Genomic DNA, 144179 nt, shown 5'->3' on the forward strand with positions numbered 1-144179 from the left:
GCCTCTTATCAGGAGTTTTCCAAGCCCCTTCTAACAATTCCTGTAACCCCTCATCTGAAGGAAAAGTAACAGCCTCCTTTCGCTGTCGCTTAAAAACACCTTTAACAGGAGTCTTATCCTCCACAGACAGCTTTAAAGCCTGCTTCAGCTGATCCCAAGGGATGTCAGTATACTCTCCTTCCTCTTCATCTACCACAGTAGTTAAAGCATAAGACCTTCTAGGGGTCCCTGCCACATCATCCATTTTGTCCAGCATTTCACTGAACCGGTTGATCCCTTTAGCAGTATCCTGCATCACCTGAATCAGTGCAGGATCTGCCTGGGTAAGAGGCAAGGAGCCAGACGACTGCTGAGATGATGGCATAGGTCTCTGTGATTCTACCAGCCCATCACTCTGCCTGTCCAAAAGCTGCACCAAAGCGTTAACTGACCTGCCTAGGGCCCTGGCCCACGCAGGTTCCATCTGCTCTGCCCTATAGGGTTCACTGCCCATGGGTCTCACATCAGCGCAAGTAATACATAAGCCCCCCTTGGCCATCTGCTCAGGGACAAACTTTTGTGTGCAAACATTGCACGCGCTCAGTGCACTAAGGGCTCCCTCCCCCAAAACCACAGCCTGATGCTCAGACATGATGCAAGTGATAAATGTATATCTATTAGTATACACAGTGCAAACAATGTACAAGCGTTTATACAGAGGCAATGCACCCAGTCACTTATCTGTCTGTTGGTTTCAACTGCGGGGAAGCGATGCCCAGGAAATCCAAGTCACTCTGCCAGGATCAGTAAGCCAGCTCAGCTCCGCTGCAAGCGTTCTGAAAGGCGCCAAAGTCAGAGTGAAGGAAGAGACCACAGGTCCCTGCTGCTGCGGGGTCCGTGACCTTTTGGCGCCAACCACCCCCAGCCAGCCGCTCCTTAGGTAGGATTTCCTAGTTCCAGTGTCTCCCCCTCAACTGGGGATCACTTGGAACATGCCTGTCACAACGCTGCTGTCCTCTCATCTAGGAGCTCAGAGTGTAAGCTCCGCATAAAATGGCCGCCGCCATCACGGAGCGCCTGTCCCCCATGATCCCCACCTAAATGTGGAGCCGGTTTCAGGGTACTCCGGAGCCCAGGCAGCCTCTTAGAAAAGGCTATAAGCGCTGCACAGGGAGACCAGACAGTGTCTCCCCTGTGCACAGTGAGCTGACAGGACGCGCTTCTGTCAGCTCCTGCTGCGCTAGCAGTGTGAGGATTCACTATGAGAATCCTCACACTGTGCCTACCTAGCTAGGGTGAAAGTTAATAAAACAATAAAAATCCCCTAACTACTCTAATTCTTTGGCTGCTCCTGCAGCCCTTTAGAATAGCACCCACTCCAGTGGGCACCTAACACGAACTGAAGAGTCCAGGGATGCAGTAGGGGAGGAGCCTACCCTCTAAAACTTTAGGATAGGTGCCTGGCTCCTTCGGACCCTCCTACATCCCAGTGTTGAGCTGTGTCACCAGGACCATTGAAAGAGAAATATATATATTTTAATACCCCTGTCTATATTCTTCGGGGATCTATAACATCTTCTATCTTGCAGGGAGTTCCAAACTAATCTCCTTTACATATATAAGGGAGTATGCTACTTATACATCAAACTACATGTTCTAGTATCCCTCTTCCTCAATTTTGAAATTAGTATATGCTAAACCTGTGTCAGGGTATGCTGGGATGTGTAGTTTCAGGGTGCTTACCCCTGACATACACTATGTTAAGATTATAATTAAATAGATGTCCACTCTGCTTTATTTCTCCTTTGATTGGTTAAATGATTTCATGCATTATTCTGAATATTTAGTAAAATCACTAGCCCAATGCAGGCACTTCGTATAAGAATATGTGATTAAAATAACTCTCTCAGAGTCTAGAGCAGGCATTCCCAACCACGGTCCTCATGGCACACCAACAGTGCAGGTTTTAGGGATATCCAGGCTTTAGCACAGATGGTTTAATCAGATTCTAATTAAGTAGATATCAAGCCTGGATATCTACAAAACCTGCACTGTTGGTGTGCCTTGAGGACCGTGGTTGGGAATGCCTGCTCTAGTTACAGAGCGTCCTACCCTGCATGGACCCTGGTTGACGGCTTTGGCACTGTGTGACCGCGTATGCATCATTAGGTCACCAGCATTATGTCGACTATTTTATTCTCCCACCACGCCCTAGTGGATGGTAGGGCATGAAATACCGCCTGTCGGCACATGTTGGCTCAAAAAACCCTATGTCAACCTAAATGCTGGTGATCCAATGACCATATCCCGTGTGACCTTACAATATGAAATATGGGTGTGGATCATTAAGGCGACAGGCAGAATTGTCAACATGAGTTTTTCTGGGTTTTTTGGGTTGTGTCTATGTTAACATAGGTCTGCATTTTGGTGTCCAGTTTTTCATAGCAAACCATACATACATACATATCTGCGAAGCGGTAATCTCAGCATCAAATACCTGCTGCCACCCTGCAAAGCTCATTAGTCCCCATCAAATTCAATTAGTCTGAAATTAGCCTGTATGCATCAAGGTACAAAAAATATATAACATTTGGTAGCTTGGGTAGGATAGGCAACACCATATTGCATAGAAAAGCCTATAGGGCAAGCTATACAAAATTTCACTGGAGAAGGATCATATGGAATCCAGAATTATTTTCATAGCCCCAACAGCTTTACATTAGCACGTATGTACACTGGCATAGCAGCAATAAACCATACCAGAACACATAAAAAAAAAAAAAGCCAGTGTTTATAGCAATCTAATGGAGATAAATAATGCATCGGATTCAGAGTTAGAGGAAATATTAATTTAAGGGGAAGAGAGGCAATTCTGTGCGCCGTCTCCACTTCGCCAATTACAGCACCACGGCTCTTACAGTTTGACCCCATCTCAGCTGGACCTTTGCTGCTCAGGACCTATATTACATCACAGCCACTGGCCTTAACTATACCTCTCCAGGTTTCTCCTGCCCCTGCCTTAAAAGCTTGTAGGCTTCAGCCTCACATCATCTCCAATAGGATAAGCAACTCATGGATTATGATTTTCTGTGGCGACAGGCATCCTGGCAGAACGGACCTGACTTTAAAAACAGTCGGGCCCGTTTTGCCAAGAACACCATTGATGGTCTAGCTCACACCCCCTTTTCATCGTTCGGCAAGCAGGACATTATATCCCACCTGCCAAATATCAGTTGAATGGGCCAGGGTCCTAATAGTCATGACCCGGGATTGACCATCCCCTATATTTACCCACTGTGATCATAGTATGATAAAAAGTGGTTGCATTCTCAGTGAAAGATTCCTTCTAAACAGAAAACAGTTTATTGGAAAAAGGCCCTATATGAAAACACGGTACTTGTGTACTAGCACGGCGCCCACGATAATTAGTCGCCCAATTTTTTATCGCATGCCATACACCCGATGGCATGCGATTTTGACCCATATACAATATTAAATTGTTTAAGCACCCTAATGGGTGCTTACAATGCTAAAATGCACCCCCACGCCACCCCCCCAAGTATAAACGTGAACCTGAAGCCTGGGAAGCGCGGCGAGCCCACGAGGGGCGGCGGTACGCGTCCTACAACCATTTCATACCCCCACTATCCACGTCGGCGTGGAGTTGATTTTCTAAAGTGTGGCGAGCGTAGCGAGCTCGAAGCATGGCGAGCCCCGCGGATACCGGTGAAGGCACACTTTATAAAACGCCACACTCTATAAAATCAACTCCACGCCGACATGGATAGTGAAGGTATGTAAGGGTATGTAAAGGTTGTACAACGCGTACCGCCGCCTCATGCGGGCGCACTGTGCTCGCCACGCTTCGGGTTCACGTTTATACTTGGGGGTGGCGTGGGGGTGCATTTAAGCATTGTAAGCACCCATTAGGGTGCTTATACAATTTATAAATCGCATTGTATGCCATATACAATGGCATACAATTTTTAAATTGTATGCCATTGTAGAACATCGGCCGATATCGCATCACATGCGATATGGTATGCAATGGGCGCCCTGTTCTAGTACACAAGTACCGAAAACACTATTTAAGTGTGCAGAGATTCAGGATTTAAAAAGTCGTATATCCTAGCACAACTCTGAAAATCAAAGTGGTCTAATATTCTTTCCACTACAGGTACCAGTTTCATTGGGATGCTAATATATGGTTTGCCTGGCAGCCAGTGTGTACTAGCAATAGGTCTGAATAACATCCACAAACATCTCTCATCGGCCGTGAAACACAGTCGATCTTAAAATATATTGGCACATAATGCGTTCTGTAACTGCAAACTGCTGATAAACATTGGAAAAGCCAGCAGGGATTGGATTGCACAAGCCGTGACGTCGGTATAGATTTATCTGGCAGTAAGTATGAAGAACAAGCTGCCCAAACCATCAAGAGATATTTCTGCAGAGGAGTTTTAAACTGCAGATATATCTGCGTTAATCCAGTATTCGATCTAGCACCCGCTATCTTTGAAAAACCATGCAGTTCCTGTTCCCTGCCTGGGGTGTTGCGGTCTGCTGTGGTATGTCTAGCACAGGTCTGGTTTGCATATCCGTGCTGATATACCGACCACAATGTGCTAGAAGCACTACAGCAGACAGCGACACCCCAGGCAGGGAAAAGGAACTGCATGGGTTTTTAAAAATAGTGGGTGCTAGAATGAACACTATAACCCAGCCTTAGGTATACTCGCCCATCAAATCTGCTCACTGGCTATTGTCTCACATACTAGAGGACAAGGTCACCACAACATAAAAACAAAAAAACTTAAATTTATTAAACATTAGACACATACAAATGAAATGGACAACACTATGCTGAATTATCTGGCTCAAACTGTGCTTATCTGCAAACATTACGATAAATACGTTAATAAGAAGATGTCAATATATATTCACCTTCCCTCCAAGAGGGAGAAAAAAAAAACCCCACCCAATAACCTACTAAATGTTAAGCAAGGAAGTTTTAGGAGTGCTCATATCTAAATCATTATCTATAGTGCCACCTTAACCATTCTATCCGGTGTGTTCGTATGCAGTATGCTTTATTCATGAATATTGATGCAATTTTGAGGTAGGTCAGGTGGTATTTCATGCAAACATTTTGGTGTAGGTTCCTGACCTAGAACACCAGATATCACTATGCTATTTCTCATCCTCTGGGATGGAGGACTGAAACGTGTTAAACACCTCTGTAGGACTGTAATTAAGTGACTCACATGTAAGGACAAAACTTGTTTAAGAGTATGGCTGCACTGCTTGTACAAAGCTGGACACCCGTTTAAAGTGAACAAGGAATAGGACCAGCTCTGCATTACTCCCCCATGCACATATGTCTGTAGAACATAATGAACAGTCTGCCTTCAAACAAACCACAGATTCACATTTATTGGTCATGGCATTTTCATAAGATACCAGTATTAAGAATGGCATCTGCCTTGAAGACTGAAACCTTTTCACACCCTTGTATGTAGCAAACTCCTACTAGAGATTACAGCTAGTAATAAATACATATTTTTAGAAAATATGGAATGAAATAGAAAATTAGTTTGTTTATAGGAAAAAGACTTTCAAATGTTGAGACATCCTAGAAGCAAAGAAAATCCATCATTTGTTCTTTTCGGCTTCCAAAGACTGGATCATTGCTCCTTTGATTGCTAAACAGGAAAAAAAAGAAAGTTACATAGTTAAAAAACGGTTACAAAGAAAGAACGGAAAGGTGAGCAAGTGTGTTGTATGAAACCGCAATACTGCAAAAAAACTATGTAAACTAGGCCAGGTTTTCGAGACTCCCTGTATTATACACACAAAATTTTACCCAGACAAAACCATAACTGGAATTACCGTATATAATCGAGTATAAGTCGACCCGAATATAAGGCACCTAATTTTACAACAAAAAAATGGGAAAACAGACGGGGGCTTTTTCAGCTTAAAAACGGTTCTGAAAAAGTAGGCTTATACTCGAGTATATATATGGTACCTTTTCAGTTGATGCTCCCAGGCATATGCAAAAAAAGTTACTTAATACAAAAGACCACTGTTCCTTAAAAAGGTAACATGTGTGGCAAACAGGTATAGTCCATAATTGGCAGATGAAAAATATCCAATAAGCCAAAAACTCAGCCACTGTCCTTTTAGTGGAGTTCAAAGACAGTTAAAAAGTTAGGAATCCAAACCAACATGGGGTACAAATTTGAGATCAGAAGTCTTGGAATATAGCAAAAGTAAAGGTTTTCGGTAAAAGGAGGAAGGCATTAGTGTTTTGTACAAAAATATTGAAGACACCGGAGCTTCAGAAAGGTGAAATAAGGCAAACTCATTCCTTTACATACCCCGATGTAACTAATAGTTTTAGTGCAAGAGACCAAAGCTGCAAAGAATGTGTAAAGACAGTATGGTTTACATATGTAATAAAATACAGACAATGGGAGTCGTAGCAGGCTATTGCTTTTGGAATGCATTGCACAAGGGATTTCATTTTAGATTACTTACATTTGCAGCATTTGTGCTTACATAAAAAGCACAAGAGGCTGCAAGAGTAATACAGAGACCATGTAACACTTACTGGAATGAGCATGGGAATGTCAACCATGAGGGAATAGCAGAGCAATGCTATTACACCACACAATTATGGGTACAAAACATCCAATCTAATGCAGGAAATTAGCGTACTAATCCGTGACTACTAGAAAAGCAAGGTGACACCACACAACCAGGATACGTATCTGCTAGATAAGAGCTCAGTTTGGAACAGACCCATTTCATGCTAGAGCTGTAATTAGTACAAATTACCGAGATCACAAAAGCAGTTTAAGTTATATTATGTATAAATAAAGAAACAAATAAAAGCCACATTGGTAGGTTGAGGGGCAGAAAGTTGTTATCTCTCATTTCAGTATGGTGACAAAAGGAGTTCCCAAATTAAATTTAAAAGCAAAAAAAGGCAAGTGTGGTTCTTTCCTCTCTACTACATACCAGTTATAATTTGACCTGTCGAATCTCTCAAATTTGCGGTCTTTGAGTTGGCCTTCCGCCCGCTGTCTCCTTCAACCAACATTTAGCACATTTGCAGTCCTGCCATATCAATTTCAGAATATTTCCAGGATCAGACCTTTGCACCACAGATGCTACAAAGACCCTTGTCCACTCATTGGTCATTTTTGGATGGGACTACATTGACCTCCGCTAGAAAGAAATCACTAAAGCGGTGTACACACGGGGGCGATAGGGGCTGAAATCGCTGGAAATATGGTCGCTGGCAAATATATTGCCAGTGATGGGAGTGTGCCCCGGCGATAAATCGCCGGGTGCACGCTCCCATTTTCTGCCCCATTCTAATCGCTTAGCTGATTCCCTCTGCGGCACCGCCGGCTGAGGTTCCTTTTCATCAGCGACCATCTGGTCACTGATGAAAAGGGGACACTGAGCAATATATTGCTCAGTAATATATTGCTAGAAATATATTGCTAGAAATATATCGCTGAGCAATATATCTCCCCCGTGTGTACGGGGCTTAACACCTACCTCTCTTTACTCCAAATGAGACTTAGGGGTTTATTCTAGTTCATTCTTTCTGACAAAATCCTTCTTAGATGGATAAAACCATGTGCACTGCAGGGGGGCAGATGTAACATGTGCAGAGAGAATGAGATTTGGGTGAGTTTTTTTGTTTCTGTGCAGGGAAAATACTGACTGCATGATTTTACACTGCAATATAGATCTCACTTTGAAGAAAAACCCCACCCAAATCTAATTCTCTCTGCACAAGTTACATCTGCCCCACCCGCAGTGTACATGGTTTTGTCCATCTAAGAAGGAATTTGCCAGAAGGAACAAACCAGAATAAGGCCCTTAATTCTGCTGCCCACCTTACCTTGCTCCCTGAAGGGAAGCACATGTTCAGCACCCAATTCTCACACTAATGTACAAAGCAATTTCCAATAATCCCCATTTAGATCTCTGACCTAATCACCCTTCACACTCCTGCCAGCCCTCTTAAAGCCACAAATGAATGCCTCCCACTCCCAAGATTTTGTTTGTGTTGCTTCCTACCTAAGGATTTCCTCCATATAAACTATCAATACCCACTTCTTTATCAAAAGCCCTCCAGCTCTAAGCCTAATGCACTTTCCCATGATCCAGTCTACCCCAGTGTCTTCCCCACACCTTTAGAATGTAAGCTCTGCTGAGTAGCGATGGGTCGTTCGCGAACGAACCGGATCTTTTGAACCGATCCCATTCAAGAACGAGTGAACCGCCGATCCCAAAAAGGTGATCCGGTACTTGTTTCCTAGCACGGCCACCCCAATTTCCATCGGGGTGGTCGTGTCGGAAAGATCGCATGCGACCAAATCGCATGCGATGCGACAGACGCGATTTTTTAATTGAATCAAATGTGAATAGGGTCCCTGGGACCCGATTTTACATTAGATTCAATGTAAAATATTCCCTACACCCCCAATTTGACACCCTCAACGCCACCCCACGATTGACGCGAACCCGAAGCGTGGCGAGCGCAGCGAGCCTGCGAGGGGTGGCGGTGCGCGTCCTCAGACCTTTTCATTCCCCTACTATCCACGTCGGCGTGGAGTTGAGAATATAAAGTGTGGCGAGCGCAGCGTATTACTTCACAGGTATACGCGTCCCCTCGCCACACTTTATATTCTCAACTCCACGCCGACGTGGATAGTAGGGGGAATGAAAAGGTCGGAGGACGCGCACCGCCGCCGCTCGCCACGCTTCGGGTTTGCGTCAATCGTGGGGTGACGGGGCCATATACAATGTGAAATGGGTCATATTGGCCCATTTCACAGTTTCCTATGTGAGATGGACTTAATCAAGTCCATCTCATCTTGTGCCATTATAATGGCACAAGACCGACACAATGCTCCCGATTTCAATGTTAAAAATGATTTTAACATTGAAGCCTATGGCAAAATCGCGGGCATCGCGTCGGGGGCAATGTCAATGGCCGCGATTTTGCCTTTGCCGGCAAAATGGACCTGATTTAGAAGGAAATCGGGTCCATCGCGGGCATCGTGTACCTTAACTTTAAGGTACACGATGCCCGCGATTGTGGCCGTACTAAGAAATAAGTACCGGTGATCCGTTTCAGTTTCGTTTTCCATTACAATGCATTTCCTGATCTCAGTGCTGCCACCTGTGGCAGCTGAGATGTACTACCTCTGGAGACTAAGTACAGTGCTTTGACTACAAGTGATAGAAAGATTAGCTGCTGCTGCCAGGGATGGCCATCGGTGCAGACGCCATCGATGGTTACCATCGATGGCGATTCTGCACCCAGCCATCGATCAGTGTTTTTACTCGGTCATGTATATTCCCCCTTTTTTTTGTTTTTGTTTTTTAAAGTGAGTCGAGGTTCAGTCTAAAAGAGCCGTATATTTTCACTGAGAGACCCGTCAGATCCCGGCTCGTCTTAATGATCCATTTTGGCCATCTCTATGAGCAAGACCCTTTTTCCTAAGGTTTCGTTCCCTTACTTATATTATCTACTCCCTAGATGGCACTGGACCCTGCTAATTTAAGTGTTATGACCACAGATACATGTATTTATATGGCATTGTCTTATACTGCAAGTCACTGTTTTCTTGTCTATGTACTTTGTTGTCAGGAATTGTGGAACCCTTGGGGGCGCAAAAAGAATACCAATAATAAGTTTGTTCGGTACTTTGTTTCCTAGCACGGCGCCACCGATTTTAATTGTATGAAAATCAGGTCGATCGCATTGCATGCAACCAAATCGCTTGCGACGCAATCGACCCGACTTTTACATTGGCCCCAATGTTAAATGCCCCCCCCAGACCCCATTTTTCATTGTATGCCCCCCCCATTGTTAATGCCACGATCAACCCGAAGCATGGCGAACGCAGCGAGCCCGTGAGGGGTGGCGGTACGCGTCCTCCGACCTTTTCATACTCCCACTATCCACGTCGGTGTGGACTTTATTATATATAGTGTGTCGAACGTAGCGAGCCACCGAGCCCAAATCGTGGCGAGCCCCGCATTACTTCAGACGTATTACGCATCCCCTCGCGGGGCACGCTGCACCATTTTTACATTGAGTCCAATGTAAAAATCGGGTTGGTCGCATGCCATTATAATGGCATGTGATGCGACCGATTTTCAAAGTGCGTTAAAAACGTCTTTACAGCCTGAAAATCGGGTCGGTCGGGTCCCATGCTAGGAAACAAGTACCGTGTGTTCTTTAAGATCATTTGAGGGTAAAGGAAGCCTATGAAAAATCCCCGCTACATACCAACAAAGGACATTAAAGAATAAAGACACCATGACAAAGATTTGTAAAGGAGAAGTGAGGTAATTACTGAAAGTCGTCTCTACAAGGATCCAGTTATTAAACGTTTAGCAAAAAACAAAAATTAGAAGAGAAGAGATTAGCACTGGAGGTGTATTAGCCCATTAAATATTGCATTCTTTCTACAGAATCAATGTATACATCTCTAAATTAAACCCAGAGAGCCAATCTGGCCATGAATCTTCATAGGTGTACTAAATATTCTGGCACTTTACCATTGCTCTTATTTTATAGTGGGGAAAGGAATGCTTGGGTCGTAACATCTCTAAAGCATTAATAAAATGGGCAGTACCAAACTGAGCTCTCTAGATTTAGAATTTTGGTACATACAGAGGTGCTGGGAAGTGCCTGCTGACCCCCTTCATGAGCCAGGAGAGATCTGCTGCTGGATAGAGTCTGCACAACTGTGGCATTAGGGAGAAAGTGGAAACAAATTTGAAAGAGAAATTGATTAAACAAAAAGCACAAGTGTGTGATGGTGTCTTCATTAGGAAGCTCTGGCCACATGAAACAAACCTCATAACATACCATGCCTGGCAACATTTTCTGCTGTGTTCAGAGCCTGACCTCCCAGATCATTCACTACGCTGTCTACAGCCTGCTGGTGCTTTAGGAAGAATGGACGGATGAAGCGGCTGTAAATAATTTGGGACCCATTCCATGAAAAAGGAGCCATACACCAGAGCAGGAAAGCACACTGCAAAGAAGCAAGAAAGGTTAAGCAAGGGCACTATGGAAGAAGCTTATCTCATATATATTGGTATCTGCATAAAACAGAAACATGACACTGCAAGAATATATTACAGGATTATTCCCAATAAACTTTACCTACCTATTGGCTACCAGCAAACTGCTTGTTAACAATGCAAGAAATTCTGCTCACACTGACAAATAATTATCTAACTGGCCACGCAGTATACTTAATTATTGGAGCAATTCAGCATTGCTCTGGTACAAGTGCAGCTGCTTTGAAAAGCTGCAGTCTGTCCCCTTGATCAGTAACACTGCTACTGCATTTGTATATGCTCCCTGTGCTTGCGTGGGGTTACGCTTGGTACTCCCAATTCCCTCCTACAAAAATATACTGAGTATTTTGTTGGGAGCCAATTAACCTAACCCTAAAATTATTGTGTGGTAGGGAATAACGATTGTAATCTCCACTAGGGCAGAGACGGATGTGAATGTTCAAATATTCTCTGTGCTGCTGAATGTGTATGCCAGCGGTTCTCAAACCATGGGTTCTGACACCAAAGTGGGTCACAACCATCTAAGCATGGGGTCACAAGTCCATGATGCGGAACGTCAGGCTGAGGATTTTTCTAATCTCTCAGTCAGTGATCCAAGGAGTCTGAAGTAAGACAGTTTAACTAGTTTTCCAGACTCCTTGCAATATTTTATGCATTCACAATGCTGGCATGCCTGTGCCTCACGTGGCACCCATTATTTAGTAACTTGCTGGGATGCTGTAATAATTTTTATTGCCTGACTGGGCCCCAAAGCAAAATAGTTTGAGAACCCCTGGTGTATGCTATATAAGTAACTGGTAATAGACACTGAAGTGGCAGTGATACTTACCCACCCCCATACCAGCTTATGGGTATTTATGATCAGATGTTATGCATTTGTACAGCACAGAGTGAGGCGGCAACAATGGGACCTGCTCAGAGTACTCGTTGAATCCCAGACCTCTTTCCCATATCACATAGGAAGGGACAGAGCTGCAGGACTCTAGGATTTTTAGATTGCATTTCTTCTTACAGGCAAACTGACAGTTGTCAGAGTTTGCTGAATATTAGGCGTCCCCTACCATGCCCGTAATATTGTACAGGCACATTACTAAAAAAAAACACAACTAATATTTCTTTATATATAATGGGACTTTGAGTGAGTAAGCCCCACAAAGAGCCATATTTGTATATGGTAGATAATTCACAAGCAGTTTTTCTATGCACTTGGCCTGTCAGTATTCTACAATCAAAATACATTAGTATGCAATGTTGAAGTCATCTCACCTTTCCCAGATAATAAAAAGGAAACCAGAAGAGAAATAGATCAGAAAAAAACTCCACAACGCTGAACACTCCATAAACCACCCAGTATGTCAGCCATATTGTGTCATCTTTTTTATCTGGACTCTCAATGGCTTTAATTCTAGGAAAGAAGAGAGACATAGATGTCAGATGATACTGGGTACACATAAGAAAGCAGCTGACACCTTGTTGTGATAAGTTTATCAAGCTATTAACACCAATTGGCTGCTCAATACGTAGGACCAGATGCCACAAATGGGTGGATGTTGAAATTTGCCCATTTAGCTGTGAGGTTAGTCAGTGTACAGGTGGTCCACGGGTCCCCTGTACATACATGCACTACAGATATATCGGCATTGACTGTTGAGTGACCAATCTGATAGTCTGAACACTATTAGTTTACACAACTGACAACCTGTTCAAGATAAATCCTTTTCGAAAGGTTTCGAAACTTTGCATGCATGATTGGGGGGGGGGGGGGGGGGGGGGGGGGGGGGAGTTCAATATCAATTTTTACTCAGTCAAGAGGATAGAAGCCTTGCGAAGAAAGAAATACTTACGACGTGTAGGCAGGATATGCAAACCCAATTAAATTGCAGAGCAGTGAAGCCCCATAGCCAAATATAAGGTAAAAGCCCAGCGAACATACGGAGCCTAGTGGGAGAGAAAGAGGATCTGATTATAAAGGCAGGATAAATCCAGCACAGCAATATTTATGATGTAAAAAGAAAACCAACATTTTCTCATGTATTTAACGGAAATAAGTTTGTTTTACTAGTTTGCAAGTCTATTGCATGTATTACATTTTATAAATAGGAGTTACAGCTAATACATGGCTATAATCCGGTGTCTGGCTCTGTAAGCAGTACAGGTTCACTATACACGATTAGTGTCACCAGACAATCACCTCCCCCTCCCCCTGTGTGCATGCCTTGTCAGCAGCAATAATGGTCTGGATGACTACAGGTGTGACACAAGTGTACACAGGGCAGGGGCAGTATGCCAGCACACACAGCAGCGAGTGTGACCTTACCGCCTGACACTAACGCAGACATTGGGGGTGACATTCCCGGCGTAGATTTTTTTCTTCCCCAAGTACCGAATATGGGTTAAAACAGGACAGGCACCATTCCATTTCCCTCCTATTTCCATATAGATTGTAAGCTTGCAGCAGGGCTCTCCTACCTCCAAGTCTGCCTGTTGTTATCCAGTTCTGCTGCATATATAAGAAACTGTAAATAAGTCATTCTGGAGCTTGTAGTGTCCGTTAGGGGGGGGGGGGGGGGGGGTTGGTGTTACTGCTCTGACACTTGTCACCAGCGAGAGGAGAAAGGGGAAAATAAAGCCTCTCTTCATGGTCTGGGGGGTCTAATAAAAACCGGAACGGTCCGGACCACACTAGGAGGCTGTAATCTCCTCTTCCCCATGTCCCTGGTGAAAGCTATCACAGGGACCCCAGGGTCCGGTTTTTACTTAGTCCCCCAAGTATTTGTGTAATCTGCAAACACCGCCTATGGCGTCAATAGCGGCGGAGAGACTGGAAACCGTGAGGACTCCGGTCATAGGGTACTAGGGGCTGTTCTCCCCCCATACAGGGTAACGGTCCGCTCACCGGTTGCCAGGTAATCCTTCTTGATGCCGGTCTTCTCCTGAACTCTCCCCAACAACCGGGACACGACATTATCCCCGTTCAGGTAATTACGAAACCGCTCCCGGAGAGACGGCATGATGGCGACGGCTACCGAGACAAGTGCAGCAGAGAGACCCGCACTCTCTCCTGTCCTGGGATGCCTAGCCACGAGCTGCTACGTCACGGGTCCGGCCGCCAATCACCGAGGATGGGCGTGCCTTGCTTATCATACAGGTGCGGGGGCCAAAGGTGTCATTGTGACTGGCTGCATTCATTGTACAATACATCATCATTACCCCCTGCTCATCCACCGGTGTGCGCGGCACTGCTGCTGCAGCCGGAGTGTCGTGTTCTTCCGCCTAGACTAGAATCCCCCACATCCATGCCCAACTTTCTCACCCCGCGCTGTTGCTATAGTGATAGCGTCTGTGGGCGCCTGGAAGTTTATGGGGGTAGTTAGGGAGGCCCTTGCCCTGTGACTCAGCCTGCGCTGTGCTCTGGCAATCCTGGTGTACACCAACAGCTGGGCCGTGCAGGTGCGCGGGGGCCCGGAGGAGACGAATAGGATTGCCAGGAAGTTTGGCTTTACCAGCATGGGACAGGTGATCTCCCGGCACTGAAGCTGAGGCACTCCGCCCGGCCGTGAACACACAGTTGCCCATACACAGATACACTTGAAGAAGTCGCATCCAATCCCCCTCAGCTGCTAGTAGATGTCTGTACTCCTTTGTACATGGCGGACGGGACAAATGCGGGACCTAACACATTTGTCGACCTAAAACCATGTCGACCTTGTTGCCTGTCGACCCAACAGTGTGTCGACCTAATGACTGTCGACCTTAGTCGGGTCGACTATACGATCTACACCCCGGCGGACATGCTGGACACTGCGTTCAGCAGCTCCTCTCAGTTTTCAGAGGTTTAAAAATTTGTACAAAAATTGTGACCATGACATTGTCCCAATGTTTTCTTTTTATTTAATTCTGTGCAACAAGGACGTTATTCAGGTCCGTTTGGTAGTCCATATGCGTTCGCATGTGCAGACGCTGGATGCAAACAAACTGTTTGCTGGTGCATGCACCCAACCTTGTGGGTGGGGGGGGCGTGTGGCTGCGGCCAGGGGTACCCATTGGAATCCCCAGCGTTTAATGGGCGTTTCCATGAAACCAATGGGCATTCCAATGGTAATCGCCCGGTGACGTGGGCACCCAGGGCGGGCAGCTGACATAACCGGTCATCAGCTGCCCTCCTACTTCCTTCAGAATGGGCACGCACATCTAAGGTTACTCTGAGCAACCTTAGATATGTGTGCTAGTTCCACATCATTCTGTAGTTGGTGACCAACGAATGATGTGGGTGTTTCCCCAAAGGCTGTTTATGTAAAACATCCATTCGCAGCCAGTGCGTGCAAACAGATGCTGCAAATCGGTGGCGGCCAGGCCACCATTCGCAAGGTGGGGTTTGGTGGACTTGCAAGGCTACGAATTTGCAGCCTTGTGAATCTACCAGAATAACCCCCTAAGTGTGTGTGGTCCTCACTTCTTTATGTTTACTAGCCAAGGCTTCTTCATTGCTTTGTGTAAAATTGTTATTTCAAGGGTCAAAAATGACTGTGTATATATAATAGGCCCTACACACATAGCAATGTGTGTAGGGCTTCGTAGCTATGCTAGGTCGGGCACTGCTGTCTCTCAGCACACAGCGATGATAGTCCACAGACAGGCCTTTATTCAGATCTGATTGCAGTACAAATTTGTTTGGAAAATGGGCAAAACCATGTGCACTGCAGGTGGGGCAGATGTAACATGTATAGACAGAGATAGATTTGTGTGAGTTATTTTGTTTCTGTGCAGGGTAAATACTGGCTGCATTATTTTAACACTGCAATTTAGATTTCATTTTCAACACACCCCACCCAAATTTAACTCTCTATGCACATGTTACATCTGCCCCACCTACAGTGCACATGGTTTTGCCCATTTTCCAAACAAATTTGTACTGCAATCAGATCTGAACGAGGGCCAATGTGTGAGCTGTCAGTGCTGTGTGCTGAGTGATATTGATGGACACTGACCATGAAACTGACAGTGAAAGTGACAAACGGGGATGCCCATTGCTGTCACTATAGCCCCTACACACACACTCTCTGATGTAGGGACAATAGTGAGTGCTGCTGCTAGGAATTTTGCACTGTGGGGGCATGGCAGTTGGTGGCACTGTGGGGGCATAGCAGTTGGTGGCACTGTGGGGGCATAGCAGATTGTTGCACTGTTGGAGCATAGCAGTTTGTGGCACTGTGGAGACATAGCAGTTTGTGGCACTGTGGGGGCATACCAGATTTTTGGCACTGTGGGTGCATACCCGGCACCATGGGGGGCATATGTGTATCTGGCACTATTGGGGGCATATGTATATATGGCACTGCACTATTGGAGGCATATTTGTATCACACCCACTCAAGGGGTCAAAATAGACCACGCCCCTTTTTGGCACACGCATGATGCCGGCTCTTTAGATTGACTACCGATATTTTTTGTCTCTTTACCTCTGACTGGTTGGCCACCCCTGATTTAGATGATCAGGATCTCAACAGGCTGGAGGTGTGCTTACCCTCTCCCACTACCAGGGTGTGAAAACATTTTATTTTTATTTAAATATGATTTTCTTTTAGTTTCAAAGTATCATGTAAACAAATCAACCAAGTAAAAATATAAAGTTGCTTTAAAATACTGTAAGTTTAATATATTTAATTTAAATGACTTAACAGTGTCTCAATAAATCATGGCATTGGCACAGCAGAAGGAAAGTAACCGCAATGATGTTAAAAGTAACAATATTAAGGGCTGTAAGTGCAGAGTGGGGGTTAGTAGGACAGGGCTGTGAGTGCAGGGGGGTATTAGGACAGAGCTGTGAGCGCAGAGATGGGGTATTAGGACAGCTGTGAATGTAGAGAGGGGGATATTAGGAAAGGGCTGTGATTGCAGAGGATTGGATATTAGGACAGGACAGTGAGTGTAGGGATGGAGGTATTAGGATAGGGCTGTGAATGCAAAGAGGGGGTTATTATGACAGGTCTGTGAGTGCAGAAAGGGGGTTATTAGGGAAGAGCTGTGAGTGAAGAGAGAGGGGTATTAGGACAGGGCTGTGAGAGCAGCTGCGCTCGCCACGCAGTGGGCCTGGTGACTCGCTATGCTTGGCACACTAATGTATTCTCCCTCTATGGCTGTCGTGGACACCCACAGAGGGAGAAAGTGTCGGGATTTCGGCGGTCGCGATTCCGGCGTCGGCATTTTGAACGCCGGGATTCCGACCGCTGGGATTGTAACTGCATCCCATTAGGACGTAGCTATGAATGCAGATAGGCGCTATTAGTACAGGACTGTAAGTGCAGAGAGGCAGATTTTAGGAAGGCCCTTTTTTGAACCCACTTGAGTGTTTTCTGGTGGGGTGAAGTTTTTGTCCCTAATGTTACTGCTATGTATTCATTTTCATTATCATTATTATATAAATGCATGGATGCAATTTTTTTTTTTTTTATTATTTTATTTACAAAAAACAATTCATATCACATGATATGCAATATCATACATGAAAACCGTGCAAACAAGAGACAAATTCCTGCACAGCATACATACAATAAATGTGTCAATAGCATAGAAAGAAAGGTAGCAATAGTTATCTTCCGAATTACAACAATCACAGTGATAATCAACACTCATATAGTATCTAACATAGTGGAATGTGATCTAAAACAGAGGGGACCCATCAGTAAGCATCTCTGTATTATACCATGTGTAGATTGTAAGCTTGCGAGCAGGGCCCTCCTACCTTTTGACTGTCTGTAAATACCCTGTTTGTTGTATTACTGTCTCCTTTGTAAAGCACAACGGAATATGCTGCGCTATATAAGAAACTGTTAATAAATAAATAAGTCTAATAGTATGCACATATTCTTTTGTTGATGACGGTAGTATTATTAAGTAGGGTAACTATATAGCAAAAAACTTTTTGGATCTGGCCTACACATCCAGTAAACCTTCCACCAAGGCCATTCCATATAAAAAGGTCAATCGAGGTACAGTAGTATGAGTGATAAGGGTTTGATACCTGTGGATCCACTGGTTTTCTTTGAGGTCGCTGCTACACGAGTTCGTAACTTTAGTTATTGTATGGTTTTGAGGAGTATAGTGGTACCAACGCCCCAGACATCATTATGGTAATACATTTACCCAAATCAATATTAGTATATGTCTGTTCAGCCTTCCAAAAAAGTTGTGTTATTGGACAATGCCATAACGTTGAAACAAGTTGTTTAGTTATTTGCACCAATGTATAATTGTATGTAGGCTAGTTCCCTCAAAAGCACCTTTCCATTTGGCCATACCTGTGGTAGTGAGTTTCAATTTGCGTCTCCTGTGGTCATATATTAAAGATGTGGAATATGGGTATCTCCGTTGTGTATGTACTATACTATCTAACAAAAGCATTGTCTATAGCTGTCCACTGGCGCAAAATATTTTGGACGAGATTTAGGGGGGTATTCAATGTCAGGGGAACGGCTGTCCAGCTAGCGCTGCACTATATAAGACGCTGTAAGGGAATCTGCCGCGCTATATAAGACGCTGTAACGGAATCTGCCGCGCTATATAAGACGCTGTAACGGAATCTGCTGCGCTATATATAAGACGCTGTAACGGGATCTGCTGCGCTATATAAGACGCTGTAACGGTATCTGCCGCGTTATATAAGACGCTGTAACGGAATCTGCTGCGCTATATAAGACGCTGTAAAGTAATCTGCTGCGCTATATAAGATGCTGTAATGCAATCTGCTGCGCTATATAAGACGCTGTAACGCAATCTGCTGCGCTACATAAGACGCTGTAACGCAATCTGCTGCGCTATATAAGACGCTGTAACGGAATCTGCTGCGCTATATAATACACTGTAATGGGATCTGCTGCGCTATATAAGACACTGTAACGGAATCTGCCACGCTATATAAGACGCTGTAACTGAATCTGCTGCACTATATAAGACGCTGTAACGGAATCTGCTGCGCTATATAATACACTGTAATGGGATCTGCTGCGCTATATAAGACACTGTAATGGAATCTGCTGCGCTATATAAGACACTGTAACGGGATCTGCTGCACTATATAAGACGCTGTAACGGAATCTGCTGCGCTATATAATACACTGTAATGGGATCTGCTGCGCTATATAATACACTGTAACGGAATCTACCCCCTCCCCCTGGCCCCACAAATCCCCCAAACCTCGTTTATTACTATGTTTACGAACATTAATTAGCTGTAAAAGTAAAAAAATAAAAACAAATCCACCTTGGACCAATAGATACTGTAGATAACAGGGCAGCAGCAGAAATCCTTCTCCTTAAGGCTGGTGACTCTGGAGTGCTGCTGCGCTGCCCGGAAGCCGGACCAAGCAGCAGCCGGGCAGGAGGCAGGCGCCGGGCAGGAGGCAGGCGTCGGCACACGCTGCCGCCGTTACGTTAGTGTAGAAACTTCCATGGATCATTTGCGGAGGGGAGGAGTGAGCTCCGGTGGCTCCGCCCTCCCTACGCCTCTGCTGGGCATAGACACTATACAGCCGCCATACCCAGCAACCAAATGAGGTGGGAAGGGCGGTCACTGCGAGTGTCATACCTACTGTTGGTGGCTTCATGCGCCGCTATATACCGGGAGAGACCGTGCGCCAACACTAACACAGCGGGTCCAGCATGTCCCCGCCCACTTCCTGATCGGCAGCGCTGTGAAACCAATGGCAGCGCTGCCTTGCGGTAAGACCGTAAGAGACGTCCCGCATTGACTGCAGGGCTGAAGGGGGGGGGGGGGAGTGTCCACTCCACACGCTGCCGTGCTAGAAGCTGACACTGTCAGCGGGAGGAGACTTCTAGCGCGGCAGCAGCTATTAACTTGTGCAGGGCGGGCAAAAACGGGCAGAGCGGAAATCTGCTGTTTTAAAAGGGGCAGGGCACAGCGCCCCGTAAAATAAGCCTAGCGGGAACACTAGTATAATTTAGAGATGTGCGGGCTCGGATTTCAGAGATCCGAGCCCCCACGGACGTCATCATTCCGAGCCCGATTCCGAGCAGCGCTCGGAGATTCCCGCCTGACTCGGTCCGTCCGCGTGATTAGAACGTCATCTCCCGGCGTCGGATTTCGCGAGGCTTTATAAGCGGCTGCCGCGCCCGCCATCTTCACTCCAGTCAAGTAGTGGGTTGGGAGAGGGTGTGTTGGTGCTGCTGCTGCTGGAGCTTAAACTTGAGGTTGACCTTGAGCTTTTGCAATCGCTGGTGCTGTCTCTCAGTGCTGCTGTGTAGTAGTCTAACTGTGTACTTGTAGTACTACTGTCTCCTCTGTGCGGTCTACCTCTGGTGTGCTGCTGTGCTGTAATTAATTATTTTATTTGCTGGGGCTGTCTCCCTCAGTGCTGCTGTGTACTCTGTTCTCCTCTGCTTAGGAGAACAGTCTAACTGTGTACTTGTAGTACTACTGTCTCCTCTGTGCGGTCTACCTCTGGTGTGCTGTGCTGTAATACTAATTAATTATTTTATTTGCTGGGGCTGTCTCCCTCAGTGCTGCTGTGTACTCTGTTCTCCTCTGCTTAGGAGAACAGTCTAACTGTTTACCTGCCTGTAGTACTACTGTCTCCTCTGTGCTGGGGCATACCTCTGGTGCTGTGCTGTGCCATTTATTATATATATTAATAATTAATTAATTATATTAAATAAATATATATATATATATATATATATAAATAGAAGGAGCTGGTGCGGCACTCAGTAAGGCAATAATGAAAAAAACTCAAGGAGCCATGAAATAGGACAACGTTTCAGTTGTATTAAACAACTTTTGTCAAGTCTTACATACATGAAATAGTGCAACAACATACCTTTATAGTGACATGCATATACCGTGTGAACAGTGATGGACGGCGCCGGGCAGGACACTGCGTCTATCCGGAAGCCGCCACTAGTGATGACGTCGTGGCGCATCAGCGTCACGCACGTCCATGCTGTGTACCCCCATCACCATGGCAACTATGGGAGAAAGCAGAGCGCAGCGTGAGGACCAATATACTGTAAACAGTAAACAATATACTGTAAACAAAGCCTGACGGAGGCTAACTCATGTAGGGCAATACTGACAGAACATGATATGCAAATGAATAAACATACGATACATGAGCAAATGCTAACAGAAAACAATAAACATAACAGGATTACATGACTGCAATGACAGGTCAGCTGGCGGGGATGAGGTGTCAACGAAAGCACGCATAGGAAATCATTTCATTTAAGCCTTTGGGGGCAACAACATCGAGGTCATGAATCCATCTGGCCTCACATTGAATCAATTTTAAAGAGCGGTTACCGCCTCTGATGGACCATGGAATAGTATCAATGATGCGATAGCGCAATGATGACAAGGGATGCTTAGCATTGATAAAGTGGCGAGCCACTGGTTGCTCGCTAGAGCCAGAGGATAACGCTTTGCGGATGGCAGAGCGGTGGGCTGCCATCCGCTCTTTAAATTTACACTCGGTTTTCCCGATGTAGGACAAACCACACGGGCATAAAATTTGGTACACTACGAAAGAAGTGTCACAATTGACCTGGTGTTTAATAGGGATGCTTTTCCCGGTGTGGGGATGGGGAAAAGATTTGCCAGCCAGCATGAACTGGCAGGTAACGCAGCCACAGCGGGTGCAACCCAGGGAAGTTGAATTTAAAAAGGAAGAGGGATCAGTGCCTCGTTTAGATTTAATTTTAGATAAATCAGTTTTCACCAGCCAATCCTTAAGATTCCTGCCCCGGGAATAACATGGCATGAGGGATGTGGTAGAAAATGGCAATTGCGGGTCTGTAGTAATAACTGGCCAATGTTTTTTGGCAATGGTGTTGATAACAGGTGACGCTGAATTAAATTTATTAACCCATGGGAGTTTAGCTATTTTGTTGGGCCCTGGGCTATTTTTCTGAAGCAGAGTGGACTGTTCGAATTTGAGAGCTTTGTCTTTAGCTCTGATTAATTCAGAGTGGATGTAGCCTCGGGTTTTAAATTTGTCAATAAGATCATTGATCTGGGTAATGGCAGTAACACGGTTGCTATTAATGCGCAGAATCCGAATCATCTGCGAATACGGCAGCCCGCGTTTGAGGCCCGATGGATGGCAGCTGGAAGAAAGTAAAGGCAGATTTCTATCTGTAGGTTTTCTAAAAAGTGTGGTGTGCAAACCGTTATTGTTAAGGTCAACTGTGACGTCCAAAAAATTCATAGTAGTTTGACTCGAGGAAAGGGTGAATTTAATGGGACAGGAAGAGGCGTTATGTTGGGCTATCACAGAGGCAAAAGCTTCATGGCTGGAGGACCAAATGATAAACACGTCGTCTATATAGCGACCTAGAAAAAAGATGTTAGACATGACACTGGCATGATTATAGAAAACATCCTCCTCAATGGCATACATGACAATGTTGGCATAGCTCGGAGCTGCGCTAGAACCCATCGCGCAGCCCCGAGCTTGCCTGTAAAACTGACCATCATACAGGAAAAAATTATTGGTGAGCACCAATTCAAGTAAATCAATAATCACATTAATTTGGTCAGAATCAAAGGTACTTTTGCATGTCAAAAAACGTTTTGTCGCCTGGAGGCCGAAAGCATGGGGGATGGAAGTATATAAACTTACAACATCAAGTCCAATCAACAAGCTATTGTCAGGGATATGTTGTAGTTCTTTAAGCCGGGATAAAAAAGAGCCAGTGTCCAGAAGAAAGCTTTTCTCTTTTTGGACCAATGGTTGCAGGAGTGAGTCCAGAAAGATGGCTGTGGGCTGGAAAAGGGAGTCACGGGCGGCGATGATGGGGCGCCCGGGGGGATTAACCAAACTTTTGTGAATTTTGGGGAGTGTATAAAACAAAGGAACCAAAGGAAAAGCTGGGATTAGAATGTCGCTGGTAGCTTGAGACATGAGATTAACTTGCACAGCATGTTTCAGAGCAGTAGCCAAAGTTCGCTTAAATAGCGGTGTAGGATCTTTAGAAAGAGGGGAGTAAACATCACGATCTGCCAGTTGGGATTCGGCTTCCTTGCGGTAATCAGTGATATCCTGCAGCACGATACCTCCCCCCTTGTCAGCACAGCGAATGATCAAGTTGTCATTTTCAGACAAAGATTTCAGGGCATAACGTTCAGCCGGAGTGAGGTTGGGGTGCATAGGCAAGGGGTTCCGTACCTGCATCGATACCTCTTGCTCCACCATACGTACAAACGTTTTAATGCTGGGATTATATGAAATCGGATCGAAGGTAGAGGGTGCCTTGAATTGCTGAAGCTGTGTGGGGAGGTGTATGGGAGGGGGGGCATTGGATTGGTCCTGCAGAGAAAAGAATTCCTTTAGTTTAAGACTCCGATGCAAATTGGTACGTTCCAGATTCCACTGAAATTGGTCGAAGTGTACAGTGGGCACGAAAGAAAGTCCCTTATTTAATAAACTGGTTTCACTTGTAGATAGGGTATGAGAAGATAAATTGAAAATCAACGACTTGTCCCCGGTGGGGGTTTGGAGGTGCGTGGGTTTCCTCCGGTTCTGGCGGCCACGGCGGGTGTACTTCCTCGTCCGCGATTGCGGCGTGAGGTCCCTAAAGGGAGCTGTGTAGATTGCTCATGATCAGTGTTGGAGCTTGCAGAATCTTGTGAGGATCCGGTGTCGTGTATACCCCATTGTGAAGGCACCAGAACTCTATTGCCGACTTCATTGGGAGTGCCGGACCAGCACACTGTTATATTGGACCAGACACCATTTGGTGAGGAATCCTGTCCATGGCACCCATATCCTGTTTCCAGTCTCCAGCCTTACTGTTGTAACAGTGAGCCCACCCGCTGTTACCTGCACTGTCACTTTATACTGCACCAGCACTTTGGATCACCACAGCACCTTTTGCACTTTGCACTTTAACGATCTGCAACTATGGCCGCAGAACCTGAGGACCTGTTTTCTATGTCCAGCTTCCCAGCAAGTGAAATGTTCTCCTATTCTGAAACAGAAGCAGGTGCTATTGTATGCAATGCTGGCATCAATGACGAGAATGAGGCCTGTGCTCCAGAAGCATTATTTCATGATCTCATCCGTCTTAAGAAAAAAGAAACTGACTATCACTTACACCGTTTGTCACTGAGTGACTATTACAAAGCGAAAAAAATCCCCCGTGGGTTTCGCATCCGCAATTGCCCGACCATCGGCAGGTATGACCCCCAGTTTTGCCGCCGCTGGGTGGCCATACTTAACAAATGTTCATTTGATTTAATTTTATTGGTTATTGATCATTCAGCTAAAGAGCTTGCATCGATACAGGAGAAAATTACCATTTTTGAAGCTGCTCATATGCCATCCTTGGTTGCAGATAAAGAACAAAATTGGATTGAGAAACTGCAGACTCAGATCACCCAGTATAAAAGACAACTCATTGCCTTCAAGCGAGAAAAACTGCAAAAAGTCGAGACCGATTACGAACGGCACACAGTGTATCGGTGGGTCACCAATCAACGAGATCCCCAAGACCGCCGACCCCTCTTTCGCCGCAACCGTAAACAACAGGATCGCTTCGACACCGGATCCTCACAAGATTCTGCAAGCTCCAACACTGATCATGAGCAATCTACACAGCTCCCTTTAGGGACCTCACGCCGCAATCGCGGACGAGGAAGTACACCCGCCGTGGCCGCCAGAACCGGAGGAAACCCACGCACCTCCAAACCCCCACCGGGGACAAGTCGTTGATTTTCAATTTATCTTCTCATACCCTATCTACAAGTGAAACCAGTTTATTAAATAAGGGACTTTCTTTCGTGCCCACTGTACACTTCGACCAATTTCAGTGGAATCTGGAACGTACCAATTTGCATCGGAGTCTTAAACTAAAGGAATTCTTTTCTCTGCAGGACCAATCCAATGCCCCCCCTCCCATACACCTCCCCACACAGCTTCAGCAATTCAAGGCACCCTCTACCTTCGATCCGATTTCATATAATCCCAGCATTAAAACGTTTGTACGTATGGTGGAGCAAGAGGTATCGATGCAGGTACGGAACCCCTTGCCTATGCACCCCAACCTCACTCTGGCTGAACGTTATGCCCTGAAATTTTTGTCTGAAAATGACAACTTGATCATTCGCTGTGCTGACAAGGGGGGAGGTATCGTGCTGCAGGATATCACTGATTACCGCAAGGAAGCCGAATCCCAACTGGCAGATCGTGATGTTTACTCCCCTCTTTCTAAAGATCCTACACCGCTATTTAAGCGAACTTTGGCTACTGCTCTGAAACATGCTGTGCAAGTTAATCTCATGTCTCAAGCTACCAGCGACATTCTAATCCCAGTTTTTCCTTTGGTTCCTTTGTTTTATACACTCCCCAAAATTCACAAAAGTTTGGTTAATCCCCCCGGGCGCCCCATCATCGCCGCCCGTGACTCCCTTTTCCAGCCCACAGCCATCTTTCTGGACTCACTCCTGCAACCATTGGTCCAAAAAGAGAAAAGCTTTCTTCTGGACACTGGCTCTTTTTTATCCCGGCTTAAAGAACTACAACATATCCCTGACAATAGCTTGTTGATTGGACTTGATGTTGTAAGTTTATATACTTCCATCCCCCATGCTTTCGGCCTCCAGGCGACAAAACGTTTTTTGACATGCAAAAGTACCTTTGATTCTGACCAAATTAATGTGATTATTGATTTACTTGAATTGGTGCTCACCAATAATTTTTTCCTGTATGATGGTCAGTTTTACAGGCAAGCTCGGGGCTGCGCGATGGGTTCTAGCGCAGCTCCGAGCTATGCCAACATTGTCATGTATGCCATTGAGGAGGATGTTTTCTATAATCATGCCAGTGTCATGTCTAACATCTTTTTTCTAGGTCGCTATATAGACGACGTGTTTATCATTTGGTCCTCCAGCCATGAAGCTTTTGCCTCTGTGATAGCCCAACATAACGCCTCTTCCTGTCCCATTAAATTCACCCTTTCCTCGAGTCAAACTACTATGAATTTTTTGGACGTCACAGTTGACCTTAACAATAACGGTTTGCATACCACACTTTTTAGAAAACCTACAGATAGAAATCTGCCTTTACTTTCTTCCAGCTGCCATCCATCGGGCCTCAAACGCGGGCTGCCGTATTCGCAGATGATTCGGATTCTGCGCATTAATAGCAACCGTGTTACTGCCATTACCCAGATCAATGATCTTATTGACAAATTTAAAACCCGAGGCTACATCCACTCTGAATTAATCAGAGCTAAAGACAAAGCTCTCAAATTCGAACAGTCCACTCTGCTTCAGAAAAATAGCCCAGGGCCCAACAAAATAGCTAAACTCCCATGGGTTAATAAATTTAATTCAGCGTCACCTGTTATCAACACCATTGCCAAAAAACATTGGCCAGTTATTACTACAGACCCGCAATTGCCATTTTCTACCACATCCCTCATGCCATGTTATTCCCGGGGCAGGAATCTTAAGAAATGGCTGGTGAAAACTGATTTATCTAAAATTAAATCTAAACGAGGCACTGATCCCTCTTCCTTTTTAAATTCAACTTCCCTGGGTTGCACCCGCTGTGGCTGCGTTACCTGCCAGTTCATGCTGGCTGGCAAATCTTTTCCCCATCCCCACACCGGGAAAAGCATCCCTATTAAACACCAGGTCAATTGTGACACTTCTTTCGTAGTGTACCAAATTTTATGCCCGTGTGGTTTGTCCTACATCGGGAAAACCGAGTGTAAATTTAAAGAGCGGATGGCAGCCCACCGCTCTGCCATCCGCAAAGCGTTATCCTCTGGCTCTAGCGAGCAACCAGTGGCTCGCCACTTTATCAATGCTAAGCATCCCTTGTCATCATTGCGCTATCGCATCATTGATACTATTCCATGGTCCATCAGAGGCGGTAACCGCTCTTTAAAATTGATTCAATGTGAGGCCAGATGGATTCATGACCTCGATGTTGTTGCCCCCAAAGGCTTAAATGAAATGATTTCCTATGCGTGCTTTCGTTGACACCTCATCCCCGCCAGCTGACCTGTCATTGCAGTCATGTAATCCTGTTATGTTTATTGTTTTCTGTTAGCATTTGCTCATGTATCGTATGTTTATTCATTTGCATATCATGTTCTGTCAGTATTGCCCTACATGAGTTAGCCTCCGTCAGGCTTTGTTTACAGTATATTGTTTACTGTTTACTGTTTACAGTATATTGGTCCTCACGCTGCGCTCTGCTTTCTCCCATAGTTGCCATGGTGATGGGGGTACACAGCATGGACGTGCGTGACGCTGATGCGCCACGACGTCATCACTAGTGGCGGCTTCCGGATAGACGCAGTGTCCTGCCCGGCGCCGTCCATCACTGTTCACACGGTATATGCATGTCACTATAAAGGTATGTTGTTGCACTATTTCATGTATGTAAGACTTGACAAAAGTTGTTTAATACAACTGAAACGTTGTCCTATTTCATGGCTCCGTGAGTTTTTTTCATTATTGCCTTACTGAGTGCCGCACCAGCTCCTTCTATTTGTATACCCCATTGTGAAGGCACCAGAACTCTATTGCCGACTTCATTGGGAGTGCCGGACCAGCACACTGTTATATATATATATATATATATATATATATATATAGTCCACTGGTGCTGCCTGCACTGAATCTGCCAGTCTGGTGGTCTGTGGTCTGGGGCTCACTGCCTAATAAATAATTAAATACTGCCGTATATCTAGTTACCTGTGTGGTCTGGGGCTCACTGCCTAATACTGCCGTATCTACCGTCTGGTCTAGGGCTCACTGCCTAATAAAATAAAAATACTGCCGTATATCATTATCTACCTGTGTGGTCTGGGGCTCACTGCCTAATAAATAATTAAATACTGCCGTATATCTCTACCTTTGTGGTCTGGGGCTCACTGCCTAATAAATAATTAAATACTGCCGTATATCTCTACCTTTGTGGTCTGGGTCTCACTGCCTAATAAATAATGAAATACTGCCTTATATCTCTACCTTTGTGGTCTGGGGCTCACTGCCTATACTGCCTTATGTACCGTCTGGTCTAAGGCTCACTGCCTAATAAATAAATACTGCCGTATATCTACCTGTGTGGTCTGGGGCTCACTGCCTAATAAATAATTAAATACTGCCGTATATCTCTACCTTTGTGGTCTGGGGCTCACTGCCTAATAAATAATTAAATACTGCCGTATATCTCTACCTTTGTGGTCTGGGGCTCACTGCCTAATAAATAATTAAATACTGCCGTATATCTCTACCTTTGTGGTCTGGGGCTCACTGCCTATACTGCCGTATGTACCGTCTGGTCTGGGGCTCACTGCCTAATAAATAAATACTGCCATATATTTACCTGTGTGGTCTGGGGCTCACTGCCTAATAAATAATTAAATACTGCCGTATATCTCTACCTGTGTGGTCTGGGGCTCACTGCCTAATAAATAATTAAATACTGCCGTATATCTCTACCTTTGTGGTCTGGGGCTCACTGCCTAATAAATAATTAAATACTGCCGTATATCTCTACCTTTGTGGTCTGGGGCTCACTGCCAATACTGCCGTATGTACCGTCTGGTCTGGGGCTCACTGCCTAATAAATAAATACTGCCGTATATCTACCTGTGTGGTCTGGGGCTCACTGCCTAATAAATAATTAAATACTGCCGTATATCTCTACCTTTGTGGTCTGGGGCTCACTGCCTAATAAATAATTAAATACTGCAGTATATCTCTACCTTTGTGGTCTGGAGCTCACTGCCTAATAAATAATTAAATACTGCCGTATATCTCTACCTTTGTGGTCTGGGGCTCACTGCCTATACTGCCGTATGTACCCTCTGGTCTGGGGCTCACTGCCTAATAAATAGTGCTGTATATCTACCTGTGTGGTCTGGGGCTCACTGCCTAATAATACTGCCGTATATCTACCTTTGTGGTCTGGGGCTCACTGCCTAATACTGCCGTACCTGTCTGGTAAGTGGCTCACTGCCTAATACTGCCGTATCTACCCTCTGGTCTGGGACTCACTGCCTAATAAATACTGCCGTATATCATCTACCTGTGTGGTCTGGGGCTCACTGCCTAATAAATACTGCCGTATATCTACCTGTGGTCTGGGGCTCACTGCCTAATAAATACTGCTGTATATCTACCTTTGTGGTTTGGGGCTCTCTGCCTAATACTGCCGTACCTGTCTGGTCTGGGGCTCACTGCCTAATAAATACTGCCGTATATCAATATCTACCTGTGTGGTCTGGGGCTCACTGCCTAATAAATACTGCCGTATATCTACCTTTGTGGTCTGGGGCTCACTGCCTAATAAATACTGCCGTATATCTACCTGTGTGGTCTGGGGCTCACTGCCTAATAAATAATTAAATACTGCCGTATATCTCTACCTTTGTGGTCTGGGGCTCACTGCCTATACTGCCGTATGTACCCTCTGGTCTGGGGCTCACTGCCTAATAAATACTGCCGTATATCTACCTGTGTGGTCTGGGGCTCACTGCCTAATAATACTGCCGTATATCTACCTTTGTGGTCTGTGGCTCACTGCCTAATACTGCCGTACCTGTCTGGTCTGTGGCTCACTGCCTTATACTGCCGTATCTACCCTCTGGTCTGGGGCTCACTGCCTAATAAATACTGCCTTATATCATTATCTACCAGTGTGGTCTGGGGCTCACTGCCTAATAAATACTGCCGTATATCTACCTGTGGTCTGGGGCTCACTGCCTAAAAAAATACTGCCGTATATCTACCTTTGTGGTTTGGGGCTCTCTGCCTAATACTGCCGTACCTGTCTGGTCTGTGGCTCACTGCCTAATACTGCCGTATCTACCGTCTGGTCTGAGGTTCACTGCCTAATAAATACTGCCGTATATCTACCTGTGTGGTCTGGGGCTCACTGCCTAATAAATACTGCAGTATATCTACCTGTGTGGTCTGGGGCTCACTGCCTAATACTGCCGTATCTACCGTCTGGTCTGGGGCTCACTGCCTAATAAATACTGCCGTATATCTACCTGTTTAGCATAACTATTAGCATAGTTATCCAGCTACCTCGGTGCAAACTTTTGCCCTAAAAACAATATTGTGAGGTGTGAGGTGTTCAGAATAGACTGGAAATGAGTGTACATGAATGTTATTGAGGTTAATATAGCGTAGGAGCAAAAAAACAAACAAATTCTGCGATTTTAGCAGTTTTTATGCTTTTTAACAAAAAAATCAGAACCCAAAACCCAAAAAATCCAAACACAAAACACTTAGGAGGTGTTTTGCCAAAACCCATTAGAACCCAAAACCTCAAGGTAATCAGAACCCAAAACCCGAAAAGTGGCCGGTGCACATCTCTAGTATAATTCCATGCCTGCCGCCATGTGTGCCATATCAGTCCAAGGGTGCCGCCATCTGTGCCATATAATTCCATGTGTGCTGTATCAGGTCAGGGATGCCCGCATGTGTGACGCATAATTTCTGGGGTGAGCCAAGTGTGTCATATAATTCATGGGTTGCTGCAAAGTCTGCTGTATAATTCATGGGGTGCTGCTAAGTGTGCCGTCACAGTCCAGGGGTGAGCCAAGTGTGCTGTATAATTCATACCTCCCAACTTCTGCAGTTGGGAGGTCGGGACTCTCGCGCGGGACTCCCAACTGTCCCCCCCCACCGCGGGACAATGGCGGCCCCGGGTGGGACGCGGGAACGTCCCCGAATATCGGGCCGTTCCCGCAGGAAGCGGGACAGTTGGGAGGTATGATAATTTATGGGGTGCTGCAAAATCTGCTTTATCAATCCAGGGGTGCTGCCATTTTTTTATTAAAAGAATAACTCTTTTTACTGAAGGAGTGTCACTATGTGTGCCGTATAATTCCATGTGTGCTGTGTCAGTCCAGGGGTTCCACCATCTGTGCCGTATAATACCATGTGTGCCATCATGTGTGCTGTATCAGGTCAGGGGTGCCACCATCTGTGCCGTATAATTCCTGGGGTAAGCCAAGTCTGCCGTATAATTCATGGCCAAGTGTGCTGTATTAGTCCAGGGGTGATGCTAAATGTGCCGTATCAGTCCAGGGGTGATGCTAAGTGTACCATATCAGTTCAGGGGTGAGCCAAGTCTGTCAAATAATTCCTGGGGTGAGCCAAGTCTGCCGTATAATTCATGGGGTGCTGCCAAGTGTGCTGTATTAGTCTAGGGGTGATGCTAAATGTGCCGTATCAGTCCAGGGGTGATGCTAAGTGTACCATATCAGTTCAGGGGTGAGCCAAGTCTGTCAAATAATTCCTGGGGTAAGCCAAGTCTGCCGTATAATTCATGGGGTGCTGCCAAGTGTGCCATATCAGTCCAGGGGTGCTATTAAGTGTGCCATATCAGTCCAGGGGTGCTATTAAGTGTGCCGTATCAGTCTAGTGTTTGTGCCGTCCACTTGTGTCGCTTATCATAGTTATCCAACTACTTCCATGCAACTGTTTGGCATAAAAACAATATTGTGAGGTGTTCAAAATAGACTGGAAATGAGTGGAGATGAATGCTATTGAGATTAATAATAGCGTAGGAGCAAGTTATTATGCTTTAAAAAAAAAAAATCAGAACCCAAAACCCAAAAATCCAAACACAAAACATTTAGGGGGTGTTTTGGCAAAACCCATTAGAACCCAAAACCTGAAGGTAATCAGAACCCAAAACCCAAAATACGAAAAGTGGCCGGTGCACATCCCTAATTATTTTGTTACCTTTTTCTGGGTATGGATCATTAGGTCACCAGCATTATGGTTGACACCTTTAGGTCGACAGGGTCATTAGGTCGACATGGGTAAGGTTGACAGGATCATCAGATCGACATGGTTAAGGTCGACAATGAAAAAGTCAACATGTTTTTTTTTTACCGGAATGTCAACACAGTCAACATAAACACTAAAACGTAGTACCGCGTCCCCTCGCATGGCTTGCTGCGCTCCTCATGATTTGGGCATGGTGCCTCGCTACCCTCGGCACACTATTTTATTCTCCCACCACGCCCTAGTGGATGGTAGGACATGAAATATTGCCTGTCGGCGCATGTCGTGTCGACATGGTCACCGAAACGTAGCACCGCATCCCCTCGCACAGTGCCTTGCTCCGCTACACTCGGCCCACTATTTTATTCTCTCAGCACCCTAGTGGATGGTAGGGCATGAAATACCGCCTGTCGGGCACATGTCGGCTCAAAAAACTGAAAATTAAACTAAAACTAAAACAAACAAAAAACCGTGTCGACCTAATGACCCTGCCGACTTTACCCATGTCGACCTAATGTCCCTGTCGACCTAACCCAAGTCGACCTAAATGCATGTTGACCTAATGGTGTTAACCTAATGCTTGTCGATCATCATGCTGGTAACCCCATGACCGTATCCCCTTTTTCCTATCTTGCACATGTATAGAAATTTGTCCTTCATTGTCTTTAGCTTTGGTTTTTGGAATCAGTTATTTGAATGGCTGTGGCTATTATCCATAAGGGCTTACATTTTTAATGATTTACAGGTAATGAAAAGCCATTTGTGAGAGCAACATCTTTTAAGTTTGTAGACTGTCTTTGGGCATATACAATTAGGTGTCTACCATGTAGAGGGGGGTGCCGTGGGGAGGGGGGGTGCCATGAATCGTGGGGGGCCCGTGAATCTCGGGAGGGGGGGTCACGGGGGGGGGGGGGGGGGGGCGAGAATCGCGGGAGGGGGGTGCGGGGGGGCGCAAATCGTGGGAGGGGGGCGCGGGGGGGGGCGGGGAGGTGATGTCAATTGGGTTGTGGTGTGTATCACATTGGTCTTTTCCCTAGGTGGGGTGGGTTTGTGTAGAACGCTGGGCGGGAACGTTATATACACAGGGGATGAGTGACAGATCTGGCTAAATATAAGAGATCTGACGAATATATATATATATATATATATATATATATATATATATATATATATATATATATATTACAAATTTCGGACACTCACAGAATGCAGGGAGATATATTGCTGGGTGCCCTCCAAAAGTGCACCCGCAGGACACCAAAGTCCTAAGATACTAGCGGGGTGAGGCGGCATTCCAGTCATAAAAAAAATACTAAAAGCCAAATCTTGGTAGACAACATTTCAGCTCCTTTTGGAGGTTATTCTGATCGTAGCGGCCAAACGTGCGTACGTTCCCAATTAACGTACGCTATCCGTACGCGGCCGTTGGGGTTAAGTCCACCCACAAATCAGCCGCATACGTACGGCCAGAAACAACGTCGAAGGGGAGTGGCGTACAATTGAGCGTACGCCAACGTACACGGACGGACCAGCCCTTACACTCCGACAACTTGCGTACAATTGAGCGTACACCACCGTTTACGGACGTCTCTCGTCCGTCTTCCCACCAACTTCTTGCGGCTATCTGAGCGTACGCCAGCTTGCACGGACGGGTCCCTATTGTTTTCAATAGAAAACTCAGCTTATGTCACCGCTCGTGAGAGTGAGCGTACGTCCGTGTACGCTGGCATACCCTTCACATATATGGACCTGCAAATCTTGCCTTTCAACTATAATTATGAAAATTAATTAAGTGATTGAATTAATTAATGTGCAAAATAGTGGGCATGGGCTTAAAACATTGCTGAAACATCCTTTGTAGGTGTTAGATGTGGTTTATGTTATTGTATCATAAATACAAAACCTATGTTTGTATTAGAGTGAACACGTTGACACATGTCGACTTGTGTAGATTGAGTGTGCTACTGTGTAAAGTCTATGAAAGCACGTAGTGAATGTGTCTAACTGTTTAACAAATACCTACCTTAGCATATATAAGCAGGTCTTAAAAAGATTCTTACCTTAAATTAAACAAACCTTTAAATGTAGAGAAGTATAGAAAGATAAGCTTCCAATGTGTTTGAGTGCTGTGTGTGGCTTGCAGGTAGTGAAATCATGGTTTGGACTTAATAGACTGCAGCATTGGTTATTACATTCAGGTGTATGTGTTTGAATAGTAATCAGCGTAAATTAGCAAACCCAGGCGCACGCAGGCATGCGGTATCTGTAGGGGTGGTCTGAGCTGGCGGTTGGCGGCCGCCTGTTTTGTGTCCGAAATGAACGGTGCTTTAGGCGATCGTGCGGTAGTAGCACCGCTCATTTTTGGTGCACACCCCCGTGTACACCCATATTTACGCCCATTTTCCCTCATTATTTTGGCCGCTCCCCTCAACACGCCCCTATGCCGCCCCCAATGCCCGTACTCTCGCGTACAGGTTTTTTCGCACGGAGAGACCCGTCCGTAAGCGTTGTGGAGTGTTCGCGCCTGCGCATTAGCGAATGTACGCATGCGCAGATCATGAAAAACCCCGGAACGTACGCGTACGGCCCGGCCGCACCAACCAGAATAAGGCCCTTTATGTGGTCACCTAAGTTTACCACACCATATACCCCTTATACAAATCATGCAACACAATAGTAACCCCCTAACACTGTACTTGCCTCTTACACATTATGCCCCATGGAATGAGCCAAAATTCACATGGATTGAGCCAAAATACACAATATACCAAATGGATTGAGCCAAAATTCACAATATGCTTCACAAGCAGGAACATTGCACGCCAAAGGCACGCATTAAAAAATTACACCATAATGCCCATTACATGTTAAGCCACAAACCATTATTTTCATTATGAATTTTGCCAAACACCATATGCCAATTAAAAATGATGCTACATAAGTGCTGCTTACCTACGTGCTCATTGCCAGGGGTTGCATGCTCATTGCCATGTGGGATTACATGCTCATTGCCAAGGGGGAATGAGGGGGACAGCCGCCGCCGGGCAGAAGTGACAGCCATTGACTGTCGGACAGAGAGCGGGGGGCTGCCCAGCTGTATTCAGAGCACTGCAGGTCCCGGTTATTTGAAACAATACCCCTTTCACACGAGTAAATGCAGGGATTTACCTGGGAATGTGGTCCCAGGATCATGCAGGGATATTACCCGGTTGGACCCTTTTACATCAGCCTAGTCCCTGCATTTTCTGGTGTGAAGGGGAGAGAATACCACCCCCTCTTCACCCCCTTCCCTTTAACTGGCTATATCGTTTAACCGGCTATATCTTCATAACCAACTGACCCATTTACATGAGACCAGTATCATATTAAAGAACTTTTAAGTGAGATTTGAATGATTTTGGTCCCATGAAACTGGGCCATTTGGTTCCAGCGAAATCTGCCCTCAAAGAACATGAACAACCATGAAATTACATTTCAGAAATAAAAAATCGGTTTACCCGCAAAATCTCTGGAACCAAATAACCCATATAAATGGTATCAAATAAATGGTATCAAATTGAAGGCTCAGCAATTTGGGTTCCAATGAGATCAACCTCGAGCTTATGTGATGCCAGGGGGGAACTGGCAGCTGTAGAAACTGGGTGGGGGTCAGAATTAGCGGGTCCCATGTCATCCTACGGGGAAAACATTCCAGCTTTGCCCGGTGGTATCTCCGGTTCCCGCAGGGCTACAAAACGGGCCTATTTGGAGAATGGGCCTGGAGCTGTAGCTCCATCAGGCCCATTATTAATCCAACCCTGTTTATGCTCAGCACCATTAATCATTGTCACATTGGCAGATAGGTGAAGCTGCAGCACTACCCCACTCCCATGCACAAAACCATTAGCTAAAAAAATAAAAATAATATATATTTTTTAAATACATGCCAACCACAGGGGGCCCCTAGATAGAGGGGGACCCAGGGGTACTGACCCCTTGTGCCCCCATTATAATCCAGCCCTGCAATAGAGACATCTACTATACTTGAACAAAGTTTCTTCTGTAGAAACCGCAGTGCTAGGGCTTCGATTCCAGTTGTGATATGGACTCTATCACATTCAATGGTTGTTTTAGAGAAAGTCCAAAGTTCTTAAGCAGCCAGCTTGTCATATGATGATGTTCACTGATATAAATAGAGAAGTTCCTTGGACCATAAAGAACATGTGGTACTTATATGTTAGTTGGGCGCCCACTGAGCTATTTGCTTAGTTTTACACGTCCCCTCGCTGTGCTCGCCACACTATATAAAATCAACTCCACGCGGACATGGATAGTGGGGGTATGAGCGTACTAACTATAGTGTGCACCCAACTAACATATAAGTACTGAAGATGTTTATAGTTTACTGTAAATTCAAGCACATATTTTCAAGAGTACGTCTGGATAGGATGATGGGCAAATAATCAGATGAAATACAGATAGTATCTTGTTGTATTAAAATATTTATATGGTTGAATCCAGTTTGGCCGTGCTATCATGTACATCATCTGAATTAACATGGAGGCACTCTGTTATTGCAATTTACTTTATGTATTGTCATCTAGACAGAATAAAGGTTTCTAGTCACCTTCATTAGTGTACTGTTGGTGTTAGCCAGGACATACTTTCCTGTAGACTACGGGGAAACCTGGAATAAGGCTTGTTTGCCAAAGAAAAAAATATGTTTGACGCTGAATGTCAGGGAAGCTTCAGAGGGGATGCGGTCAGGATATAGACCAGGGATGGAAACCTTTGGCCCTCCAGCTGTTGTTGAACTCCACATCCCAGCATTCCCTGCAACAGTTTTATCATGGGCAAATAAAAAAACTGTAGCAAGGCATGCTGGGATGTGTAGTTCAACAACAGCTGGAGAGCCAAAGGTTCCCCATCCCTGATATACTGTAGACTAACGAATATAAAGCGTTAGATATAGGCTGTGTGTTTGTGTGTGGGGGGGGGGGGGGGGGAGGGTGGAGAGGTTAGACTTGTGAATCAACCTGAATAACCCCCTATGTTTAGCTTTAACATAGTGCCTGTCAACCGGCTGTTCACTCGAGCCAGATGCCAGCGCACTCTTGATAGAGGTACGATATGCGGCCTTTCTGTCCTTGAACTGGCGCTCATTCTTCCCTATACAAGAAAGCCCACAAGACACAAAATTTGATAAACTGTGAATTGAGAATTGCAAAACAATGTTTGTCTGATATACATAGTTAGGCCGGCTTGCGGATAATTAAAAGTAGCACCCGGGATCATACATCGGAAAGTCATACAGGTGCAATGGACACAGCCCATCTTTTGGGACGGGCAACAGTTATTAGCAGGTGCAGCATCCAACTTAACTAAGATGTCCATAAGGCTTCTATAGCGCTTGTAACTTGACAAAAGTCTGGTGTTACTGATGCCTAAATCTGTCCAATTGCACCAAAGGCCAGTGCCACTGTGCAATCTTACTGATAGTTGGACTCATCTGATTATATGTGGTAACCCTGGGAATGATAGCATGAGTGTTAGGGTCTTGGATTTTAGGTTTAAGTAAATCGCCATGGTCTAGAGCAGTGTTTTTCAACCACTGTGCCGTGGCACACTAGTGTGCCTTGAGCTGTTCTCAAGTGTGCCCCCAGATCTAGAGATGCCCAAACCAGTTTACAGCTACCACCAGTTCAAATGTTATTTACTGGTCTCTTCTTTTCATGTAAAGAGCCAATGTATTTTATTTTTGTTACCTGTGGGGACCAGTGTGATTGTTTTTTATATGGGGGCCAATAGGTTTGGGTTTTTTCCTTTGGGGCCGATGTGTTTTGTCCTGTGGGGATCTCATGGTGTGCCTTGGCAATTTCAAAATCTTATTTAGTGTGCCGCAAGGTAAAAAGGTTGAAAATCACTGGTCTAGAGCCATTGCTTTAGCCATATTGGCTAGTAATTCAGATAAAGGATACCCACGCTGTGCAAAGCCATAACCAGGGCCGGTGCTAGGGTGTTTGGTGCCCCCCTGCAAACTATAAATGTGCACCTTCCCATACTTTACAGTAAGAGTGCACAAAAAATGCCACAATCTTAGTCACATTAAACCACAAGTAGTGCCCTTGTATTCATATTGAAACACATAGTAATGTCAATAATTCACGTAACACTACACAGTAATGCCCCTTACACATAATGCTTTTATCAATATCATAACTACACATTTTGGTGCACTGTGCCAAATGGGAATTGCTTCACCCTATATACGCAACACTGGAATAGGAAAAGGTAGTGAACGGACGTCTCCCTGTGCACCCCCTGTGCTGCTTAGGTTTTTCTTGGTGTTTCCCAAAACACCTAAAAGATTTGCTAGTATTTGTGGGTAGAAAAAAACCTTGGGCGCACTGGGAGAACTTTATACAATAGGTTTTTAATGACAGATAAAAAGGTAACAAGTTAAAATGGCATCACATAAGCATGAAATCCCCCTTTACCCAGCGGTGGTGGTGGAGCCAAGGATGGTAATGACAGAGTGTTCCAAAAAAGGCTCATCCTATAGGCTCCACAAGTCAAACACTGGGCTGGGTCCTATTTGTAATAAAGCAATCATCAGCCTTGATAAAGATACAAGTGGGGATTTCCAAATCTGGGGCGCAATCAATCAGATATAATGGATCAAAGTGTCTATATCCTCATGTGTCTTCAAACTCTTCAGAGATATTCTCAGTGATATATAGAGAAATTAGAAAAGTTGATGATTAGATGTTATCCCAATTAAAAGAGGCAAAGAGCAACGTGTAGAGGAGGGAAGATGGATGGGCGTACCCCACTCACGGTATATAAGGCGATGTATAGGCACGTAGCGGTTACTTTTCTCCTCCTGCTGGAATTTTTCCTCTGGGTAAGTTCTTCGTCTCCGTAGTTGAGGGGTGTGAAAGAAAAAATGATCAATGTGTAGATTTGTTAAATTCAGTGCACTCTAGAACACCCTGTGAGTTTGGATGCAGTAGGAAGAAGTGTCAATCGTACCTTACTCACCCAAGAATGAGACAAGGTACACATATAAAGGTTTCTTTAGATATTCACACAAAGTATTAGTTGAAGATGGGCGTACTCCACTCACTGTGAAAGCTGCTGATATATACCCATAGCGTTTTCTTTTCCTTTAGGGTTATGCTTCACTGTGATATCATATTTCTCTTCAATGATGTGATGTGTACAAATAAAACAATAAAAGAGTATCGTATCAATTTATTTATATTTTTAAGTGATAATATACCCCTAAATAAATAGGAGGTATATGTATATAAGTGACTGTGCCTCTTATTTTTATTTGTAGTAGCCTTGATAAAGAGTCCAAGGACTCGAAACGCGTAAGCCCAGGAATTTCCAACGCGTTTCGAGTCCTTGGACTCTTTATCAAGACTGATGATTGCTTTAGTGGCTCCCTAAAAAAGGCAGGAAAACGGGGGTGTAAAAACGTCCCTGAATGCAGGACCTCCCCGGAAATGCATACTACGCACACTTCGTAGTGTGCGCCGTTGATCCTCTTCCCCCTGGAGTATGGAGCGCTGTGTCCGCTGATTCTAGTTCCGGCGGACGCGACACTACTTCTGGTTCCGGTAAACGCGCGGCGGAAGTGAGTGTCCGTAACTTCCGGTCAGTGGGAAATGGTTCGAATGAAGCAAGTCCGCTGGGCAACCATCTTTAGTGTGGTCAAAAGGGAATATAGCTGTTCTGGGATCCCTCACTTAAGTTTTAGCAAAGTGCAACGGTACCTCAGAAATGACGAGAAGAATATAAAAACAACAGGTTAGAAAACATGACCAGTAAATATATAAGGATAAAAATGGTAATAAGAATATTATGGACAAATAACTGGAAAAATCACAAAAACCATTTGAGCTCAAGGTCTTTGTTTAAACCATGAGGAACTAAAGTTTTGAGTCTAAATATCCATTCCATCTTTTTGGCCAGCATAATCTCAGAATCCCTATGCTTTTCAGGTGGTTTTGATGTTCTCTATTGGCATAAAATCTCGAATGTATTTACTGGAACAATTATGAGTGGTGCTAAAATGTTCTGCTAGCGAATGTGTTTGGACCCCATTCTTGATGTTACGCAGGTGTTCCATCATTCGCGTCTTAAGTGCTCTACTGGTCCGTCCAATATATACCAGTCCACAGGAGCATTCTATCAGATAAATTACATTTGCTGTATGGCAGGTTATAAAGTGTGAGATTTTGTACTCTTTATTGTTGACTTTAAAAGTGTCCCTCTTGGATTCCTTAGATTTAACCATTTTGCACATACCACATGTACCGCACCTGTGGAACCCCTTTGTTCGTATGCGTGATAAATCTGTGTTGGAGATGGCACTTTTCACTAGCTTCTTTTGTAAATTGTCTGCTCTGCGGTAGATAAACTATGGTTGTGTGGGTAAAAGATTGACAAGGATGGGGTCTTTTCTTAACAGTGGCCAGTGTTTCTTCAGAATTGCTTCAAATTTTCTTTGATGGGGGCCAAATTTGGTGATAAAGGCCAGATCGGAGGTTTGTATTTTTTCCTTGTTCTTACTTTTATTGTCTCCGATTAAGGTGTTTCTATCTATGTCAGAGACTTCTTGTCTGGCAATGTCAATTTGGCTTGATTCGTATCCTCTTGCTCTGAAGTTGACTGCCCTCTCGTCCAATTGCTCTTCACAGACTTCCTTTTCAGTGCAATTTATTTTTACCCGATGGAACTGGCTTTTAGGTACACTGTTTAACCATCTTGGAAGGTGCTGACTTTCTTTATGGATATAATAATTGATATCTGTAGTTTTTTTTATAGGTTTTGGTTTTTATTTTATTGTCCTTTATGCAAATTGTGAAGTCTAAAAAATGAATCTCTTGCTGGCTTTAAGTGAAGGTAAGTTGAATGTTAAGTTGATTTTGGTTCAGATGATTGCAGAAAAAGTTGATGTCCTTCTCCGATCCTCTCCAGAAGAAGAGGACGTCATTAATGTAACGGTGCCAGGATACCAGGTTTGCCCCCCAGCTATTGTTAGACCAGATGTTATCCTCCTCCCACTTGGTTAGGAAGAGGGTTAGGGTTAGCATAGCTGGGGGCAAACCTGGTACCCATGGCTGTACCCACCAATTGTAAGTAATAAGGTGAGATTTAATAGGATGAGAGATTCAGATAGTGAGAGATTTGGTAAGAAATGTCCAGTTTTTTAAAGCGGCAATCATTTAAATTGCTAAACCAGTTTTATTTTGAAGTGTAAATGATTGCCGTTTTTAAAAAACTGGAGATTTCTCACTGAACCTCGCACTTTCTGAATGTCTCATCCCATTAAATCTCACCCCAGTCTCTGTTGAAATAGAAGTAGTTATTTTTTAAAATGAATGACATCCCTTCTAACAGAAAGTTTTTCTTCGAGTCTGGTGTGGTGGAGTTATCCAAAAACCATTTGCTTGCCTCTAGGCTATCCTCATGTTTAATGGTGGTGTACAGCGAAGTCACATCGGTTGACACCAAAAACATGTTCTCATTCCAAACTATATTTTTTTTTCCAAAGTATCTGTGGTGTTCTTGAGATGGGATCTGGTCTCTCTGACCATCGGTTGCAGATGATGGTTGATATATTGGGATAAATTGCAGGTCATACTGTTAGTCCCTGCTACTATCGGATGGCCGGGAGAGTTGGTGGCATCTTTATGTACTTTGGGTAATACGTAGATGGTGGGTACCGTTGGATGCGGTATATGGAGGAAGCTTTTCTCATCTTTGGTTATAATCTTTGGTTATAATTTGTGGCATTTTTCATCTAGCCATTTTTCATAGGCATTGTTGATTCTTAGTGTGGGGTCAGTTTTAAGCTTCTTGTATGTAGTACTCTCAAGTTGGTGGGCAATCTCCTTTTCGTACTATTCTCTATTCATAATGACCACACTTCCCCCTTTGTCAGAGGGTTTACTGATAATGGTCTTATCATTCTGTAGTTCCTTTAATGCCAGTCTTTTTCTATGTGTGAGATTTCACTTGCGTATGTATTTACTCTGATTTAAAAGATTCGAGGTCATCCAGCACAGATCTGGTAAAACTTTCCACATAGGGTCCTTTCAAATGAGCCGGAAAAAAATTGGATTTTCCCTTAAAAACTGAAGATTCATGTACTTATGTCTGAAAAAAAAACTAAAGTTAATTTTCTGACATACTTCTGTACGTCGATGAAAGACTGAAAATTATCCATCTGTCCGGTGGGGGCAAATTTGAGGCCCCTCTGTAGAACGTATTCTTCCTCCTTAGTGAGAACTCTGGAGCTGAGATCATAGATACGGCACGGCTGTTCGGGAATGTGATCCTCCTGTGTCTCACTTTCTGTAGTCCGTTTTCTCTTCTTAAGTTTCTTTCTCTTTTTCCCAGCCCTGGTTCCCCTTTTAGTTTTCTTTTGTTTGTATGTTCAGTGGCAAACGCAGGATTTTCCGAAGGGGGTTTCCAGAGGGGCGGAGCAAAGCACGGAGATGGACACTTAGGTGACCCAGTATATTCCGGGTCAGTTAAAGTATTATAGATAGACCAAATGTATATAAATAATAATAATATATATACACACACACATTACATATATATATATATATATATATATATATATATACGTATATACATAACAGCAGTGTAGACCCCTGGGCATAGCAATGTATTGGGGCCCCTACCCATCCTCCAGCGGTAGGGGTGGGGGAAGCTTTGATGTCCTGCGGGTGGTAGGGGGTATTATATCAACCGCTCAGCATGTAGGGCCTGGATCAGTAATTTCCACTAATTACCCCTTTTCTGCACAGATGGTGGGAGATGGGGTGGGTGGGAGATGGGGGCATTGGGCTGAATGAAGGGGCCCTGATACATGTAACTTCCAGGGTGGTAGAGGATGTTTAATATGCAGAGGAGGGGTGTATAGTGGAGTGGGCTTATTATTCATAATTTTCTGGAGAGAGGAAAGCTTGCTTGACTGCAGATATCTCCAGTTCCCAAAAATAGATTTCTTAGATTTTAATGGAATTAAAAACTAGAGAATCCCACCTACCAAATAGTATTGGGGACTAGGGGATCAGAATTCAGGAGGCAGAGCAATCTGCCAATGAGTATATAAAACTACATACCAGGTGTGTGAAGCTGGAGCAGTAACCAGCTGCTGGAAGGCTGATATATCTGGTTCTGGGAATAGTAGAGACCAGCTACTAGTGTTCGTCAAAGGGGGAGAGTCCCAGCTTTTGGAATATACCCTCAGAAAAACTCTAAAAGTCAGACACAACCTGAAATATCTGACTTGGAAGCGCAATTAACAGGCTTGGATGAGGACCACTGTTTTGAAGTCAGATATCTCCGGTTCCCAAGGGCCGATTTTTAAAATTCTTGTACCCATGGAAAGAGAGGACCCTCAGCTTTCAGCCTAGGGCCCTTAGACTCCTGGGGGTTTCTGGGTACTTAGAAACCCCCCCTGCGTGTGCTACTGATGTTAGTAAAATCTTCTTTGAGGGCCTCTCTCCCCTAAAAAGCTTGCGGTCCTCGGCGTGAGGTAGATGGAACATCTCTAGGCGAGTCATAATTTCTCCATTCTCTCTCCATCGGTGGTTCTTGTCTCCAAAATTTGGATCTTATTGATGTTCTTTCCTCATAGTGATGAGGTTTCTGGTATCCATACTGATTCCTATAATAAGGTTGTCTGTAACAAGGTCTTTCTATGTTTTTATGTGATTTTTTGTGATTCTGGTCTCTTATTGTCACTGGACGGTGTCTTTGATGTTCCTCTTCCCTCCATTGAGTTAAGTTGTCATATTTCCTGAGACCTTTCGGATTATTCTTTTTAGTGCTTTTTTGTTCTTTTTCTGAGGTTTACCAACTTTAAAAAAAATTTAATCTGTTTGAATTTTTTTCCAGGTGTTCTTTTAACTTTTGTCTTCAATCTCTTTCTGGAGCTCCATGCACTCCTCCATTTCCTTAAATGGTCCTAATAGTCTTTGTAGAATTTGTATTCTTTCATTCACGACCCTTAATTCTCTCTGTCTTTTCTTTATAATGAGACTTATTAGGGACATGGAGCAATGGTTTAATATCGTGTCCCACTCCTTTTTAAAGTCTTTCGTAGCATCTGTAAAGGTAGGAGTCTTTTTGATTCGAAGTCCTTTGGGAATGACTTTCTCAGCTGCGTATTTTTCTAAAGCTGCAAATACCCACCAGATTTTGTTTTCCTTAAGGAGGCTTTCACTGAGAGAAGCCATGGCAGTCTCAATATTGTCGTCTTCGATATCTTGTTCTTTTTTTTTTTTTTTCAAAATCGAAATAGAAGGCAGATTTGACCATGTCCTCACGTTTCTTGAAGTGTGTGAACATGGTGCTGCTGGGGACAAAAGTTCTTGGGATAGTAGAAACTGGAAAAGGTGTTGAACTGCCGGAACTAGAAGCAGAGGACACGGCGCTCCATACTCCAGGGGGAAGAGGATAATCGGTGCACAACAGGAAGTGTGCACACTACGCATTTTTAAGGGAGGTCCTGCATTCCGGGCTGTTTTCCCGCCTTTTTTGCTATAAATAGGAAGCCACTAAAGCAATAATGAGCCTTGATAAAGAGTCCAAGGACTCGAAACGTGTTAGACCAGGATTGCTATCACAAATAGTACCCAGCCTAGTGTTTGTCTTGTGGAGCCTACAGGGTGAGCCTTTTTTGGAACACTCTGTCATTACCATCCTTGGCTTCACCACCACCGCTGGGTAAGGGGGGGGGGGGTATTCATGCTTATGTGATGCCATTTTAACTTGTTACCTTTTTATCTGTCATTAAAAACCTATTGTATAAAGTTCACCCAGTGCACCCAAGGTTTTATTCTACTACCCACAAACCCTGGACTGGACATAATAGTACCAAAAACACCATTATTCATTATTTCACATACTGTAATGCCCCTTACACAATATACTACACACCGTAAAGCCCATTACATATTATGGCGCTCACCATAATGCCCCTTACACAATATGCCGCAGACCATAATGCCCATTACACATTATACTGCACACCATAATGCCTCTTACACAATATGCCGCAGACCGTTATACACATTATGCCACACATTGTGATGCCTAATACACATTATGCCACACACTGTAATGCCCATTACATATTATGCAGCTGCCACAATGTCATACCCTATACACAATATGCCACACACACTGTAATTCCCATATCACATTATGCCACACATTATGCTACACATATTGCCCCCAGTACTCCTGCTTATACACATCATGCCCACAGTCGTAGCACCTCTTACACACATTGTGTCCGCCGAAGTAGCGCCACTTATATTGACAGGTAGGGGCGTTCTGGGGTGGACACCTAATGTTTCATGGACGTGCCAACAAAATTGGCAGGTGTGCCCATAGAAATGCTCGGCAGCCCCAGGGAATGCAGATATTCCTCTGCCTGCTGGGTGCAGGCAGATGACGTCAGTGCCCACCCCCAATTTCCTCTGCCCGCAGCCTCGGCTACCCTTCGACTGCGGGCAAAGGAAATGTCATTCGATGGTGAGTAACCATTAAATTATTTTTTTCCTCTGTCCAGGCACTTGCGAGCGGATGTGTAAGCATACACATCTGCTCGCAGTGTAACCTGGGTTATACGGACGTCAGGGGCGGCGTTAACCTGCTCGCTAGGCTCATACTGGCTATTATTGGGGATGCAGACTCAGAGCAGGGTGAGCGCCTCTCCAGCCTGGCGCCTCCCTGCTCTGCATCCTCTGTTGAGAGGGTAGTGCCAGCCCTGACCATAATGTTCATCTGGACCCATGTGACGGTAGGGTCTGACACTATATGCTTAACATTTGGGAGATGGAAGACTTTGATGGACGTACTTGGATGACAACTAAAAGCCACTACAAGCCGATAAAGTAATGGCTCTAGACCGTGGCGATTTACTTAAACCTAGAATCCCAGACCCTAACACTTATGCTATCATTTCCTGGGTTACCACATATAACCAGATGAGTCCAACTATCAGTAAAATTGCACAGTGGTACTGGCCTTTGGTGCAATCGGACACAGATTTAGGCCTCAGTAACACCAGACTTTTGTCAAATTACAAGCACTTAGGGACATCTTATTTAAGTTGGATGCTGTGCCTGCTTATAACTGTCGCCTGTCCAAAAAACTGGGTTGTGTCCGTTGCACCTGTGTGACTTGTCTATATATGATCCCAGGTGCTACTTTTAATTATTCGCAAACCGGGCTAACTATGTATATCAGAGATACATTGTCTTGCAATTCTCAATTGGGCTTTCTTATATAGGTAAGACTGAGCTGACGTTTAAGGACAGAATGGCTGCACATCATTCCTTTTTCAAGAGTGCGCTGCCATCTGGCTCGAGTGAACAGCCGGTTTCCAGGCATTTTCTTAAAGCTAAACATAGTTTGTCTTCATTGAAGTACAGAATGATAGACCACGTTCCACTGTCTATCAAGGGTTGTAACCGTGGTTTGTCTCTTATGCTGGGAAGCCTGCTGGATTGCCCGTTTGGGTACTTTGTTTCCAAACAGGTTAATTGAACAATCATGGTTGGCTATGTTAATATAACATCAGTTGTTTCTTTTTTTCTGTTGCTTTTGATTGCCAATATGTCATTTGCTTCTCCTACAGTATATTGTAATATCATGTTTTCTATTTATGGTTATTCCTCTTGTCCTTTATATTATGGTGTCATTGTAATTGTTTCTATGGTGACGGGTGCACGTGTCTCACCCTATGATCGGCTTTTTGCTGTGATAGGATAATGTCATTTCAATGTGCCACATGTTTGGGGGATGGTTCACTGGGTCTTATTTAAAGTAAGATTGTGTCTTATGTTTTTAGCCAATAAATTATTGCTTTCACCGCATCATTAAAGGATTTTTTGAGTGCTGCACACACTGTTCTCTATAATTGGTTTTAGTGCGGGCACCCACACAGCAACTTTCTCGGAGGCTGTGCTGGGTACTCTTGTTAATATATATATATATATATATATATATATATATATATATATATATATATATATATATGGACAAAAGAAGAGTATAGAGGTGCGCTGATGGTTTCACAGAATGTGTGTACACACAGATGTGTAATAACAAATTTAAAAAATGTATTTCATAAAATAACATAAAACATACTAAATAGTACACTGTCATGAACCTGACTTGGTTCACAGTTATTTCCTGAGGTTTCTATGCCTGTTTGTTTCCTAGCTGCTGCTGTTGCAGCTGCTCTGCATTTTCAGTGATTAGAACTCCTGTGAAGCTCCCTGAGTTCAGCACCAGTCACATGATCCCAAGTAACTCAAGGCATACTTTCTGGTTCTGCCTGCTGCTGCAAGCTGCAGACAATCAAGCAATCACAGGGTTGCCGACTTTCAGAAAATCCTCTCCGGGAGAAGCCCGGAGAGGAAGCTTTCATGACGATTTTTGGGGGCGGGGCTTAACCGTGATGTCATTAAGCCCCGCCCCCATTACGGGAAATAGACTAAATAACTGATATTCATGGAGGGGGCGGGGCTAAAACGCCACGGTTGTGCCGTTTTAGCTCCGCCCCCTCCCCTGAGACCCGCGGATTGCGGCATATAAATGCCGCGATCGGGGGGCTCAGTGGGGGTCCCCCTGATTCCGGGAGGGTTGCCCACCCTTCCGGGGGCCGGGAGGAAGGACCCGATTTTCGGGAGACTCCCGCAAATTCCGGGAGGGTCGGCAACCCTGAGCAATCACCTGGAGGAATATAAGCCAGCTTCCCAGAGTCCTCCTTGCCTTGAACAAATGTTCTTTCTGCTTCCTGTGTGGTTACCCCAGAGACAGAGAATGCCAAGGCTCCTGGCTATCCAGTCTCCAGCGATACCTTCTCCTAGTGTCCTGCTGCTACTTACCTGGTTCCGTTCATCTCCAGAGACTCCTGCTAATTCCATCACTGCGGTTGAGTGAGCTAGTTATCCCCTGCAGAGGATACCGCTGGCACTGGCTAGCAAATCCCCACTAGCTCCTAGGCTAGACCCCTTGGCTCCCAGGCCAAACTACCTTCAAACCCATCAGTGACTTTTTACCATCACAGTCCTGATCTGTCGACAGGCACTGTCTACCTCACAGTCGACACTCAGCTTCTGCCGTCTATACCTGACTAACAACATCTGTGTCATCCCTGACGTCCATCAGTTGCTGCATCCCAATATTGTCACATTATCGTCTGTTGTCGACATCCTGTGTCAACTGTTTACCAAAGTGCCTCCAGAGACTCCGACATTCTCTCCTGGTTATCAACATCATAGACCAACGACTCCCAGGTCGTCATCTCCGGCTTCCAGGCCATCCTGCAGCTCCCAGGCTGCCAACTTTCATCACCGGCTCCCAGGCCATCCCGCAGCTCCCAGGCTGCCAACTACAACCCCGGCTCCCAGGCCGCCTCGCAGCTCCCAGGCTGCCAACTCCAACCTCGGCTCCCAGGCCGCCCCAGTGATCTACAGTGATCCTCAAGTATTCCCCAGCGATCTCCAGTACTCCCTGTGTTCACCCTCGTGTCTTCTCCGGCTCCCAGGCCGCATCCCGTGGTACTCAGTCCCCTATACTGTGAACTGTCTGTTATATGCATCCCTCCGTACCCTCCGTGTTGCTGTCAAGCATTCAGTGCCATCGATCACCATCGATGGTTTAAGTAACCCTCAACATCATTGCTCTAGAGACCCCAGAGTATCTTACCCTGCAAAAGCCACAGAGGAACCTGGGCAGAGGGCCGCGACCTGGTCGGCAGTTGCAGCTAAGTCCATATCCCCTTGCGGGGGTCCCTGGTGAATACCATTGTCGGCTTAGACCCCGCGCCTCTGCTTTAGGTCTCAGCCAATCCTCTGTGTCCCCAGCAGGTCATCTTCCTCGATCCTCCGTGCATGAGTTCCGACTACCTCAAACCTCCTTCGTCCTGCTACCCAGCGCCCTCCACTGGTCCACCACGGTCACAGCCGGGAACACAAGGAACCCCGGTGCTGACATACACATGATCCTTGTAGGATAAATTTCATGTGTGACACACACTTTCCGACAGATTGTTATTGTGATATACAGTCAAATTCTTATTTTCTCAGTTGAAGAACCCTTTTTCTGAAAGACCCTACGCGTTTCGTCCCCTGTAGGGTCTTTCAGAAAAAGGGTTCTTCAACTGAGAAAATAAGAATTTGACTATATATCACAATAACAATCTGTCGGAAAGTGTGTGTCACACATGAAATTTATCCTACAAGGATCATGTGTACTATTTAGTATGTTTTATGTTATTTTATAAAATAAATTTTTTAAATTTGTTATTACACATCTGTGTGTACACACATTCTGTGAAACCATCAGCGCACCTCTATACTCTTCTTTTGTTCTTATGTCTATCATATACCTCTATTAACAGCGAGGTATCTAGAGGTGCAGCGAACCTTAGAGCGCAGACAGGGCCACAACCCCCCTTTCTTTCTTGAGATATATATATATAATTATTTATACAAAAATTTTTAGGGCTCTCATTTTTTACTCATCTTGATCATTGATCTGGTTGCAGCTGCTGGACCCAAACAGTTTATGTGCGATAGTTACCATCTTCTTCTGGTAATCTCACCTATCTTGTTGGTAAAAGCTGCCACCACACAGAGTTACTCCTAGCTTGTGGATGACCACAATAATACCCATACAGCAGAAAAATAAATGCTTTCTCCAGAACCAGAGTAGGAATAAAGTTAATTTAGAATAAATAGTGTAGGGTCATCTGCTGACTATAACATTCATAAAATGACTTGTTCATCCTTTATGTTTTCATTTTGTAATGTTTCATCATTCCATCCATATCACACCATCAGTAGCTGCTCAGAAATGGCTTCAGTATTGGTGGCTTCTGATTTAATGTAACAGTCACACTCTTATGTATCTGTTGTTCCCCCACATCTCTAGTTTGTAAGCTCATTTTTGTTCATGTTGTAGTCTTATTGTGTCATGAGCCCCTCAATGTACAGTGCAGTGTAATATATATAGATAGCCTGACAGGTATTTGGGTGAGGTTTATTTTAACCTTTCAACTGCTAGGTAGATCAACATAATGTTGTGGTGTTGTCATAGTGAGAAAATATCCGACTTCAAAGTCTGTAAAAGTGATATTCATAGCCTCCAATCACTAATACAGAGTTTAGACTAGACAAAGAAGCCTACAGTTATAGTGCACAAATAAATCAATATATTAAACCCCCACACCCTTCAGTTAATAGCTAAACCATTAAAGTTCTCACAGCTACTACATTTATTAGACCTCTGTGTAGTTCAAAACAACAGGATGAATACAAGTATAAGAAACTCATGTAAATGATGGATGTTCTTTAAAAATTTACTTTTTCTGGCTCACAAAGATGAGAGGCAGTGGCGTAAGTTCGTCCAAGTGACCCGGAGGCAAGATATATAAATAGGTGCCCCCCCTCTTTATATATCACTCAATAGCGAGAGAGAGAGAACAGATATATATTTCAAAACTCAGCCACAGAAGTTATATTGATGGCTTTCAATTAACAGGTTTAAACTTGCAGGGGAGGAAAGGTGCCCCCTTGGGAGCTGGAGCCCGGCGGCAGATGACTCCATTGCCTCCCAGAGTTCTGCCTCTGATGAGAGGTCATCTATGTAAACACTATGGGGTGTATTCAATGATTTTTTGTGAGCTGTGACAGCGAGCAGTGCTGCCTGCTCGCTGTCACAGCTCCCAGGGCTGCCTGCTCGCTGTCACAGCTCCCAGGGCTGCCTGCTCGCTGTCACAGCTCCCAGGGCTGCCTGCTCGCTGTCACAGCTCCCAGGGCTGCCTGCTCGCTGTCACAGCTCCCAGGGCTGCCTGCTCGCTGTCACAGCTCCCAGGGCTGCCTGTTCGCTGTCACAGCTCCCAGGGCTGCCTGTTTGCTGTCACAGCTCCCAGGGCTGCCTGCTCCCTGTCACAGCTCCCAGGGCTGCCTGCTTGCTGTCACAGCCCCCAGGGCTGCCTGCTTGCTGTCACAGCCCCCAGGGCTGCCTGTTTGCTGTCACAGCTCGCAGGGTCAGTATTTAACTGACCCCCTGCACATGCCATTTCCCTGTCGCTAGGTTTTTGTATCGAAGGGGAAACGGCATGTGCGGCCACTAAACCAGCGAGACTCGTGGCTAAATGCAGCGGGCTCCTTGCATTTGCCACGAGCCTCGCTGTTTTTTTTCTTATTCATACCCAATAGAGACTCTGGGGAGCACCTCCACGTGAGTCATTGTCCACAGATACCATTAGGTCCAGTCCTAATAATTGTGGAATCAAGTTCTTTTGAAGATTTTTTTAAGTACACCGTTTTAGCTTGTGCATAAGTCTTCCCAAATTTCCCCTTCCTATCAATATGTTCTTACAATGTATCTTTTATTGTTAAGAATACATACAAATTATTTTTATTATGATTTCTTGGTGTTGCTGTGTCTCAATTATATGATGATTTACAACACTATTCTGAAGGATCTTTATTGATTAATTATTTTCTTTATCGCCTCATCTGTCAAAATGTTACTATTTTTGTAATCTGTCAATAAAACTTTATAACAAAAAAAAAAAGAGTGGAAAGAACACTAATGGTAATGGCAAAATAAAATTATACTCAGGAGAGGAGCAGCACACATTTTTGCAGACCCAACCCCTTGGGTTGCATGAATCATGGTATGGGCACCGCAGCACCGTGACTGTTCTTCTGCAGGGTCACAAAGCCAGGCTGGTACGATAAAAAAAATAAAGAAATAAAAGACAGCTTTACTTTGTTGCCAACAGATCCATTGTTCCGTAAACAATGGTACATGGTAGGAGTACAGTATAAACCAGTTTTTTTGGTTTGTTTGATTGCCTTCTTACTGTATCTAAAAATGTATTGTAATGTATACAAATATTACACATACCCTTTTTTGACCTTTGCAACAAATGGTATTGGTATCAGGTGAAATTATAATTTTGATGGCTGAAATATTTCGCAAATTTTGGTATACTTATTGCTTAAAAGTTTATTTATTGAACTTGTTTCACTATTCACTATTTTCTCTATACTGAAACAAAGTAAAACACACAACACACATCTAAAAAAAAAAAGCTGACATCCTTTGGACTATCCATTACTGAAAGATAAAGGGTGTGGGGACAAAAAAGCAGGCATTTCATGGCTGTTTTTGGAGCATGTATCTGCCTTCAGCTGCAATAATATACACAGAGAAACAAGAGTTAGACTCTCCATGCAGCGAGGAATAATCTATTTATTTTTGGAGCTTAATAGTATTTAATAGTATTTCAGAAGGGAGTCTGGTTGGAAGGAGTTCTAAAAAAAATTTAAATAATAGAACTTCCCTGTAATCCACTCCTAGCTGCCATTTTTCAAACCCATGGGTTGATCCTATTAGAGCTGAAGGGTGCAAGTTGCCATTTAGGTACCGTTTAAATGCTGAAAACGGCACCTGAATTAAGCTGATCTCGCACCCTTCGCAGGGCCGAATTCGCTTAAAATTACATGCACCCCCCCCGCCATGGAGGTGCAAGCACTTTTAAGCGAATTTAGTCTGCCGTAAAGTGCACCTGGTGCCGCGAATTACCCGAACCCAATAGGATCGACGGCCTAGTCTGTATGGCAGGGTCGTTAGCTAATTGTTCATCACTCTCCACTTTAGCACTTTATAAATGTGACCCTTTAAAAAAAAAACTAAAACATATAAAATATGCATTTAAATTGTCCTTAACCCAGGTGAATTTGTCAAAATAATTGTGAAAATTGGCAAGCAAAGATTTCTACTCATCTTAACACCAAATCTAACACATCAACATACTTTGTGCAAAAATTTACTGCACATGGAAATGAGTGGTAGCCTTGGGCTTTTATGCCAGAGGCTATTTAATTACAGTCCCTTTTCTCATTCTATAAAGTTGCCAGTAACGTGTCCCAACCCATGTTTTTGGGGAAAACTACCTGAAGCTACCGTATAGGTAAACACATTTGCGTTTACCTATAGCCTTCCTGAGACTGGAACAAAAAACTCTGTCCTAAATCATGGCAAAAATCTGTGCTAGGTCATGCCAATACTATTTGCATTACCAAGCTCAGCATGAGCTAAAACTGAATAGCGCTGGCTGACCAGTTAGCTAGTGTTTAATAACCACAGCTAACTGAATCGAGACCTTAGTGTGTATCTCTGATAATTTTTTCTCTGGGAATCCCACCTATATTAATATTTTGACTATTTTTTGGCGGTTCGGTTAGTGATACTGTATGCTTTCCCAGCTGCTGCTAACCAACTAGTTTCCACAGCTGAAAATTGTTTGTTCTCATAATTTCCACTGTCCAGACAGTAAACATGCACCTCTCATGAATGAATGTATAACTAACAAAGCTCAGGTAAAACAAAGACAAACCTGGTTGCAAGTAGGATATCTGTGTGCTGCCTTTGAGCATTTCTGCACAATTACACTGGTTCTTTATCTTAAACAGTACAACAGAAAAATCACATACAGTATCTTCTGCAATTCTATAATATGAATCTGACAATTTTCTAGGAGGTGGTTCCTTTGCGAAATTGCTCTGTGAAGCAAGTTTATAATGTGGTTTATATTAGTATTGACATGACACTTGACAAACAATGTTATTGGAGGGTACCTGGGTCTAGGACCCATTATTTATCTCCCCTGCATGGTTGTAGTACATTTTGTATAGATCTATTTGTCAGCAACTGCTGTGGTCACCTGTGTTGGCCTAGGTAATGGACAGGGGTTTGGGGGGGTCTGCACACAAAAAGAAAAGGATTAATGCCCTCTATTTAGCGGGCAGTGTACCGCTGTGTGTTGTTTCACAACAGTGGGGGTGCTATCCCAAACATTGGCATACAAGGACACAAAAGAAAAAAGGGTTTGTATGGATGCACTCCTTAATGAACAATCAAAAATCGGGGTTTTAATGGATTTAATTCCTTTTCAATTTCTAAAAAATGTGGGGGTTCCTTTTATCTTTAATGGTACTTTGATGGATACGGATACCACCACATATAGCGAAATAAGAGGTTAAAAGGATTTTTTACATTTAATCAACATACAGTGTTTATAGACAAGAAAAATGTGATTAAAGAATTTTAAAAGTGTAGGTAGACACGAATGTTGGTGTTAGTATTTTGACATAAGTTTGGGGTATATTCCCCACTTTTGGTCCTTACATAAGTTTATAAATCTGTACCAATAAAAATATTTTTATTTTCCACGTGTGTTTATTGATTTAATGAGGGCTTTCCCAGATGTGATGGTTTCAATGTTTTTGTAAGATATTGGGTGATACACAACAGAAAAAGGAGAGAAGGTTCCTGGACGTCGTTATTGAAAATTAAGGGGTAGATTCCCCATATACCGCAAAGATATATAGACCCAAGCTGTGTTTATAGAGAAAGTTCTTTTCTGGGGGGTGAATTCCCACAAGAGTCCCCAACACAGTATGTTTTAGACAAATTAGGGGTAAATTCCCCACTAAGATTTTATCAGACCGTCACAGTTTGGTGTATCCTCCAGATAGTCAGTCTGTCTGGTAAATGCTCACCTATATGGATAGGTCAGTTCTTAGATTTATGTGTTGGGGGATACTCCACATATATATCTACACACAGTCAATCGGGTTTCTCAGGGGCAGATTCCCCATATGGGTTTTGGTGGAAATATTGATACTTATTGGGGGTGAAATTCCCCTTAAGTCATCAAATGGGGATGCTTGTGTTTATTCCACAGTCGAGGCTATGCATTTATTTTGGGGGTGTATTCCCCATGCGCCTCCCCTAGGTAGTGTCTTTAAGATTTAAGAGGTGGATTCCCCACTATATTCTTCCAAATTATATCTATTTGGAGACCCAATTTTGCCTATAGCGGTACTGTATGTGTCCAGGGGTAGATTCTCTCCAAATGTCCCAAAGTATGCTTTTATAACACTTTCAGGGGTACATTCCCCGTAGGGGTCCCTGAGTGAAGTAGTACATATGCCTATGCAGACTATAATTAGGGGTATATTCCCCAAAGAGTATAAGTCTGTAAGGTTTTTATATAGTTGGATTCATTATATAGTGCAAATTCAGAATTTTCTGCTGAGACAGCCCAAATAAGATATTTCTTATATACAACAACAGATATTTTTAAATGTGTTTATTAACACTGGGGGGTATGTTTTTCCTTTTAAATACGTAGTACTAGGTCACAGTGTATTTTTTTAAAACACTGGAGGGTACTTCCCCTTTTGGGTAAGTGGTACTGAAACAAAAAGATATATACACACACGTATGCAGAGTCACTTTAATGTGTATGGATGTGTAATCCCTTGTACTCGGTTTACTGCATAACAGGATTTCAGTCTCCTATTGATATGGAGTTTTTACCACTTAGTGTGGGACAAAAGGTTGTTTTTAAGCCAGATATATGGTTTCATACACATATTATTGGTATCTAATAATCAAGACCAATTTAGTATGATGATATAAGAGTGTGCTTATTGTGTTATAATTTCAGCCAGAGCTTCTGAGACAGTTTAATACATTGTCTCCATATAATTATTGTCTCTGAATGGAAAGTAGCAGCGACACCTACTGGGAAATGCAAGGTACTGCTGTTCCAGCACGCTCTGTATATTGAGGAGTGCTGAACTGTGATGATATTTCCAGAGGTGAATAAATACTGAGACTACCGTGGGTCTACTGATGCTAGCTGCTGCGGATATTCTGGCTACAACCTAATGGATACAGATATGTAAGGACATTGGGTATAAGGCAATAATAGCAAAAATTACATGTCTAAACTAAACACCAAACATACTATCTAACGCTACACGGACAGAACACGTGTTTCGCTTTGTTAGCTTCTTCAAGCTTGAAGAAGCTAACAAAGCGAAACACGTGTTCTGTCCGTGTAGCGTTAGATAGTATGTTTGGTGTTTAGTTTAGACATGTAATTTTTGCTATTATTGCCTTATACCCAATGTCCTTACATATCTGTATCCATTAGGTTGTAGCCAGAATATCCGCAGCAGCTAGCATCAGTAGACCCACGGTAGTCTCAGTATTTATTCACCTCTGGAAATATCATCACAGTTCAGCACTCCTCAATATACAGAGCGTGCTGGAACAGCAGTACCTTGCATTTCCCAGTAGGTGTCGCTGCTACTTTCCATTCAGAGACTATAATTATATGGAGACAATGTATTAAACTGTCTCAGAAGCTCTGGCTGAAATTATAACACAATAAGCACACTCTTATATCATCATACTAAATTGGTCTTGATTATTAGATACCAATAATATGTGTATGAAACCATATATCTGGCTTAAAAACAACCTTTTGTCCCACACTAAGTGGTAAAAACTCCATATCAATAGGAGACTGAAATCCTGTTATGCAGTAAACCGAGTACAAGGGATTACACATCCATACACATTAAAGTGACTCTGCATACGTGTGTGTATATATCTTTTTGTTTCAGTACCACTTACCCAAAAGGGGAAGTACCCTCCAGTGTTTTAAAAAAATACACTGTGACCTAGTACTACGTATTTAAAAGGAAAAACATACCCCCCAGTGTTAATAAACACATTTAAAAATATCTGTTGTTGTATATAAGAAATATCTTATTTGGGCTGTCTCAGCAGAAAATTCTGAATTTGCACTATATAATGAATCCAACTATATAAAAACCTTACAGACTTATACTCTTTGGGGAATATACCCCTAATTATAGTCTGCATAGGCATATGTACTACTTCACTCAGGGACCCCTACGGGGAATGTACCCCTGAAAGTGTTATAAAAGCATACTTTGGGACATTTGGAGAGAATCTACCCCTGGACACATACAGTACCGCTATAGGCAAAATTGGGTCTCCAAATAGATATAATTTGGAAGAATATAGTGGGGAATCCACCTCTTAAATCTTAAAGACACTACCTAGGGGAGGCGCATGGGGAATACACCCCCAAAATAAATGCATAGCCTCGACTGTGGAATAAACACAAGCATCCCCATTTGATGACTTAAGGGGAATTTCACCCCCAATAAGTATCAATATTTCCACCAAAACCCATATGGGGAATCTGCCCCTGAGAAACCCGATTGACTGTGTGTAGATATATATGTGGAGTATCCCCCAACACATAAATCTAAGAACTGACCTATCCATATAGGTGAGCATTTACCAGACAGCCTGACTATCTGGAGGATACACCAAACTGTGACGGTCTGATAAAATCTTAGTGGGGAATTTACCCCTAATTTGTCTAAAACATACTGTGTTGGGGACTCTTGTGGGAATTCACCCCCCAGAAAAGAACTTTCTCTATAAACACAGCTTGGGTCTATATATCTTTGCGGTATATGGGGAATCTACCCCTTAATTTTCAATAACGACGTCCAGGAACCTTCTCTCCTTTTTCTGTTGTGTATCACCCAATATCTTACAAAAACATTGAAACCATCACATCTGGGAAAGCCCTCATTAAATCAATAAACACACGTGGAAAATAAAAATATTTTTATTGGTACAGATTTATAAACTTATGTAAGGACCAAAAGTGGGGAATATACCCCAAACTTATGTCAAAATACTAACACCAACATTCGTGTCTACCTACACTTTTAAAATTCTTTAATCACATTTTTCTTGTCTATAAACACTGTATGTTGATTAAATGTAAAAAATCCTTTTAACCTCTTATTTCGCTATATGTGGTGGTATCCGTATCCATCAAAGTACCATTAAAGATAAAAGGAACCCCCACATTTTTTAGAAATTGAAAAGGAATTAAATCCATTAAAACCCCGATTTTTGATTGTTCATTAAGGAGTGCATCCATACAAACCCTTTTTTCTTTTGTGTCCTTGTTGGCCTAGGTAATGTACAGGTTTACGTATATACAGTGGCTTAGCTAAGTTTTGGGCGCCCCCCCCCCCCAATGTTCCCTCTAATTTTACGAAGGCTGTGTGCGGCAAAAGATTTTGGCTGTGCAACTTTGGAAGGAAATTTTTATTTTTGTGCGTCACTTATATATAACTGGAAAATGACATTCAGCATTTGTGTTAACTTTACTTCAAAATTATATTAAACATTTAAACATTCAAAACACAGCACACAATGTAGTTAATGGGTGAAACGTAGATTAATTGAGTCCACAACTGCAAAAAGGGACCACTGCTGCTTTGTGCGCTCTGTTGTAATGTCTGTGCGCACGCTCGTTGAGTTGTGTGCGCGCGCACGTGCGCACAGCTTAGAGGGAACACTGCCCCCCCCCCCCCGCCGTTACCCCGCCAAGCACCCGCCGCCCATGCAAACCCCCCCAATCCCCCGCAGCCTTACCTATCACGCTGGTCCCGGCGGCTCCGTTCTTCTGCTGAGGACCACCACAAAATGGCTGCCCCCATACAGCAGACAGTTTCAGAGAACTGTGTGCTATATGGGGGCGGCCATTTTGTGGTGGTCCTCAGCAGAGGAACAGAGCCGCCGGGACCAGCGAGATAGGTAACTCTGCGGGGGATTGGGGGGGGGGTGTAACTATAGCACCGCAGCCCCCCGGCGCCCCCACATGCACAGCGCCCCCCCCCGCAGTGGCGGGGGCTGCGGTGCTATAGTTACGCCGCTGCGTATATACGTAATATAGGTGCCAAAGAGTTCATCATCATTTGGACCTGCTATTTATCAGTTTGCTTGTAAATAAGACTCTCCTCCAGTCTCCAAACCTATAAGCGTTCCCTAAAAACTCATCTCTTCAGGCAAGCTTATCAAATTCCAGAACCAGTCATAGAACCTTGCATTCTGGTGGAATCGATGCAATAAAGAATACAGTATCTATCCTTATGTATCAATGCCTATTTCCCTATAGATTGTAAGGTTGCGAGCAGGGCCCTCCTACATGTTGACTGTCTGTAAATACCCTGTTTTGTTGTATCACTGTCCCCTTTGTAAAGCGCAATGGAATATGCTGCGCTATATAAGAAACTGTTAATAAATAAATAAAAATAAATAAATAAATAAATGGGTCTTAATAGAGCCAATTTAGCAAGTTATTTTGGTGAGGCACCCACAGAGAAAAAACGCAGTTGCACTATTCAATCATTACTAATTATACTAAATGTTGCCATTAAATTGAGGTTTTCTGCATAATCTTGGCCAAAATCCGGGTTAACCACCACCTCCAGTTAACCTCATAACAGGAAAGTCACTAACTCACAGTCTGGGCTGCTTCAAGGCACCACAATGTAATGCCGGTCATACGTTAGAATGACCTGCATACGATGCAAGTCATATGATCGATCAAGCAAACGATCAATCATATGTGTTATAAAACACATACGACCGCAAGCCATTCTAAATGATCATACGTGCAGTACACACTGAAATATCACACAATTGATCGCACCATCCATTGAAATCATTGATTCAGGCCTAGAATCGTTCTGATGTATGGCCAGTTTTACACTTTTTTCAGCATTTGCTAACATTCTCAATATATAGTAGCTGCTTAAACTTACTTAACCCTCTTTAACACTTCACTTGCTTCCTTTAGTTAGTGTGGTGCCTTGCGATGGTCTGTTTGGACTGATTTGGGGGTGTCCCACACCCTAGACTTGAACCCTAGAATGTTAGGGAGTTAGGGACTCCTTATATTGGGGTTGCCTGGATGTCATAGGCAGTGGCTGGCTGGCAACTTTTAGCCTAGGGGGCAAGTCCAGAGCACTGGCCCATACTCCCCTAAGTTACCGGAAGACGGAATACTTGTGCGCGCCAGAGGCGCGCTGAAAAATTAGGGGTGTGGCCTATCATAAGGGTGTGTGGCCTGTACCATGATTGTATTGTGTACCTGCAGATTGCACATTGTGATGCTAATTACACATTATGCCGCACACCTTGATGCCCATTACACCCCATACTGTGATGGCAATTACCCAATGCTCCCCACACCATAATGCCCATTATGCCCCATACCATGATGCCCATTACACCGCACAATGTGATGTCCACAGTGCCAGATTTGCCCCCACAGTGCCAGATATTCCGCCACAGTGCCAAATACACATATGCCCCCACAGTGCCAGACACATATGCCCCCACAGTGCCAGAGACACATGTGCCCTCACAGTGCCAGATATTCCCTCACAGTGCCAGAGACACATATGCCCCCACAGTGCCAGATATACCCCCACAGTGCCAGAGACACATATGCCCCCACAGTGCCAGATACACATATGCCACCACAGTGCCAGATATTCCCCCACAGTGCCAAATACACATATGCCCCCACAGTGCCAGATATGCCCCCACAGTGCCAGAAACACATATGCCCCACAGTGCCAGAATTTCCCACCAGCAACTCACCATTGTTGCTGTGCTCACTTTCAAGTATCAATATTTGGTATTCTCCATGGCAGCAGTTAGTTCTTTGAAATCTTTAGGTAGATGATAATATTGTAGTACTTGCTAACTAAGCAGTTATGCAGGTTAGTTCAAAACCTCATACTGAAAAGGTGTAAGTAAGCTGGCAATGGGTTAGTGGCAAAATATTCAAATATTATTTCTCCTGTAGTGCAAATCAGATATATTTACCATTCCCAGGAGTAATTTATATTCTCCAATACGTCAAAGCTCTTCCGGCAATTTACACTGGAACCAGTTTTGGCGTGCCCTCAGGTCTGCAAGCATCTATTTGGCACGCATGAGGGGATCGGGTGCTGAAGTGCTGGCCGGCACAATGTCAGTGAGCAGAGAGCAGAGAATGTTTGTGACTGACAGGCGTCCTCCTGCGCTGGCCGCGGCTTCCAGAACATGGCTGCGGCTACAGAAAAATGCCCGCCGGCCTCCTGCACTGAGGACATCAGTGCAGGGGGCCGGCGGCCATTTTCTTGTAGCCGTGGCCGTGTTCTGGAAGCTGCGGCCTGCGCAGGAGGGCTGGAGGAGGTGGTGATCCAGGGCGGCCCGCAGCCAGTGACTGGGTAAGCGGCCCTGGGGGCACATGGCACCCTGCCCCCGGCATAGCGGTAATTTTTGCCAAGGTTATGCATAAACCTCTATTTAATGGCAAACTTTATTGCAAAATGTATTCTAATTATAAATTGTAGTGAGTAGGTTGAATATCCCTTATCCAAAATGCTCGGGACCAGGATAACGGATTATTATGTATTTCAGGATAGTTTTATAATTCAATGATGTATCTTGAAGTATCTTCCATTTATGTTGTGCAAACACATCATACACATGAAAAACACACAAATATATTTTATTTGTGTATAAAACAAGGTTTAAAAATATGTAACAATGTTTGTGTACTATCTTAGATACTGAATTTGAATGCCAACAATCATTGTCTTGCACATATTTAGAGCCAGTTACACATCATGTCCCCAGTAGTACTGTTACAGATGTCCCCAGTAGTGCTTTTAGCAAGAATTTTTTTTTTCACTTTCTGGAATGTATGGTTTTTGAAATAATTTGGATAAGGGATACTCAACCTGTAATTAAACATAGCACTACAAGTCTCAGCAAGGTAACACCTCTCATTACATGTAGTTAAGGTGTGCAGTCTAGGGCCGCTTTTTCATTTTGGTAAGGTCGATATATGTGCTGCAGTGCACCAAATTGACAAATGGGGGCATATTGTTATATAATAGGGTGTGGGATCCCAGCAGTTCATTGAATTGTTTTTAAAAGCAGCAATTATTTACAAAGCATGGTTTTGCCTCAAAGATTGCCGCTTTAGAAAATGTATGCAATTGGCCAGCATACCACTCATCCAACAAACTTGGACTATATTGCAGATGCTCCATGGTATCAAAATAATTTTAGTCTGGTACAAGTAAGGAAGCTGCAAGATATTTTTGGAAATATCTTTTGACCACAATAATAGTTAATTCACACAAGTTAGTGATTCTGTAGTCCTTCATTACTGACTTCCACATGCCACCTTCACTGTTTGCTTTGCAGAACAATGATGTCAATCCTGACTTGAACTTGCTGACGGCATGGGGTCATGGCTTTACAGGTCGAGATGTGGTGGTGACAATACTGGATGATGGTCTTGAAAAAGATCACCCGGATCTGGCAGCAAATTTTGTAAGTAATATTTATATTTATAAGTTGCTGGTAGAGCATCTATTAATATAGAAAGCTAAAGAGAACAATACAATATCAGTGTAAGAAAAATCTTAAACAAAAAAGGGTTTTTGTTTCATCAATTTATAATGTCTCATGGCCAAAAAAATAACTAAAAAAAATTAAGCATGTAATCCTCACTTATAACTTGATTATCATGTGAAGCAAAATGTTCCTTTATCCTCACAACTCTTAAAAAACCATGGCCAAAAATGAGGCAATGTATGTTGTTTGACCAATCAGATATTACAATTACTGACATTATGGCTTTTGTTTGGCTCATTCTGCAGACATTTTAATACAGTACAGCAGTACGGATGGTGTAATGGTTAGCATTACTGCCTCACAGCGCTGAGGTCATGGGATCGATCCCCACCATGGCCCTAAACTGTGCCGAGTTTTTATATTCTCCCTGTGCTTGCATGGGTTTAATCCGGGTACTCCGGTTTCCTCCCACAATCCAAAAATATACAGGTAGGTTAATTGGCTTCCAACAAAAAAATTAACCCTAGAATGTCTGTGTGTGTACACGTGGTAGGGAATATAGATTGTAAGCTCCACTGGGGCAGGGACTGATGTGAATGTTAAAATATTCTCTGTAATGCGCTGTGGAATATGTATGCGCTATATAACAAACTGGTAATAAAAAAAATACAGTGAAATCACTCTTTAGGTGGTCAGTGCAGTTGTAAAGGATTGTTCTGAAAACCCCCTCTTAATCATGTTTTGTAAATTAAATACAAGAATTATGTTCTTCAGATGCTGATTTTCTCACATTTCTCTGGTCAATTCATCTCATTTTTGACTTGTAACTTCCCATATATTTGATAGTATTGAATCATTTGTATGGTCTTTAAAGAACTGAATTATACCTAAAATATTTTCTGAGTCTAGCATTAATCGGTTTGGTTGCAGCAACAACTATCCTGCCAGAATATAAAAGAGCAGTGGTAAAAGAAAACTCAGGAGAGAAGGTTACAATGCTTGGGTAGCAAGTCTTCATAACAGTAACTGAGGGGTAGATGTATGAAGCAGTGAGCCAGAGGAGAAGTGGCCTATGGCAACCAATCATCAGCGAAGTAACATTTATAATTTGCATAATATAAAATTATACAGAGCAGCTGATTGGTTGCCAAGGGCCAATTGTACTCTGGTTCACTTATCCTCCCTTATCGCTGCTTCATACATGTACCCTTGCACTTCTCATGTGTCTTTCCAAGCAGATCCTATCTACTGTGAGAGAAGGTAGAGTTTAGGATGCTGAAAAAGAAAAATGACAATGAAATTGAAAAACTTTTTTTAGTTATTTACATTTGTGGTTTACCAAAACAAATGGCTTACTTAATATACATACACAACATCAACAATAATACAAATCATTGCTTTTCCTGCCACTTTCGTTTTACAAGTCGCTTGTACAGTATTTCCGGGGCATCTCTGACAAATGTCCAACATAATCTGCTAGCATTGAATCATTCCATTTCACCTGGTATCTCTTCTCCATCTCAGAAATATCCTGGTGAAAACTTTCACCGTGTTCATCAGTAACAGCGCCGCAGTTAGCTGGGAAGAAAATGCATCTTCAGACATATTGCACCCAAGTGTCTTAAATGATATGAGGAAATAATATTTTCAAATATTTTAAAATGGAATAATGTCTGCAATGTGTGACCACAGCATTGATCTAAGATTTATTTCATTGGTAAGGATCTTCAAAACTTGAACTAATAATCAATTTTAAACATCATATTCGTGTTCAGCGCATTGAAATCAGTAAGAATTGGTTGTTTTTACATAGGATCCTTTTTGGCTGTTGCCTAGTGTTATTATGTAAAATTACACTTTATGAAGTGGTACTGTTTTATGTCTTTAGGATCCTATGGCAAGCTATGACTTCAATAATAATGACCCTGATCCACAGCCACGATACGATCCATCTGATGAGAACTGGTGAGCACTTTTGCAAATGTTCATGTGACACTTAAATCCTCATTTTGCGCTATTCAATACTTATTACTTGTGCCTTACCTTTACTGTAGCTGGATGTCCATTATCTTAGTTTGTCTGCTTCTACTACTGGACCTCCCCATATGCTTTTTTGGAAGTCACTCACAGTATTGTGTTGAAGAGAGTGATGAAGATCCCATTGTGCAACATCATAGAGATGTTGCATGGAGAATGCAAAGAGCAGCAGTTAGAGCCAATACTGATGGAGAATGTGTATTAAAGTTAATGTCTCCATTCAGTAAGAAGTAACCTCATTAGACATATACTGACAATTGTCTTGGCCAATGGAGATGTATATACCGTGTGTGTGTGTGTGTGTGTGTGTGTGTGTGAGTATCAAATATATATATAGATGTTTAGAGGTATGCATTTGTTTGTGTGTGCCTATGTGTACTGTATGTATATATATAGGACCCAGTTGAAACAGCTGTCGGGACCGCTGTTATAACTCTTGTACTTATGGAATAAACCACATCTTTTTTCTTCACTACTCGGCATGGTTTGGACTCCTTCCGCAGTGGGGGGGAGGGGGGGGGGGGTAAGTGTACTATATATATTATATATGAAAGAAAAGGGTTTCAGAGTGCGCTAATAACAATTGCAGTAACACAATAGTGATTAAAAAAATATGAAATTTTTAATAAAAACATTCAGTATAATGTCTGATATTTCATAATCTGTGATTGAACTTCCATAGAATGTTGTTGGCCCAACGTATTTCGTCACTGAAGTGACTTCATCAGGGGCGAAGGAAGCAAATAAGCAGAACCAGTTCCAGCTGAAAATTATGATACAACAGTGTCAATATGTACATTCATATTAAAAAATTCAGAATATGAATGTACATATTGACACTGTTGTATCATAATTTTCAGCTCAAAATGTGGCGCACTCTGAAACCCTTTTCTTTCATTTCTAAAATCCCTCGGATCCCGCCTAACAGGGGATCTCCCAGAGTTGCTGCTCTTAAACCTTCCTGGCGCGGTAGGGGTTTTTCTTTCTATCTGTGTGTATATATATACACATATATATATATATATATATATATATATATGCAGCACTGCATCCAGTGTACAGGTATCAGTCAGTCAGCAGCAGCCATTGTCCTGTGTGAGCCATGTGCTGTGTTCTGCAGTATGCCTGAGCAGGACACCCTAGCAGACCCTGCAGCCACAGACACCGGAAAGAAGCCCGGGGCTCAGCCGCTATTGCTGTCTGAAGCGCCGGACAGCAGCTGCAGCACTAACCACCTCTCCCAGTTGCTGCTCAACCACACCAGCCGCCGCTACCCAGAACCACCCGCCGCTGCCGGCCACTGCTACCTCATCCTGGCCTCTGTACCCCGATGCTCCATGGCGCCGGCCTCTGGTGCTTGCAGAAGAGAACCTCAACCTCTTGCCATGTCACCTCACATCCTCTCATCAGTACCCCACAAGACAAAAAAACACACACAATGGCCCCCACAGTAATTAAAGAAATGCACTCTTCCCTGCAGTAATTCCACATACAACCACATACTGTCCCAGATAATTCCATACATGCCCCCAGTGGCGGATTCAGGGGGGGGCACCCGGGCACGTGCCCCCCTGTCATTCATTTTGTAGCTGAGGACCAGGGCTTTCCAACGAGCCCAGCCCTGTGTCTCTAGCCCCCCGGGAACCAGAGATATCGCCTGGCAAATCTGTAACGTTTTTTCCCCATAGGATAATATGGGACCCGTCAATTCCGACCCCCACCCAGTTCTGACGGCTGCCAGTTCCCCCACTGGCATCACAAAAGCTTGTGGTTGATCTCATTCTTCAATAGGATACTTGTCTCATGTAAATGGATCAGTTGGTTCCGAAGATATAGCCAGTTAAATTAGATAACTGGTTAAAGGGGGGGGGGGGGGTTTCTCTCCCCCTCACACCAGAAAATGCAGGGACTAGGCTGGTGTAAAAGGGGCCAACCTGGGAATGCATTTTCTGGTGTGAAAGGGGTATTACTGTATTTCAAATAGCCGGGACCTGCAGTGCTCTGAATACAGCCAGGCTCTGCCACTGTCAGTGGCTATCACTTCTGCCTGGCGGCTGTCCCCCATTTACCGCGAGCATGTATTCCCCTTGACAATGAGCATGTAATCCCACATGGCAATGAGCATGGAACCTCTGGCAATGAGCATGGGACCCTTGGCAATGAGCATGTAGATAAGCAGCACTTATGTAGCATAATTTTTAATAGGCATTATGGTGTTTGACATAATACATAATGGACATAATGGCGTGTAACTTAACGTGTAATGGACATTATGGTGTAAATGTTTGGTGGACAATGTTCCTGTTTATAAAAAGTATTGTGAATTTTGGCTTAATCTGTGTGGCATTATGTGAATTCTGGCTCAATCCGTGTGGCATTATGTGAATTTTGGCTCAATCCGTGTGGCATTATGTGAATTTTGTCACAATCCGTGTGGCATTATGTGAATTTTGGCTCAATCCATGTGGCATTATGTGAATTTTGACACAATCCATATGGCATTATGTTTATTTTGGCTCAATCCATATGGCATTATGTGAATTTTGGCTCAATCCGTGTGGCATTATGTGAATTTTGACACAATCCATGTGGTACTATTTGAATTTTGGATCAAACCATGTGGCATTATGTGAATTTTGGCTCAATCCGTGTAGCTTGATGTGAATTTTGACACAATCCATGTGGCATTATTTGAATTTTGGTTCAATCCGTGTGGCATTATGTGAATTTTGGCTCATTCCATTTGGCATCATGTATAAGGGACAAGTATAATGGGGTCTAGTATTTTGTTGCATAATGTGTAGAAGTTGTATATGGTGTTGTACACTACACTCAAGGACACGCCCCCTGTTTAGTGGCCACACCCCATTTTCCGGAGCGCGCCTTCGGCGCGCGCACAACTACATCCTTCAATTTTGTCACCATGGTGGGCCTGCATACTTTAAATGCCAGGGCCTATTTTTAATCCCATTCCCACCCTCTCTCTGCTGCTCTCTTAGCATGTACACTGGCACCACTAACACCGCCCCTCCCCCACCTAAACCCTCTTTTATCATGGTGCCCCCCCTGTCATTTTATCCTGGATCCGCCCCTGCATGCCCCCAAGTAATTCCACCACACACTGCCCTAATAGTAATTCCACACCATAACCCACTTCCCCCTTCAGTAATTCCACCACAAGCTTCCCCCATAGTAATTAATTACACACATGAACACTGACACTGGACAGCAGGACAACATGATATGTTTGACATTGCTACATCTGAGTTCACAGGCTGGACTGTGAAAGTGCAGAGAGGGGGATATTAGGACAGGGCTGTGAGTGCAGTTTAGGGGATATTAGTACAGATCTGTGAGAGCAGAGTAGGGGGTATTGGGACCGATCAACTGGGTGAAGGCTGCATAAGCCTGAACCCATATAAGAGCCCTGACTTAGGTCATAGAAAGTTCAAGAGGGAAAAAACTTAGCCTGGGGGTTTTTCTGCCTGGATACAAGCTGGGATCAGGCAGGAACCTATCAGGGATTAGTGGGAGTAGCCAGGGAAAGGTTATATAGGGCAGATTATCATGTGACCTCACCCTTCTCTTTCTAGTTTTGAAGTGCAGTCCTGCGCGGATTTGAGGTAAGGGAAAAATTTTGCTTGCATTCTTTGGTATTTGCTCTAATTTGAAGTATGCCCCGTCCAAGACGCTCTGCGCCCCCCCCCCCGCCGCCTTGTGGATGCGGCCCGGCCGTTATCTGCGGCGGGGTACCGCCGTCCACGGGTGAGGGTGCTGGGGGCGCAGGAGGCCTCTGCTGCCGCTGGCTCCCCTGCTGGGGGCCTAGCGGCGGGGCTCATACCGGCTCCAAACAGTCTGCCTTCCCCGGTGAGCGTGGTCAGCGCTTCACCGGGGGTCGTTCCTGCGGCTGCCTTAATAGGCGAGCCGATGGGGAGTGACCCCGTCGAGGTCCGGGCCTTGCCGGGTCCCTCGGCGGGCGTGGATGTGCCCCCTCTGCCTCAGGTCGCGTCCGTTGCGGACGCGACGCCAGAGGCTTCTGATCCGGCGCCTGGGGGACTCGCTGTCCCTCAGGCGGCGTACGTGCTGCAGGGAGCGGTACGGGTCACAGCGCCGGCTGGCGCGAGACCCGTGCCGGAGTTTGGAGTGGAAGGCGGGCTTGTGGTGATGTCGCGGGCCCCGGCGCCGGCTGGCGCGGGGTTCGCGTCATCACAGGCAGCGTCAGGCGGGTCTCCGGGACGGGAGCAAGCCCCGGCGCCGGCTGACGCGGATGCAGCGTCATCAGTGCCGGCTCCGGGGACGCAGGTGGCTCCAGTCCCGGTAACTCAGGCCGCAGCGTCGGAGGGCGCGCGGCCTGAAATCAATGTGTCAAACAGCAACATGAGGGCTTCTTCCCTTGCGGGGAGAAGCTCAAATCAGAGCATGCCTGTTGGGGGTTTAGTGGAGGGAGGGTTAGGGGACAGGAGGGAGAGGGTGGATGTGGCGCTGGGAGTCCCTCATGCCCCCAGTGGATGGGGGGAGGGGCTGGGTGCAGCAGCGTCTGGGGAGTCTGCAGCAGCAGCTGCTGCAGGCTCTAGCAATTTTGTGCAGAGGCCAGCAGACAGTAATGGCCTGGGGGGATTTAACCTTCCACCCCTAGGTTCAGGGCCGAATGCCTTGGGCCCCGTGGGGAGGGGATTAGGGGTTAATCAGTCATGGAACCCAGTGTTGTTCCAGGCGGGCATGCCCATCGGCACGGGGGGTCTGGGGTTAGTATACTCCAGGAGCACAGTGGCGACGTCCGTGCAGTTGCAGGGTCCCCCCCTAGGGGGGCAACCCGTAGCAGCTTGGGGGGGGGGCTTGTCCACGCCTTCGTGGCAGGGTGCTCACCCAGGGACATTGGGGCAGTTTTCTCCCGGTGGGGGTTTCCCCGGGCAGTGGCCCCCTGCGGGGTCCCCGTATTTCCAGTCTCCGTTGGGCGGAGGGGGTTATGGGGCATGGCCACAAATAGCGCCTTGGAGGCAACAGGCGGTCCCAGCAGGGGTGCCACAATTCTCTGCGGGTTTTCAGGGCGTCCCCACTAGTCAACCACTCCTGTGGTCCACGGGGGTTCAGGGGTACAGCCCACATAGCTCCGCCGGGTATGGATGGGATCCGTGCTTTGGTCCTCAGGGGCCCTGGTCTGCCTTAAGGGGACAGGGGGGAACCCTGCCTCATGTTGGTAGCAATTCTGTGGGGGCTCAAAGCGTTTTTTCTTCGATGGGAGTCCCCCCGATGCCAAGGGGACCCCCACCCAGTGCCACAGTGTCAGCTCCACCTCCCCCGCCATCGGATGTGTCGGTGGAGGCGGGAGGTGGGGGCAATTTGTTGTCTTCTTCCCCCCGCCCAGTTGTGTGTTCACAGGAAACGAGTGTTTTAGCATCATCGGTGGTTTCCAGAAGGAGAAGTCGGGAAGTCAGAGATGAGTCAAGCACGACTGCGGGGTCAACAGCAGCAGGTTCCAGGTTGGCCGTTGCGGCCGACGAAGTTCCGGGGACGTCCGGTGCTGGTGAGTGCACAGCTACTTATTCAACATGTGATTCCTCAGATAGTGATAGCACCAGCGTGGGGTCGGATTCCCCGCGTCGCCCGCGTAAGCTGGCTAGACTTATTGCGCGTCATGTGGCGAAGGCAACAAACAAGGATAAGGTTGCGAGTTCTGCGCCTCCGCCCACGGATCCCCCTTTGTTTACTGAAATGGTGCATTGTGCCAATACAGCAGTGACCAGGGGGCTCCGTAGGAGGATGAGGGAGAAGATTAAGAAAGGGAAGTATGTTGACATGTTCACCCTTACGGAGGACATGCGACAGGCCTTTGAGAAAGCGAAGAAGGCGGACGGTATCGGGGAAAACGCCTTTAGGAATTTCCATCAGTGGTTAAGGGGTTTCCTGGTTTTTGCAGCCTGCTATGCGGAGACCAGGCCGGCCGAATACCCGAATGTTGTGAAATATTTGTTTTTGGTACATGAGATGTACTTAAAAACAAAGGGTTACTCCTGGAGGGACTACGACGAAAAGTTTCGTCGCAAACAGGACGGAAATGCCGTGTTGCCCATGGGCTTTAAGGACGTGGAGGTCTGGTTAGAGGTGACTCAGCAGACCAAGCCCCAGGGGGAGGGGGTAGCTAAGAAAACGGTGGTGGCGGCATCCCCAGCCTCCAAGATAGCAGGAAAGGGCAAATGTTTTGCTTATAATGACGGCAAGTGCGCCAGGGGGGCGAACTGTCGTTTTCGTCACTTATGTAGAGTGTGCGGGGGCAACCATGCAGCTAAGGACTGCTCCGCAGCCCCAGCTGGTAAGTCATCTGACGCCGGAGAAGCCGGTGGAAGTCACAAGTAAGGCGTATTCGCCGATAGTGGTTTCCGAACTGGTCAGGTGGCTTAGGGGATACCCCGATGCCGAGGCGGCTAGTTTTTTAGGGGAGGGTTTTAGTTGTGGTTTCCGGTTGCCCATTAGGGGTTCAGTTCATGTAGTGGCGTCTAGGAATTTGAAATCTGCGAGGGATTTCCCCCACATTGTTCGGGAGAAAGTTGTGGCAGAAATTAGTTTGGGGCGCATGTGTGGCCCTTTTAGTGTACCCCCTTTGCAAGGTTTGTGTATTTCCCCGGTGGGGGTGGTTCCGAAAAGCACTCCCGGGAAATTTAGGTTAATACAGCACCTATCACACCCTCATGGGGGCTCGGTTAACGATGCTATACCTGAGGAGCTCTGCAAGGTCAGGTACCAGTTGTTTGAGGAGGCCCTTGGTTTGGTTCAGAAGTGTGGGCGGAACGCATTGATGGCGAAAGTGGATATTGAGTCAGCGTTCAGGTTGCTTCCGGTCCACCCCGATTCCGTGCGGTTTCTGGGTTTTAAATTGGAGGGAGAGTTCTTTGTTGATAGGTGCTTGCCTATGGGCTGCTCAATATCCTGTGCGTATTTTGAGAAGTTTAGTTGTTTTCTTCATTGGTGCATTCAGAGAGCTTCGGGATGCCGGGGTATTGCCCACTACCTTGATGATTTCCTCTTCGTGGGCCCCGAGGGTAGTCTGGTGTGCAGGAAATTGTTAGAAACTACGGAACAGGTTTTAGGGGTGTTGGGGGTTCCTATAGCTGAGGGTAAGACTGAGGGACCCACGCACTGTCTGTGTTACCTTGGGATTGAAATTGACACAAGGGAGGGTTGTTGTCGTTTGCCAGCTAACAAGGTTCATAAATGGTTAGGCCTTATAGAGGATTGCCTGGCAAGGAGGAAGGTTAGGTTGAAACAAGTCCAGTCCTTGTTGGGTTGTTTTAACTTTGCATGCAGGGTTATCCCTATGGGACGGGCTTTCAGCAGGAAGTTGGAAAGGGCGACCGCTGGAGTCGCCAGGCAGCATCATTCGGTGTATTTGTCCAAAGAGATCAAGGAGGATCTGAGGACTTGGGCTTCCTTTTTGGAGACATTTAACAGGGTGGTGTTGTGGCCAGCTCCTCCTTGCTATAACAGTGCGTTGCAGCTTTTCACTGACGCATCAGGCAGTGTAGGCTTCGGGGTTTTCTTCGGGGTAGAATGGTGCGCGGAAGGGTGGCCTGACTCATGGGTGGACAGGGGTTTCACCAGGAATTTGTTGCTGTTGGAATTGTTCCCGATTGTGGTAGCCCTGGAGTTGTGGGCTCGGGAGTTAGCGGACAGGCAGGTTGTTTTTCGGTGCGACAACATGGGTGTTGTGCACACCATCAACAATCAAAGGACTTCATGCCCTCTGGCCTTGCGGTTACTTAGGCATCTGGTTCTGCAATGTCTGCGTTTCAATGTGGTGTTCTCGGCTTGTCACGTTCCTGGCATCGACAACAACATAGCGGATGCCCTGTCTCGTTTCCAGTGGGTTAGGTTTAGAGAATTGGTGCCAGATGCAGCGGAAGTAGGTTTACCTTGCCCACCTTATATCTGGCAGATTGTCGAGCCGGTATAGTGGGATTGGCCAGAAATGCCTTGGCGCCTTCCACGCAGAAGGCTTATGACGCGGCTTGGAGGGATTGGCAGGCTTTTCTGAGCAGGTATGGTCAGGAAGGTGAGTCCTTGGAGGATAGGTTATGTGTATTTGCCTGGGAGCATTTCCAGGCAGGTAGAGCAAAGGGGGCCATGTCAGCTGCCCTTGCGGGCATTGCTTTCCACTCGCGGATGCTGGGTCTGGAGGACCCCACTCGGTCTTTTGTCCTAAGGAAGGCGATGAAAGGGTGGGCTAAAGTGGTTCCAGGGGGTAAAGACGTAAGGCGTCCCATTGACTTGGCCTTGTTAAAGGAATTAGTGAGGGTCTTGGCAGAAGTTGGGGAGTCCGAGTACGAGATACTGCTTTTTCGCACCGCGTTTGTTCTGGCGTTTTTCGGGGCTTTCAGGGTCAGTGAACTGGTTGCCAAGAGCAGGACGGATTGTAAGTCAGGGTTACTTTTCAGCGAAGTTCAACTGCGCAGCGACAGTGTGTGCTGCAGAATATCTAGGTCTAAGACGGATCAGGTAGGCAGAGGTAAGTGGGTCATTCTGCAAGCGCAGGGCGATGTGGAGATTTGCCCGGTGCAGTTGGCGCGGGCTTACTTGGGGATCCGACCAGTAGCAGTTGGGGGGCAGTTTTTAGTGCATAATGATAAGGCTGCTCTTTCTAAATTTCAATTCGCTGCTGTTTTGAAGCGCTGTTTGAGTGTGTTGGGGCTCCCGCCTCAAGAGTATGGTACCCATTCCTTTCGGATTGGGTCGGCTACACAGGCTGCGGCAGCTGGGTTGTCCCCAGGGGCGATCCAGGCGCTAGGTCGGTGGAAGTCCGATTCGTATAAGAGTTATGTGAGATTAGATAAATTGTAGTTGCGCCTGTTGCGCCAACCCTAAAACGCAGTTTACTCCCGGTTTTTGAACGACAGCGTTCAGAAATCGTGGGTGTGAAGGTTGTTTTTACTTTTTCCTCCGAGGGGGCCTTAATTCAATTGGCAAACCAAGGTCCACGGGAGGTTTTTTAAGTTTTCTCCTTCACATGGGTTGATTTTAAAGTTTTGTGATATATATATATATATATATATAAGTATACTGACGGTAAGGATTCTTCTTTTTTCAGTTTCAATGGAATCCTCGGGGCAGATATGGCTCATTGGCCATTCTTTCATTTATTGGGCAGGGAGACACCCAATGGGCAGGAGGTCACATGATTATCTAGGAGACAGGACGGTCAGGTGGATAGGTGTGAGGGGCATGCGCTGGGGTGAGTTCTTGAACGAGCTTCTCAGGCATGAGAGGAATTGGGGCCGCCCCCAATGGTTGGTCATCCACCTGGGCGGCAATGATATGGGCATGGTTAAAGGAATCGACTTGATTCTAAGCATCAAGTCCGATTTGGTGGCTGTACGGGCTCATTGGCCCGGGGTGAGGATAGTTTGGTCGGAAATTATCCCTCGGTTCCATTGGCGGGGTGCGGTGCGAACCTCAGCCATTGAGAAGGCGAGAAAAAAGGTTAACTCTGCCATAGGAGTCTTTGTTAGAGCCATGGGGGGTAGTGTGGTAAGACATCCGTCATTGGTACTAGATAACGTGAGGTACTATAGAGAAGACGGGGTGCATCTTTCCCCTGCGGGAAATTGCATGTTTTTGGAGGACATCTACCGTTTGTGGGCTTGAATAGTTAAATAGGTTTTTTCCCGTTTGGTTAGGTTATTTCTTTTGGGGATGGCGGCTGCGGTTAGTTAACCTTTGCGGTGGCGGGAAGTCGCTACCAGCCAGCGGTCAAAGGGGGGCACAAGCGGTCATCGTGGGGCACCATCCCTTTCGTAGGACGGCGGGTGGTCCTTCCCGTGCGGGTGGACAGGGGGCGTTCCCCTGCGGGACCGTCCGCTAAGGGCTCAGCCAGGTTAAGGGGTGGTGAGACCCTCACGGTGCAGGTTGTGTCAGCAGGAGGCGGTGGTGAGCCCCTCCTGCAGTGTTTTGCTGTTTTTTACGTATATCAAGTTGACTGGGCTGGCGTGTTGGTAGCGGCTTAGTCTTTGCCATCCTCCAACCTTTAGTTTAAAAGTTAGGGACTCAAAAATCCAAATTCAAACCCAAATTCTTAGTTAGCTTTCAAGGTCTCAATAAATATGCCTCTGACCTTTTTAAATTTAACCCTTGGTGTCAGTGTGGTTATTTCTTGTACGCGTGATTTATTTAGTGTCGTCTCAAATTATTTTAGATAAGGTTTTGGTTTAATATTATGTAAAGATATTTTAAGTTATGGGCTACTTAAACTGGGTGAAGGCTGCATAAGCCTGAACCCATATAAGAGCCCTGACTTAGGTCATAGAAAGTTCAAGAGGGAAAAAACTTAGCCTGGGGGTTTTTCTGCCTGGATACAAGCTGGGATCAGGCAGGAACCTATCAGGGATTAGTGGGAGTAGCCAGGGAAAGGTTATATAGGGCAGATTATCATGTGACCTCACCCTTCTCTTTCTAGTTTTGAAGCCCTCCCTCCCGCCCCAAAAGCGGGCTCACTAGCGGGATGGTTATCCCAGTGAGCATTTTTTGGTGTTTTTGCAGAAGCGTTTCTGCAAAAAAAATTTTATTTTGTGGCTTTCCAGCCAGCATGGCGGGAAGTCGCTACCAGCCAGCGGTCAAAGGGGGGCACAAGCGGTCATCGTGGGGCACCATCCCTTTCGTAGGACGGCGGGTGGTCCTTCCCGTGCGGGTGGACAGGGGGCGTTCCCCTGCGGGACCGTCCGCTAAGGGCTCAGCCAGGTTAAGGGGTGGTGAGACCCTCACGGTGCAGGTTGTGTCAGCAGGAGGCGGTGGTGAGCCCCTCCTGCAGTGTTTTGCTGTTTTTTACGTATATCAAGTTGACTGGGCTGGCGTGTTGGTAGCGGCTTAGTCTTTGCCATCCTCCAACCTTTAGTTTAAAAGTTAGGGACTCAAAAATCCAAATTCAAACCCAAATTCTTAGTTAGCTTTCAAGGTCTCAATAAATATGCCTCTGACCTTTTTAAATTTAACCCTTGGTGTCAGTGTGGTTATTTCTTGTACGCGTGATTTATTTAGTGTCGTCTCAAATTATTTTAGATAAGGTTTTGGTTTAATATTATGTAAAGATATTTTAAGTTATGGGCTACTTATGTTAATGCAGAGAGCATTAGGACAGGACTGTAAGTGTAGATAAGGGGGTATTAGGACAGGACTGTGGATGCAGATAAGGGGGTATTAGGACAGGGTTGTGAGTACAGAGAGGGAGATATTAGGACAGGGCTGTGAGTACAGAGAGGAGTGTATTAGTACAGGGCTGTGAAAGTGCAGAGAGGGGGGTTTTAGGCCATTTTCAGCAGATTCCATACAGATGGCCATACCCATTGGAATCTGAGGAGACCAATGCGCCCGCACAGTGCCGGCTCCCCCAAACCAATGCTTGGGCTGTAGTTCTATTGTTAAGCCACTGATGTGAAGACAGATTTAGGTTTGGGTAGGATGCGTTCATACTGATATCTAATTTGCATTAGGAAAAGACTGTAGAAGCCAGCTTGTCTGGCTGAAAACAGCATAAACTCACCTGGCTATTGGCAGGAATCCTTAGCTCACACACTTGATCTGGGCCCGGGGGTTCGGCTTATCTTGATTGACGGGTTGGCTGATTTGAATGACGGTTCAGGATAGGCTGGTTGAGGTCAGAGGTGGAGATTGATGGGGTGATGTTCTTGCTTCCAGAAGATTCTGTCTCTTGCTTCAGGAAACGTTGAGGAGGACTGTTGAGTACAAAGACATTATTATTAATAACTGTTACTGATATTCTATATTTCCTTCTTATTTCTCTCCTAATCTTTCTATATTCTCTCTACCCATTTCTTTTCTCTTTCACCCCAGTTATCTATACTATCACTGCTAAACTATATTCACCACTTTAAATTCCTTTCCCTTTTTTCTATATCTATCCTAACATGTCACCAAGGCCTAAGCGCACTGCGGGGGCTCCCGCTAGATACGCTGCGCTTGGTGACCCTGTACAAGCTAGTAGGCCTAGAGCCAGGCCTCCGTCCAGGGGCGGTGAGAGGGGACTATCCCCTTCTCCCAGACGGAGGGCTGCCGGAGCGCAGGCGCGACCGCCCGCTCCGGCGGTTAATAGCAGCGTACAGGGCAGGACAGGGCGGCGTGGCGGTGCTGCCGGAGGCTCAGGAATCCCTCCGGCAACCCGCTCACGCCAGTCACGCGCGGGGGGCGGGCGGCTAGAGGTGATGTGCCGGCACCCGTCCCCGCCGTGTCGCACAGCATCGGGCGGCGGAGCTCAGGCGCTAGGCCTGAGGCATCCGCCGCAACAGATAAGAGGGATGCGGGCGCCAGGAGTCAATCCGGCCCCGCATCCGCACATCAGGCAGGCAGGGTATTAAAGTCAAGGCGCGACGGTCGGGGGACCGTAGCGCCAAGTAAAGGCAGAAACGGAGGTGCAGTGATGGATGCGGGTGCCAGGAGTCAATCCGGACCCGCATCCGCAGGTCAGGCAGGAAAGTTAAGGCGCAACGGTCGGGGGACCGGAGCGCCAAATAAAAGAAAAAAGGGGGGTGCAGTGCCTATGAGCACTGGGCATGTAATGGCCGTCAGAGCTAGAAATGGCCGCAGGGGTGCAGCAGGAGATGCTGCTGAGGGTGTTGCAGGCATTTCTATGCCTGGAGCGCCCTCTGCTGGAGGAAGGGGGATTAGCAGGAGGTCCCATAACAAAGGAAACAATAGGAATGTGGCAGCAGCGCCATCTAGTGGTATTAATTATAATGGCAACCCCAAAGGTAAATTTATTGAGGATATGAGGCATAAGTTAACTGATGCCGAATTTGAAATGTTTAAAGCGGCCGTAGCAGTGTGGCAGGATAATAGCGAGGATTCGGCAGAATCCGTAGCCTCAAGCACTAACTCCGGTGAGGCGGATTCGCAAAGCAGCGAATCAGGTTCACAAGGGCAAACTCCCTTTGCTGTCTCAAGCGGAGAAGGCGAGGGTAGCGACGGGGACCAACAAAGTGATTCTGAAAGGAATCCTGTAGAGGGGGTTAGATATTCTAACGCCAGATCTAGACGGGCAGCAAGGAGAAGGTTGGTCGGGGAGAAGGCTAGGGAGACCAATATGGCGGCACAGGGGGCCAGGACGCAACCCGGTCGCTCATATGCGGACGCGGTTGCAGGAAGGAACACAGAGGGTAACACTGTGTCATTAGACACATCGGCGCTTACATCTATATGCGCAGCGGTGGTGTCGGCAGTGGCTCCTCTGTTAACCACCGGGACAGGTGGACAGGGGGAAACTGCCCCTTCGGCTACTTTGGAGTCAGTATCTGACCTCATAGCCAAGGCGATAGCTCCGACTAATACGGCGGCGCGAGGGGGAAATGCCATTTCCTCTGCTGAAAGGGTATCGCCGAATGTCCCACCTGTGATGGGGGTTGTTAACGAACCTCTATTGACAGGTCAAGATTCCGCGGGACAAGCCATGGAAGGCCCATCGTCAAGTCGAGGAGGCGGTGAACGTAGAAGAAGAAGGGCAGCATCATCTGATACTGGTGAGTCCACGAATGATCCTGACTGGACAAATGACGATAATGCAGGGTCTAGCAGTGGGGGGTCAGATGATTCATCTGTAGATAAGAAAGCTAAGCGGAAAAGATCTGCAAAGTCTCGGAAGAGACGGCGCAGAAATGAAACCTCGGATTCCTCATTAGCATCGACGTCTTCTGAAGATAAGTCATCTTCAGACGGCGTCGCGAGGAAACGAAGGCGGAAGAGACGTAGGGAATATAGGTCCCATAGCTCCGGGTCCTCCAATGTGTCGGTGGAGTCTGATGCGGTGCAGTGCGCGAACACCGCTGTTAAGCGGGGTTTGCGCCCTAGGGCTAGGGATAGGATCAGAAAAGGGCGCTATGTAGATATCTTTGCTTTAACAAGCAAAGATAGGCGGGCCCTTCTAGCCGCAAGGAAGAAAGGACCCGCTAGTGAGGATGCCTTTCGCACTTATAACAACTGGGTAAGAGGCATACTTATTTTTGCGGCCTGTTATTTAGAGACACATCCAGATGAATATGTGAACCTGGTGAGATACCAGTTCCTTATTCATAAACTCTACACCTCTTACGTCGGTCCCGGTTGGCGGGTCTATGACGAAGAGTTTAGGAGGAAACAGCATGGCCGGGAGGTGTACGATTTTGGTAAGAAAGACGTAGAGCTATACGGCGAAGTTGCCGAATCAGCTACACCTATTAGGGCTCCTGAGAATAAGGGGTGGGTAAGGCAGTATGGGAGTAGGCCTTACAATAATATTAATAAGGGAAGTAATACGAAGCATGCCCATGGTAGGTGCTATTCATTTAATAATGGGCAATGCAGCCTGGGAAATCGGTGTCGTTTTCGCCACCTTTGTATCAGATGCGGAGGTTCACACGCAATCAAGGATTGCACAAAACCTCCAACTGGTGGGGGAGGTGGGGCTCAGTCCACGACAAAACAAAGCCGTGGTCCAGCGGCACCTGTCGTTGGATAGAGCCCCAACTCCAATAGTATTGGTCAGGATGTTACCATAACTGGAACGGTATCCGGACAGAGAGGGAGCAAGATTTTTGCAGTCCGGATTTTCAGAAGGTTTTCAATTACCTGTTTCCGCTCCAATTAGTACGGGAACTAAGGGAAACTTACGCTCCGCCATGGAACACCCTGACATAATATCTCAAAAAGTTGAAGCCGAGGTAAAACTAGGTCGCATGGCAGGCCCGTTTACAACACCACCAATTGAGGGACTAATTTTGTCCCCTATTGGGGTGGTTCCCAAAAAAGTTAAAGGGAAGTTCAGGCTGATTCAGCATCTTTCTTGTCCTAGAGGGTCGTCTGTCAACGACGCCATCAATGACGATTTGTGCACAGTGAATTATTGTTTATTTGAGGATGCTATAGACATCATTCGAAAAATTGGGTTTGGTGCCCTCATGTGCAAATTGGATGTTGAATCAGCTTTTAGACTATTACCTTTACATAAGAACGCATTTCAGTACATGGGATTTAAATTGAATGGGGGTTTTTACATAGATAAATGTTTGCCCATGGGTTGCTCCATTTCATGTGCTTATTTTGAGCGCTTTAGCACATTTTTGCAGTGGTGCCTGCAGGAAGTGTCGGGAGCTGACAGCATTACTCATTATTTGGATGACTTTCTTTTAGTTGGTCCTCCAAGTTCTGACCTGTGCCTTAAGTTACTAGAAGCAGCACTTGATTTATTTAGAGATTTCGGGGTTCCCGTGGCAGGGGAAAAAACCGAGGGACCTACTACTGATTTGGTGTACCTCGGAATTGAGATTGATTCCGAGCTAGGTCTGTGTAAGCTTCCTCTAGATAAAGTACGCCGGTTGCATGACGAAATACGGTATGCCATCGCGGCTGCTAAGTTAACGCTTAGACAGGCTCAATCTTTATTGGGCCTGTTTAATTTCGCATGTAGAGTTATACCCATGGGCAAAATATTCTGTAGAAAACTTCAGCGAGCGACCGTCGGGATTCGCAAACCCCACCATTTTCTACGTCTATCTTCAGAAATGAAGAGGGACTTGAAAGTGTGGGAGATGTTTCTGGATAATTTCAACGGCATATGCATATGGCAAGCTCCAGCCGTTGTAAATGCGGAGTTGGAATTATATACAGATGCGGCAGGATCTTCCGGATTCGGCGCATTTTATGCGGGACGTTGGCGCGCAGAGGCCTGGCCCGTATCTTGGGCACGAGACGGCATGACCAAGAATATGCTGTTATTGGAAATATTTCCAATAATGGTCGCCTTAGAGCTTTGGGGCGCAGAATTGGGAAACAGGGAGGTTGTCTTTTGGTGTGATAATCTAGGGGTGGTCCAATCCATTACACAACTGAGGTCAACCTCTCTCCCAGTTTTGCGTATTTTAGCACGGATGGTGATGATGTGCTTGGCGAACAACATTACGTTGCGAGCCAAGCACGTCCCAGGCGTTCTTAATGAAGTAGCGGATGCATTGTCCCGTTTCGAATGGGTAAGATTCAGGCAACTTGTGCCTTTAGCCCAGAAGTATGGTGAACAATGTCCATCTTTTTTATGGCAGGTGCCTCTGGAGGGGTAGAGGAGCTGGCCCTGCGGTCGCTAGCGCCAGCTACATTTAGAGCTTATCTGGCCTCATGGGAGCGCTGGAGCGAGTTCATGCTCGAACAGGGTGGCACAGGTAAGAGCTCTAAGCGTCTTATTAATGCCCATGTATGGAACCTGTACACAGAGGGTAAGTCCAGAAGTTTTGTTGGACGCTCTCTGGCAGGCATATCATTCTTTTTGCGTCTTGGGGGGAAGAGAGACATCACCAAGTCTTTCATGCTTTCCAGGATGCTAAAGGGATGGGCCAGAGCCAGGCCGGTTTTGCCCGACAGGCGACGGCCGATTGATGCCGGCCTGTTGCGTCGAATCTCGAGGTCCCTAAGAGTAATTTGCTCAAACGATTACGAGGTTCGACTTTTCAGGCTGGCTTTTGCCATGGCTTTCCATGGGGCGTTCAGAGTAGGCGAACTGGTGTCCGCGACCAGGGCATCTCCCTCGCCTATGCTGTTCGCCCATGTCGACGTACACCACGACGGTTTATGGTGTAAGATACAGCGCTCAAAGACTGATGTAGTGGGCAGGGGGCAGTGGGTCCATTTGGGTCAGAGTGGCGACCGCCGGATCTGTCCGGTGGCGGCGGCTCTGGCTTACGTGGAGTTGCGGCCCCAACTGCCCGGGGCCTGGCTGATGCACATCGACGGGTCCCCCCTTACTAACTTCCAGTTCAGGTCGGTTTTCAGGCGCTGTATATTGCATCAGGGTCTTTCTCCAGCCGACTTTGGGACACACTCTTTCCGTATCGGCGCCGCTTCGGCAGCCGCTGCGGCGGGTTGGTCTCAGGTCGACATACGAGCACTCGGAAGATGGCGGTCTGGTGCATTTAAGCGATACATCAGGCCGACATAGTCCAGTGAGCCCATTTGAGGAGTAGCCGCTCGCCCAAACACGCTTTAGTGTTTGAGGGGCCTTGAGGAATTTTTTGTGTTATCACCAGTCTTAAATTGGGCTCTAGCCAACTGGTGGAAGATTTGTGTTTTTTGCCTCAAGTCAAATCGGGTGACCCCCCCCCCCCCCCCCACCATAGAATAAGAAACAACAGGAAGAGATTATACATTAATTCAAGCGGGTCAAATAATCAATTAGTCTTAAATAGATCACCCAAATCACATTCCTATTAGTTATCAACAATTTAATATAGAACTGCAAAATCACCTTTAAGGGAATCTCCCGGGCCCCCCTTTAAAATTTTGCCAGATGTTTGCCATTATTTCAAATTTTCTAACGGTATATATCACTTCAACTTACAGGTCAACGCTTGGACACCAATATGATTTGGATGGTGGGGCATTCATTTATTTATTGATTGTCCTTGTCCCAGGTAACCACGGATACGGAACGTTTCCCTGAGACGCGATTTATCCGCTGGCTGGGGCGTAGAGGTATGAGGTGGTCCGCGTTGAGGGGTCTCTTGGATGAGTCAGTTAGGGCGTTTGGCTACCCGATCTTTGTCATCATCCACTTGGGGGGCAACGACCTCACGCATAATTCCGGTCTCAATATTCGTTTTGAGATTAGGAATTTATTGCTGGACCTGATCAGAGAATGGAGATTTTGCCGTTTCTTCTGGTCAGAGATTATACCTAGGAGGGTTTGGAGAGATGCACTCAATCCGGGTGCCATTGATTTGGTACGTAGGCGGATCAATTCCGTAGTCGGCAGGGCTATAGTAACGGAGGGCGGAGTGGTCGTCAGGCACGAGGCCATATCCTTTAGAAACGAGACCCTGTACAGGCCGGATGGGGTGCATCTCTCTTTAGTCGGGATGGATTTGTTTTTTCAGAATCTAATAGACGCATTGAGAAGTGTAGAGGTTTAGCTGAGGGAGTATTTGTAATTAGGTTGGTGGCGGGTCAGTTCAAGTTGAACTGATATGGCGGAAAGAACGGTAGTTAAATTAGAGCTGTATTTACACTTAGCTGGTGGTTGATGTCGAGATGTGGGCATCACCGATCCAGGTGGGCCCGCATCTGGACCTTAACGATCATCTACTTCGGATAGCGAAAATTCTTGCGGACATTTGTAGTTGAGGGCAGGTGGCCCAATTTTTTGATGACTCGGGCAGAGTGGTGAGCTCTGCCTTAGTGATATTTGTGAGGTCAGGGGCAGAAGCAGAAGGTCAACCCCCTGACCTTAAGGGCAATTGGCCCCTTTTGAAAAGTCCGCTTCATAATTGAGCCGTTGTCTTGGACGCTGGCAGGTGGCCGGTCCTTGGCAATTAAGGGCAGGTGGCCCTTAGATCCGGAGTTTGTTATTTTTATTACTTTGTTATTTTCCAGCAATGTTATTTATCTTGCATGCCGTTCTTTGCCCGCCACCTTAGTTAGAGCAGGGACATAAATTTTAGTTAGATTCAAATAGGCCGCCCCTGCTCAAAATAAATAAGCCGTCCCCTTTAAGCCCATTCAGTTGTACGCGTCTTTATTTCTTAGATAAGTGGGGTGAGTGTGGATGAATGCCTATGTCTGTGTGGAGTTTAATAAATCTGTCCATCATTTGTGGGCTACATGTATATGCAAAAGCAACTAGTATTTACCCTGCACAGAAGTAATATAAATGCACTTGCTCCCCTTGCGTGGCAACATGGTTTGTTCCAGACACAGTTACTGTACTTGTTTTTTTGTTTTACTTACATACATGAATCAGGCCTTGTGTAACACTTCATTGTTATTGGCATTCTGTCAACCAACATTTCTGTCATATGAAATAGGGATACAGATTGACCTTTATAACAGAGATAGGGCCTTATTCAGCTTGGAACTCTAATCTGCAGAGTTACAGCTGACTACAAGTAGATAACCGCCGCCGTGACAGTAAGAAAAACCACCCCATGTAAATTTCCAAGTGAATTTTGAATAGATCGTTAACCAGCATTGATTAGCAAATCCATATGCAATTCCCGAACCATTGAAAGATTTTTGCCATCTGTGCAAATGAGTAGGTCTGATGCTACCACTAATCAGCGACTGAGACAGACTGATTGAGGCCAATGCTGAGGTCACAGACTCATCCTTAAAACACTTGGGCATACCTGCATTTTTTTGTGACACTCCCAGAACAGGGCCGGTTACCATCCCCAAATGCCGGCTTCCTTTTAGTCAAACTGCGGCTATATTGCATTTGCGACCATGCACATTTTCTGACGCTAGTCACGCTTGTGAATGTGCAATGGATAGACACGCGCAGTCATTCCATAATGGCTCAGTTTGCAAACTCTGTGATTAGCAATCCAGTTAGGCCCATAGTTACCAACATGACCAGTTTGGATAAGAGAGATGAATAACATTTAATACACTATATCAGCGGTTCTCAAACTGTCCCAAAGTGGGTCCCGACCTTCTCAGCACGGGGTCGCGACTCCATGTTGTGACCATTAGGCTGGTGACTTTTCTAATCTCAGTCAGTGATTCAAGGAGCCTGAAAAATCTGTTGAATTGTCTGTTACTTCAGACTCCTCCCATCACTCTGTGCCTCCACAATGCTGCTGTGTATGTGCTGTCTGCTGCCTACACGTGTGATGTGATGACCTTCTGCAGTAACTTGCTGTGGTCCCGTAATTATTTTTATTGTCTGATGGGTCCCAGAGCAAAATAGTTTGAGGACCCCTGTACTATATCCTTTATAGGAATCTGAAGTGCCCATTTATCATAAGTTGTATATTTAATGCGATCTGGGCGAAATCTGAACACCCAGGATCCAATTGCAATGTCTGATCACAGCGAGCTGATGTATTAGTCAGCCAGAACTCTTCCCTGCAATGTGTTGCAAGGGCTGCCAATAGTGTGCGGTCAGCCAGACCACACTGCAGAGTGGCCACATCTGGCTCCTAGTGAACCCTGCCAGAACTATATCCCCAATTTACAACAGGTTACCGCAATCCAGATTTTGGTAAATCGGGCAGCATCACATCCTGCATAGAAACCTATACGAGATGTGGCTGCAGGCGGCAGTGGAGGGATCGCAGCAAGTATTGTAGATATCTGCTACGGGTTGTCCTTCATGTATTCGGGGAATGTTTAATATTTGCAGCTATACCTAATATAGCCTCAAATACTGCTCTATAAATGGGCCCCTGAGTCTGTCACTAATAAGGTCACAGTCGCATGCCTCATACAATGTTAGATTAAACCATGCAATTTCAAATTAAATTTAGTCTCTATGCATTAATTATACATGCATTTATTAAGTGTTAATTATTATAAACTATTAAAAACTTTTCTCTCTGATTTCCAGCCATGGAACGCGTTGTGCTGGCATAGTGGCTTCAGTCACCTATAATGATGTCTGTGGTGCTGGGATTGCTTACAATGCAAGGATAGGAGGTAATATGTGTGTGTGTGTGTGTGTGTGTGTGTGTGTAACTATCATGTCCTACATAACTAAAGTTGGCCCCTGAACGGACTACTGTAGTTATAGAAGTTTCTAAATGTATTTTTTTTAAATTGGAGTGCGGATGCTTGATGGTTTGATCACCGATGTTATAGAAGCTCGGTCACTGAGTCTAAACCAGGGGTCTTCAACCCATGGCCCGCGGGCCATGAGTGGCCCGCAGAGCAGATCTCAGTGGCCCCCTGCCCGCCATGCACAAGATTTTTTTTTTTTAAGTAAAAGAAAATGCTACCGAGGGAGGCAGCGTAATGGAGTCCCCCCCCCCCCGGGTGCCGCCTACCCGATTTTCATTGGCTGCAGGCAGGGCAGAGGAGTGGATCCAGCGCGGCTGAGGGAGGAGGAGGCACGTCTGGTGGGAGCTGGGGAGTTGGGACCCGGCGAAGCTGCGGGAGGAGGAGACGCAGCTGGCAGGAGCAGGGGACTCGGCCCCGGAACTGCAGGAGGAAGCACAGCTGGCGGAGGGGACCCGGCAAAACTGCAAGAGGAGGCATGGATGGTGGAAGCAGGTGACCCGGCAAAGCTGCAGGATGAGGAGGTACAGCTGGCGGGAGCAGGGGACCTGGCAAAGATGCAGGCATTACTGGGGGCATTGTGTGTGGGGCATTACTGGGGGCATTGTGTGTGGGGTATTACTGGGGGCATTGTGTGTGAGGGGCACTGCAGGGGCATTGTGTGTGAGGGGCACTGCTGGGGCATTGTGTGGGGGCACTGCTGGGGCATTGGGTGAGGGGCACTGCTGGGGCATCATATGTATAAGCAGGAGTACTGCTGGCATTATGGTCTGTGGCATAATGGGCATCAGTGTGGGGCATAATGTGCAATGGGCATAATTTTGTGTGGATTAATGTGTAATGGGCATCACGGTGTGCGGCATAATGTGTAATGGGCATTACGGTGTATGACATAATGTACAACAGGTATTACGGTGTGTGGCATAATGTCTAATGGACACTATGGTGTGATGCACAATGTGTAATGGGCATTACGGATAAACAGTGTAACAGTGTATATTGATGGACAACGACCATTCCTGCGGTAACCAATGTCTGGTCATGCAGGTTGCAAAAGAGGTGTCAGGTAATTGTTTTCCTGCTAGTTCACACTCTTTATAATTAGACCACGCCCCTTATAATTAGACCACACCCCTTTTTGGGAGCGCGCCTACGGCGCATGCAATGTATTCAATATCAAACTATATATGGGGGGGGGGGACATATTTTACTGTTTGCACTGGAACCCAAATTGGCTGCTGATGACTATTGTGTGTGTGGGGGGGGGGGTTATGTGCTGAGTATGGGCGGCTGTGCCAACTATCTATGAAGGACTGTGCTGACGTTATAGGGGAGCTGTGATTCTATGGGGCTGTCCGAAATACCGCAGTAGAGTTTAGTGGCCCTCGGGCTTCACTGGATTTTTTAGGTGGCCCACGCTGTCTTAAAGGTTGAAGACCCCTGGTCTAAACTCACAGCACATTCAGATCTGCAGTGCCAGCTGGGGACCTGAAGATGATGGCAAAACTGTGGATGGCCCAGGCACATTAGCTATGGAAGCTTTTTATAGAGGGATTATACATGTGAGTTCTTAGTGAGGTGACTCCTTTCACTTAGCAGATGTTTATATACCTTTCATCACTTGTTGCTTTATGAGCCTCTCTGCTGGCTCTGTTGTTTTCTCTCCCTCACAACCATTTTCTATATCCACATGAAACGTGTTGTGTGTAGCTTTTTATCTGCATTCACTAACTTATTTTTAAAGGCTCTGCACTATTTCACCAATTTGCTCTGTGAGGTAATTATACTTTTTTACATTTACGTTACTGTTATTCTATATATTCAAGCCATATCAGTCATTAAATGAGTGACTGAAGTCATCCCGAACAGGTGTCCCTAAATAGCCCTGACAATGTAATAGGGTGTGAGAATCAGAAAGTGAAAGAATTTGGGAGAGTTCTCCCATATTTTTAAAACGGCAATCAATTACATAGCAAAATCAACCTGGTTGTTCAGTGTAAATGGTTGCCACTTTAAAAAAAAAAAAAAACACAAGGGAAAGTCCTCCAAATCTCTCACTTTATGATTCTCACACCCTGTTACATTTGGCTCACGATGTTTGCTGTTTTTATTTTGACGAACTGCTGAATATTGTCCTGCGATATTTGGTGTTTTTTGGACTTATTTCAAGAAATTTTATCCACAGAATTTTTTTTTTTTTACTGTTGAGCGCATCCATGTTTTTTCCTTTCCTTTCCCAATCCCCACTGTTTCTATTTTAGGGCTGGGATGGCCTTGGTTCAATTTTTGTTTGGGCCTCTGGAAATGCACTATGATGACTGTAACTGTGATGGCTATGGCAATAGTATCTGCACGGTGTCTGTTGGCAGCACCACAGAGCATGGAGAGGTCCCGTGGTACAGGGAGGCTTGTGCTTCTACACTTTCTACCACCTTCAGTAGCAACACCAGAAAGGGCAGACAAATCGTAAGAAACCATTTTACTAGCTTAATATTTGAAACTCAGCCAACTAGTGCAGTCCTGAAACTAGCTGAGCAGCTTTAATACTTTACGGTAAGATTAGTGTTATTGTGAGATCAGGTAGCGGCACTTTCCATCCCTCCCTCCTCCCTGATCCTCCTTCACAAACTCATAAGACCTGAAGAAATAAGATTAAAATGATGATCTACAGTATGTGTTCTGTGCATGTGACGATTTTTAGGATTAGAATTTCTGATCCAGCCATGCTTACTGTACTTTCTCTTTGTGGCAATCAGTGTATTCATTATAGTAACAGTCAGATCACTCCACCTTTCTCATCTGAAATTGGGGGAGTGTGGTTGGCTGAAACCTTTGGCCTCCAATATTAATATGCTGTTAAATGTCCTTTCTTATCGCAAAAAAATGTGCAACTGCTTAATCTTCTTGTCATTTTAAGGATTACACTGTAAATCTGTGAATTTTCTGTTTGTAAAATGTGATATTTATCTTTCCTCAGCATGCAAGAGTTAATTAGCTAGTTGCTGACCCAGGCAGTTAATCAGCTAGGTTTTAACACTGTTTTTCTAGACTCTCTCTCTCTCTCTCTCTCTCTCTCTCTCTCTCTCTCTCTCTCTCTCATACAAACACACACAGACACACACACACACATGCACACAGTGAGTTGAAGAAGGGTTAGCAGAACAATAAACATGTTAAAAAGAAAATCTGCTTTCACATATTGATTTTGTTTATCACATGCTGTGCAGTATAAACAGTTGAGAAATTGTATCTGTGGATAATAATAAATCCTACTAAAAAATGCAATTTCATTTGGTAATTTGGGTGTGGGAACTTGGCTAGGAATAACGTGTTTGAAACCAGAGTCACAATGGATGTAATATTGCTACAGGGTACTGGATTGCTGTGGGAAAGGAGCACCGATGGCTGATTAAGCTAGAGGTGACATAAATCACCAAAGGGGGATCATGCTGCACTAGGGACAATTAGTGGGGAAGGGCTGCGTCTTGTTAATGGCGATATGATTATTACCAGAGATACAATATGTGAAAAGCGCAGGTTACGTAATAAGTCCGCAACCAACGTACCCTTTATACCTAGCTACGTGCGAACAAAGCGTAGCGCAGCGTAGCGTACCTTTTATTGTATTATGTATACCAAGAACCAATACCTTATTCAGAGATTCCTTCGCAGTACTTTGTCTCTAATCTGCGAATATACCTTATCGGACTGTGTCCGCAATATACCTTATCGCTATTATGCGAATAAACAGACACGACCACTGAATAGGAATAAGGAGATTAGAACTCCGTAAAAGGTTTGTATTTAAGTCCCTAATGGACAGAAGGGGGTTACAGAAATAAGAATAAACAGGTATAACAGGTGATACAATATACTAACAATGAATACTAAACAGACTCTGCTAAGGGGAGAGAAAACAGATACAAGACACAATCAGCCAACAATACTTATAAGAATAAATACCGTGAAAATGCAACCGTTTACCGTGGTTATCTAGTAAGCGAAGCGCAGTCCGGTCAGAGCTCACTATCGTTCAGGAATGAACTATAGTCCGGTAGGAAAGTCCAGGGAAAGTAGATGTGCCGAAGAGACCGAGCCTGCTCCGGGTCGCCTATCTTATAGGGTCAGAAGGGGGAGGTCAAAGGCCATTCTCATTGGTCAGAGATCATATGTCCGGTCCACTGTGATTGGAGGTTAGACGCTGTACCTGGTCTGACCAGGTGCAGGGGAGTGAACTTTAAGAGTCCTTTGTTTGGTGGTTTCGGCGTCAGCAAGGATAAGAACCGGTTTGAGCTAGTTTCCTTTGTTAACTACTTACAACAGAAACTGTCTCTGGAATATGGATTATGTCCATATCTATCGGGCAATGTACATTGCGACATATTCGCAATGACCGGAATACTTCGCATAATGAACTGAGCGGAACGGTACTAAACACGATATAGACAGGTGTGTGCAGGGCTAACTAAGCTATGTGTGGCGTTCTAAACCTTTTAACTATATTTCATTTCGTGTAAGTGTGTTATTATGAATTTATGTGTGATAGTATGTCTACTCTTCTGGTCCACATTGTCACACATACTCGGGTATGGAAACTTTATTTGCGCAACTCTGCGAACCAAAATGGCGGCCATACTATCACAAAATGGCGTGTGTGTACCTAGACTTCCACAGTCCACCCTTTAACAGTAAATATAAAACTGTTACAATACAAAAACATTTCACACGACAATACAGAAATTCATAATCCTAACAAAGAAATTGGGATCCATGAAATAAACATATAAGGGGAGTAAACCATCTGCTCTCGGCCGATCCAGGATCATGGATAAACGATGGGCCGCATTTATCGAACAATCTACTCAGGGTCACGAAGGATAATGTACAATTTAGGGATAAAAATAAAAACAGGGGTGGTTACAACATATACACGTTCACAAATATGGCATCCGATTCTACCTTAACCTAAGCTGGGACGGGTAACACACTCTCAGAACTCTGTATCGTCCGTCCAATGCCTGGTAGCAGGGCGGCGGCGGTATCCTTGCTTTTGAGGATAAGAACGGATAGTGGGGGGGGAGACAAGAATAGGACCCACAACAATAGAGAAAACTGAGAAAGGAAAAATTTTGTTAGTGATCCTTTCAACCTGTTACCAGTGGGGTGTGTCACAGTCCCTTTTTGTAGCTTGTACAGGTTGCTTGACCTTAGCTGCTCTCCAGTCCTCCCGAAATGGTGCCTCTTAGCGATTTCTTTCTTTCGCCCTCGAGTGTAGGGACCTTCCGGTTTTCAGTTCTTTCGGCAGTAGGACGAACGTACCCGAATCTCTCTCTGCGACTTTGTTATTGAGGTAGTGCTGGTCAACAAGATCTGGGGTGGTCCTTTCCAAAGGTCTATCAAGCAACCTGTATATGGCAAAGCAGGGGAAACAACAACAACATCTCCTGGTTCATGGTTATGACAGTTCACAACAGGTGTCAACAAAGTCCTTTTGCTGCAGTTTTCCAGGTGTGGGTACATCACTTGCATTTGTGGTCTAGGATCTCCTTGTGGGATTACCATAACCTGTGGCTGCCCGCCAAGCAATGTTTCGATGGGGACCAATGAGGTGGAGTTCTGAGAGTGATTTTACTACTACAAAAAGAGATTATGGGGTGTACCATCAGTCCCTGAAGGTTAACACATGACTTAAACCTTTTATATATATTTGCATACTCAAGGGTGTTTCTGGGCTGCCATATCTATACACACAAACGTCAACATATATATATATATATATAAAAATAAATAAATAACTTAAATGCTTCTAGAGTGGACTGTACAAAGCCAATTTTGTATTACCTGCAGAGGATCCTGCTGGAGGAGGGATGTGGAGATGGCTCTGTGGGAACAGCCGTTGCAGTTTGTTTCCCCCAGACAAGTAAGGCCTGATTCTGTCGTCTTACCTGTCTGTGGGCACACCAGTAATTTTGGACTAATTTTTCCACATACCTTCCCTGTCAAGACAAGTCAGGCCATGGGCTATCTCTGTCCTGACAGTTTGGCATGTTCTTAGAGTCACTGGTTTACCTTGTCCATCTTTCTATTCCTGTCCACATCCCTTCAGCTTCCAGACTGCTTCTCCTGCAGGGGACACAAATCTTGTATTACTATGTGAATATACTGACATTTATAGGGGGAACACAAACATTATCCGCAGAGCGCATGGCTCACCCAGCTGCCTTGCCAGCATGTTCATCATCAAGTGACACTGAATCCTCATTGAAGATGTGGTTTTTTACACTTGATAACAGCCACTCTGTCCGGCAGCTGTGTGACTGTCGAGAATCTTTTAAACTTACAACGCTTGCGCCACTGGAGTGCCAGCTACTGAAACAAAACATCTGATGCGCCATAGGGCCTAAGATCTTTTGTATTACCCCAACAAACATACTTGGAGTCGGCATGAATATTGGCTGTTTTTTTTTTTTTTTTTTTTTTTTAGTTCGCAGTACTATTAATGAGACTGCTGCTGCTGAGTGAGACGTCCAATGGGTTCAGCCTCTACTATGCCTTTTCCATCTATTACGGTATAGCCAGTGTACAATTTTTCCCTCTCGGTGTTGTGGAAAGAACGGGAAAAAAAATGAATTACCTCTTCCAATGGGTTGTTACCACCCTTTGGGGGCATGCTGCAAAAGGTCTGATTCAAACATGTCATGCAATCATATTCGTCTCGGCTCCCACTAAATTCCACCATTCCAGCAACCTCAGCACCACTCCACCCTTTGTGCCTTTGGCGGGCACACCTGGTAAGAGTGTTGCTGGGTTTACAATATTACCCATTTTACATGGTAACATCAATGCAAGTTCCCATTTAGTGAACTTGGCTGATGAATATTTTTCACATGTTTAGGCAGAATTTTAGGAGTGTCCAGACTATATGAGGAGCATAAACAGTTAAAACACACCCCAACACCACATTCTCAGTTTTGTTTACCAGTAGTGCTATGGCGACTACACTGTGTAGACAAGTATGAATGTGCTTAAGTAATAGGGTTTAATTGCACACTGCAGTACGACATTGGTCAGGCTGGCATCACCAGGTTTCTTACGTCACTATATCTGTCGCCCCCTCAGCAGGTCTAATATTCTACATCACATGGTCTCTTGTGTCAGTTTTACCCATGGCAAAAAGCTGTAATCAGGCCTGTTTGTGAAGACATGGGTATTGTGATTGCACCTATTTATATGTAAATGCGTTTTACAACCCTTTTCATTCTTTGTAGAAGGGGAATGCTTTGTGCATTACTTGGACTGCTTTTCACAAGATGGTGGCTGTGGTTGCCCTGGGTAACATTAGGAGTAATGCTTAAAGTTATTGAGACTTTGTTCAAGATTTACTGAAAAATATCTCTATTGTGACTACTCGCTTTGCAGGGTACCGCATATTCATAATGGTATTTCTCTGCTGGGAGTGCGACAGATTCTTCGAACTATTTTTCTATGATTTGTGGTTTTATGGTTACTAATGTGTCCCAGATTTCCCTCCCCCTCCCCCCCTTGTTCAGGCGCAACCGCAATCCGTCCTGAGATACCTTATGTCCTGCCTCAGGAGGATACACCAGAAGTTGTCTATCGCCAACTGCTGGTGCTGTGGATGAGGAAAGGACATAACAATAGATCATTAACCCATTGTATTGGTATTTACCCATTTGTGGGCCGTAAGGACAGTGTGCGATCTTGCAAGACCCGGGGGAGGGGCTTGGTGGCTCTCTGAGGTTTCTGGAACAGAAGAGTAGGGGAAGGAGAAAAAAATTGGAAAAAGAGAGAGAAAAACTCAAAAAGGGTAGAAAATATTAATGACAGTAATGTGTACATTTATTTTCAACCGAAAATTTTTCTTTTATTTTGATGACACCAGGATTTAGCACTATGGGGGAATTGGCTCTCAACTATTTGGTTCTTCCCCTTTTCAACTCCTGTTCTGATTTGTAAGCCCTCCCTTTCTTTCTGTTTCCCAGTGTGGTTGTGACTATGGGCTGTGTCTAGGGGTATTTAGCTAAAAGTTCTCTTTTTGGGAACCTTGTTATTTCACTGGGTATTTTCCCAGCTCAACCTCAGGTTTCGAATGGTGAGGCTGTACTTTGGGGCGCTATACTTTCTGTTTTTAACAGGGTTTCTATTGAAGCTATGGTTGCCATTGATCCTGTGTCCTTCCCATCTTTAGTTCAAAGGGAACTCGGTATTTGTGCTCTAGTTTTTAGCTACCTTAGATGGATTTGACTCTATAACAGTGGAATACAACATTAGCCTCTGAGGACTGTCCAGCATATCTTGCACTTCTTGTGTAAGATTTCTAGGAGTGTCCAGAAATACCCCATTAGGGGTGCAATAGATGACACATCCCATTTTACATAGTAAATCTCTACCCAGGAGGTTAGTCGGGGCCGCTGCAGCCAACAGAAAAGAGTGTTTGGTATGCAGAGGCTCGATTGTAACCTTCGCTGGTTTCGTCAGTGGGTAATGTTGTATTTTTCCTGTTACCCCAATTGCTGCTACTAATTGCTTGGCACAACCTAGATCAGGAGGGAATGTTGTTAACGGGTTTGTCAATGAAACCCAAGTGAAGAGGAGTGTTGAGAACAGATCTGGCCGCCCCTGTATCAACCAAAAAGGTTTGCCTTACTCCAGCTATATCAACCTTCACCTGAGGTTCCTCTCCAAGGTGTTGTTTTAGTCTAACTGGCTGTAGGATACAGGTATGACCTGTTTCCTATGGTCTGACCTGGGTTGCCCTTAGCACAGTGTCAGCCATCAGATGGGGAGGAGGCATGTTGCGTGACCTGTCTGTCTCCTCCCATTGTCTAGGGGCTGGGTATCTCCGTGTCTCACCTTTGTGAGATTCCCATTCTCGCTTATGTGTTTGGTAACTTCTGGGGTTTCCTGCCCTACAATGAGCTGAGTAATGACCTTCCCTATTGCAGTTGTAACAGATAATTGGTTTTCTACCTGTGTCCCTGGTGTTTCGTGGTTGTTGGTATGCAGCTTTGTTTGGGGCATTAGTAAGGGCCTGGATGCTAACCATCATCAGTTTGTCAGTTTTCAGTTCCCTGTGCTTTGATATGTTTTTGTCATGGGCTACGGCAGATTCCCGTAGGGCATCTACTGTCATTCCTCGCCAATTTGGGAACGATGTTTGGACCCTGTTCTTCAATTTCTCTCTCAGCCCCTCCACTAACACAGAGACAACCATCTCCCTCAGGTGTGGGTTACCCTTAAGATCGGCGACACCAGTGTGTTTTGATACCGTCATCAAACACCGGTTGAAATATTCGCTAGCTGACTCACTATCTTTTTGTTTGATAGTGAATATCTTGCTATATTCCACTGCTGCAGGAAAATACACTCCCAACTGCAAGTTGATTAGGCGTATATTTTCCTGGTTGATCTCATCATTTATCTCCTTGTCCACCTTCAATCCACTATCCTGAATGAATTTCGGGATATCGATGTGAGTGGGGAGACAGGCCCTCAACATGATTCTCCAATCCTTGTTGGTGGGCTCATCAGAGTTTCCCAGATCCCTTACAAATTTCTGACATAATGTCAGATCTTTCCTAGGATCAGGGAAATCTGAAATGATGGACCGCAGCTCTAACCGTGTCCATGGGTTTAGCATGGTCATCTTTCTGGTAGGTATCACACCCTCTCTGTCTGCCTTACCATAGGGAACTTCCAGTGTGCGCATAGGATATGTTTGTACCACATCCGCATTACTGGGACCTGCTTGGGAGTCGTCTGTGTCCGTGCTGTGTAGTGCCTTCTTACCTGGGTCCAAGACTATGCTGTTGGCATCAGCCGTCTCCTCTTCCTGTGCTAGAGCCTCAACAGCGGGTTGAGCTTTTCCCTTAATCATATTAATTGCATGGGAGACGGCCAGTGCCAACAGCTGCTCGTTTTCCTCTCGGGTTTCCTTATAAGGGGATAAGACAGGGTACAAGTTAGCAACAGGTAAATTACTACTCAGGTCTCGCTTATTAGTCATTAACCCCTTCGGCACATATGGGGGTGGGGGAGCGGTTGCGGCTACGGTTGCATTTTTATTGTGGCTGATTGTATCTGGCACTGCCAAACATTTGATTCCCCATTGTTCCTGCCCTTCCTTCTGCCACAATTTAAGAATTTCCATGTGCTTCACTCTCTTCTTACGACTGGAGAGTAGACATATTTCATCCTTTACTGCAGATAAGATTTCTGGATCAAAGCTACCAACACTGGGAAATTCTAACTTGCTGCCTTGTGTCATTCTTCTCCATTTATTTTTGTAAACAACTGCGAGTTCACCGTGCTTCCTGCACATAATGAAAGCCGCCGACCCTTTGGGTCGACTAGATTCCTCCCTAACTGACTCGGTATCCCTGTGTGAACCATTATTACCCATAATTACAGGAATAAACGTTCACAGCTAGCAGAAACCGGAGGGCCGTTTATCAGTGAGTCACTCCCAAATCACTCCTTCTCCACAAAATGGCACTATTCCGCAATCAAGCGTGAAGCCCACTATGCGAGGTAATGTACTCAATCACCAAGTCTTTCAACTAGTAGCGAACTGCTAGCCAACTTGCAAGGTGCGGCAGTTTTTCCAGGGCACAGCAAAACTTGTTTTTCCTGTACCCCCAAAAACTGGTATTTCTAAAGTAGCTAATCGGATCACTGGGTTCCGATGTATCTCTTGTACCCTCCCAGTGGATCAAAATAGGTAGTTCCACGGAAGGGGCAGTTCCTATGGGCACGCCGTCACGTGAACCCGGTCCTAACTGGACTGTCCTACACTGGACTACACTGCGCTTGAGTCGTGTCGTCACACACCCGTTCGCCTCAGTTATTTTTCACACTGGGCGCTGGTTACACCTTGGTCTTATGCATATATTTGAAATATTTCTGTACAGAAAATCTTCCCAAGTTGGTAGCTTTTCACTGGATACTTATGCAGGTATAAATCCCTTATAACACTCTATAGGAATCTATTAAAATAATGCTTGAGTTGCTTGTTTAAAAAAAAAAATGAACAAAAAGAAAAAACTTATTTTCTTTTATTAATCACCGCCTCACTCGCAGTATATTGCTATACTGTGTAAATAAAGCTAGTGGTTAAATACTGTTCACCTTTGAGTTCCTATGTGTGCTGCATGTGCAGTACCAATGAACAGCCACGTGTGTACATGCACTGTTCACAGGCCGCCGATGAATCGGCCACCCACGTGTTCTATAGTGTATTTGCAAGGTTGCACTCGGGTTTCGCTATACGCAGTAATTGCGCTTAAATGTGGAATAAATCCCTTAACTCCGTCCGAAAGTTATGTATCAAGATGCGAAATAAATCCCGCACTTAATCCGTAAATCACGTACAAAGATGCGAAAATTTCCCGATATGGGCACGTGCGCGCGCACCTTGCGTAATACACAATAGACGCTTTACGTTACTGCAAAAGGCCCAGGGCTTGTCGCCACGTGGCTGAGTCCCTGGTTTTGCAGTAACTAACAAAATGTTATAGCTTTGCACAGAGGGGATCCTCTATGTACTATAATAAACACAGACTCCACGTGTGCGAACCTTATCGCACGTGGTACATATACTATAATAAACAAGCAGCCCAAGACACTATACCCCGTTAAACTACTTGTGGCAGGCAGAAGTACAGTTTACTAAACACTTAGGTATGATATGCTTTAAAACACGTGGCTTTCACTTATTGTACTCCGGGTTCAGCGCTAGCACTTCCCGAACCCCGCACCGCCGTGGAATCGGCCTATCCAGCAATGGAAACAAATAAATACTTCCACCCTTTTGCTGGTATAGGTCGATCCGCACGCCTGGTACTGAGTTCTGGACTGTGGAGCGGACGGACGAGCCCTCAATTGTTAATGGCGATATGATTATTACCAGAGATACAATATGTGAAAAGCGCAGGTTACGTAATAAGTCCGCAACCAACGTACCCTTTATACCTAGCTACGTGCGAACAAAGCGTAGCGCAGCGTAGCGTACCTTTTATTGTATTATGTATACCAAGAACCAATACCTTATTCAGAGATTCCTTCGCAGTACTTTGTCTCTAATCTGCGAATATACCTTATCGGACTGTGTCCGCAATATACCTTATCGCTATTATGCGAATAAACAGACACGACCACTGAATAGGAATAAGGAGATTAGAACTCCGTAAAAGGTTTGTATTTAAGTCCCTAATGGACAGAAGGGGGTTACAGAAATAAGAATAAACAGGTATAACAGGTGATACAATATACTAACAATGAATACTAAACAGACTCTGCTAAGGGGAGAGAAAACAGATACAAGACACAATCAGCCAACAATACTTATAAGAATAAATACCGTGAAAATGCAACCGTTTACCGTGGTTATCTAGTAAGCGAAGCGCAGTCCGGTCAGAGCTCACTATCGTTCAGGAATGAACTATAGTCCGGTAGGAAAGTCCAGGGAAAGTAGATGTGCCGAAGAGACCGAGCCTGCTCCGGGTCGCCTATCTTATAGGGTCAGAAGGGGGAGGTCAAAGGCCATTCTCATTGGTCAGAGATCATATGTCCGGTCCACTGTGATTGGAGGTTAGACGCTGTACCTGGTCTGACCAGGTGCAGGGGAGTGAACTTTAAGAGTCCTTTGTTTGGTGGTTTCGGCGTCAGCAAGGATAAGAACCGGTTTGAGCTAGTTTCCTTTGTTAACTACTTACAACAGAAACTGTCTCTGGAATATGGATTATGTCCATATCTATCGGGCAATGTACATTGCGACATATTCGCAATGACCGGAATACTTCGCATAATGAACTGAGCGGAACGGTACTAAACACGATATAGACAGGTGTGTGCAGGGCTAACTAAGCTATGTGTGGCGTTCTAAACCTTTTAACTATATTTCATTTCGTGTAAGTGTGTTATTATGAATTTATGTGTGATAGTATGTCTACTCTTCTGGTCCACATTGTCACACATACTCGGGTATGGAAACTTTTTCATTGCGCAACTCTGCGAACCAAAATGGCGGCCATACTATCACAAAATGGCGTGTGTGTACCTAGACTTCCACAGTCTGGCAGCCAATGGGTGCAGTGGGAGGAGTTAGGAGGGGAGAAAGGTCTGCTGACCAGAGGGCTGCTTCCTCTCTGGAGATTTTCCTGGATCCGGTAAGACCTCTGCCTTGCCGGCTCCTGTGCTGTCCCTGATATTCATCCTTACTAACTATCTTTCTTTCCATAGCTTTCTGTCTTCCTCTGTCCTGTCCCTCTCTCTTTTAGCGCTAGCATAGTTGTGGTGCCCCGCGATTAGTGCAGATAGAGCAGGGAACTGTAATGCCCCGGTCGTCCAGGAACTCGCGCCCCCCCCGCCCGCCTGGCTGACGCGCTGGACTCACCCATAGCCGGTACTGCCGCCGGGGCCTCCCCAGGCCCGCGGCGGGGTAGTCGTAGGAGTCCGGTGGGCGTCCAGCGGCGAGTGCGTCACGTGGGCGCGGGTCCCGCAATGAAGACGCGGCTGGCCGCAGCGCGTGCCACAAGGGGGGGGAGAGGTGGCAGGGGGACTCGCAGCAGTGCTGCGCGGGGCACAGATCATCCTACTGGTACCGGGAGAGGCGCCGCTGCGGGCGCTAGGCCGGCGGCGGTGCCGGATGTAAGGCAGTTTCAGGCACTGAGACGGGCAGCGGGGGGGGGCGCATACGGTGGGAGCCCTGGCCAGGCTGCAGGGCGCCCATCTGGCATCCCCATCCTAGCCAGCAGGCTGGCTAGGAGTTATGATGAGGTGCCACCTGCCGACTGCCCCTCAAATATACCAAGGCCGGCCAGTAGGGTAGCTAGGGGCGGGCGCAGGGCTAGTCAGGCTGCATGGGGTCCGGGGGACACTGGGGAGGTGGTAAATCCCCCCCCATCCCCGGCTATATTGGGTATGTCCCCCTTGCACTTAGCTAGGAGGCAATGGCTGCGGAGGTCCAGGCTATTGCCTCGGCGCACGGTCGGGGGAGGTGCCCCAGGCGTCACTGGGTCTGAGGTAACAGCTCAGCAGGCGCAGCAAGCAGGGGGGGCTGTACAGGCAGAAGACAGGTGGTGGCAGTTAGTGTCGGTGTTGGTCCCGCTGCTTAGCCAGACTGCGCCGAGCTCTCCTTCCAGGGGGCCACAGGCGAGTAGTTCCACCGCGCTGCTCCCCAGTGTGTCTTTTTCACAAAATGTCATGCCTACTCCAATGACGGCTGTTCCCGTGGCTGCACCGAACATGGAGGCGTCAACATCCGGCCCGCTGGTCGGTTCCGGGGGCACGTCCAGCCCAGCGACTCAGACGATGGCTGTAGCGGTGGCAGGAGCATCAGGTGGGTCAGCGCGTAAGGCGAAGCGGCGCAGGCGCAAGTCACGCACCTCCTCCTCCTCCTCTGGGTCCAATTCAGTGACGTCGGAGGAGGAGGGCGGGCGTAAGTCGCGGCGGAGGCATCAGCATTGTAGGCGACGCCGTAGGTACTCCCGTTCCACCAGCGGGAGCTCGGGTTCACCACTTTTCCCAAAAGAAAATGTGGTGCGCTGCGATTATACGGCAGTGTGCAGGGGTTTGCGCAGGAGCGTACAGGAGCGAATCAACGAAGGGAAATTTGTGAGTTTCTTCACTATGACTGCGCAGGCTGAGAAGGACTATCGTGCTGCGAAGAAAAAGGGAGGTATAGGGGAAGCAGCGTATTGCACTTACCATAGATGGCAGGCGGGGCTCTTCATGTTCGCCGCATGCTATCTAGAGACCAGGCCGCAAGAACACATGAATATGGTGCGTTATATGCACATGATTCATGAAATGTTCATGTCAGATGGCGGCACAGCATGGAAATCATATGATGAGGACTTCCGCCACAAACAGTCGGGGTCAGCCATCATAGATTTCGGATGCAAAGACGTGGAGCTTTGGGTAGGCAAGAAGCCGGCGTCATCCGCTACGCCCCCTGCCCCTCCCTCTCCTGCTCCTCCCGCCCCTACGGCTGCGGGCGCAGTTGCTAGGCGACCCCTCCCCCCCCTTTCGGAGCAGCGCGGGTGGAGCACCCGCGGGTAGATGTTTTGGCTTCAATGGGGTCGGCTGCAACCTGGGAACCACCTGTAGATTTAAGCATTCCTGCGCTCGGTGTTGGGGACCTCACCCCGTCAGGGATTGCAACCGTGGCAGGCAGGGGGCTGCTCCGCCTAGGCCAGCCGCCGGGGTTGCTCCTCAGTAAGGCCCCCTCCCCGGTTCGGGTGGATCGCATGGTCCAATGGCTGAGCGATTACCCGGACAGACCTTGCGCGACTTTCCTGGCAGACGGATTCCGTTTTGGCTTTCGTCTCCCCATTCGAGGCGTGGTTAACACGAAATCCCCCAGGAACCTCAAGTCAGCCATAGACATGCCCCTCGTAGTGCTGGAAAAAGTTGCTAAGGAAGTGAGGTTAGGGCGAATGGTGGGGCCTTTTGGGACTCCTCCGATCGGGGATTTGGTGCTCTCCCCGGTGGGGGTGGTCCCAAAAAAGGAAGCGGGTAAGTTTTGGCTCATTCAACATTTGTCTCACCCGCCAGGCTCATCGGTGAACGACGCAATTCCTGAGGAGTTGTGCCGGGTCACTTATCAGTCTTTCGAGCAGGCTTTGGCTATCGTGCGAAATTTTGGCGCGGGAGCGTTGCTGGCGAAGATTGATGTTGAGTCGGCGTTCCGCCTGCTTCCATTGCATCCGGACTCGTTCCGGTTCATGGTTCTTTCGGCTACCCACGGGTTTCTACGTGGATAGGTGCCTGCCCATGGGCTGCTCGATATCCTGCGCTTATTTCGAGCGTTTTAGCACTTTCTTGCACTGGTGCGCGCAGAGGGAGTCGGGTGAGCGGGGCTTGGCACATTACCTAGACGACTTTCTATGCGTGGGCCCGGCTGGGTCCCCAAGTTGCGCGGCACTGTTGGGCGTAGTACAGCGGTTGTTTGAGTTTTTTGGGGTGCCCATAGCAGTTGAAAAGACGGAGGGGCCAGTCACCTGCCTCTCATTCCTCGGGATAGAAATCGATACTCTAGCCGGCTGCTGCAGGCTTCCCCTTGATAAGCTTGAACGGCTACAAGGGGTGGTCTCAGTGGCTTTGTGCGCGGGCAAGCTTCAGTTGCGCCAGCTTCAGTCGTTACTTGGCTTACTGCATTTTGCTTGCAGGGTGATCCCGATGGGTCGGGTTTTCTGCAGAAAACTCGAACGCGCCATGGCGGGTATCCGGCATCCGTTGCATTTTGTGCGTTTATCTGCTGAGCTAAAAAGGGATCTCCAAATATGGAGCTCCTTTTTGGAACATTTCAATGGGGTGTTGATATGGCCGGCTCCTCGGCGTAGCAATGCCCAATTGGAACTGTTCACGGATGCTGCTGGCGGGATTGGATTTGGAGCCTATCTGCACGGGTCATGGTGCGCGGCGCCGTGGCCCGTGGAGTGGGGCGCAGAGGGCCTTACGCGCAATTTGCTGTTGCTGGAATTATTTCCCATTGTGGTGGCCCTTGAGTTATGGGGGGATAGATTAAGGAATTCCTGCATAGTTTTTTGGTGCGATAACCTGGGGGTGGTTCAGGCGATAAACAGTCAGGGCTCCTCATCGATCCCTGTTTTGAGGTTGTTGTCATGCTTAGTCTTGCGGTGCTTGCTTTTAAACATTCAATTCATTGACAAGCACGTGCCGGGTGTGGAGAATTCGATCGCCGATGCTTTATCTAGGGGGGATTGGGCCCGGTTTCACACCTTGGCCCCCGATGCAGACATCGTTGGTGAGTCATGTCCCCCTTATGTTTGGCAGATGATCAGGCCGGCATGGAGGGCTTAGCCATGCGGGCCATCGCACCAAGGACTCTGAGATGCTACCAAGAGGGGTGGCAGGAGTGGGAGCAATTCAGGCTCTCCTCCGAGCAGGCAGGTAAGACGCCCAGGGCGGCTATGGTGGCCTTTGTTTGGCACCTGTACTCCTTGAATTTTTCTGTTGCCGCTGTGAGGCGGGTATTGTCTGGGGTTTCCTTTTTCTCGTCTTTGTATGGTCGTGCTGACCCGTCTAGGTCTTTTCTAGTTTCTAGGGCATTGAGGGGTTGGCAACGGGCCACTCCGGCAGTCTCCGACCGAAGGCGGCCCATTGATATTACACTGCTCCCACCGCTGCTGGGTGCCCTCCGGGATGTTTGCTATCCTCAGTACGAGGTCCTGCTATTCCGGTTGGCATACGCAATGGCATATCACGGGGCCTTTAGGATTGGGGAGCTGGTGGCACCGTCCAAGAATGCCCCGTCGCCTTTGGACGTGACCGATGTGGTGGTCCAAAGGGATTCTGTATTGTGTCACATGCGACGATCCAAGACTGACCAGGCTGGGAGGGGGCGGTGGCTGTCTTTGCTCCCAGGTACGGTGGAAGGGGTGTGCCCGGTTGAGATGGCCTTGGCCTTTCAACGCGTGCGCCCCGACCGCCCGGGTGCGTGGTTGATGCATGAGGACGGGTCACCGCTTACTAGGTACCAGTTCTGCCATGTCCTGGGCCGGGCGCTGGGGGCCTTGGGCCTCGATCCGAAGGAGTTCGGGTCTCATTCCTTTAGGATCGGGGCTGCTACGTCTGCAGCTCCGGGGGGCCGCTCCAACGCAGAGATTCAGTCTCTGGGCCGATGGCGCTCCGCAGTCTTTCGCAGGTACATTCGGCCAACTCTTTCTGTCACTTTAACAGATCATGGTTCACTGGATGCATAAGCACTCGCCAACCTCCTGTGGGGGTCTTGAGGTGTGTTCACATTTCCCCCGGGGGCACAATTTGGCTGATCTCTAATTTGTCATGGCATACCTGATAGATTACTCCGGGGGTTTGTGTGTTTTGTGCCTCAAGATCTGGTGCCATGGTCCAAAAAACTTTCTCTTCCCCCCCCTTGGTATGCCTGTTTTAAGTTTGTATGGTTGGTATGGTGTTAATTTCTCGTACCCTGTTGCAGGTCGGCAGGATGTCAGGAGCGTGTGGGTCATATTATTATTATTATTATTATAATTTTATTTATAAGGCGCCACAAGTGTTTCGCAGCGCCGTACAAAGGAACAATACAGGGAGACAAAACTTGGCATAACATTGAATAAATAACAAAAATACAGTACAAATAAAGAGCACCACAGTTCAATACACATTACAGCTTAAATGTAAGTAGTGAGGACCCAATCAACATACAACTAGAGGCTTGAGGCCAATGATGGAGATGAGTATGAAGATGGTCACTGAGTATTCTTTAGGCCATTCACTTAGGCCATGGTCACTGAGTATTCTTTAGGTCATAGGCCATTCTTTCGTTTATTGGGCCTCAAGGTCGACGGTGGCCTCGGATGTGCGCATGTATCCGGAAGCAAGCATGGTGCGGTGGCTGGGTGTGAGAGGCATGCGTTGGTGTGCCTTGCGGGAGCATCTGTTTAGGGCCATGCAGAGCTACGGCACTCCCAGGGTGCTGATCATCCATTTGGGCGGCAATGATGTTGGGCAGTGTACGACCCTGGAGTTGCGGTCCCTGATCATCAGGGATTTTCATATTGTTGCGCAGGCATGGCCGGCTTGTAAACTGGTCTGGTCAAATATGATTCCCAGGCGTGTCTGGAGATCGGCACGATCTTGCCCGTGGGTGGATAGCTCTCGTAAGAAAGTAAATACAGCTGTGGAGCGATATGTGTTGGCGAGTGGGGGTGATGTCATCAGGCATGATGGCATAGTTTTTCAGAGAGCTGAGCTGTACAGGGAGGATGGCATGCATCTGAGCACGGAAGGCATGGCATTGTTTTTGGATGATCTGTTTTTATGGTTGAGGAGTTGGTGCTGAGCGTTATTGTTGGTGGCGGTGCTGCGGCTTAGGGCCTAGCTTGGCGGTAAAGAACGGTCAATTGTGTAGATGGAATGTGTGTCCATTAGTGGGTGCGCTCTCCAGGCATCGATTGTCACGAGCCATACTTCTGTGCACGGAAGATGGCTGCCTCCACCGACACTGGTGGTTGGCTGGGAGAGTTGGTCACCAGCGGTGTGTGAATGCTATGGTGACCCTACCCACCCCCTTTTCTTTATCTGACCGTTCTTTAGTGCCGCCACCAATAATATAGTCTTAGTTTGTTGTCAAAAATAAATTTGACATTCGTTATTTTGAAACGCCAGCACTTGTGTCTGTGTCGTTATTTTTAGATAAGTTAGTAATCTAAGTGTTAAGGGTTGTTAAGCATGAGAGTACCGATGGTGAATTTAAGGAGCACCGATGGCTGATTAAGCTAGAGGTGACATAAATCACCGAAGGGGGATCATGCTGCACTAGGGACAATTAATGGGGAAGGGCTGCGTCTGGCAGCCAATGGGTGCAGTGGGACGAGTTAGGAGGGGAGAAAGGTCTGCTGACCAGAGGGCTGCTTCCTCTCTGGAGATTTTCCCCACCCACCCATCCCTATTTTCTGTCTCTATTTTCTTCTTTAGGCGGCGGTAAAGAACAGTCAATTGTGTAGATGGAATGTGTGTACATTAGTGGGTGCGCTCTCCAGGCATCGATTGTCACGAGCCATACTTCTGTGCACGAAAGATGGCTGCCTCCACCGACACTGGTGGTTGGCTGGGAGAGTTGGTCACCAGCGGTGTGTGATTGCTATGGTGACCCTACCCACCCCCTTTTCTTTATCTGACCGTTCTTTAGTGCCGCCACCAATAATATAGTCTTAGTTTGTTGTCAAAAATAAATTTGACATTCGTTATTTTGAAACGCCAGCACTTGTGTCCGTGTCGTTATTTTTAGATAAGTTAGTAATCTAAGTGTTAAGGGTTGTTAAGCATGAGAGTACCGATGGTGTATTTAACAAATTGTTTACCTGTACAAGTGGAACTGTTTTGGAGACCTAGAAGTAGATCAGTGCTGCCAAAACAATAGGCTCATTTTGGGTCAGAATACTTCTGCAGCAGGGGCGACTCGGAGGGTTCCTGTGAAAACTTTCTAGCAGACAGACTCATTTGGAATATAATATATATTCTGTCCTGTTACAGCTGCCATATGTTTTCAGGTCACCACTGACATACGCCATCGCTGCACAGAGCACCACACTGGGACATCAGCCTCTGCGCCACAAGCTGTTGGAATAATTGCTCTGGCACTGGAAGCAAAGTAAGAAGTATATAGTTGTGGGAGGTGTAAGAAAATCTAGGACTAATTTGTTATTCTTGCACAGCCCTACACTCGCTTGGAGGGACGTACAGCACATTGTGGTGCATGCATCAAGACCTGCTAATCTGATTGTCAATGACTGGGTTATAAATGGAGTGGGAAGAAAAGGTAAGTTTAGTAGCACAGTTTTTGTATAATAATGTGGAAGAGTGCAGAGCAGGTAATTATTCATTTTTATTTTATCCCTACCCAGTTAGTCACCATTATGACTATGGACTTCTGGATGCTGGAAGATTGGTGCACCTAGCCCAGAAGTGGGAAACAACACGCCCTCAGAGGAGGTGTTTGGTCAGATTTTTGACCAGTCCTCAGTAAGAGAAAACCCATCTTTTGTTTCATCACTAAAGTCCGTTTCTGGACTTAATGACGTAACCTCTTGCTATGTCATACCTTGTACATATTTAAGCTATAATTATTAACTCACAATTTATCTTCTATTTGTTGCATAATGTAATAGTCCATTTCTTTGTAATCATCTTTTTGTCCCTTTGTAGGCAAGTGTCCTCAGAGACGTGCAGTGAGGTAAATGGCTCAGGAGTCCCTGGCAAGTACCAGAGCCAGATATGCACACAATATATGAGCCATGGGGAACATGCCGGCATTATACACATGTGCAGCAGTATATACTGCAGGAGATTCACTCAGTTTTGATAAGAGATGTGCAGAAAAGGTAGCCTCACCTGCCATAGACTTTTTACTCCAGAGTTTTGACTATAAAAATGATTAGAATAATAAAAATAAGATTTTTTGGTACTTGTTTCCTAGCACGGCGCCCGTCGGAGTTCATCGCATGCCTTACGTTAAGGTACTTAAGGCATGCGATGGACGCGATGGACGCGATTTTCTGACTTTAACAAGCTCAATTGCCGGTAAAAGTGAAAATCGAGTTGATCGCGTCCATCGCAGCCCCTAATAAGGGGCCGCGATGCGACCGATGCGATCAACGCGATTTTCCCATAGGGAACAATGTTAAATTAATTTTAAAGTGAAAATCGGGTTGATCGCGTCAGTCGCGGGCCATTATAATGGCCCGCGATGCGATCAACCCGATTTTACATATTGGCCCATTTCACATTGAATATGTGTAAAAAGTATGGTTAATGCCCCCCCCCCCCCCAATTTTAACGCCACCCCGGTATTGACGCCAACCCGAAGCGTGGCAAGCGCAGCGAGCCCGCGAGGGGCGGCGGTACGCGTCCTCCGACCTTTTCATACCCCCACTATCCACGTCGGCGTGGAGTTGAGAATAGAAAGTGTGGCGAGCGCAGCGAGCCACCGAGCCCGAAGCGTGGCGAGCAGATACCTGTGAAGCCCGCGAGGGGACGCAGATACCTGTGAAGGTATCCGCGTCCACTTGCGGGGCTCGCTGCGCTCGCCACGTTTCGGGCTCACCACACTTTCTATTCTCAACTCCACGCCGACGTGCATAGTAGGGGTATAAAAAAGGTCGGAGGACGCGTACCGCCGCCCCTCGCGGGCTCGCTGCGCTCGCCACGCTTCAGGTTGCCGTCAATACCGGGGTGGCGTTAACAATGGGGGGCATTTGAAACATCAGGGGGGTTTTCTATGAAAATGGGGTGTTTTGGGGCTTTTTGCATTAAAATCAATGCAAAATCTGGTCTCAGGGACCATTTCACATTGATTCCAATGTAAAAATCGGGTCGATCGCATGCGATTTGGTTGGCATGCAATGCGATCGACGCAATTTTTCCGACCCGATGCTTACAATCAAAATCTGTGGCGCCGTGCTAGGAAACAAGTACCGATTTTTTTTTATAAATTGTTTCTATTTTTGTTTGTATTTTTGACATACTTTATCAATTCAAAATGTTGGCATATACACTAGTATGACAGGAAAGGCTGTGCCTCACCTGCCTCACCCCACTGCACACTCAGTGTCCTCCAGTCTTGTATTAAGTCAAAACATCAGTTCATGCACTAGGTCACCAAACTTTATTTTGTCTTTGGAGCATGTCCAGGCCAAAATTTTTACCAGTTATACCTGTAGGGGTGATCTTGAGATTTACCTCACTAGTCCCATGGGCACTCGTACTGTGCTTGTTGCATTGAGGTGAGGATACAGTGTGGCTGTGATACAGGTATGTAGGAGCTTTTGGTGATCAGTTGCACAGGAAGGGAGATGGATATCAGAATAGTTTTTTAATTTATTCAATTGGCCCCCTCTGGTCAAGTTTATTCAGTTTCTATTAGATCCAGGGGTGTGCTCCCACCGACAATTTATTTAATGAGATTTTTACAGAAAAGAGAATGGATTGTCATATGGTGGTGCACCATTTATAGAAAAGAGTCATAAAATTTACCTTTTATTATTTTTATTTTAAAAGTGAAGAACACGAAATATGACAAACAACAAATAACATTAACACAAGTGAAAACAGTGTGCTATTAACCCCTTCCCGACATTTGACGTACATTTACGTCATGGTCGGGAAGCACTTCCCGACACATGGCGTAAATGTACGTCATGGATTTAAACTGTCACCGCGTCTATAGACGCGGTGACAGTTTCAACATGTCTGCTGTCCCTGACAGCAGACATGTCCGTGCATGCCCAGGGGGGGCTGCGATGCCGCCCCCCCGTCGGCGATCGCTGTGATTGGCTGTTCAGTGTGAACAGCCAATTACAGCGTTTTCCTGTGTCACCGGCGAATAACGTTCGCCGGTGACACGGGATCGGAGGTGATTGGTGCTGTAAAGTACAGCACCAATCACCGCGGGGTGTAAGGGTGACACTGGTGTCACCCCACCTCACCCCGCCCGCCCCCAAAGGCCGTGATTGGTCCGTCGGACCGACGGACCAATCACAGCCATGGAGGGGGGTTTAAACTAACGGTGACTGCACTGCAGACGCCATTCCGGTCTGGAATTGCGTGCAGTGCGGTCACCGTGCCTAGCTGCCGCGATATACTGACCAGAACCTTGCTCCATACTTACCTGATCACTGCTTCATCACTGCTTGATCACTGCTTGATCTGTGCTTGTAGTGTGCTGGATGCTTCCTGGATCCTGTTGCTACTTGTGCCTTCCTGTGCTGTGAAATTGTGCTGCTGCAGTGTAATAGCTAGATAGAGAGATAGATAGAGAGAGATAGAGAGAGATAGAGAGAGATAGAGAGAGATACTGTGCTGTGAAATTGTGCTGCTGCAGTGTAATAGCTAGATAGAGAGATAGATAGAGAGAGATAGAGAGAGATAGAGAGAGATAGAGAGAGATACTGTGCTGTGAAATTGTGCTGCTGCAGTGTAATAGCTAGATAGAGAGATAGATAGAGATAGATAGAGAGAGATAGAGAGAGAGAGATAGAGAGAGAGATAGTGTCAGAGAGTGCTATATTTTGTGCTGCTGCAGTGTGATATAGTTATAGATAGAGAGAGAGAGAGATAGAGAGATAGAGAGAGATAGAGAGAGAGAGATAGATAGAGAGGCCTAGTGACAGAGTGCTATATTTTGTGCTGCTGCAGTGTGATAGTTATAGAGAGATAGAGAGAGATAGAGAGAGATAGTGACAGATTGTGCTATATATTTTTTATATAACTGACTGCTGCCCCCTCCTTTTGTGCTGATCAGTATAAATTAACTGATCAGCAACTTTTTGGGGGCGCAGGTTTTTTTTTATATATAGATATACCTGTCAGTGCTGCTGCTGCAGTGTCATAGAGTGATAGATAGTGAGAGATAGAGAGATAGAGAGAGATAGTGACAGAGAGTGATAGAGAGTGCTAAATTTTGTGTCTGCTGCCCCCGCCTTTTGTGCTGATCACTATATCTGAGGTGATCAGCAACTTTTTTGGGGGTACAGAGGTTTTTTTTTTTTTATATATACCTGTCAGTTGCACCAAAGGTTGTGCACCTGCTGCCCCTCACTGGTAATCAGTGTCGCATCACTGATCACCTTTTTTTTTTTTGTGGGTGCTGTGTGGTCTTTTTTAATTTTTTTTTTACACACACTGTGATTTTGTGGGTGTCCTGTGGCCACTGTGCGCTGATCAGTGACGTACATCACTGATCAGCTTTTTCGGCACAGGGTTGATCTATTTTTTTTTTTTTTATCAAATTCCTGTTGCCTTTGAGCGCTGTTCAGTGACAGACGTTACTGACCAACATCTGTGCTCAATTTTTGGCGCAGGACCTTTTTTTTTTTTAACCCCTTCAATTTTTTTTTTTAACCCCTTCAATTTTTTTTTTTTTTTAACCCCTTCAATTTTCTTTTTTGGTATAAAGTATTTTTTTTTTCTGCACTACATACACATTACACACTACATTCCCCCCAGGTTGAAATAAAGTTTGTACCCCCCCCTACACTATACACGTGTTGAAACATTTCACTACCAGTAACACAAAAATAAAAATGGCATCCCAAATGTCCTCCCAAATGTCCTCCCAAATGTCATCCCAGTCATCCAGAAGAATGTATTCAGCGGAGGAGGCATATGCCCTGCTTGCTTCTGACTCTGACACAGCCAGTGATGCAAGCGGGGAATTTGAAGGATTCGTCTTAAGCTCCTCTTCCTCCTCTGGTGATGAGGGACCCCCTCAAAGACGCCCCCGTAGAGCAGCTGAGACCCCCCCCCCAACAATTGATCTCGTATGGACCCCACCACCAGACAATTTTGAGCCCCAGGTTCCTGAGTTTTTGGCCATGCCAGGAATCCAATTTGATTCCACAGGTCTCAGAGAAATTGACTTTTTCAAATTATTTTTCTCTGATGATTTTATAAATTTAATGGTGGACCAAACTAATTTATATGCCCAGCAGTTTATTGCTCAAAACCCCACGTCATCATTTGCTAGGTGGACCCCTGTAGATGCAGTAGAGATGATGACGTTTTGGGGTCTGGTGTTTCATATGGGCATAGTAAAAAAGCCAGAAATTAGGCAATATTGGAGTACAGATGTTCTGTACAGTACTCCATTTTACCGTATGGCCATGACCCGGACTCGATTTGAGACAATTCTTAAATTTATACATTACACCGATAATGCACAGTGCCCACCCAGAGATGATCCCACCTTTGACCGGCTATTCAAAGTCAGGCCGGTCATTGATCATTTCAGTGCCAAATTTGAAGAGGTGTACATCCCTGAAAAATTTATTTGTATCGACGAGTCCCTTATACATTTTAAAGGAAGGGTTAAATTCCGCCAGTACCTTCCCAGTAAGAGGGCAAGGTATGGCATAAAAATGTATAAACTGTGTGAAAGCACCTCAGGGTACACCCACAGGTTTAGGGTTTATGAAGGGAAGGATTCAAGAATTGAACCGCCAGAATGCCCCCCCTCCCTCGTAGGTGTTAGTGGGAAAATTGTCTGGGATTTAGTGCACCCCTTCCTGGATAAAGGTTATCACCTCTATGTGGATAACTTTTACACTAGCATCCCCCTGTTTAAGGCCCTTGGTTCAAGAGGTACAGCAGCTTGCGGTACTGTGCGCAAGAACCAAAGAGGCCTCCCAAAAACGCACATTGCCCAAGTAATGAGAAGGGGTGAAAGCAGGGGAATATGCAACGAAAATATGTTGTTGGTCAAATATAAGGACAAGAGGGATGTCCTTATACTGACAACAATTCACGGAGACAGTACCACCTCCGTCCCTGTACGAGGTACCAGTACCCACACCTCAAAACCTAATTGTATCCTGGATTACAATAGGTACATGGGCGGAGTGGATCTTTCAGATCAGGTACTGAAGCCGTACAGTGCCCTGCGGAAAACAAAAATCTGGTACAAGAAGGTGGCCGTGTATATCATCCAGATGGCACTGTATAACGCTTACGTGCTATTCCGTTCTACCGGCCAGAGGGGGACATTTATGCACTTTCAAGAGGAAGTCATAAAGGGCCTAATATTTGGGAACCAGCAGGCAGAGGGCCCCAGTACTTCTAGTACTGGCCCCCGTATTGTACCAGGGCAGCATTTTCCTGATGAAATCCCCTCCACTGGAAAAAAGGGCAGGACACAAAAAAGGTGCAAAGTTTGCTATAAAAAGGGAATAAGAAAGCAAACTATTTTCCAGTGTGACACTTGCCCCGACAAACCCGGCCTATGTATAAAGGAGTGTTTTAAAATATACCACACATCTATGGAATATTAGGTTCATAATTTCACCGTGCTTCGGGGGTCTTGCTAATGCCACATAGCACCCACCATTCATTCCACCAGAATCTGAGCCGCAAAATCCCAAAATCACTCCTTCCCTTCTGAGTCCTGCCATGCACCCAACTGGTATTTTTTGGTCACATGTGAGGCATTGCCGTACTTGGGAGATATTGGGGCACAGATTTTGGGGTGCTTTTTCTCCTTCATTCCTTGTGAAAATGAAAAATTTTGAGCCAGAACTGCATTTTTGTGTAAAAAAATGTAATTTTTCATGTTCACTGCCCAGTTTTATCAAAATTGGTGAAACCCCTGGGGGTTTGAAATGTACACTATACCCCTAGATGAATTCCCTGAGGGGTGTACTTTGCAAAATGGGGTCACTTGTGGGGGGGTTCCACTGTATTGGTGCTTTGGGGGTCTTGCTAATGCGACATAGCACCCACCATCATTCCACCAGAATTTGTGCTGCAAAATCCAAATATCACTCCTTCCCTTCTGAGTCCTGCCACTTTTTGGTCACACATGAGGCATTGCCGTACTCGGGAGAAATTGGGGCACAGATTTTGGGGTGCTTTGTCTCCTTCATTCCTTCTGAAAATGAAAAATTTTGAGCCAGAACTGCATTTTTGTGTAAAAAAATGTAATTTTTCATTTTCACTGCCCACTTGTATCAAAATTGGTGAAACCCCTGGGGGTTTGAAATGTACACTATACCCCTAGATGAATTCCCTGAGGGGTGTACTTCGCAAAATGGGGTGACTTGTGGGGGGGTTCCACTGTATTGGTGCAACATAGCACCCACCATTCATTCCACCAAAATCTGTGCTGCAAAATCCAAAAATCACTCCTTCCCTTCTGAGTCCTGCCATGCACCCAACTGGTATTTTTTGTTCACATGTGAGGCATTGCCGTACTCGGGAGAAATTGGGGCACAGATTTTGGGGTGCTTTTTCTCCTTCATACCTTCTGAAAATGAAAAATTTTGAGCCAGAACTGCATTTTTGTGTAAAAAAATGTAATTTTTCATGTTCACTGCCCACTTGTATCAAAATTGGTGAAACCCCTGGGGGTTTGAAATGTACACTATACCCCTAGATGAATTCCCTGAGGGGTGTACTTTGCAAAATGGGGTCACTTGTGGGAGGGTTCCACTGTATTGGTGCTTGGGGGGTCTTGCTAATGCGACATAGCACCCACCAAAATTCCACCAGAATCTGAGCTGCAAAATCCAAAAATCACTCCTTCCCTTTTGAGTCCTGCCATGCACCCAACTGGTATTTTTTGGTCACATGTGAGGCATTGCCGTACTCGGGAGAAATTGGGGCACAGATTTTGGGGTGCTTTTTCTCCTTCATACCTTCTGAAAATGAAAAATTTTGAGCCAGAACTGCATTTTTGTGTAAAAAAATGTAATTTTTCATGTTCACTGCCCACTTGTATCAAAATTGGTGAAACCCCTGGGGGTTTGAAATGTACACTATACCCCTAGATGAATTCCCTGAGGGGTGTAGTTTGCAAAATGGGGTCACTTGTGGGGGGGTTCCACTGTATTGGTGCTTGGGGGGTCTTGCTAATGCGACATAGCACCCACCAAAATTCCACCAGAATCTGAGCTGCAAAATCCAAAAATCACTCCTTCCCTTTTGAGTCCTGCCATGCACCCAACTGGTATTTTTTGGTCACATGTGAGGCATTGCCGTACTCGGGAGAAATTGGGGCACAGATTTTGGGGTGCTTTTTCTCCTTCATACCTTCTGAAAATGAAAAATTTTGAGCCAGAACTGCATTTTTGTGTAAAAAAATGTAATTTTTCATGTTCACTGCCCACTTGTATCAAAATTGGTGAAACCCCTGGGGGTTTGAAATGTACACTATACCCCTAGATGAATTCCCTGAGGGGTGTACTTTGCAAAATGGGGTGACTTGTGGGGGGGTTCCACTGTATTGGTGCAACATAGCACCCACCATTCATTCCACCAAAATCTGTGCTGCAAAATCCAAAAATCACTTCTTCCCTTCTGAGTCCTGCCATGCACCCAACTGGTATTTTTTGTTCACATGTGAGGCATTGCCGTACTCGGGAGAAATTGGGGCACAGATTTTGGGGTGCTTTTTCTCCTTCATACCTTCTGAAAATGAAAAATTTTGAGCCAGAACTGCATTTTTGTGTAAAAAAATGTAATTTTTGATGTTCACTGCCCACTTGTATCAAAATTGGTGAAACCCCTGGGGGTTTGAAATGTACACTATACCCCTAGATGAATTCCCTGAGGGGTGTAGTTTGCAAAATGGGGTCACTTGTGGGGGGGTTCCACTGTATTGGTGCTTTGGGGGTCTTGCTAATGCGACATAGCACCCACCAAAATTCCACCAGAATCTGAGCTGCAAAATCCAAAAATCACTCCTTCCCTTCTGAGTCCTGCCATGCACCCAACTGGTATTTTTTGGTCACATGTGAGGCATTGCCGTACTCGGGAGAAATTGGGGCACAGATTTTGGGGTGCTTTTTCTCCTTCATACCTTCTGAAAATGAAAAATTTTGAGCCAGAACTGCATTTTTGTGTAAAAAAATGTAATTTTTCATGTTCACTGCCCACTTGTATCAAAATTGGTGAAACCCCTGGGGGTTTGAAATGTACACTATACCCCTAGATGAATTCCCTGAGGGGTGTAGTTTGCAAAATGGGGTCACTTGTGGGGGGGTTCCACTGTATTGGTGCTTTGGGGGTCTTGCTAATGCGACATAGCACCCACCAAAATTCCACCAGAATCTGAGCTGCAAAATCCAAAAATCAGTATCGGAAAAAAAGAGAAATGTGCCAGCGCTGGCTGAGTAATTATGAAGACCAGACGGTATCTCAAAATTGATATAAATTTAATTATACATATAAAAACACGATATAACAAAAATTATAATGAAAGCAATGAATAATTGTTAAAAGAGAGAGCACATGATGCTGAACTGATATATGCGGAGCTCCACAAATGTGGAATGAGAATTGAGAGTTGATAATATTACCATCTGTAGTTGGCTGGTGTGGATGACAGCAGCAATATGAGTGATGTTGCAGTCCCTGTTGATAGAATTCCCTGTGAAGGGATAGGGGTATTCCTCCCTATTTGGCGTCTTCTCCTTTTAGAAATGGATTTTTTAGGAACTACGCTGAAGTCCCAAAAGGAATTTTTGTAATCCGATAAATTAAGTGGAGATAATGGACGTCTGTGGGAGAAAGGGCATCACTTGAACAGATGGATATGAAGATGATGGAAACAATGCAGCTCAACGCGTTTCCCCGGATGTTTGCTGTCCGGCTTCCTCAGGAGCAAGTGTGTGGAGTGAGGTCTGGGCTCAGTTTAAGTAGCAGTGAGCTAATTGCTCATTAGTTGCATCTGTGCATCAGTGCTCAGGTGAAAATACACAATAACACAAATATACAATAAAATAAAATAAAAATCAAGTGAGAACCGTCTGGATAAAAACAATAATAAACTAATGTTATAGGAGGCAGTATAACAAAAGATATAGTGGCTTTAAGTAGTATTTCTACAATAATACAGAGTAATTTAACCTTTGACCTATTTGGTCACATGATACATAGCACAATAGAGGGAATTAGGATGTAAAAACATCATTAGGATGTGGTGCTTACTTGTAGGGAGTGTTGGTTCAGCGCCTGTGCTAGCAGGGGTGTGCCAGGGACCACCGCCCGCCGCCGATTGCCGGTATCGGCGAAACGGGAGGTAAGGCCCGCGAGCGCGACCCCGCCAGCGTCTACCGCGTTGCTAAGTGACGGCGCGCATGTGACGCGACTGGGATGACGCGTCACGTCGCGCCGTCCGGCAACAGAGCCTGCGTCCGCACGCCGTCCAAAAGGACAGGACGGCCGCCGTGAACCCGATGACGTGGGGTGTATACACATGCGGTCCACCGGTCCCTGGGCAACGTGCTGGAACGCAAGCCGTGGTGCTACAGCGCCACCCGGAAAGGATAATCCACCATGAGGGATTTCAGGCGCAGAAACAAGGTTACTCCCATAGATTAAAGAGGCAGAGGAGGAACTATGATAATAATAATATAACAGTAAACAAATACTAAATATCGAGAACAGGTTGAATGTACTTAGGATGGAAGACAATCAATAGCACATAATAAACCATATATATCAATAAAAATACATATATGAAGTATAAAAAATTATTATTATAGATAGATAGATATATCTCAATTTATATAGAGAAAATGTCCACAGTAGATGGAATATATCAAGACAGAAACAATACATTTTTTTATTAATTTATAGGACGATGTCATGGAATCAAGGAAAAGAAAAATTGATATATATATAAATAAATCTACACATTAAAAAATGCATATATGTTACAAAATAATACCAACAGATCTAGAGAAGTAAGGATACTTTTTTAGAGGACAGAATTGAGTTCTATTGTTTCGTTTAACCCTTCTGGGTGTAAAGAATTAAATTTTAGGGTCCAATAGACCTCTCTTTTACACAATAAATTATATCTGTCACCACCACGTGCTGTGGATGTGACATGTTCGAGACCGATGATTTGTAGACAGGTAGGATCAGATGCATGATTAATTTTATAATGACGAGATAGACTATGTAACATGTAACCTTTTATAATATTTCTCCTGTGTTCCATAAATCTTGTGCGTAAATTGCGAGTTGTTCTGCCAATATAGGACAGATTGCAACTACATTTTATAAGATAAATCATATAAGAAGAATCACAATTCATGAAGCTTTTAAAAATTAGTGGAGGTTCTAATGGAGATATAATCACAGGAGTTTTGTTTTTAGGAACATGATTGCACATGGTACACTTGTTTTTTCCACATTTGAAAAAACCTTTAGGTTTATTGGGGAGCCATGATAAATGTTCTTCTGTTTTTTTATTATTAGTGTCAGATTTATTTTTGGATAAATGACTGGGGGCTAATAGAGTTTTTAATGTTTTTTTTTTTTTTTTGTAAATGACTATAGGTTGTTTTGGAATGATATTGGACAATATTTTGTCCTGTAACAATACTCTATAGTTACGACATACTATTCTTTTGATATCTTTGGCACAACTGTTAAATTTGCTAATAAAGGCAATCTCTCTTCCCTCCTGTTTTGTTTTGTTTTTTGGAGTTTTAGGTCTAAGTAAAACATTCCTATCCATTTCAAGGACTTGGTCAAAAGCATTTTTGATCAGTTCTTCGGGATATTCTCTATCCCGAAAAGATGTAGATAGTGTTTGGGCCTGACTAATAAATTTATCGGTGTTAGTGCAGTTGCGCTTTAAGCGCATAAATTGCCCCTTGGGGATGTTTGTTTTCCAAGGGGCATAATGCGCACTTTTATAATGTATATATGAATTAGTATTAACTGGTTTGATGTAATTGGAGGTGATAATTTTTCCTTGGCAAATCTCAAGGGTGACGTCCAGAAAGTCCACAGAAGTCTTGTTGAAATTATGAGTGAAAGACAAATTAAATGAATTAGAATTAAGTGAGCTAACAAATTGTGATGCTGAATTAATATCCCCATCCCAAATAATAATCAAATCATCGATGTAACGGCCATAGTAGACCAGACTCGCACCCCAGCCGCCACCCCACACATGGGTCTCCTCCACCTCACCCATGTATAGGTTTGCGTAGCTGGGCGCGAATCTGGTCCCCATGGCCGTCCCCATCGTCTGTAAATAATAATCACCGTGAAAAGTAAAATAATTGTGAGTGAGAATATAAGTTATACTATCCAGAAGAAAATTCCTATGTTCCAAGGACAATGATTTATCCCTCATGAGTCTCCTCTGTATAACCTCACATCCTAGTTGGTGGGGTATGTGGGTATACAGGGCATTGACATCAAGCGTGAGGAAGGCATAATTGTCCTTCCACACTATAGGTTCTAATTTGGTCAATAAATATGTGGTGTCTTTTATATAGGACTTCATTGTTGGAACATAGGGCTGGAGAAAGAAATCAACATAATGGGATAAATTAGAAGTGATAGAATTAATACCCGATACTATGGGGCGCCCAGGGGGTGCAGAAAGGTGCTTGTGAATTTTGGGGAGAAAATAAAATGTGGGAGTGATGGGGTGAAGGGGTGAAAGAAATCTGTGTTCGTCTCTGGACGTCACCCCTGAGAGCAATGCACCATCCAATAAGGTACCCAATTCTTTCAAAAAAATATCTGTAGGATCTTTATCTAGAATTTTATAGAATTTGGGATCATGTAATTGCCTATAGGATTCTGATAAATAATAATGTTTATTGAGGAGGACAACACCTCCCCCTTTATCAGCCTCCTTTATGACCAGCTGATCGTCTTTTTGTAAATCTCTGAGGGCATTTTTTTCTTTTTTTGTTAGATTAGAAGGTTTAAAGGTTTTTTTCTGTTCTTTTATGCAGAGTTCTTTGAAGTCCTCCAATGTGATTTTGTAAAAGGATTCAATACTGGAACTCTTGGCACTAATGGGAAAAAACTCAGATGGGTTATGAAAAGGAGATTTTAAAGATGTTTTGAGATCAAAAATTTGTTGAGGGAGATCTTGTGAAGGAATATGGTTTTGTTCCCATAATTCCTCTAAACTGGACAGAAGAAGTTCGTCATTTTTGTCAAGAACAATAGGGAGAGAGTCATCATCTTGTGATTTCAAAGATTTGGTTGCAAAGTATCGCTTGCGGCACAAAGTGCGAACAAAACGATTGAGTTCCACGAACAAATCAAAGATGTTCGGTTCACAGGTGGGGCTGAATTTTAAGCCTTTTTGTAATACGGATAGATGACTCTCTTCCAACTGTCTATCTGACAAATTAAATACACATTGGATGCTGGGGGATTTTAATGGTAATGTGAGTTTCTTTTTGAGGCGTTTGCCTCCTCTACTTCCCCTGGACTTCCTTCCCTTTGTCTTTTTGGGGAGTCCCTGATGTGTTGGAAATTCAGGTCCCATCGGGAGGTTTTGGGGCGTGCCCCCAAAAAAGATTCTCTGGTGTCCCTTCGATTTTGGGTTACATCAGAATGAGTATTTTTATATCTATAATGAGGGGGAGTGTTTTGGGGTTTATCATTGGATCCAAAGTGGCGTTTTTTATAGCTATTTTGTGGAAAGTGTGGTGAGTGGTCTCTAGTGTGTTCAAATTTGTCTCGATTGTTATAGGAGGGTTTATGTAAGTTATTCCTATCTATATCTGAGTTTTCTCTGGGATTTTCTACACGTTTATTATAGGTTCTAACTTTATCATTTTGGTAATCATATAAGTCACGTTTGAACTTCTTTTGTTTGGTAAACACCAGGTCTTTTTCAAATTTTAGAACTCTATCATTAATTAGTTGGTCCCTCTCCAAAAATGTCTCATCTGTCTTAAATCTATCTAATGATTTCTTTAGTTCCTCGATGTCTTTTTCCAATTTATTTACCTTATTCATTCTGTATTTTATTATCAATTTCATTAATACGAATGAGCAAGAATCTAAAGCTTGATCCCATTCAGATTGGAAGGCTGGTTCATCATGAAAAATAGAGTTTTTAAACATTCTAAGTCCTCTTGGGATCATTTTTTTATTTAAATAATGTTCTAAATTAGTGGCATCAAGCCAATTTCTAGATTCAGCCTTTAAAAGATCCTCCATTTTATATAGATCCCTATACCAATCATTTTTTTCAGGTTGGGAAGTTTGTATGTTACATTCTGACCATTGGGAAATGTATGACTGCCTCCTATCTTTGCGATCTTGATAATTAGAAAAACAGCTCATGATTGCAGCACCACTCTGACAATTTCAAAAAATGAAAACAGAATGTATGGGGGGTGAGTGGTGCGCTATCAACAGCTGCTGGCACTGGGTTGTCAGACCCAAAAAACAGTATCGGAAAAAAAGAGAAATGTGCCAGCGCTGGCTGAGTAATTATGAAGACCAGACGGTATCTCAAAATTGATATAAATTTAATTATACATATAAAAACACGATATAACAAAAATTATAATGAAAGCAATGAATAATTGTTAAAAGAGAGAGCACATGATGCTGAACTGATATATGCGGAGCTCCACAAATGTGGAATGAGAATTGAGAGTTGATAATATTACCATCTGTAGTTGGCTGGTGTGGATGACAGCAGCAATATGAGTGATGTTGCAGTCCCTGTTGATAGAATTCCCTGTGAAGGGATAGGGGTATTCCTCCCTATTTGGCGTCTTCTCCTTTTAGAAATGGATTTTTTAGGAACTACGCTGAAGTCCCAAAAGGAATTTTTGTAATCCGATAAATTAAGTGGAGATAATGGACGTCTGTGGGAGAAAGGGCATCACTTGAACAGATGGATATGAAGATGATGGAAACAATGCAGCTCAACGCGTTTCCCCGGATGTTTGCTGTCCGGCTTCCTCAGGAGCAAGTGTGTGGAGTGAGGTCTGGGCTCAGTTTAAGTAGCAGTGAGCTAATTGCTCATTAGTTGCATCTGTGCATCAGTGCTCAGGTGAAAATACACAATAACACAAATATACAATAAAATAAAATAAAAATCAAGTGAGAACCGTCTGGATAAAAACAATAATAAACTAATGTTATAGGAGGCAGTATAACAAAAGATATAGTGGCTTTAAGTAGTATTTCTACAATCATACAGAGTAATTTAACCTTTGACCTATTTGGTCACATGATACATAGCACAATAGAGGGAATTAGGATGTAAAAACATCATTAGGATGTGGTGCTTACTTGTAGGGAGTGTTGGTTCAGCGCCTGTGCTAGCAGGGGTGTGCCAGGGACCACCGCCCGCCGCCGATTGCCGGTATCGGCGAAACGGGAGGTAAGGCCCGCGAGCGCGACCCCGCCAGCGTCTACCGCGTTGCTAAGTGACGGCGCGCATGTGACGCGACTGGGATGACGCGTCACGTCGCGCCGTCCGGCAACAGAGCCTGCGTCCGCACGCCGTCCAAAAGGACAGGACGGCCGCCGTGAACCCGATGACGTGGGGTGTATACACATGCGGTCCACCGGTCCCTGGGCAACGTGCTGGAACGCAAGCCGTGGTGCTACAGCGCCACCCGGAAAGGATAATCCACCATGAGGGATTTCAGGCGCAGAAACAAGGTTACTCCCATAGATTAAAGAGGCAGAGGAGGAACTATGATAATAATAATATAACAGTAAACAAATACTAAATATCAAGAACAGGTTGAATGTACTTAGGATGGAAGACAATCAATAGCACATAATAAACCATATATATCAATAAAAATACATATATGAAGTATAAAAAATTATTATTATAGATAGATAGATATATCTCAATTTATATAGAGAAAATGTCCACAGTAGATGGAATATATCAAGACAGAAACAATACATTTTTTTATTGATTTATAGGACGATGTCATGGAATCAAGGAAAAGAAAAATTGATATATATATAAATAAATCTACACATTAAAAAATGCATATATGTTACAAAATAATACCAACAGATCTAGAGAAGTAAGGATACTTTTTTAGAGGACAGAATTGAGTTCTATTGTTTCGTTTAACCCTTCTGGGTGTAAAGAATTAAATTTTAGGGTCCAATAGACCTCTCTTTTACACAATAAATTATATCTGTCACCACCACGTGCTGTGGATGTGACATGTTCGAGACCGATGATTTGTAGACAGGTAGGATCAGATGCATGATTAATTTTATAATGACGAGATAGACTATGTAACATGTAACCTTTTATAATATTTCTCCTGTGTTCCATAAATCTTGTGCGTAAATTGCGAGTTGTTCTGCCAATATAGGACAGATTGCAACTACATTTTATAAGATAAATCATATAAGAAGAATCACAATTCATGAAGCTTTTAAAAATTAGTGGAGGTTCTAATGGAGATATAATCACAGGAGTTTTGTTTTTAGGAACATGATTGCACATGGTACACTTGTTTTTTCCACATTTGAAAAAAACCTTTAGGTTTATTGGGGAGCCATGATAAATGTTCTTCTGTTTTTTTATTATTAGTGTCAGATTTATTTTTGGATAAATGACTGGGGGCTAATAGAGTTTTTAATGTTTTGTTTTTTTTGTAAATGACTATAGGTTGTTTTGGAATGATATTGGACAATATTTTGTCCTGTAACAATACTCTATAGTTACGACATACTATTCTTTTGATATCTTTGGCACAACTGTTAAATTTGCTAATAAAGGCAATCTCTCTTCCCTCCTGTTTTGTTTTGTTTTTTGGAGTTTTAGGTCTAAGTAAAACATTCCTATCCATTTCAAGGACTTGGTCAAAAGCATTTTTGATCAGTTCTTCGGGATATTCTCTATCCCGAAAAGATGTAGATAGTGTTTGGGCCTGACTAATAAATTTATCGGTGTTAGTGCAGTTGCGCCGTAAGCGCATAAATTGCCCCTTGGGGATGTTTGTTTTCCAAGGGGCATAATGCGCACTTTTATAATGTATATATGAATTAGTATTAACTGGTTTGATGTAATTGGAGGTGATAATTTTTCCTTGGCAAATCTCAAGGGTGACGTCCAGAAAGTCCACAGAAGTCTTGTTGAAATTATGAGTGAAAGACAAATTAAATGAATTAGAATTAAGTGAGCTAACAAATTGTGATGCTGAATTAATATCCCCATCCCAAATAATAATCAAATCATCGATGTAACGGCCATAGTAGACCAGACTCGCACCCCAGCCGCCACCCCACACATGGGTCTCCTCCACCTCACCCATGTATAGGTTTGCGTAGCTGGGCGCGAATCTGGTCCCCATGGCCGTCCCCATCGTCTGTAAATAATAATCACCGTGAAAAGTAAAATAATTGTGAATGAGAATATAAGTTATACTATCCAGAAGAAAATTCCTATGTTCCAAGGACAATGATTTATCCCTCATGAGTCTCCTCTGTATAACCTCACATCCTAGTTGGTGGGGTATGTGGGTATACAGGGCATTGACATCAAGCGTGAGGAAGGCATAATTGTCCTTCCACACTATAGGTTCTAATTTGGTCAATAAATATGTGGTGTCTTTTATATAGGACTTCATTGTTGGAACATAGGGCTGGAGAAAGAAATCAACATAATGGGATAAATTAGAAGTGATAGAATTAATACCCGATACTATGGGGCGCCCAGGGGGTGCAGAAAGGTGCTTGTGAATTTTGGGGAGAAAATAAAATGTGGGAGTGATGGGGTGAAGGGGTGAAAGAAATCTGTGTTCGTCTCTGGACGTCACCCCTGAGAGCAATGCACCATCCAATAAGGTACCCAATTCTTTCAAAAAAATATCTGTAGGATCTTTATCTAGAATTTTATAGAATTTGGGATCATGTAATTGCCTATAGGATTCTGATAAATAATAATGTTTATTGAGGAGGACAACACCTCCCCCTTTATCAGCCTCCTTTATGACCAGCTGATCGTCTTTTTGTAAATCTCTGAGGGCATTTTTTTCTTTTTTTGTTAGATTAGAAGGTTTAAAGGTTTTTTTCTGTTCTTTTATGCAGAGTTCTTTGAAGTCCTCCAATGTGATTTTGTAAAAGGATTCAATACTGGAACTCTTGGCACTAATGGGAAAAAACTCAGATGGGTTATGAAAAGGAGATTTTAAAGATGTTTTGAGATCAAAAATTTGTTGAGGGAGATCTTGTGAAGGAATATGGTTTTGTTCCCATAATTCCTCTAAACTGGACAGAAGAAGTTCGTCATTTTTGTCAAGAACAATAGGGAGAGAGTCATCATCTTGTGATTTCAAAGATTTGGTTGCAAAGTATCGCTTGCGGCACAAAGTGCGAACAAAACGATTGAGTTCCACGAACAAATCAAAGATGTTCGGTTCACAGGTGGGGCTGAATTTTAAGCCTTTTTGTAATACGGATAGATGACTCTCTTCCAACTGTCTATCTGACAAATTAAATACACATTGGATGCTGGGGGATTTTAATGGTAATGTGAGTTTCTTTTTGAGGCGTTTGCCTCCTCTACTTCCCCTGGACTTCCTTCCCTTTGTCTTTTTGGGGAGTCCCTGATGTGTTGGAAATTCAGGTCCCATCGGGAGGTTTTGGGGCGTGCCCCCAAAAAAGATTCTCTGGTGTCCCTTCGATTTTGGGTTACATCAGAATGAGTATTTTTATATCTATAATGAGGGGGAGTGTTTTGGGGTTTATCATTGGATCCAAAGTGGCGTTTTTTATAGCTATTTTGTGGAAAGTGTGGTGAGTGGTCTCTAGTGTGTTCAAATTTGTCTCGATTGTTATAGGAGGGTTTATGTAAGTTATTCCTATCTATATCTGAGTTTTCTCTGGGATTTTCTACACGTTTATTATAGGTTCTAACTTTATCATTTTGGTAATCATATAAGTCACGTTTGAACTTCTTTTGTTTGGTAAACACCAGGTCTTTTTCAAATTTTAGAACTCTATCATTAATTATATTCTTTGGGGTTAGTGCTGCGCTCAATCTTATGTGCTGGTGTTGAGTAAATAGATAAATAAATAAATGATGAATGTAACACAGTGTTTTAATCTAAACACAAATTTACTTGGTAATTAGTCCATTGATACAATGATGCACACAATGTAGGAAATCTGTCACGCTGCGTGCACTGGCCTTGGCCTCTGTACACGCTCTGTGTGTGGGATCTCCCTGTGTGTGTGCTTGCACGTTTCAATATGTCCAATCCTGGCTGCCCAAATTGCAGCGTTTATAAAAAAGTCTCAGTTTATGCCTATAATCTGTGTACGGCGTCCCGTTACACAGGTGTTATAGAGATACAAGTAGGTCTTCGGGTACCCCTTTAATTATAATCCGTTTTCTGCGGATTTTCGGAGGAGGGGGGGACTGGTGCAGCTTAGGGTGCCGGTTCACTGCTGCTACTGGGGTTCGCAGAGGTGCCGCGTGAGTGATAGTGCACTCAATGCGTCACACGCCGCTGACACCCGTTCGCTGCAGGGACTTGGGGTTGCGGGGATCAGTGTGTCGGGTGGTAACGCCGCCGTCAACACTGCCTCGTCTAGCCGCCCGGGATACCTCCTGCCTCTCTGGACCCTCTCTCGCTCCTACTCACCCTCTCCACGCTGATGGTGTCGCGTCGGCGTTCTGCCGGTTCCGGATCGTACGTCTGGTGATATTCTCAGCCCGTTTCCTTGCTTGCTTGGATTAGTGTGATGTCTCCAACGCGTTTCAGCTTGCCGCCTTCTTCAACATCTCCTTGAAGAAGGCGGCAAGCTGAAACGCGTTGGAGACATCACACTAATCCAAGCAAGCAAGGAAACGGGCTGAGAATATCACCAGACGTACGATCCGGAACCGGCAGAACGCCGACGCGACACCATCAGCGTGGAGAGGGTGAGTAGGAGCGAGAGAGGGTCCAGAGAGGCAGGAGGTATCCCGGGCGGCTAGACGAGGCAGTGTTGACGGCGGCGTTACCACCCGACACACTGATCCCCGCAACCCCAAGTCCCTGCAGCGAACGGGTGTCAGCGGCGTGTGACGCATTGAGTGCACTATCACTCACGCGGCACCTCTGCGAACCCCAGTAGCAGCAGTGAACCGGCACCCTAAGCTGCACCAGTCCCCCCCTCCTCCGAAAATCCGCAGAAAACGGATTATAATTAAAGGGGTACCCGAAGACCTACTTGTATCTCTATAACACCTGTGTAACGGGACGCCGTACACAGATTATAGGCATAAACTGAGACTTTTTTATAAACGCTGCAATTTGGGCAGCCAGGATTGGACATATTGAAACGTGCAAGCACACACACAGGGAGATCCCACACACAGAGCGTGTACAGAGGCCAAGGCCAGTGCACGCAGCGTGACAGATTTCCTACATTGTGTGCATCATTGTATCAATGGACTAATTACCAAGTAAATTTGTGTTTAGATTAAAACACTGTGTTACATTCATCATTTATTTATTTATCTATTTACTCAACACCAGCACATAAGATTGAGCGCAGCACTAACCCCAAAGAATATATGTTATTGTACCTTGGGATATAGTCAGATCCCACAGTGTGATTGCAGCTCATCGCCATCAACTCTTTCAGTGCGCAGGTATCCAAAGAAAACTGCAATTTCTATCATTAATTAGTTGGTCCCTCTCCAAAAATTTCTCATCTGTCTTAAATCTATCTAATGATTTCTTTAGTTCCTCGATGTCTTTTTCCAATTTATTTACCTTATTCATTCTGTATTTTATTATCAATTTCATTAATACGAATGAGCAAGAATCTAAAGCTTGATCCCATTCAGATTGGAAGGCTGGTTCATCATGAAAAATAGAGTTTTTAAACATTCTAAGTCCTCTTGGGATCATTTTTTTATTTAAATAATGTTCTAAATTAGTGGCATCAAGCCAATTTCTAGATTCAGCCTTTAAAAGATCCTCCATTTTATATAGATCCCTATACCAATCATTTTTTTCAGGTTGGGAAGTTTGTATGTTACATTCTGACCATTGGGAAATGTATGACTGCCTCCTATCTTTGCGATCTTGATAATTAGAAAAACAGCTCATGATTGCAGCACCACTCTGACAATTTCAAAAAATGAAAACAGAATGTATGGGGGGTGAGTGGTGCGCTATCAACAGCTGCTGGCACTGGGTTGTCAGACCCAAAAAACAGTATCGGAAAAAAAGAGAAATGTGCCAGCGCTGGCTGAGTAATTATGAAGACCAGACGGTATCTCAAAATTGATATAAATTTAATTATACATATAAAAACACGATATAACAAAAATTATAATGAAAGCAATGAATAATTGTTAAAAGAGAGAGCACATGATGCTGAACTGATATATGCGGAGCTCCACAAATGTGGAATGAGAATTGAGAGTTGATAATATTACCATCTGTAGTTGGCTGGTGTGGATGACAGCAGCAATATGAGTGATGTTGCAGTCCCTGTTGATAGAATTCCCTGTGAAGGGATAGGGGTATTCCTCCCTATTTGGCGTCTTCTCCTTTTAGAAATGGATTTTTTAGGAACTACGCTGAAGTCCCAAAAGGAATTTTTGTAATCCGATAAATTAAGTGGAGATAACGGACGTCTGTGGGAGAAAGGGCATCACTTGAACAGATGGATATGAAGATGATGGAAACAATGCAGCTCAACGCGTTTCCCCGGATGTTTGCTGTCCGGCTTCCTCAGGAGCAAGTGTGTGGAGTGAGGTCTGGGCTCAGTTTAAGTAGCAGTGAGCTAATTGCTCATTAGTTGCATCTGTGCATCAGTGCTCAGGTGAAAATACACAATAACACAAATATACAATAAAATAAAATAAAAATCAAGTGAGAACCGTCTGGATAAAAACAATAATAAACTAATGTTATAGGAGGCAGTATAACAAAAGATATAGTGGCTTTAAGTAGTATTTCTACAATCATACAGAGTAATTTAACCTTTGACCTATTTGGTCACATGATACATAGCACAATAGAGGGAATTAGGATGTAAAAACATCATTAGGATGTGGTGCTTACTTGTAGGGAGTGTTGGTTCAGCGCCTGTGCTAGCAGGGGTGTGCCAGGGACCACCGCCCGCCGCCGATTGCCGGTATCGGCGAAACGGGAGGTAAGGCCCGCGAGCGCGACCCCGCCAGCGTCTACCGCGTTGCTAAGTGACGGCGCGCATGTGACGCGACTGGGATGACGCATCACGTCGCGCCGTCCGGCAACAGAGCCTGCGTCCGCACGCCGTCCAAAAGGACAGGACGGCCGCCGTGAACCCGATGACGTGGGGTGTATACACATGCGGTCCACCGGTCCCTGGGCAACGTGCTGGAACGCAAGCCGTGGTGCTACAGCGCCACCCGGAAAGGATAATCCACCATGAGGGATTTCAGGCGCAGAAACAAGGTTACTCCCATAGATTAAAGAGGCAGAGGAGGAACTATGATAATAATAATATAACAGTAAACAAATACTAAATATCGAGAACAGGTTGAATGTACTTAGGATGGAAGACAATCAATAGCACATAATAAACCATATATATCAATAAAAATACATATATGAAGTATAAAAAATTATTATTATAGATAGATAGATATATCTCAATTTATATAGAGAAAATGTCCACAGTAGATGGAATATATCAAGACAGAAACAATACATTTTTTTATTAATTTATAGGACGATGTCATGGAATCAAGGAAAAGAAAAATTGATATATATATAAATAAATCTACACATTAAAAAATGCATATATGTTACAAAATAATACCAACAGATCTAGAGAAGTAAGGATACTTTTTTAGAGGACAGAATTGAGTTCTATTGTTTCGTTTAACCCTTCTGGGTGTAAAGAATTAAATTTTAGGGTCCAATAGACCTCTCTTTTACACAATAAATTATATCTGTCACCACCACGTGCTGTGGATGTGACATGTTCGAGACCGATGATTTGTAGACAGGTAGGATCAGATGCATGATTAATTTTATAATGACGAGATAGACTATGTAACATGTAACCTTTTATAATATTTCTCCTGTGTTCCATAAATCTTGTGCGTAAATTGCGAGTTGTTCTGCCAATATAGGACAGATTGCAACTACATTTTATAAGATAAATCATATAAGAAGAATCACAATTCATGAAGCTTTTAAAAATTAGTGGAGGTTCTAATGGAGATATAATCACAGGAGTTTTGTTTTTAGGAACATGATTGCACATGGTACACTTGTTTTTTCCACATTTGAAAAAACCTTTAGGTTTATTGGGGAGCCATGATAAATGTTCTTCTGTTTTTTTATTATTAGTGTCAGATTTATTTTTGGATAAATGACTGGGGGCTAATAGAGTTTTTAATGTTTTGTTTTTTTTTGTAAATGACTATAGGTTGTTTTGGAATGATATTGGACAATATTTTGTCCTGTAACAATACTCTATAGTTACGACATACTATTCTTTTGATATCTTTGGCACAACTGTTAAATTTGCTAATAAAGGCAATCTCTCTTCCCTCCTGTTTTGTTTTGTTTTTTGGAGTTTTAGGTCTAAGTAAAACATTCCTATCCATTTCAAGGACTTGGTCAAAAGCATTTTTGATCAGTTCTTCGGGATATTCTCTATCCCGAAAAGATGTAGATAGTGTTTGGGCCTGACTAATAAATTTATCGGTGTTAGTGCAGTTGCGCCGTAAGCGCATAAATTGCCCCTTGGGGATGTTTGTTTTCCAAGGGGCATAATGCGCACTTTTATAATGTATATATGAATTAGTATTAACTGGTTTGATGTAATTGGAGGTGATAATTTTTCCTTGGCAAATCTCAAGGGTGACGTCCAGAAAGTCCACAGAAGTCTTGTTGAAATTATGAGTGAAAGACAAATTAAATGAATTAGAATTAAGTGAGCTAACAAATTGTGATGCTGAATTAATATCCCCATCCCAAATAATAATCAAATCATCGATGTAACGGCCATAGTAGACCAGACTCGCACCCCAGCCGCCACCCCACACATGGGTCTCCTCCACCTCACCCATGTATAGGTTTGCGTAGCTGGGCGCGAATCTGGTCCCCATGGCCGTCCCCATCGTCTGTAAATAATAATCACCGTGAAAAGTAAAATAATTGTGAGTGAGAATATAAGTTATACTATCCAGAAGAAAATTCCTATGTTCCAAGGACAATGATTTATCCCTCATGAGTCTCCTCTGTATAACCTCACATCCTAGTTGGTGGGGTATGTGGGTATACAGGGCATTGACATCAAGCGTGAGGAAGGCATAATTGTCCTTCCACACTATAGGTTCTAATTTGGTCAATAAATATGTGGTGTCTTTTATATAGGACTTCATTGTTGGAACATAGGGCTGGAGAAAGAAATCAACATAATGGGATAAATTAGAAGTGATAGAATTAATACCCGATACTATGGGGCGCCCAGGGGGTGCAGAAAGGTGCTTGTGAATTTTGGGGAGAAAATAAAATGTGGGAGTGATGGGGTGAAGGGGTGAAAGAAATCTGTGTTCGTCTCTGGACGTCACCCCTGAGAGCAATGCACCATCCAATAAGGTACCCAATTCTTTCAAAAAAATATCTGTAGGATCTTTATCTAGAATTTTATAGAATTTGGGATCATGTAATTGCCTATAGGATTCTGATAAATAATAATGTTTATTGAGGAGGACAACACCTCCCCCTTTATCAGCCTCCTTTATGACCAGCTGATCGTCTTTTTGTAAATCTCTGAGGGCATTTTTTTCTTTTTTTGTTAGATTAGAAGGTTTAAAGGTTTTTTTCTGTTCTTTTATGCAGAGTTCTTTGAAGTCCTCCAATGTGATTTTGTAAAAGGATTCAATACTGGAACTCTTGGCACTAATGGGAAAAAACTCAGATGGGTTATGAAAAGGAGATTTTAAAGATGTTTTGAGATCAAAAATTTGTTGAGGGAGATCTTGTGAAGGAATATGGTTTTGTTCCCATAATTCCTCTAAACTGGACAGAAGAAGTTCGTCATTTTTGTCAAGAACAATAGGGAGAGAGTCATCATCTTGTGATTTCAAAGATTTGGTTGCAAAGTATCGCTTGCGGCACAAAGTGCGAACAAAACGATTGAGTTCCACGAACAAATCAAAGATGTTCGGTTCACAGGTGGGGCTGAATTTTAAGCCTTTTTGTAATACGGATAGATGACTCTCTTCCAACTGTCTATCTGACAAATTAAATACACATTGGATGCTGGGGGATTTTAATGGTAATGTGAGTTTCTTTTTGAGGCGTTTGCCTCCTCTACTTCCCCTGGACTTCCTTCCCTTTGTCTTTTTGGGGAGTCCCTGATGTGTTGGAAATTCAGGTCCCATCGGGAGGTTTTGGGGCGTGCCCCCAAAAAAGATTCTCTGGTGTCCCTTCGATTTTGGGTTACATCAGAATGAGTATTTTTATATCTATAATGAGGGGGAGTGTTTTGGGGTTTATCATTGGATCCAAAGTGGCGTTTTTTATAGCTATTTTGTGGAAAGTGTGGTGAGTGGTCTCTAGTGTGTTCAAATTTGTCTCGATTGTTATAGGAGGGTTTATGTAAGTTATTCCTATCTATATCTGAGTTTTCTCTGGGATTTTCTACACGTTTATTATAGGTTCTAACTTATCATTTTGGTAATCATATAAGTCACGTTTGAACTTCTTTTGTTTGGTAAACACCAGGTCTTTTTCAAATTTTAGAACTCTATCATTAATTAGTTGGTCCCTCTCCAAAAATTTCTCATCTGTCTTAAATCTATCTAATGATTTCTTTAGTTCCTCGATGTCTTTTTCCAATTTATTTACCTTATTCATTCATTGATAATAAAATACAGAATGAATAAGGTAAATAAATTGGAAAAAGACATCGAGGAACTAAAGAAATCATTAGATAGATTTAAGACAGATGAGAAATTTTTGGAGAGGGACCAACTAATTAATGATAGAGTTCTAAAATTTGAAAAATACCTGGTGTTTACCAAACAAAAGAAGTTCAAACGTGACTTATATGATTACCAAAATGATAAAGTTAGAACCTATAATAAACGTGTAGAAAATCCCAGAGAAAACTCAGATATAGATAGGAATAACTTACATAAACCCTCCTATAACAATCGAGACAAATTTGAACACACTAGAGACCACTCACCACACTTTCCACAAAATAGCTATAAAAAACGCCACTTTGGATCCAATGATAAACCCCAAAACACTCCCCCTCATTATAGATATAAAAATACTCATTCTGATGTAACCCAAAATCGAAGGGACACCAGAGAATCTTTTTTGGGGGCACGCCCCAAAACCTCCCGATGGGACCTGAATTTCCAACACATCAGGGACTCCCCAAAAAGACAAAGGGAAGGAAGTCCAGGGGAAGTAGAGGAGGCAAACGCCTCAAAAAGAAACTCACATTACCATTAAAATCCCCCAGCATCCAATGTGTATTTAATTTGTCAGATAGACAGTTGGAAGAGAGTCATCTATCCGTATTACAAAAAGGCTTAAAATTCAGCCCCACCTGTGAACCGAACATCTTTGATTTGTTCGTGGAACTCAATCGTTTTGTTCGCACTTTGTGCCGCAAGCGATACTTTGCAACCAAATCTTTGAAATCACAAGATGATGACTCTCTCCCTATTGTTCTTGACAAAAATGACGAACTTCTTCTGTCCAGTTTAGAGGAATTATGGGAACAAAACCATATTCCTTCACAAGATCTCCCTCAACAAATTTTTGATCTCAAAACATCTTTAAAATCTCCTTTTCATAACCCATCTGAGTTTTTTCCCATTAGTGCCAAGAGTTCCAGTATTGAATCCTTTTACAAAATCACATTGGAGGACTTCAAAGAACTCTGCATAAAAGAACAGAAAAAAACCTTTAAACCTTCTAATCTAACAAAAAAAGAAAAAAATGCCCTCAGAGATTTACAAAAAGACGATCAGCTGGTCATAAAGGAGGCTGATAAAGGGGGAGGTGTTGTCCTCCTCAATAAACATTATTATTTATCAGAATCCTATAGGCAATTACATGATCCCAAATTCTATAAAATTCTAGATAAAGATCCTACAGATATTTTTTTGAAAGAATTGGGTACCTTATTGGATGGTGCATTGCTCTCAGGGGTGACGTCCAGAGACGAACACAGATTTCTTTCACCCCTTCACCCCATCACTCCCACATTTTATTTTCTCCCCAAAATTCACAAGCACCTTTCTGCACCCCCTGGGCGCCCCATAGTATCGGGTATTAATTCTATCACTTCTAATTTATCCCATTATGTTGATTTCTTTCTCCAGCCCTATGTTCCAACAATGAAGTCCTATATAAAAGACACCACATATTTATTGACCAAATTAGAACCTATAGTGTGGAAGGACAATTATGCCTTCCTCACGCTTGATGTCAATGCCCTGTATACCCACATACCCCACCAACTAGGATGTGAGGTTATACAGAGGAGACTCATGAGGGATAAATCATTGTCCTTGGAACATAGGAATTTTCTTCTGGATAGTATAACTTATATTCTCACTCACAATTATTTTACTTTTCACGGTGATTATTATTTACAGACGATGGGGACGGCCATGGGGACCAGATTCGCGCCCAGCTACGCAAACCTATACATGGGTGAGGTGGAGGAGACCCATGTGTGGGGTGGCGGCTGGGGTGCGAGTCTGGTCTACTATGGCCGTTACATCGATGATTTGATTATTATTTGGGATGGGGATATTAATTCAGCATCACAATTTGTTAGCTCACTTAATTCTAATTCATTTAATTTGTCTTTCACTCATAATTTCAACAAGACTTCTGTGGACTTTCTGGACGTCACCCTTGAGATTTGCCAAGGAAAAATTATCACCTCCAATTACATCAAACCAGTTAATACTAATTCATATATACATTATAAAAGTGCGCATTATGCCCCTTGGAAAACAAACATCCCCAAGGGGCAATTTATGCGCTTACGGCGCAACTGCACTAACACCGATAAATTTATTAGTCAGGCCCAAACACTATCTACATCTTTTCGGGATAGAGAATATCCCGAAGAACTGATCAAAAATGCTTTTGACCAAGTCCTTGAAATGGATAGGAATGTTTTACTTAGACCTAAAACTCCAAAAAACAAAACAAAACAGGAGGGAAGAGAGATTGCCTTTATTAGCAAATTTAACAGTTGTGCCAAAGATATCAAAAGAATAGTATGTCGTAACTATAGAGTATTGTTACAGGACAAAATATTGTCCAATATCATTCCAAAACAACCTATAGTCATTTACAAAAAAAACAAAACATTAAAAACTCTATTAGCCCCCAGTCATTTATCCAAAAATAAATCTGACACTAATAATAAAAAAACAGAAGAACATTTATCATGGCTCCCCAATAAACCTAAAGGTTTTTTCAAATGTGGAAAAAACAAGTGTACCATGTGCAATCATGTTCCTAAAAACAAAACTCCTGTGATTATATCTCCATTAGAACCTCCACTAATTTTTAAAAGCTTCATGAATTGTGATTCTTCTTATATGATTTATCTTATAAAATGTAGTTGCAATCTGTCCTATATTGGCAGAACAACTCGCAATTTACGCACAAGATTTATGGAACACAGGAGAAATATTATAAAAGGTTACATGTTACATAGTCTATCTCGTCATTATAAAATTAATCATGCATCTGATCCAGTCATTAAGGAATTTTTAACTTGTCACACTTTTAATATAATTTATGCAATTGAATGTGCATGCAATAAGTTTTATATTGGAAGAACCAGTAGACCTTTTAAAATAAGAGTAAGCGAACACATCAGAAATATTCGCAAAGGCCTAGAAAATCATGCCTTATCTATGCATTTTAAAAGTGAGCATCAATGCAACCCCGATTTTATTAAAAATTTTTATATTCTCAAAAAAATCAAAGGCAATTGTAGAGGAGGCGATATTGCCGCTACACTTGCAAAAAACGAGATGATGATGATTTTTAACTATCAAACATTAATTCCGGGGGGCCTAAATAAAGATTTTGAGCTCAAGTGGTTCATTTGACTTTTATAATATCTTATCTGTTTTTATACTATTTTTTAATCAACTTTTTTATTATTATCATGTTGCTATTTATTAATAGCTTATTTGTTTGTACTGCTATCTTTATTATGCTGCTATAAATTTCCATGGTATGCTGCTGTAAATTATGCTGCTATTAGATGAAATCCATGCTGTTATTTCCATAAAATGCTGCTGAATAATGTCTCTGTAAAGTTTTAAAACATTAATTGCTTTATATTTTTTTGCTTCTATATCTATTTACTTCAATAAAATGGCGGATGGACGGAGAGCTGTTATAAACAAAAAGCGGAACACAAATGTTATGAGCTCAGGAATAACAACCGTTCTAACATGGAGCGCAAATTCAGGAAGTGAAGACTCCGCTATGGAACGCAAAAGACGTCACTTCCGCCTTACGGGAGCTCTGTGTTTAACCTGGAACGCAAATACAGGAAGAGTCCGTCCTGATATGGAACGCAAAACGTCACTTCCGCTTCCGCCAGGAGACGGAATGCGGAAGTAAGAGAATGAATAACGATTGTCGCAGCTGTGTTTCTATTGCGGCGGGAGCCGTTTATGTAACATGTAATGGATTCCAGCGATATATGTTATCTGAGTATAGGGGATTTAGTTGATAGCTGATCCATGTCTGGAAATAGGTCATACCCATTAGGGGTATAAAGATAGGTTCAGGATGTTACCTCCACATGCCTTGATAAAGGAACCATTCAGGTTCAGAAACGCGTTGACCGTGGAGAGGAGGTGGAGAACTTTGGGACTCTGACTGGTTTGGACAGTGGGCTCCGGGGACGCCTGGGAATACAATCTATGCCTGTTTGTCTGCATTGTTTTTGTAGACCATTCCATCCGGTGAGAGGCTGATGTTTTACACCATTGTTTTTATGTCTATATGTCAAATAAACAAAGCGGTATCACACTATACCAGCTTTTAAAACTTTTTTTGCATGTACGCCTGATTGCAATTGGATATCCTTGATGACGATTCGGTGACGTTACCGCCCCTGTACGAGCGTTATTGTCTGCCCATTTAAGCAGACCACTCCAAAGGGTACGAGTCTTAACGTCTCAGAAACATCATATACTTTGTTGATATAATTTATGTGTACCTAAACAGTATTACGCTATTGTGTGTCCCCCCCTCTGTTTTATTTTTCGGTTTAATACCTTGAATGAGGGAAGAAAGTGTGGGGATCACTACAATCAGCGCCCAGGATTAAGTTGGTATTCTTTTTTCTACTGTATGTCTATTGTGTATGATAGGTGATTCATACGTTACCAACTAGATCCTTGGCTGCAGATAGCGCAAGAATCAATCTCAGAGAATCTATCTGTTTTAGAATATGCATCTGATCCTACCTGTCTACAAATCATCGGTCTCGAACATGTCACATCCACAGCACGTGGTGGTGACAGATATAATTTATTGTGTAAAAGAGAGGTCTATTGGACCCTAAAATTTAATTCTTTACACCCAGAAGGGTTAAACGAAACAATAGAACTCAATTCTGTCCTCTAAAAAAGTATCCTTACTTCTCTAGATCTGTTGGTATTATTTTGTAACATATATGCATTTTTTAATGTGTAGATTTATTTATATATATATCAATTTTTCTTTTCCTTGATTCCATGACATCGTCCTATAAATTAATAAAAAAATGTATTGTTTCTGTCTTGATATATTCCATCTACTGTGGACATTTTCTCTATATAAATTGAGATATATCTATCTATCTATAATAATAATTTTTTATACTTCATATATGTATTTTTATTGATATATATGGTTTATTATGTGCTATTGATTGTCTTCCATCCTAAGTACATTCAACCTGTTCTCGATATTTAGTATTTGTTTACTGTTATATTATTATTATCATAGTTCCTCCTCTGCCTCTTTAATCTATGGGAGTAACCTTGTTTCTGCGCCTGAAATCCCTCATGGTGGATTATCCTTTCCGGGTGGCGCTGTAGCACCACGGCTTGCGTTCCAGCACGTTGCCCAGGGACCGGTGGACCGCATGTGTATACACCCCACGTCATCGGGTTCACGGCGGCCGTCCTGTCCTTTTGGACGGCGTGCGGACGCAGGCTCTGTTGCCGGACGGCGCGACGTGACGCGTCATCCCAGTCGCGTCACATGCGCGCCGTCACTTAGCAACGCGGTAGACGCTGGCGGGGTCGCGCTCGCGGGCCTTACCTCCCGTTTCGCCGATACCGGCAATCGGCGGCGGGCGGTGGTCCCTGGCACACCCCTGCTAGCACAGGCGCTGAACCAACACTCCCTACAAGTAAGCACCACATCCTAATGATGTTTTTACATCCTAATTCCCTCTATTGTGCTATGTATCATGTGACCAAATAGGTCAAAGGTTAAATTACTCTGTATGATTGTAGAAATACTACTTAAAGCCACTATATCTTTTGTTATACTGCCTCCTATAACATTAGTTTATTATTGTTTTTATCCAGACGGTTCTCACTTGATTTTTATTTTATTTTATTGTATATTTGTGTTATTGTGTATTTTCACCTGAGCACTGATGCACAGATGCAACTAATGAGCAATTAGCTCACTGCTACTTAAACTGAGCCCAGACCTCACTCCACACACTTGCTCCTGAGGAAGCCGGACAGCAAACATCCGGGGAAACGCGTTGAGCTGCGATGTTTCCATCATCTTCATATCCATCTGTTCAAGTGATGCCCTTTCTCCCACAGACGTCCATTATCTCCACTTAATTTATCGGATTACAAAAATTCCTTTTGGGACTTCAGCGTAGTTCCTAAAAAATCCATTTCTAAAAGGAGAAGACGCCAAATAGGGAGGAATACCCCTATCCCTTCACAGGGAATTCTATCAACAGGGACTGCAACATCACTCATATTGCTGCTGTCATCCACACCAGCCAACTACAGATGGTAATATTATCAACTCTCAATTCTCATTCCACATTTGTGGAGCTCCGCATATATCAGTTCAGCATCATGTGCTCTCTCTTTTAACAATTATTCATTGCTTTCATTATAATTTTTGTTATATCGTGTTTTTATATGTATAATTAAATTTATATCAATTTTGAGATACCGTCTGGTCTTCATAATTACTCAGCCAGCGCTGGCACATTTCTCTTTTTTTCCGATACTGTTTTTTGGGTCTGACAACCCAGTGCCAGCAGCTGTTGATAGCGCACCACTCACCCCCCATACAAAATCCAAAAATCACTCCTTCCCTTCTGAGTCCTGCCATGCACCCAACTGGTATTTTTTGGTCACATGTGAGGCATTGCCGTACTCGGGAGAAATTGGGGCACAGATTTTGGGGTGCTTTTTCTCCTTCATACCTTCTGAAAATGAAAAATTTTGAGCCAGAACTGCATTTTTGTGTAAAAAAATGTAATTTTTCATGTTCACTGCCCACTTGTATCAAAATTGGTGAAACCCTTGGGGGTTTGAAATGTACACTATACCCCTAGATGAATTCCCTGAGGGGTGTAGTTTGCAAAATGGGGTGACTTGTGGGGGGGTTCCACTGTATTGGTGCAACATAGCACCCACCATTCATTCCACCAAAATCTGTGCTGCAAAATCCAAAAATCACTCCTTCCCTTCTGAGTCCTGCCATGCACCCAACTGGTATTTTTTGTTCACATGTGAGGCATTGCCGTACTCGGGAGAAATTGGGGCACAGATTTTGGGGTGCTTTTTCTCCTTCATACCTTCTGAAAATGAAAAATTTTGAGCCAGAACTGCATTTTTGTGTAAAAAAATGTAATTTTTCATGTTCACTGCCCACTTGTATCAAAATTGGTGAAACCCCTGGGGGTTTGAAATGTACACTATACCCCTAGATGAATTCCCTGAGGGGTGTAGTTTGCAAAATGGGGTCACTTGTGGGGGGGTTCCACTGTATTGGTGCTTGGGGGGTCTTGCTAATGCGACATAGCACCCACCAAAATTCCACCAGAATCTGAGCTGCAAAATCCAAAAATCACTCCTTCCCTTCTGAGTCCTGCCATGCACCCAACTGGTATTTTTTGGTCACATGTGAGGCATTGCGGTACTCGGGAGAAATTGGGGCACAGATTTTGGGGTGCTTTGTCTCCTTCATTCCTTGTGAAAATGAAAAATTTTGAGCCAGAACTGCATTTTTGTGTAAAAAATGTAATTTTTCATTTTCACTGCCCAGTTGTACCACAATTGGTGAAACCCCTGGGGGTTTGAAATGTACACTATACCCCTAGATGAATTCCCTGAGGGGTGTAGTTTGCAAAATGGGGTAACTTGTGGGGGGGTTCCTAAATTTTAGCATCTTATGGTGCCTAGAAACCTACATGGTGCCTAAAAAATAATCTCATAAAAAGGAGGCTCCAAAATCAAGTAGGTGCTCCTTCTATTATGAAGCCTGTGGTTTGGTCAACGTGCACACTAGGGCCACATATAGGATATTTTTGAAAACAAAAGAATTGGGGGAATCAATTTTTAGTCACATTTCTCTAGTAAAATGTACTGTGTTCCTTAGAAAAATGTATTAAAATTGCAAATCTGCAAAAAAAATGAAATTTTGAAATTTCACCTACACTTTGTTTTAATTCCTGTGAAACACCTAAAGGGTTAACAAACTTCCAAAATGCTGTTTTGAATACTGTGAGGGGTGCAGTTTTTGAAATGGCATCATTTATGGGGGTGTCTCACATACAAGTCCCTCAAAGTCACATCAGAACTGAACTGGTCCCTAAAAAAATCAGTGTTTGAAATTTTCTTGAAAATTTGAGAATTTGCTATTCATATTGTAAGCCTCCTAGTGTCCCAAAAAATTAAAAGGAAGTTGAAATAATGATGGAAACATAAAGTAGACATATGGTCTATGTTAGTTATTAACTATTTCGAGTGGTATGATTATTTGTCTCACAAGCAGAAAATTTAACATTTTGCAAATCGCTAAATTTTCCATTTTTTCACGACATTTTGGTATTTTTCACAAAAAAACACAGACTGTATCGACCCAAATTTACCACTAATTTGAAGTACAATGTGTCACGAAAAAACAATCTCAAAATCACTGGGATAAGTAAAAGCAAAAAAAAGTTATCCCCACTTAAGTGAGACATGTCAGATTTGAAAAAAATGGCTCTGTCAGGAACGCAAAAACTAGCTCTGTCAGGAAGGGGTTAAAAGGCACGTGCGAGTTCCTGGAGCAAATTCCCTCTATTCAATATTATCAATTACACTACTAGCTTTCTCCTTCTTGACCTTTGAACAATTGTTTGAGGAGAGAAGTGTGTCAATCTTAAATAGGTTTGTGTTCTATATACAAATGTAACAGCCTATATGTTAGCTACTTTGATGCGGTGTTTGGTACTCAATTGGTTGAGATTGAATTAATTAGCTCAATTAATTACCAGTTTATCTGGCGTGGTGCTGTTTGTATTATTTGTATATTGATAATACAATTGAGCTGTGTGTTATCACAGAAATGCAGTAATATCACTAATCGGTTACCCCTTTCCGTCTGAGGTCACTATTAAATCAGTGCTTACAGAGCGGGTTTTTAGGGTGATGCAGCACCTCTATTATATGTATGGGTTACTGCTAGTGAATCAATTCAATGCCCGGATAAACATTGCTACCTGGGCTAGGGTTATTAATTAGGCTGATGGTGTGGAGTTTTTTCCTTACGCCGTTTATTGAGAATATAGCTTATAGTTGCGGTCGCAGGGAGACTCTTTAACCAGTACAGCTTAAACCTGCCCTATATGGACGGTATGCAATGATTCCCCCAAAAGGAGAGGCTGGTGGTAACGGTAACAATAGTATCACAGGTACTAGGTAGAACCCCGTGCTGTCGACCTGATACTATGGTCGCGTACAGCTAGCAGGGAGCCGTCCGTTCTCCGTATAACAGGTAGCTATCGGCGCGCACTCCCTGTCCTAGGGACAAGTGCCGCAAACAGGATTTCAGTTGCCGTATGTCTTTAAGTCCAACCCTGTGCCACTGTCAGCTCGTACTGCTGCTGGTGTGGTCTTAGGGTGACTAGTGACAAGAGGCTGCTATTACATTAGAGTCCTGAAAAGGACTAATAAATACATTTCATAGAACACAAAAAAAGGGGGGTAGGGAATTGCTGGAGGAACGTGCGCACGGCTGGGTCGGCCGGCGTACGCTTCGTGGGTCTTCCTCAGGGCAACCCTGAGGTTGCCCTGAGGAAGACCCACGAAGCGTACGCCGGCCGACCCAGCCGTGCGCACGTTCCTCCAGCAATTCCCTACCCCCCTTTTTTTGTGTTCTATGAAATGTATTTATTAGTCCTTTTCAGGACTCTAATGTAATAGCAGCCTCTTGTCACTAGTCACCCTAAGACCACACCAGCAGCAGTACGAGCTGACAGTGGCACAGGGTTGGACTTAAAGACATACGGCAACTGAAATCCTGTTTGCGGCACTTGTCCCTAGGACAGGGAGTGCGCGCCGATAGCTACCTGTTATACGGAGAACGGACGGCTCCCTGCTAGCTGTACGCGACCATAGTATCAGGTCGACAGCACGGGGTTCTACCTAGTACCTGTGATACTATTGTTACCGTTACCACCAGCCTCTCCTTTTGGGGGAATCATTGCATACCGTCCATATAGGGCAGGTTTAAGCTGTACTGGTTAAAGAGTCTCCCTGCGACCGCAACTATAAGCTATATTCTCAATAAACGGCGTAAGGAAAAAACTCCACACCATCAGCCTAATTAATAACCCTAGCCCAGGTAGCAATGTTTATCCGGGCATTGAATTGATTCACTAGCAGTAACCCATACATATAATAGAGGTGCTGCATCACCCTAAAAACCCACTCTGTAAGCACTGATTTAATAGTGACCTCAGACGGAAAGGGGTAACCGATTAGTGATATTACTGCATTTCTGTGATAACACACAGCTCAATTGTATTATCAATATACAAATAATACAAACAGCACCACGCCAGATAAACTGGTAATTAATTGAGCTAATTAATTCAATCTCAACCAATTGAGTACCAAACACCGCATCAAAGTAGCTAACATATAGGCTGTTACATTTGTATATAGAACACAAACCTATTTAAGATTGACACACTTCTCTCCTCAAACAATTGTTCAAAGGTCAAGAAGGAGAAAGCTAGTAGTGTAATTGATAATATTGAATAGAGGGAATTTGCTCCAGGAACTCGCACGTGCCTTTTAATAGCACACTGTTTTCACTTGTGTTAATGTTATTTGTTGTTTGTCATATTTCGTGTTCTTCACTTTTAAAATAAAAATAATAAAAGGTAAATTTTATGACTCTTTTCTATAAATGGTGCACCACCATATGACAATCCATTCTCTTTTCTGTAAAAATCTGGCTGTGATACGTACAATCATTGCTAAAAATAAAATATCTGACATATATACACCTAAATAGATAGATGAAAGGTACAGTCATGGGATCTGTACATCAAAAAACACGGGCAGTCATTACAAGCTTAATTCAGTTCAGCTCAGGTGAATTAAGACCGCCTTCATCTATCTATGCATCCATGGCATCTGGAGGGTAATCTTTTCCTTCATGTGCATTCAGTTGCACCAAGTTTCCCTTCCCCACTGTAGACCTCCTCCCAGAAGCTTTCCCCGTCGCCTGTTGGTCCTCACTCGGCACCCCACACAGAAACAATTTTTTTTATATTATGTTAGGAGGGGGTCTGGTCTGGCCACACCTTCTTAGAGTACCTGGGCCTGCAGGGCCGGCGCTACCCAATCAGCAGAGGATGCAGAGCAGGGAGGCGCCAGGCTGGAGAGGCACTCTCCCTGCTCTGAGTCTGCATCCCCACTAATAGCTGCTGCTGCCGGCACCTGCTTTTATCACACACTGTATGACAGGCAGCAGCGGCAGCATGAAGCCCCCTCCCACCCTCTTTGATTGAGATAGATAGCACATCCTATCATGACATTACAGGGGGCGAGCTACCTGGACACCAGGGGGCGTGGCTACACTGCCATTAGTGGGTTGAGCCAAACCGGAGTCAGGAGTCCCAGGACTGGATGAGTTATGAGTTGCCAGCCAGATTGGGGGGGGGGGGGGGGGAGTGTTAGTGGTTGCAATACTTACAGATAAATGGGAATTGTGTATATGCACTGCTGTGGGTAGCTGTGTATTTTGGGGGTTATTCAGACCTGCTTGCTAGGATGCATTTATTGTTAGCCTAGCGAGCAGGTTAACGCTGCCCCCGCCGTCTGTATAGCCCACGCTACACTGCGAGTAGACGTGTATACTTACACATTTGCTCTCAAGCTCCCGGAGAGAGGAAAAAATCATTTGATGGTTACTCACCATCAAATGACATTTCCTCTGCCTGCAGCTGAAGGGTAGCCCAGGCTGCACGGTCTTCTCCAAATTGGGGGCGGGCACTGACGTCTTATGACATCATCTGCCTGCCCCCAGCAGGCAGAGGAACGCCTGTGTTCCCTTGGGCCTGCCCAGCACTTCTATGGGTGCGCCCCCCATTTTTGTTGGTACGCCCATGAAACATTGGGTGTCCACCCCAGAACACCCCCTACCTGTCAATGTAAGCGATGCTACTTCTGCGGGCACAATGTATGTAAGAGGCGATATGACTGCGGGCATGATGTGTATAAGCAGGAGTACTGGGGCATTATGTGTAGCATAATGTGTGTCATAAAGTGATTTGGGAATTACAGTGCGTGGCATACTGTGTAAAGGGCATTACAGTGTGGCACCTGCATAATATGTAATGGGCATTACAGTGTGTGGTATGCAAGGAGCATTAGTGTGTGGCATAATGTGTGTATTAGGCATCACAGTGTGCGGCATAATGTGTAATGGGCATAACGGTCTGCAGCATATTGTGTAAGGTGCATTACAGTGTGCGGTATAATGTGTTATGGGCATTATGGTCTGCGGCATATTCTGTAAGGGGCATTGCGGTGTGCTGCATAATGTGTATTGGGCTTTACGGTGTGCAGTATATTGTGTAAGGGGCATTACAGTATGTGCAATAATGTATAATGATGTTATTTGTACTATTATGTAGCCACTCCCCTTCCCCATAAAGTCACACCCCTACATTTTTGGCTCGCCTTCGGTGCGCACTATTCCAGTCTTGTGTATATAGAGTGAAGCCATTCCCATTCTGGCACAGTGCACCAAAATGTTTAGTTACGATATTGGTATAAGCGCCACTACTACTGTGGGCATTATGTGTAAGGGGCATTACTGTGTAGTGTTACGTGAATTATTGACATTACTATGTGCTGCAATATGAATACAAGGGCACTACTTGTGGTTTAATGTGAATAAGATTGTGGCATCAATTGAAATGTGTGGCCACACACCTTTTTTGTGAAACCACACCTCTTTATTTCTGCACTTTTACTGTAAAGTATGGGATGGGCAAACATTTATAGTTTGCGTGGGGGCAACGAACACCCTAGCACCGGCCCTGTGGGCCTGGCACAGCTATCGGGACCCCCCAATCGCCTTTGCATTTCTTCCCCTCACTTATAACATCATATTCTCCCCAGTGCCCAGAACAGCACCATACCTTTGTGTTTGATGACCCCACTGCTTACTGGAGTACTATGACTCTGGAACTAGTAAACAAAGGGAGCTACAAGAACAATGGTATGCACCATAATACTGTAGGTCTTTGTAAATAGTAACAGAGAAATGTCACCCTTCTGTATGTTTAGAGTATTACAGGAGCATCAATTACTTTGTAATATGACCTTGTACAGATAACATTTTGTGTAGTGCTTACAATTGCTTCTAATTTATTTTGTATGATCTTTAACTCCTGCACAGCTAAGGACGAGTCAATTCATCGTACTGGTAAAACTCATCATGGAAAGGGTGAATTCAACTACTACTACTTAACAGTGCACAGTGTTTAGTGGTCATTAAGTAATACTGCTCAATCAGCAATAGGCTGCAGATTATTCCTTCCTTTAGTGTTAGGTGAAGCGAATGGGAGCTACGGACCTTATTATGAGTGTGTAAAATGTTTTTTTTTTTTTTTTAAGTTTAGTTTACCTCCAGCACATTGGGTAAAGTAAGAGTTTGGAAATAATAGAAGATTCTCAGAAGCAGTGAAAAGGGTATATGAGTGTGCCTGTGGAGAATTTGCCTATAGGTGCGTACACACAGAGATGGTCAATGATGAAACGGAACCTTTGCCGGGGGAACCACAGGAGGAATCAGCTGGTCGCAGGAGCAAGCTCCTGCGACCAGCGATCATAAGGGGGCTAAAAACGGGAGCGCTCACCCGGCCATTTATCGCCGGTGCACACTCCGCAGGATTTTTGCCCGTGTGTACACAGCTTATGGCAACCAATCAGCTACTATGTATTATTTTATAGAATGCACTTGATAAATGTTACTTCAGGGTAAGTGGTTGCCATGAGTTACTTCATTTCTGTCCCACTTCCCCATTCTTTTTACTTCTTCATGAATAGATGCCATTGTCAAAAAGGCCTACATACCCACATTGGGCCTCATTCGGAGTTGGACGGCTCTCTATGCATGGATGTAAATAGCAAGTCTATAGAAAGCAAATGTTCAAAAGTGAATTTACACATCACAGTATATGTATATTTGTCCTATTTGGAGTTGGTGGGAAGTTGTCTGGATGTGTTATGAAATAGGTGTGGTATAGCTCAAAGACA

At 44.5% G+C, this 144179-nt stretch overlaps 2 protein-coding genes across 4 annotated transcripts; one reads left to right on the plus strand and one right to left on the minus strand.

Annotated features, from left to right (window-relative positions):
• Nucleotides 1-4780: 4780 nt before the first annotated feature.
• Nucleotides 4781-14275, minus strand: REEP6 (receptor accessory protein 6). 3 transcript variants are annotated; one of them, XM_083183022.1, is made up of 6 exons: nucleotides 14006-14274; nucleotides 12954-13047; nucleotides 12376-12514; nucleotides 10892-11060; nucleotides 10694-10767; nucleotides 4781-5684 (listed from the first exon to the last, which is right to left on the minus strand). In XM_083183022.1, exons 1-6 carry the CDS (start codon nucleotides 14118-14120, stop codon nucleotides 5667-5669), a joined length of 609 nt encoding a protein of 202 aa, XP_083039148.1. In that variant the 5' UTR covers nucleotides 14121-14274; the 3' UTR covers nucleotides 4781-5666. The 3 variants fall into 3 exon arrangements, with proteins under 3 accessions (XP_083039148.1, XP_083039164.1, XP_083039157.1); XM_083183038.1 differs by lacking the exon at nucleotides 10694-10767 and having other exon boundaries at nucleotides 10880-11060; nucleotides 14006-14275; XM_083183031.1 differs by lacking the exon at nucleotides 10694-10767 and having other exon boundaries at nucleotides 14006-14264.
• Nucleotides 14232-105125, plus strand: PCSK4 (proprotein convertase subtilisin/kexin type 4). Its single transcript, XM_083179451.1, is given in 13 exon segments — nucleotides 14232-14257; nucleotides 14508-14625; nucleotides 51647-51736; nucleotides 61898-62026; nucleotides 63939-64015; nucleotides 84426-84523; nucleotides 84641-84700; nucleotides 86045-86154; nucleotides 86854-86897; nucleotides 86899-87058; nucleotides 104650-104750; nucleotides 104815-104918; nucleotides 105004-105125. Coding segments are annotated over 13 exon segments (1239 nt in total).
• Nucleotides 105126-144179: the final 39054 nt, after the last annotated feature.

This window comes from Crinia signifera, chromosome 1 (assembly GCF_055691185.1).
Source record: "Crinia signifera chromosome 1, ASM5569118v1, whole genome shotgun sequence".
NCBI lineage: Eukaryota > Metazoa > Chordata > Amphibia > Anura > Myobatrachidae > Crinia > Crinia signifera.

Excerpts from the sequence above, each read along its gene's own strand:
- REEP6 (XM_083183022.1), bottom strand. The coding sequence starts at position 14,120 with ATGCCGTCTCTCCGGGAGCGGTTTCGTAATTACCTGAACGGGGATAAT. Across the intron at positions 13,048-14,005 it reads GAAGGATTACCTGGCAACCG|GCTCCGTATGTTCGCTGGGC; the intron begins GTGAGCGGACCG and ends CTCTCCCACTAG. Across the intron at positions 10,768-10,891 it reads AGAAAATGTTGCCAGGCATG|TTGTGCAGACTCTATCCAGC; the intron begins GTATGTTATGAG and ends CTAATGCCACAG.